Genomic DNA, 144,179 nt, shown 5'->3' with positions numbered 1-144,179 from the left:
CTTCCCTTTAGCCTGGCTGCATTAGGCTTGTGGCCTGGGACTTCAGCTCCAACTGGGCTGCCCCTCGCATATGCGGCTTGGCATAATGGTGGTTCTCCAATCCATTGGGGAAACAGCCTTCCAGTGAGGCACGAGGCATTTCTGTTCCCCTCTCCTTCACCCAACACTCATTCTAACGTGTTTTTCTTCCCTGCTTCCCTTCTTCAGAACCTGGGACTTGCCCATAGTTCCATAGTCGCTTCAGGAGTGAAATGTCCATTGTTCTTTGATCCTGAAGATTTCAAGGATCCCTTTGCAATGGGACATTGGCTCTACCACCAATCTCCAGGTAAGTTTGTTGTTTGTTTATTTATTTGGTAATGCGCACGAAACCCTTAGGTAGCTGGGCGCAGTAGTTACAAGGATACTTAAAGCTTAGTTACAGAGTACAGATAGGTATATGAAATCATACACAGGTGAATTACATACAGTTACGAAGGGTATACACACATTCAAGGTTACATTGATCTCACATGTTAATGCGGGGTTGCCGGTCCAGAAGATGAGCCATATCTAGAGGTCGTTAGTACGCAGCCAGTTCAACAGGTTCCGCCTGAAACTAGAGTATGGTTGTTCCGTTCTGATGGAAGTGGGCAGGGCATTCCAGGAAGTAGCCGCTTTGACAGGGAAGCTGGTTCCACCAGCTTTGGAGAGTCTAAATCTAGGGACTTCTTGACAGAGTTGGGTGGAGGCCCTAGTGCGGTGCGTTGGGATTTTTCTGGTAAGTCTGGCAGAGAGATAGGTGGCAGCAGCGTTGTTGAGGCCTTTGAAGGTGAGGGATGCCATTTTACTGTCGCTGATTTTTAACCAGTGCTGGTCCCTTCTGGCATTGGAGATATGCTCTCTGCGTGGTATATTTAGAGCGGCTCTCAGAGCATTATTTTGTAAAATTTGAATTTTATTGATAGTATTTTTGTTAGCACCAGCATACAAAGCATTGCAATGGTCTAGTTTATACATTATTAATGCATTGGCAAGTGTGATGCAGCTGGCTCTGGGTCTGCAGGCTCTGATTAATTTAAAAGTATAAGCTGTGGATGAAGCTATAGAGATGACTTGTTTTTTTGGTGATAGTGTGGAATCCAGGTAAAAACCTAGTGTTTTTACCTTAGTAACTATTTTAATTACATTGCCATCGATGGTAAATGCATGGTAATTGGGGCTACGTTTTTTTAAGTTGGAATCAGAACCCAGGATCAGAATCTCAGTTTTGTCGTCATTCAGGCAGAGTCCATGTGAGGCCATCCATGCCTGAATGAAGAGGTATATCTTGTTTACCAAAGCCGTGTCTTCAACAAAGTTACCCGAGAAGGGAATAAGGATCTGAGTATCGTCGGCATAATTTGTGTATGTGATGCCCAGTCGGTCAAGTTTGTCAAAGAGTGGCTTAGTAAAGATGTTATACATAGTCGGTGAGACGCATGAACCTTGGGGAACACCACAGGTAATTTGGATTGGGTCTGCAGAAACTGACGGAGAGAAGACTCTCATCGTGCGGTTGGCTAGGAAGGATTGAACCCAGGCTATGGCATCACTCGAGAAGTGTGCAGCAGAGGCTAGGTGTTTGCATAACACTGCGTGATCCACCGAGTCAAAGGCTGCAGAAAGGTCGAGGAGGAGTAGCATAGCTGTTTTACCATTGTCCTTCAACTCGTCGATTTGTGTCTTTAGATCAATTAACGCCGTTTCAGTCCCATGTTGTGGTCTGAAACCCGATTGGCGTGAGGCTACGAGGTGGTTGTTCTCCAGATAAGTTTGTATTTGGAGGTAAGCTACTCTGTCAATAATTTTGAGGAGGAAGGGGACAGTTGTGATGGGTCTATAATTAGTAGGGATGGACATGTCAAGTGTCTGTTTTTTAAGAAGTGGTAGTACCCATGATTCTTTGAGGTTAAATGGGACCCTCTTGAGTTAAAGGAGGCATTGATAAGCTTAGAAATGAAGGGCGCTAAATCTCTAGCTGCATCCTTAATTGATTGTGCTGGCCAACTATTGCCCTGGCAGTTGGAAGGTTTCAAAGCGAGTATAACCTTTTCAGTATCCAATATAGAGATGTTGGTGAAGCTAAAGGGTGTATTCAGGATTGGTGTTGTGGTAGGAGGGATGAGGTGCGTCTCAGTGGAACGCAAGGAGCCTTTTTTGACAGCTATTTTAGACTGCAGCGTGGCTATTGTATTGGATAGTGCATTTTGGATACTAGTGCACTATTGTTTATTTTTTGGGACATTGGGCCTCATTACGACCCTGGCGGTATGGGGTTAACGGCACCGGTTGAGCTGCCGGCGCCATTAACCCCATGCTGCCTCATTACAAGGTCCACTCGCGGGACCCGCTCAGGATACCTGGTTTTACCAGACGTCCTTAGCGGGTTCCGCGTGCGGCCCAGCATGCTTACAATGGGCCCGTCATTAATGGGCCCATTGTTAGCATGCTCCCGATTCCCCTATGGTTCTCAAATGGGAATGGGGATTCATTTTTACAGGGTCCAAGAAAAGGGCAATTACCGGGTCCGCCAAGGTCGGCATGACCCGGTTATTGCCCTTTTCTTGGACCCAGTAAAAAATCATTACCGGAGGAAGCCGTGCCCTTAATAAGGGCACGGCTACCCCCAGGGTCGTAATGAGGCCCATTGTCTATAGGTGGAATAGGGTTTTCCATTTCACAAAGGATCATAAAGAGATCCTTGGTATTGGAGTTAGCTTTGGAGATTCTATCATTGTAAGTATTTCTTTTGGTGAGGATTATTTCCTTTTTATACATATTGGCGAAATTGTTTAAAGTGGTTTTATTCTCAGCTGTAGGGGAGTGTTGCCAAATAGCTTGACGTTTCCTCTTATGGAGTCTTAATTCTTTAAGCTGGGGAGTAAACCATGTGTTAAAATGGGACTTTTGTTTGCTTCTACGAAGTTTGCTTGGTGTAATTTTGTCAAGAGCCTTGGTCATAGCATCATTAAAGGTGGCTAGTAGTATGTTTGGGTCAGTGTTATTAGCGATGGACGAGAGTGTAGGTAGGAGGAGAGGAAGTAGTTTTTCTGCAGTGATATCTTTTTTACTTCTAGTTGGGAGTGGTGGTGCCATTTCACTATTTTTCTGTTTTTGAGGCTCTATGGCGGTCAAGAAGTTGATTAGGTAATGGTCGGTCCAAGGTTGGGGTGTTATTTTAGTGATGATAGTGTCACAATTTAGATTAGCAATCCAATCTAGGGTTCTCCCTTTTATGTGCGTTGGGGTGAGGACTTTTTGGGTCATGCCATGTTCAGTCAGAATGGTTTCGATGGACTGGGCGTGTTTGTCCTTAGGGTCATTAACGCCCAGGTTGAAATCTCCCAGCAATAGGAGTTGTGTGGTGTCCTTGATATTATTGGTAAGGAGGCTGGAGAGGTCTTCTTCGAAGGTGCCGATTGGGCCAGGAGGTCTGTATATTAGGAAGATAGACAGTGTGCTATTGTCTGAGATCGGGAGTTTGGCAGAGAGTAGATCACAGGATTTGAATTCAGGCGGTGTGGTCAATCTTAACGCTAGTTTAGTTTTAGCTATAATGGCAAGGCCACCCCCTCTGGCATTGGGTCTGTCTGTGTCTGTTCTAAGTCCGTGGCAGTATATGCTAGCAGGTTTGGCAAGAGTATATAAGTCAACAGAAGTACAATCAATTTGCAAACAACAGGCGCAAGGTGCTCGCAAAGGTAGGCCTGTTTGGTTCAGCGATCAGGCGATGTGAGCTGATGCAGCAGGTAAGTACATGTGGTCGGATCGAAAAATGGGTAGAATTTAGCTTTGGGATCTCACTGCAGGATACGTTTGGGCCCGCGGCTTGTCTGGAGTCACTGCGCTCCCTCGACCGGAGTGGATGGTGCTCCCGTAGCAATGATAAGGGAAGAGATCTCCCGCATTGGAAGCTGGAGAGGAGCTGCGTTAGTGACGGGTGCAGTCGAGGCATTGTGGGTAGGGTCTGGGTAATTTGCACATGGTAGTTTAGCATTAGTGGAGTCAAATGAATTTAGTGGATGAAGTGTTGAGAGGGCACTTACCAGTGAGTGCCGCTTGAGCTACACAGAGGGTCGGTTATAGTAGGGAGCAGGGTCTCTGGCGTCCGGTGCTCGTCGTGCTCTGTCAGGCTCAGTCAGGTGGAGCCTTTTTCGGTTGCCTTCGTCGGGGGCTGGCTTTCGCCTTCCGGTGCCCCGCGATTGGCTATCAGGCAATGTAGGCCAATCAGGATACAGATGATGCACGGAGGGTGTTAGAGTTGGCCATAAATGCGACAACGGCCATCTTCGAACGGCAAAAATCTTGTAGTTTAGGCTGCCGTGATTAGTGAATATTCCCTTTGTTTTTGGCCGAGGTTGCCCAAAGAACTTGGTAGGGCATGGAATCAGCACGTATTAAAAGTAACAATTATGGAATAGCAGATGCAGAATTACGGCGGAAGGCACGGCCTCTGTGCATTCGTTTTGGTATAGCCTCGAGGCTTACCTGGTGCACATCAGTGCATGTGGGGAGGCGGGAACTGCTCCTGCAGTAAGCTGGGAGAGGGAGCTCCTGTTCCTACCTCTGCTCGAATGGTGTGATGATCCAGGCATAGCGACACGATAAGCACAACTGCATACATGAATCATGTTGGCTTAAACAATCCATGGTGTCCTATGTTTTTATTTCTTTTGTTTTCATTTATTTTCCTCCATATATTATGTTACATGGTTGACGGTGTTATTCTGTCTGCATGATCGTGTGTGACCGCAATGCCAGCAGATGGCCTCTCTGCTATCCCGACTCCTTTCTCTACTAGGGAGTCCTTAAGAACAGGTCTAGCCCTACATCTAAGAGATGGATGCAATGTACCCCATAGTGCCCGGGGATCCCTTAAACTGTTAGATTAATGAGGCCATGTGGAACAGGCCTAAAGGCACATTCCCCACAGTTTGCCCATCGTCATATTCATTTTCTTACATCATTTGTCCATGGCAGTTTGGCACACACTTCATGCTGCTTGAGCCTGGAGATCATTTCTGACCATAATATTTCTATTCTGGCCATCTTTTTCTAAGCTGTGTGGCAGGTTGGCAAAGGCGGCCTGCCCAAGGCATCTGGTTTGCATTGCAAGCTTGGAAGGTGGCCCATGCATGTCTCCATATCCTCCCACCTCATATCTGGCTTGTCCCGCTAGTCTATAAATGCGTTGTGGGAAACGGTTGCCCTTCTTTGTTGTCACTGATTTGTTCTCCTCTCTGCCCTAGACACAAGGAGTGCCCAATCACCCACACCACTTTTTGTCAGTCCACAGGCTCAGCTATGTGGAAATGGTCCAGTGGGTGTTATTTTGTTTTACAGGTCTTCATAGCGCAAATGTATTTTAAGAAGCACCATTATTCCCGACATTTCCCTAACCTTACCATCTCCTCGGTGTCCAGACTCCCTACGGCTGTGGTCGTGGCCATCCCGTTGCTGAGGGAGTAAGTTCCATCGTCACATGATGAAAAAACAGCCTTGATTACGCTTTCATTAATCTTGGATTTAGAAGCTTCTGAGCTATGAGAAAAGTTCACCGCCCCTTACCAGGTGTTAAACCTCCACCAACCTGCCTTTCAGGACCAGTGCAAGGATTTCTGTTGCCTTAGGCAAACAATGATGTTGCCGCCCCACCACCAACCCTGAATGCCCCAGACACTATGCCCTAACCCCACAGGTGGCCCTGTGATGTTGCCGCCCCACCACCAACCCTGTATGCCCCAGACACCATGCCCTAACCCCACCTGTGTCACTGGGGCCTTCACAGAAACTACTGCACCAAGGAATTACACATACAGCATGGAGCGGGTTAGTACAAGCTTCAATCCCAAACATTTGCAGGAGAGCGACAGCATGCATGTCTCACAAAACGATACAATATGTACAGGCAAGTGGGCGTTTCCTCACAAAAAGTAGAGCATTGTCACGGCAAGTACATGCTTCTTCAAAAACAAGAACAGCATGGGCAGGACAAGTGCAAACATCCCTTACACATGGGTACCCATACAGCGTTGGTAAGGCAGTGCACGCTTCATCCACAAACTTGTACAGGTGTAGCATAGGCTGGGCCAGTGCATTCTCAATGCAGCACAACCATTAAGTGCATTTTTAAAGCTGATTATGACCTAGGGTTTCATAAAAAAAAGCTGCCCAAACTACACTTACAGGTACAGCATTGTTTTCTGTTGCAAGCTTAGCTCATAAATAGTGCATGTACAGCCTAGGATGGGCACAGATATGGCCAGTGCAGGTTTCCTTTGCAAGAACAGGCATATAATTGACAATGGTTCCATTGCAACCTGCAAGTCGCCACATGTTTCAAGCATTCTGCTTTCACGTGCCCCTTTCCCTCCAGCAGCTGCTAACCATGACCTTCAACTTCTGGGGAGAGGGGTGTGCACAAGTGTTGCACTGTAGAGGCACAGCTGTTCTTAAACTCCCCTTCAACAATCACGCTTTGTTGGACTTTCTCATGTGGAGGAGGTTGCAGCTGGGGACTAGTTGGTGGCGGTAAGCAGTTAACACTGCTGTTTGTGGACCTGCACATACAAAAATGCCCACTTGCTAAAAGAAGCCATGGGGCTATAGCTGTTGTCCAATAAAGAAATTCCCACGCCTAAGTGTCCACAATCACCCTGCTAGTCAATCACAGGCTTTCCTAGGTAATGGCGCTCGGCTGTGGTGCAGCTCCTCTGGCCTTCACTGCCCTCAGCTGCTGGTGTGCAAGCAGAGGACACATCCTGCTGCATCTGACCACCCTGGGCCTTCTCCACCCTGGCCTGCCCGCCTCCTGCTACCTGCCTCTACACTTGCCTGGCCCGGCTGGCATCTGGACACCTTGCGAGCTGTTGCTGCAGCCACTGCATCAGTAAAACAAACGGAGGGAATGGGGTTAGGTTACGCTTTAACCATTATGGTACCTCATTCAGTGAACATTCTTTTAAATAGAACGCAGATGCAACATTTCACATCAGCCAGATTAACAAGGTACGAAATTGTCCTATTTGCACCGCATATTCAAATTAAGAGATGTTGCGCTTTAAATCCGGCGAAGTTAATGCCTCCTCCCAATGAAAAAGGGGATGAAAAACAATTCTCACATGATTGCTTAATGGTTACTGAATAAGAGGCAAAAGGAAGAATTGATCTAACTGACACTCCACAGAAAGAGCCAGATGGAGAACTGTTTTGTGACGGTTCTTGTTTTAAATTACCAGATGGCACATCAACTGCTGCTTATGCATCATGACACTGAAAACTATTATAGAGAGCAAACTAATCCCATATAACTCAGCGCAACCTGCAGAAATAATAGCATTAACACGAGCATGTGAAATTTCTGCAAACCACAATGTAACCATATATAATGACAGTCAGTATTCCTTTGGGGAGGTACACAATTTTGGATGATTATGGGCGGAAAGGGGTTCCCTGACATCACACGGAACAAAAATCCAACATGGCACTTTGATAGTGAGACTGTTGTCAGCACTTGCACTTCCCAAGCGATTATCAATAATGAAATGTGAAGCACATAAAAAAGTAACATGTGATGTAGGAAAGGGAAATGCATTTGCAGACAAAATTGCTAAACAAACTGCCACTGATTTCCACACAAACATGTATGTCAAAAAAATAGAAGAAGTATCCTGCATGATAGAAAATGGAATTGAAACAGTTAAGGAGATCCAGTCAGAAGCTACTCTAGATGAAATTAAAAAAATGGTCTGAGGGTCCAGCAGAATTAGATTCTGAGGGTTGTTGGGTGGACAAACAAAATAACGGATGGATGTTGCCAAATGCCTATTCAATGGCAATGGTTACTAGGGCTCACAGTCCGACACACATATGTGCTAGAAAAATGATTCAGCACCTGGGTTCTGTATGGCAGAATTCACACATTAGAAAATCTGCTGAAAGATTGGTTCAGAATTGCATGACTTGTTTACAACATAACATTGGGAAGGGAACAGTGATACCAGTAGGATGTTTTGGTCCACCGTCTATGCCATTTGAAGTAATCCATTTTGATTTCATAGAAATGGAGAGGTGCCAAAACTATAAATATGTCCTTGTGGTGGTCTGCACATTCAGCAAATGGGTAGAGGCCTATCCCCTGAAAGATTGTACAGCTATGTCCACAGCTAAAGCCATGCTAAAAGAATACTATTCCCAATTTGGGCTACCCCATGTCATATGGTCAGATAATGAACCACATTTTATTGCGGCCGTGATATTGCAAATTTGCGCAGGCCTCCAAATTGATAAGCGATTCCATTCAGCCAGACACCCAATGAGTGCCAGTTTGGTAGAACAGCAAAACGTTATCTTGCAAAACAAGCTGAGCAAAATTTGCACAGGGAGCAATTTGAAATGGGCCGATGCACTGCCCCTAGCTTTACTGTGCTTGCGAACAGCTGTGCAGGCGAGGACTGGTCTCTCCCGCTATGAAATTGTTATGGGGAGACCAGCCAATGTCTGGAATGTGCCCCGACCAAAACGTTTGAGGGATATTGTGTACCCATTACTTATTGATTACTGCCAACAGTTGACTCAAAACTTGCGGTTGATTCATCAGCAGGAGGCTCTTCCTGTCAGATATATTGGCCCAGGAAATTGTCTGCATCCAGATGATTGGACTTTGGTGAACATTTTTGAAAGAAAGTCTTCACTTGCACCACGCTGGGTGGGACCCTTCCAGCTGCTACTGGCCATGCAGACTGCAGTACGAGTGAGTGGCCGTAAACATTCCGTTTCATTTGCCACATGAGAAAGAGATTGATGATCCTGACGTTGAAAGCAAGACAGCTGTACCTGATCACAAAGATATCATTGCCGAATCCCTGTCAGAAGTACTTCTTAAGCCCGAGAAAGGGCCTGTGGAGAATATCATCACTCAGTGCATCATCACGAATTGGCAGTGATCCTGCATCTGGAAATGAGAGTGCATTGTTCATCGATCATATTGTACCTGGAGCTGTAAAGTACAATCTACATTCATGAAATCGGAAATGATCAGCTTTTGTTTCGCCTTTGTTTCTAGCTCACGGATGGAGCTGGGAACGGAGGCCTAGGGAAAAAGAGCGTATGAGCTGTATCAGTTGAGAGCTCTGACACGTGGTTTCCCGGCGCTACCATTGAAAGTGAAGGTCTTTGAAACCTGGCACGGACAAGCGGGGGCAAATGATACAGACACTATAAAATTGATACTTGCCTTTTTGGAGCTCTGTGAAAGTTTAACATCAGCTTGCTGTCATCTATAAGCAGGCTAACCTGGATTGGCCTGAACTTTTGTTGCTAACATGTGTTGCTGTGGAGAACTTTTCCGACGAACACTGAAAAACTGTTCCTGAAATAAACATTGTAGACGATGCCTATATTCTCTCCTGCTCCCGCCTGCACCAATGCTGTTGATGATATAGAGATTCACATTAAGCCTACTCCAAGAAAGACTTGGTTTAGGAAGAATAATATGCTGTTGATTATGATACCGCTTTGCATTTTAATTACACTGATCCCAATATTTTGGTATCTGGAGACTGTGCATGCCTTAAGCTCTTTCTTGTCTGCTACTAATGCTCCTACAATGAGCAGCCCGGTACATGTGCTCTCTTATAATCATCCATCACAAGAAGTGAAACATAGAAAAGGATATGATAATAACACATTACTGCTGATTGTGAATATGACCCATGCTATCTTGAATAGGTCCAATTGTTGGGTCTGTTCCCATTTACCCCAGCACGGGGAAAGAGGAATGGGTTGGTATGTACATTCTTTGCCCCTTAATACCGCCTGTTATGCATCATTAAGAGCGCTATTTTTCAGAAAATTGAATGAAAGTGTCACTGGTCAGTTTGATGGAACAAACATAAATGAATTTGAAAGATTGGTATTGGAACCGTTGGGTTGTTCTGTATTTACAAGAAGAAGCAAAATAAAACCGGTAACAACAAGTCCAGTAGATAGACTCTCTAGGCCTTACCGGTCCCTAATCACTTTTAAAATGGCTCTGGTAGGAAACAACGATGCTGTACCTCCCTCCTATACTGTTAATCATAGTCCATGTTCTGTCCCATTTTGCTTACGGAAAAAGGGTTCCCACACAGTGGGAACATTTACTAGATGCATGAATATTGCTGTGATGAACAAGAGGAAAAGCCATTGTATAAATGAGGTTCTGTTTATTTTGCATGTAGAGATCAGGCCTATCCATGGTTACCTAGAACCTGGGAAGGGACCTCTTCTTTAGGGATACTTTTACCTGGTGTATTTCTTTCCAAAACTTCTGAAATAGCAAAAATATCTAGATCTTGGCCATGACAAGATGATGCTGCAGGGCAGATTGCTGGGGATATAGCGAAATCATTTATACCATTTTGGGCACAAGCAATAAACTCATGGAATATAAGAAAACTGTCCACAGTGTTAGAAAAGACGCTAAATGGAACAACTGATATACTCTATAATATGACATTGGAACAAAAAGCAATCAGATTAATTGCACTTCAAAATAGAATGGTGCTTGATATAATTTTGGCTGATCGTGGAGGAGAATGCAAATTGGTGGGTTCAGCGTGCTGTGTATTCGTAAGTGACTCCTCCCCGAAGATATTTGGAGCAATTAAGAAATTGCATGTCCTAAGCTCTGAAATTCATGTTCCCACAGGTGGTTGGAATCTGAATATAAATTCATGGTTTTGGGAACTGCTACGATAATGGGGATGGAAACTAATTACAACCTTGGTTATGATATTTGGAATCCTCATATTCTGCTGTTGTTGCATACAATGCCTGCCAGTCCTCTGCTCCCAAATTACAAATGAGTGTGTACATGAAATTAGTATGAAACCTGCTCGCATGATAAGTGAAGGTGCGCAACACAAAAATGAAATAATGAAACAACTTATGGCAATTAATATTTCTGATGACGATTATAGCGACATGGCTAGTTCGGAATTGGACACGTGGTCCGATGAAGACGCGATGTATGGATGATGCTATTGCCTTAAGGCCAAAAGGAGGGTTTGTTAGACCTGAAAAGTAATCCCATAGTCGAATGATACGTATAATATGTTGGGCAGAAGCAAATCGCATCATGTGACAAACATCACAATCCAAGAATCATCAAGGTAACCAAAGGGCGTCCATGTTGTGAAATGTCGGCCATTTGCTTTTTTGTTTTCTTTTAAACGCTTTGCAAATATATTCTATTCTTTAGACTCGCACACAGTGCAAGGCCACAGCTTGAACGCTGAAATGCTAAAACAGACAGGAATGTCGAACTGTGCAGAAAAACATTGTTTTTCTCTCCTTGAGTCCTTGAAGTCGAGCAGAAGCCGCATCTAATCAGTAGTCCAGGTGCTGGTTTGTCTTGCAAGCCCTGTTGTAAAAGGCAGTTAAACATGAATTATTTTCTCCTAACGGTGCTCTTCTGCAAAGAATGGTATTCTCCGCTTCAGAAGTTTCTGACCCTTAGTTCATGAGCCGGAACACACAGATAACGTAGTATGGAATGTTTCTCTACTAAAAACAAGATATCCTTACCAAGCCAGAGCTCCATGTTCCCCATAACAGAAAGCTGTCTTTGCTGTCTTTGCTAGAATAACTATGTTTAGACTGAATGAGGACTTGTCATAATGTGTCATAATTGTCAATCACTGAACCCAAGCCTGTATGACATGTATGAGGGCGGGTCGAATTGCCTTAACAAAAGATACTGTAAATGTATATATATTGCTGCTTGAGCGCTGTTCGCTCTCTCGCATCTCACAGTGTTTGGGAACACACGTCGTAAGGCGTTGAGACCCAGTTGGCCGACTGAGAAAACTTTGAAATAAACCAGACTTCTTTGGAAAACGAACCTCGCGTCTGACGTGTCATTATAGTATATGGTTATTGTGCCTTAGTTTCCATATGCAGTATTTATGGCCTAGCAGCACAACTACATACATTAATCATGCTGGCTTAAACAATCCATGGTGTCATATGTTTTTATTTCTTTTGTTTTTATTTATTTTCTTCCATATATTATGGTACATGGTTGACGGTGTGATTCTGTCTCCGTGATCGTGTGCGACCGCAATGCCAGCAGATGTCCTCTCTGCTCTCCTGGCTCCTTTCTCTAGTAGGGAGCCCTTAAGAACAGGTCTAGCCCTACATCTAAGCAATGGATGCAATGTACCCCATAGTGCCCGGGCTCCCTTAAATTGTTAGATTAATGAGGCCATGTGGAACAGGGCTAAAACCAAATTCTCTACAGTTTTCCCATGCCATATTCATTTTCTTACATGATTTGTCCATGGCAGTTTGGCACATACTTCATGCTTCTTGAGCCTGGGGAATATTTCTGACCATAATATTTCTATTCTGGCCATCTTTTTCTGAGCTGTGTGGCAAGTTGGCAAAGGCAGCCTTCCTAAGGTATCTGGTTTGCATTGCAAGCTGGGAAGGTGGCCCATGCATGTCTTCATATCCTCCCACCTGTCCCACTAGCCTATAAATGCGTTGTGGGAAACGGTTGCCCTTCTTTGTTGTCGCTGATTTGTTCTCCTCTCTGCCCTAGACACAAGGAGTGCCCAATCACCCACACCACTTGTTGCCGGTCCACCGGTTCAGCTATGTGGAAATGGTCCAGTAGGTTTTATTTTGTTTTACAGGTCTTTATAGGGCAAATGTATTTTAAGAAGCACCATTATTCCTGACATTTCCCTAACCTTACCATCTCCTCAGTGTCCAGACTCCCTACTGCTGTGGTCGTGGCCATCCCGTTGCTGAGGGAGTAGTGCCATTGTCACATGATGAAAAAACAGCCTTGATTACTGTTTCATTAATATTGGATTTAGAAGCTTCTGAGCTATGAGAGGTCCTGTTGAATTCCCTCACCAGGTGTGAAACCTCCACCAACCTGCCTTTCAGGAGCAGTGGAAGGATTTGTGTTGCCATAGGCAAACAATGATGTTGCCGCCCCACCACCAAACCTGTATGCCCCAGACAGCATGCCCTAACCCCACATGTGTCCCCGGGGTCTTCACAGAAACCGCAGCACCAAGCAAGTACACATACAGCATGGAGCGGGTTAGCACAAGCTTCAATCCCAAACATTTGCAGGAGAGCCACATCAAGCATGTCTCACAAATGATACAGTATGTACAGGCAAGTGGGCGTTTCCTCACAAAAAGTAAAGTATTGTCAGGGCAAGTACATGCTTCTTCAAAAACAAGTACAGCATGGGCAAGACAAGGACAAACATCTCTTACACATTTGTACTGATACAGCATTAGTAAGGCCAGTGCAAGTTTCATCCACAAACTTGTACAGGTATAGCATAGGCTAGGCCAGTGCAATCTCCAAGCAGCACAACCATTAAATGCACTTTTAAAGCTGAGTGTGACCTAGGGTTTCATAAACAAGCTATCCAAACTACACTTACAGGTACAGCATTGTCCTACCCCTCACATCTCTGACATCTCTAAGAAGTCACACTACCAGCTGCACCTCCTTAGAGGTATTCTTCCTTTCCTCTCCTTCCCCCAGAGGCTCACTGTCTCCAGAGCCCTGGTCCTCTCTAAGCTGGACTACTGTAACAGCCTCTATCTAAATCTGCCTGCCTCCATTCTCCGCCCTCTGCAACTTATCCAGAACAGGACTGCGAGACTTGTCCTTGGCCTCAAGCCCAGGGATCGTATCTCTTCAGGACTGGAATCTCTGCACTGGCTCCCATTGGCTGCGAGGATTACGTTCAAAACCCGCTGCATTGCTCTGTTCACTCTTCTCCAGGCTGTTCCCCATAATATGACCACTCTATGCTCTTGGTCGCCTTTGTCTCGAGTGCCAATGCTTCATGTGTTATCTGTATCTCCTGCTTGCTTCTATAGATGTTCAAGGTATACTGCTAATGACGTATGTGTATTGTTATCGCTGCTGAGTCGCATGGCTCCCTGAGTTTTTTCTGTGAGTTGTCAAGACAAATAAAAAAAGGTTTAAAAAACAAACAAAAAAACCTCTGCATTGTACACAAGGCCTTCTGTGGTCTGGGACTCCAATACCTTCAACTCTCTCTTCCTAAATATCTTCCTTCTCGATCTCTTCGCTCATCTGCCTCCAACTCCCTCAGGTCAGTTTCTTCTCTAAGCAACGAGTTGGTGGCAGATCACACTCTTCGGCAGGGGCCTCTCTCTGGAACAGCCTTCCTGCCTCCCTGAATCTCGAGGAGAACCATCTCTGGTTCCGGAAGCACCTCAAAACCTTCCTCTTTGCTTCTGCTTTCTTTCCTCCCCTCCCCTGCTGAATTCCTGACTGAAATTGCACTGGTTACCTGGCCACCCTTTCTGTTCTCTGGCCCAGGCCCCGTCAATTGCCCACTTGTACTGCCTCCCTGGCAACCCCTGCACCTGGGGACCGTTTTTCTGTATCCCTACAGTCCCCCACCAGCACTTATGTCTGCACTTCGTTGCACTTGCCACTAGCTTGCTGTTTTATTTGTTTTATTTATCTTATTTATTCCACTTTCCCATGTACTGCACTTTCCCCTCTCCCTTCCCCCGCGCACTTTCCTTTCCCCCCTTCCCATGGACTTGCGCGATCTGAATGACACCTGGCCTAGTAGGATCGTTGTCTGTCCTCCCATTGTTTCCCCCCCTTTGCCTCGTCGTGCCTTACAACACTTGTGTATAGGCACGTTATAAATGTCATATCATATCATTGTTTGCTGTTGCAAGCTTAGCTCATAAATAGTGCATGTACAGTCTAGGAGGGACCTGTGCAGGTGCCCCTGATAAACAAATCGCACAGATATGGCCAGTGCAGGTTTCCTTTGCAAGAACAGACACAGAATTGACAATGGTTCCATTGCAACCTGCAAGTCACCACATGTTTCAAGCATTCTGCTTTCACATGTCCCTTTCCCTCCAGCAGCTGTTAACCATGACCTTCACCTTATGGTGAGAGGGGTGTGCACAAGTGTTGCACTGTAAAGGCACAGCTGTTCTTAAACTCCCCTTCAACAATCACTCTTTGCTGGACTTTCTCATGTGGAGGAGGTTGCAGCTGGGGACTAGTTGGTGGCGGTAAGGCAGTTAATACTGCTGTTTGTGGACCTGCACATCCAAAAATGCTCACTTGCTAAAAGAAGCCATAGTGCTATAGCTGTTGTCCAATAAAAAATTTCCCACGCCTAAGTGTCCACAATCACCCTGCTAGTCAATTGCAGGCTTTCCTAGGTAATGGCGCTGGGCTGTGGCGCAGCTCCTCTGGCCTTCACTGCCCTCAGCTGCTAGTGCGCAAGCAGAGGACACATCCTGCTGCATCTGACCACCCTGGGCCTTCTCCACCCTGGCTTGCCCGCCTCCTGCTACCTTCCTCTCTACTTGCCTGGCCCAGCTGGCATCTGGACACCTTGGGCCCTCTCCAACATGGGCGGGCCCGCCTCCTGCAGACTGCCTCTGTACCTTACCTGCCCACCTTCTGCTACCCCCTCTCCACTTGTCTGTCCCGGCTGGCATCTGGACACCTTGGGCCCTCTCCACCCTGGGCCAGCCCGCTTCCTGCAGACTGCCTTTGTACCTGCCTGGTTCTTGCTGGCCTCTCATCTTTGCATCTGGACCTTTGTGAGCCCTGCCCGCCCCATGTTGCCTGCCTCCACTCCTGCCTGGGACCCACTGGCCTGCCACCTGTGTTCACCTATCCGAGTTCTTCTGACTGTACTCTCATGAAGCTGACCTTATCCTGGCTGTGTTCTCCTGCCTGTGTTCTCCTACAGCTTCTTCTGAAATCTCCTGCTGCATTTAGTCCCCATTTGAACCCCTCTACCTGGAGTCTACCTGCATCCCGCAGCCCACTCTGCCTGGCTCCCATCTGTGTTCTCCGACTACTAGCCCCCACAGCCTCTGCGCACTTCTCTGTCTTCCCCGGTGACCTATCCCCTGCAGCCCTTCCTGTCCTGCGGCTGCCCTTCACCTTTGACCAGCCAGCACTGTCACCCCTTCCCTGACCACATCCTAGTCTTGCTCCCATCTCCAACTCTGCCTCGGCCTCCTCCCTGATCTCTCCCAACTCCCAAGTGACTATCTTCCCTGCTCTTCTCTCTACCCTATCCTTGTCGCTCCATCCCTCCACTCTCCCCTTCACTCATCAGCCTCCCCTGTTTGTTACCCCCTCCTTTCCTCTCTATCCATCCCCTTCTCCTCCCCCTCTGACATGCGCGGTCTCCCTCTTCACTCTCCTCTTCCTCTCTTGCCCCTTCTCTCCTCCCCTCTTCCCACCCCCACTCCTTGCTCCTTCTCATCTCCCTCTCCTTCATCCTCATGGCCACACCCTTCATCAACCCTTCCCCCGTCCACACCATCCCCCTTCCTCCCTTCCTCTTTGTCCTAACCTCATCTACCCCCCTACCCTTGAACCCTCCAGCTTTATCAATATTACCCTCTGGAACACTAGATCCCTCTGCAACAAGATTACAGCTGTTCTGGATATGTTTTTGAGACTCAACCTTCAATTTCTCTGTATTACAGAAACATGTATTCCCCCTCACAACTCTACTGTACCTGCTTCCCTTACCACCTCCTCCTCTTCCTTCTCTCATATCCCCTGCCCCTCTGGCCGCGGTGGCGGCGTTCTTCTCCTCTATCACCCTAACTGTCTCCCATCCTCCTCTTCACCCCCTCTTCCTGTCTTTCCTTCCTTCGAATATCTGTACACATCCTTCACTTCCCCTCTTGCTATCTCCTTCTTAATAATCTACCGCTCTCCTGGCCCCCTTTCCTCCTTCTATGAAGACCTTGATCACCTTCGTTCCCTCATCTCTCCCTCCCCCTCTCCTCTTACAGTACTCAGTGACTTCAACCTTCACCTCCCCTCTTCCCTTCAACCTTCCCCTCTCCTTTCCATTCTCGACTCCTACCTTCTCACTCCTCTCCCTACTTCTTCTACTCACTCCTCCGGTTCCACTCTTGACCTTATCTTTATCTCCACCTTCTCCCCCTCCCCAGTCTCTACTCTTCCCAACTATCTCTATGATCATGCCTTACTCTTTCTCCCTCCCTTTCCTTCTCGCCACCTCCACCCCATCCTCCTTCCCCACTTCTTTTTCTCGTCGGGATCCCTGTAATTTTAACCCCTCTATCTTCCTCGACTCCTGCTCTTCCACCCTAATTTCTCCTCTCTCTCGGCTGATGAAGTCTTATCCTCTTTGTCCTCCTCTATCTCTTCCAGCCTTGATGAACTTCACCCTCTGTCCTCTTTCCGCCCTACCCGCAAACCCTCTCAACCCTGGCTTTCCCCTCAACTACTGTCTATGCACCGACTCCTCTGTTGCCTTGCGCGGCGTTGGCTCAAATTCCGCTCGCCTGCTAACAAAGCCTCCTATTTCTCATACCAGTCTCTCTATGACTCCTGCCTCAGCCTAGCTAAACGCTCCTTCTACTCTAACCTCCTCCAATCCAAATCCTTCCACCCACGTCACATCTTTCAGACCCTATCTCGTCTTCTCTCCCCGCTTACCCCTGACCCTTCTGCTACCTCTCCTCTCTCTCCCTCTGATTTTGCGAACTTCTTCTCTTCCAAAATACTCACTCTATGGCAAAACAATCTTTGCTCTCCTTCTTACTCACCTCCTCGCCCTTCTCTCACCACTCCTACTTCTTACATGTCTAATTTCTCCCCTGTTACTCCCTCCGATGTTTCTCTCCTCCTATCCAAAACTCACCCAAATGCTGCTCCCTCTGACCCACTCCCCACCTCTCTTACTTCTAAAATCTACCCTCTTCTTATGCCTTACCTCACCTCCTTTTTCAACATCTGCCTCTCCTGTGCCTCCTTCATTTGGGCTTTCAAACACGCTTCTATAATCCCTATTCTGAAAAAACCCTCTGCTAACCCCCTCCTTGCCTCCAACTTTCGCCCAATCTCTCTTCTTCCATTCCTTTCTAAGCTTCTCGAATGTTTAGTCTACTCTCAAATCTCAACTTTTGTTTCCAATCTCTCTCTTCTCCCCCTTCTCAATCTGGGTTCTGCCCTAAGCACTCCTCTGAAACTGTCCTCACCTCTGTTCTCAACTCCCTCCTTACCGCTTGCTACTCTAAGAAATCCTCTGTCCTCGTCTTCCTTTACCTCTCTGCTGCCTTTGATACTGTTGATCACCCCTTACTCCTCAACACTCTTTCTTCCTTTGGTTTCAAAGGCTCTGTTCTTGATTGGCTCTCTTCCTACCTCTCCAACCATTCTTTCTCTGTCTCTTGGGGTGGTCGTACCTCCCCTACTCTCCCCTTGGACTTCGGTGTCCCCCAAGGTTCTGTACTAGGTCCTTTCCTTTTCTCTCTTTACACTGCCCTCCTTGCCCCCATCATCTCTTCTTTCGGTACCTCTTACCATTTCTATGCTGACGGCACCCAGCTCTTCCTATCTTTCTCATCTTTCACACCTGAAATCCACCACAATCTTTCTTCATGTCTCACTGCTATAAAAAAACTGGATGTCTTCCCACTTTCTCTCTCTCAACACTGATACGACTGAAGTCTTATTCTTTCCCTCTGCCTCGCCTTCTCCTTCTACTCCCCCTCTTTTCATTCTCTTCCCCCCTTCAAATCTCCCCATCTCTGACCACGCCTGCAATCTTGGTCTCCACCTCAACTCCTCCCTTTCCTTAACCCACCATATTTCTCCTACCTCCCGCGCCTGCCGCTACCACCTCTTTAATATTTGTAAAATCCGTTCCTCTCTTACTTTTCACGCTACCAAACTCTTAATCACTTCCCTACTCTTCTCTCGTCTTTTCTATTGCTCCACTCTTCTCTTTGGCCTCCCTGCCGCTCATCTTGCTCCCCTAAAATCAATCTATCACTCTGCCATCCGTACCCTCTGCCTTCTCTCTCCCCATGACTCCATTTCTTCTTCACTCTCTCATCTTGGCTGGCTACCTTTCCACTCTCAACTTAAATTTAGCTTCCTTTGTCTCGTCTTTCAATCTCTTCATGAGCGTGCCCCTCCCTACCTTTCCTCTCTCCTATCTTTCTAGTCTCGCTCACCCGTTTCCGATCCTTTCAGCTCCTTGTACCCCTACACTGGAACTCTCTCCCTCTCCCTATCCGCTCCATTTCCTCATACCCCTCCTTCCGTTCCTCCTTGAAGTCTCATCTTTCTCTTTCCACGGCCTGTTAACCTCTTCATCTCTCTCTTACTCTTAATCTCTTCTGTTTTCTCTTTTACAGCTCTAGGTAAATGGTTCTATATATTGTTTTAATGGTTTGTCTCATGTTTTGCATTTATGCTTCCAATTATTCCATGTATCCAGTTGTTGTAATGTAAAGCGCTTTGGAGTAAAGCCCTCTATGCATTTAATAAATACAAATACAAAATATGGGAAGGTTTTGGGGGTTATCCCCAGACTGCATGGTGGGATAGCTCTCCCAGGACACTAGTGGTCGTTTGGAACATGAGTGCACTACAGGCAAAGTGCCATCAGCACCCCCATTGTTTAATGTCACCTCACTGACCTATTGGATCTTATGCCTTGCTCTTAAGTGAACCTATTGTTTAACCATCAAATGAGCAGTTTCCTGCAATGACGCTGTTATGGCACAAACCCTGGGAACACATTCTTGGTGCTCATGAAATGAAAACACCCACACAGGTTCGGGATCAGGCATCAACTGCTGTGTTTATTTTAAAGCCCCTTCCACATCCCTGTTCGTCACATGACCATCCGTGGCTCCCAGTGCTCCCGCGTCACGTTTTCCATGTGACACGACATCACATTTCTTCGATCCACTGCTGGCGTCTTTTCATGGTCCGCCACAGTCATACATCTGCTCGGGTGCATTCCTCGCTGGGTTCCCTTCCTCCCTCCGGTGCAGAGTCCTCTTCATCTCCTGTGTATCCCAACTCGGCTCTCCTGTATTCTTCACAGTCACTCCTCTCTTCTACCCATCGCTCTGTTCTTCTTTCACTCTTTTGAAGAAGGCGTTCCTAGTCATTTGTCTATCAGCGCATGCTGCCATGATCATGGATCCCTTTTTGAGTGTTTTTGTCAAAGGTTGGGGGTCAAAAGGTGGCATGTCTTTGTGAGTTACTGTTTGCTTCAGGATGATGCTTTCCCCTCTCTGGAGATGAGAGCCATGAGCTTTCCTGCGCTGATCAGTGTATTCCTGCATTTTTATCTTGTCAGCTTCGTCCCTCGCTCTGACGTCCTGTTTGTGGCTGTGTTCTGTTCTCTGGCCCATGTTGTGGGGAAGTCTGGTGTGGATTTGTCGACCGAACATTAACTCAGCGGGGCATTCTTGTGTGGAACTGTGCGGGGTGTTGCGGTAGTCTCGTAGGAGTTGGTAGGGTGTTTGTTCCAGCTGTTTTTGTGTGATGTTTGCCACTCTCACTGCCCTCTTCACGTTGGCCATGAACCTTTCAACAGCTCCATTGGCTTGTGGCCATAGTGGGGTCACCTTTCTGTGATGGAAACCCATGTATCGGGCAAAATCTTTGAAGCTGGAACTCGTGAATGGGGGTCCATTGTCAGATTTATCCACTTTTGGTACACCGTACGCTGAGAATATTTTGTCCAGCGCTGGAATCACACTGGTGGCCACTCTGGACTGTAAGATTTCTACATCCGGGAACTGGAAGTGTTCATCAAGGGTCACTAGTATATAGTCAACAGACCAAAGAGGCCCAAAGAAGTCAATGGCCAGACCTGGTGAGGCAGGGCTAGTTTGTAGTGGCTCTGGGGTCGTGTGAGGTTGTATGCTAAAGCATATGTGACACGATTTGATTGTGTCCGTGATCATGTTGTCCATAGCGGGAAACCAAACTTTCTTTCTTAGTTGTAGCTTGGCTGATACAATTCCGCTGTGTCCTTCATGGGCTACATCCACCGCTCATTGTTGAAGGGGTGCCGGCGTCACTATCCTATTGCCTTTCAGCACTAGGTTTGATGGCGTGGGGGATAGTTCATCTCTCATCTCTCACCCTTGCAAGTGTCTTCCACAATGTGGTGTCTATAGGCAGGTTCGATTTTACAGCTTGATTCGCCACCTTCTATTTCCCGTCTCTGATGCAGGACACTGCAAATTCTAGGGTTGGGTCTTCCGCTGTCTCCCGTTGCAACTCTTCTAGTGAAATCATTGGTGGTATGGCATGGTGGACCACGTAGTTGACATACCCATCTGCTATGTTGTTGGATGGTCGGGAGCATGCCAAGTGATGTTGAGACAGGAAATCTGCGGGGTTGGCCTCTTTGCCTGGTTTGTGTATTGTGTTGAATCGATATTCCTGTAGGCGGAGGTCCCATTTGTCGATGCAGGGAGGCCTCTGGGCTGTAGGTTTGCAATAGATTGTGGTGAGGGACTGGTGGTCGGTAATGATGGTCAATGGCTTGCCGTGGAGGAACGGGTGGAAATGTTCACAAGCCAACGCGACCGAAAGGCTTTTCTTCTCGGCCTGCAAGTAGCATTGTTCTCAGGGACGTCATTTGGGGGTCGCCAGGGGTCGCAACTGCGACCTCTGTGGTGTCCCTTGCGACCTCTGTGGTGTCCCTTGCGACCTCTACTAAAAAAAAAAATACACTTTTTTTTTTTTTTTTTTTTTTATGCAAGCTCCTGGGCTGTGGCTCTTTACTTCTGGGGTGGCTGGCTTTCTTGTTCAGGCCCCTTAAAAAAAAAGACTTGAGGCACTTGTTCTTATTTTTCTTCTAACACTTTCAGCACTGACCCTAAATAAGAAAGAATAGGAATACCAAATAATGTGTCTTTCTGGAATTCTATACAGTAATTGCTGGCCTCATTAAATGTTTATTTCAGGCACACTTCAGGGGGTGAGTCACTGATTTAGTCTGTTCTTAAACGCCTCACTAAGCCTAAGCCGTTCATCCTTCTGAGGTCGATAAATGAGTACCAACACACGTTGGGTGATATTGGGTGTATATTTTTTCTATATAAAGCGCTTAATGATGTGTTATTATATAGCACTTACGCTTATCATTTGGTCATGGACGTCTGCTTGCATACACAGTTATTTGGTAATACGGGCCAATAAACACTGAACTTAATGATACATATGGCGATCCATTCTTGTATGAATGTACATCATATAGTGATATCATAACTATATTTTTCATAGTGTACAATGCTATGTGATGCCACTTCCTGTTTTGTCAACGGGTGAAATGTCGTGTTCCATCGCTACCCGCTATATCACTTTGGGGCGGGGTCTAATGACATCACTTCCTGTGATGTCATCAGAGGGTCAAGGGTCGGGTGATGTCACTTCCGCTACCCCTGGCATTTTGGTGAAATGACGTCCCTGATTGTTCTGTCTCTGTTAGGCTCTTGCTGGCATATGACACAATCCTCCTTGTGGCGTGGTCACTTCGGAATGTTGGGCCAGGAAGCCCCCCAATCCAACTGGCCTCGCTTCCACAGTTACTTTGGTTTGTAGGTTGTGATCAAACTATGACATGCACACAGAGGTTGTGATTTCCTTCCTGCTTTTGTCAAATGCTTTTTGATGTACTTGTGTCCATGTAAAAGGTTGGACTTTTCTCATCAGGGATTGCAGTGGGGCACTCGTGGATGCAAAGTATGGGAGGTAGCACTTGCAGTAGCTTGCTAACACCAGGAATGAGCGAACTTGCATCACGTTTGATGGCCATGGGGTTTCAGTTAGTGCTTTGATCTTGATCGACGCAAATGGTGGAGATCCCTATGGATTCCGCCTGCTTTATGCACCAGCTTAAAGCAGGTGAAACCCCATGGAGATACATTGTAAACAAGGATGGAATTCAGCGTTTACAATTGAAATTAAATGCTGTCTGACATGCCTACATGTCAGACAGTGTTTAATTTCTATTGTGAAGACTGCTTACCATGCCAGCATGTAATTTGCATTGTAAAGACCGCTTACCATAGTAAGCAATCTTCACAATTTAAATTAAATGTTTGACAGCATTTTATTTCCATTGTGAGCGCCACCTGCAATGGGCGCATGGCAAGTAGCACCCACAATTAAAAGTAAACACTGGCTGCCAAGCATGCCAGCCAGCGTTTCTCACTTTACACATGTACACCAACGTTTTGCCCTTTACATTTTCACCCCACAGTAGAAATGACCAAAATGTGGTGGCAGGTACCCACTTACGTTGAAGTGTAAATGATTTTAATGAATGTGAGCCCCTTAGTCATTGAATCCAAGACATACAATGCGATGGGGCAAGCGATATTATTTTCCACGCCCTTCCCTCCTGCCAGTCATTTAAAAAAGAGTCTGATAAGCAATTGGTAAATGAATGGCATACAATAAATAAAATCACAAATGAGACACATGGTACTGATTGGTGAGTCAAACCACCAACGCCCGCTTCAGGCACGAAAGTCAGGCATTTCCGAAGAGTGTGGCGAATAGGTGGTATGCCCTCTAGAATGGGCACTGGCACACCCAGGGCATAGTTGCATGTAAGAATTGAATGTGTAAAGCTTGCAGCACAGAAACATTATGGGCCAGATTCAAAAAAACTTTTTGGGCGCAAGTGATGAGAGGCACTGGTGCATCTCATCACTTGCTCCAATAAAAGCAGCATGCCCATTCTCAAAGGGCATCTGAAGATGGGCTCATTCAGATGGACTTTTTCACCCCTGGACACATTCGCGCATATCTGGTGGTGCTTCTGGGCATTTAAAATGCATCTCCAATCCACAAACGGGATGTGTTTTTAAATGCCCAGAAATGAGGGTCACCCCCCTGTCCCTGTGACAAACCGGCTTCTTTAGGCAACCATTGTTCTGCAATTAAATGTAGTAGAAACCTACTCCCAGTGCTTGTAAAACTCAATGCCAGGGTCCAAATACTTTCTAGCATGCCTGTGCCACGTTAAGAAAGCAGCTCCAAACTCGCTGCTGCCACCGTCCTCTGCTGATCCCCCCACAGGTTTTATCTCATTGGGGACTCCTCCAGCGTCTTTTTAAAAAAAAATTGTATTGGTAACCTTTATCATAGTGCATACATTTCATATCTTTTGATTCACATATATATCCCATTGGGTATCAGGTAATATTATCCCCACTAAAAATGTCGCCGTATATATGGTCGTCCGGAACGGCCATAGGCGATATTTTTAGTGGGGATAATATTAGGGTTTTTTGGGAGTGGAAGTTGTGGGGGTGTCCCCCCGCTCCTTTTAAAATAATAGGGAGGTTGCGGGGTTCCCCCGCAGGTTCCATGCCTTAATATCGCTGCAAAATATGGTGATATATTTGTATTGCAATATTTTTGCGGGGATATTAACACATGGAACCTCCCATTGGACATTTCCTAAAAATATGTACCACAGACAAATGAGGGGGAGAATACTAATTCTCATGCTAGGTAGGGAAAATAGTCTTTCTACACTCTCAACCTTTGTCCGTTTGTGTCGATGTTCGAAGATATTGCCAGAAAGGTTCCCTGAAATCTGTCAGGTGGGAACGAGTGGCTCTGGGGGTGGAGGAAGTGACAACTCTCGAAAGATGTACTTCATGTTGAATTAAGGTGAGGCATTTGTTAATCTACCTATTTACAAGCAAGAGGAACTGGGCCAAGGAAACCTCACACACTCAAAAACATAGAAGTCCAACAATGTACCAAACGTTAATTGCTTTATTTGAGAGCTCTCACACAGGGATTAAGCAGTGGACAATACTGCATTCTACACAACTCTCTCTTCGATCTCAAGCTTCTTGTTCCATTTTGTTACTCTATGATGTCACAAAATAAAGATACATCATAAAAACCTAAAGTGGACTAGGATTGGTTAGTAAGGTCAGCTATATATATAAGGTATCACTAGATATTATCCCCACCAAAAATATCGCCGTATATATGGTCGTCTGGAACGGCCATAGGCGATATTTTTGAGGGGGATCATTTTGGGGGGGTTTGGGAGCAGGGGTGTCCCCAGCTCCTTTAAAAATAATGCAGGGGTTGCAGGGGTGCCCCCCGCAGGTTCCATGCCTTAATATCGCCGCCAAAATATGGCGATATTTTTGTATGGCGATATTTTTGCGGGGATATGAACACATGGAACCATATATAAAATATAGGTTATTAGTACATGGAATAGATACAAATATCTGGTGGCTCCTCCTGCGACCACCCACTAAATGTTGCAACTACAATATCTCAGGTTAGTGTACTGCAATTGGGTAATGCAACAAAGTGTGAAATTAACATGGAAGGTGAATAGGGATTGGTCAAAGAGAATCGTCATAGCCTTGGCTCTTTAGAAAGTCACCTGCCCAAGTGCAACTATTCAAGGTGGTACGAACGGCCCCGAAGGTGCTGCATGTTCCTGACAAGTTACCATCTCCAATCCTCTAGGCCTTTATACAGAACATCTGAGCTTTGAACCTGGTATTACTTTTGTATCATCCTGCCTTCAGTTGTATGGGAACAACTGCCTTAGCCTGGCTTGAATGAATAGGCTTTGTTGCTCAGGTTCAGATCACATGTTCAAGGACCACAAATTTGAGTTTCTCTGCTTGCATTTATGAGGATTTTCAGCTTTTTCTCATGTAGGTGTCCTATCTCGTCTGCTAATATGAAACATTTCCCCTTCAGTGTCAGTGGCATGGTGTACACTGGCTGCACTGGAAGCCTGGTCTGCGTGTCTCTGTGGAATCAGCATGTCTGCCTCTCTGTATTCTTGAGTCCTTTCAGCATCTCCCATTCACTTCAATGTGCCTGTGGCTTCCATCTTGATTTACATGGCCGCCCATGTTAGTTGTGTTTAGCGTCAGCAAGCAGTCCATATGTATTTTTGTGCAACTTGCAGTTACTGCGTAGCAAAGTTGTGTCTTTCCTCTGGCTAAGTGAGTCATAATAAGCATGTTCTTTGTGTCTGCCAGCAATTGAATGTAAAGTGTCTGCTTAGCTTCGTGCAGGTATGCATCTGTGCTTCATGTCAAACGCATCTACGTAATGGTCTCCGTCATGGCGTCATCAGCTTCTGCATGGTCTCAGTCAGTGGACCTGCTCCACTGACTGCAACCCTATATCTTTGTTGATGTCATTAGGGTAGGGTCTGGAGGGCTGTCTGAGTGAATAGCGTTTCTTACATCTGCGATACATAGACGATGAAAGTGAAGGGACATTGAACGATGTGCACCGCTCATTTCTCTGCCGCCGAGACGAGAGCTGGGTAGGTGTAATGAGGCCTATGAGCTGGAGGTAAATCCACCAACTTTCCACCCATTTTCGGATGAATTACTGCCACAGATTTACTGCTGAGGTAATTCCACTGAAAATGCCCTATTGAGTCCTATCCTTCCTGAATGAAACCCCCTGTGTATTGTCACATAGGGCTCGCTAGGTATGGTAGTGTATAGCTATTTGCATGTCCCACTCCCACAGGTTCCTACTCCTAGATCATTCGGGGAAGGAGAGTTTCTGCACCAGCTTATATAATTTCTAAATCACTTATTTTATGATGGTGGTCTGGATAATCAAAGACAGGATCAGAGAATGCGTAGGTTCCTGGAGGAAGTGGGAAGACCATGCTCTGAACGACATTCACAACTTTTTCAACAAATTATTTTTTAGAGACCATTATCCCAGTCAGTAGGATCAACCTGGTCTTAGTTTGTTTATGGCTCATCACAAATAGGATCCAGGCCCTTGATTCCCCACAATATTAGCTCTGGGGCTTATTGGAATGGAATGTTGATCATCTGGTGCAATCGTCCCACAGCCCTTACTGCAGCAAAGAGCCTCAGCCCCCTGGTTTGTCCATTTAACCTTCTCAGTCAATGTAGACACTGTGCGAAGGGCTTCTGACTATCAGTTGATTAGAGTAGAAGCGCTACGTATCCTGTGCCAACTCTCCTGGTTCTACAGGCGTGCATGGGGACTAGTAAGAAAGCAAATCTATATTGCGCCAGGACCATAGACTTCCACTGGGCGCTGTTCAAAACATCAGACCTTCCAAGATCCCCTTCCTACTAGCTGATGTGCCCTCTGCAGGGGGGGGGTCACTATAGATCTTTTAATGCAGGGGTTTTGAGGAGCCCCAAGTCCACTCCCCACAGAAGCTCACCAGTCTGTGGGTGAAGGGGCCCAAACCTACTCACTGCATGCGTCGCTGCTGCTGATTCCCCACCACTTACCCAATCCTGTGGTCCGTGGGCCCAGTGACTTGCACGTGGGCCGTCTGTCACAGTGACCTGAGCCAGGAAAACCATGCCACTCTGGGGTGGCCGAGACACTGCTCGCTGTTTCAGCCTAGGGACACTGAACGTCACTCAATCCTCCTGTGAAGGCGCATGGTTGGGGCCCATCACTGTTGGTCCCACCTGACCAGCCACCTGGCAACAGCTGGCCCCCGAGCAGAGCAGAAGCGCAATGGGAGCCGGTGGAATCCTCTTCACCTGTGACACCAGCTGCGATTGGCTCCTCCTCGCCCAAAGCAGCCATTTAAGATTGCTGCTAGTGTCTGCCTAATTCAGGCGCTCAGCTCCTCTGGACTGGCAGTCAATGCAGTCTGTGGGTGAGTAGGAGAAATCCTCCTGTTGTTATACATGGATTTTCCCAGGATTGGTGAGCCTACTGAGCTGCGACCTTCCACAGCCCCACAGAGCTCTTCTTCTAGGCCGCCATCTTGTTGCCGGTCCTCAAGTGCCCCTCTGAGTCCTTCAGCTTCTAACCAGACAGGAGACTGTAACCATGTTCACTGCAACGTCTTGTTCTAAAGGCAAGCGTGTTGCCGATAAGCTTTCCTCCCAGGTGGGTTATAGCTGCAGCTCCCACCGGCTCAATGCAGGTGATGGGAGCACTCCCCATGGGAAATGTGCAATGTACAAATAGCAATCAACATAACATAAATGAATACCCGGAGGCGGCGTGGCCTAGCCCTCCAAGCCAATGAGGAGGCTCGGAGCTGGAGGATTACCATATGGTAATTCCTCTGCTCCGAGCCTCCTCAGTGCTGGAGGACGCCATCTTCCCCTGCCGGGAGCTCAGGTAAATGCTTCCTTGCACCACACTTCCTTGCGTTCTCTTCCCCCCACCCCCAGGTCCCCTTTATGAATATTTTCCCCCTCCCCATCCTACTTACCTTGTGCTGCCTGGTCCCTCGCCAGCGCTGGGAACAGAAGTGTTCTGGGCGTCCCCGCAGCTGTGCAAATGGCCGCCATGGAAAGGGAGAAGGAACTACGTGTAGTCCTTTCTCCCCGTTCCATGGTGATCATCTTGTTTTGTTTCTTTTTTTTCAGTTGTGAAACTACAACAGCGTTTCACAACTTCCCAGGTGATTCTATTAGCACCCTGGTCCAACGGGCCAGGGTACTAATAGCAATAAGTCCCTCGCTGGGAGGCAGTACCGCTGCAGGTACTGCCCTGTGGCCTGCATTAAGGCCCTCGCTTTGCTAGGGCCTGCAACTATGGGCCCCGGTGCATTACCTGAATCGGTAATGCCCCCCAGCTCCAGGCTTATTGATTAAGTAGCGCTGCATACTAATTGTGCCTTGAAATGAGACACTAAAGGGTGAACTGCTTCTTTAATATATTTTTTATCAATTTCCCCTGTTTCCATAGATAGCAAGTTGATCATTTTGAGCATCTGATCGCAGAAAATAGAGCGACCTCTCTTTCTGCCTATAGTAAAGTATGGGAGAAGCGCACATGAAATCATCACTGAACCCATATCTTCTGTAGGTTGGGACACAGCACAGGGACTCCTTTTTGACAGCGTCCTTTTCCCGGTCCTTGCCCCTGTGGTGGTGCTGCTGGCTGGTGTTGTGTTGTCCTCTCTGTGCCGCAGATCAAGCGCTGGCAACTGCATGGAGATAATCTCAGGCAAAGGCGTTTATGTTTTTAAGACTCAGTGGGCCTCATTACAACTCAGGCGTTAAGGGTTAACGCCGTCGTTAACCCTTAACGCCTGATTACGATTTTAACGGCTGCTTTTAGCAGCCGTTAAAATCCATGGCGCTAAACCGCCTTGGTGCTAATTACACCACCGTAATTTACGGTGGCGTAATTAGCGCCTTCCCCACTCCCATTATGCCCTATGGGGCAAAAATGGGAATGGGGAAGGGTAAAATGGGAAATGGGGATTTACCGCCCCACTCACCTTGGAATGGGGCGGTAAATCCGCCATCCACCATGGCGTAAACGAGTTTACACCATGGTGGTAAAGTTGGCGTACTTACTGCCTGGGTCGTAATGACCCCCAGTGACTTGGTACGCGCCTGTATATCAGCGCAACCCATGCTGGCTGCATATCAGAAGACAACATGGCAGTGCTTCTGTGTGCCCGCTCATGGCCTCCTTCTGCAGAGGTGCAGCAGTGTGAGTGGCTAGAACCTGCCATAAGAGCTTAGGAAGCAGAGCTGCACCACCAGTAGTAAGTAACTTTGACTATATTTTACTATATTCGGAGCCCCTGCAGCATCAGAACCAATCCTCTTAAATTCCCCCTTTGTTATGACATTTAAATCTTGTGTAAACTATACAAGATTAGGTTTACACTAGGGTGGTCATTATCATGTGAGCGGAGGTGTGAACGGATCGTAATTTACTCTAAAATTCTCTACGTGGAGCCAGTATCTGGGGCTACGGGGCCATTTCACCTTTAATTGCAACGGAAAATGCTTATTCTAAACACATTTTTGGGTTTACCACAATCTGTGCCCGATTACGCCGTGCATTAGGAACTGGAGGCCCCTTTTTAGAAGATGATTTGAGGCTTGAACCATTGTGCTTCTGGCTAATTTTGCGATTTGACTGTAGAGATCTTGGCAAACGTTATGGCTATTGAAAAAAATCCAATGAGAGTACCTTGGCTAGCCTTCATAAAAGAATCTTTATTTTCTGTGTATTTTGCCACTGATTTGCATAATGCCACAGAACTTTCGAAATCGATGGCCACCAGAATAATTGCAGACTAAGGGAGATAGACGAGGCTTAGAAAGGGAGCATGACGAGATGATCAATCCAGCTAACAGGTGTCATGCCATTGTGCAGGATGGCCCTCCACCAGGCTACGTGGCTGTAGAGTGCTCAATAAATGAGCACTCTACAGTTACCAGAGCGCCATGTGGTTAAATGGGGTTACAGTTATGCTGATGGGCAGCTCAATTATGAACTCCCATTGCTGGCTATGCAATGGAGGCAAAGAAGATCTTCTCCACGTATTACTCCTTTGTCCAGTCTGTAGGAATCCCTGCCAGAAACACTTAATCCCAATTCCCAAACCAGTGATGTTCAGCCAAGGCAAACCGGCTCTATTGTTTCTGTTAAAGGCAGAGACATCTGTTGTAGTCTATTCTCTGTTGAGATTTTGAAAACATTCTTTAAGAGTGAGAGAAAGCCTTTTAGCAGAATTATACGTTTTATGTTGTTTTTATGACATCATTTGCTTCCTATAAATAGGAGTCTGTGATCTTTTGTGCTGACATTGTTTTATGAATTTAGAGCTTTTTGATTGATTGCACGTCTTTGTGGAAATGTGGTTTGAATTGTAAAGTGTAATTGAATGTTTATCTTCCGAATAAATGTATTTGTTGCGACGTGACTTACTGGCAGAGACAGGCACTCTCCCAGTAAATTACGATCCATGCCATTTTGAGGTATTCACAGAAAAGAGCTGGGAGACAGAGTTCAAAGGGCCCTCATTATAAGTATGCCGTTGCAGAATTAATTTGCCAGTAATTCCGGTTACCTGCCCGTATCTGCACCGGCATACTGCAAGTTTGCCGGTTGGGGGCTAGATCAACCTCCAGCCAAGAGCTGGAGGTTAGTCAGGTGACCCACTGGCAAAACAATTGCCGGTATTACCAGTGCTGATAATACCAGCAATCTCCTTATGGAGTCCTATGGGACTCCATGGGATGGGGATTAACTACTCTTCCCGCCACTTGTAATCGGCCAGTAATTCTGGCAGACCAAGTGGCATAAACGGTATTACCATTTGGTGGTATCCCATGTGATTTACCGGCTGGATACCACCATTCCTACAACGAGGACCAATGTGCCTAACTGCCACCTCCACAAGCTGTGTGCTGAAAATACACCTGCATCTCCGTCCGCATTGAAATTGTGCATAGGCATAGGAGCTGGAAACCCGATGCGTTCTGCATGCTTTTACCCCTGTGAAAAGCAGGTAGGAGACATAGCAATTCAGACTAATGCTGTTCGCCATGCACGAATCTGGTGTGCAGCATTAACCGGTTGCTATTCCAAAGGGGTGTAAAAAGGCATGGAAAACAGGCAGCCCCCGCACACAAGTGTAAGCAGCTGCAGTCCAAGAAAAATAACCGGCTCATTTCAAATGAATTTTATTTTATTTATTTGTATGCTTATAAAGCGCCGAAAGCCTGCAGGCATCAGGGGGCATAACATAACACATACAGGCAACAGTCAAGCACAACACAAGAAACAGAAAATAAACTCAATACAAAACACGGTTGATCTTAACAGACCAGCAGTGAAAGGATTAGATATAACCGGGTGCTCCAAAACAGGGCTTGGATACAGCAAGACTAGGGTAAGAGCACAACAGTTCTAAGCAACTACTACAATGCGCTAATTAATTCAATACAATACTGAGGTTAGTAGAAGAACACACGTGTTGTGGAATCAGGCTTCTGTTTAAGTACATGGGTAGGCCGCTGGACCCGCAACCCACGACAATACTGTCGGTATTGACAGTAGATATATACAACAGCAAGACGGATTACCCCTCTTTACGTCACCATGCCATTAGAGTGGCAATGCTTATGAACCAGATACTTATGATTTCAATCATCCATATTGTGAACGAGAGGTGTAGTGTAACCCAACCGTAACCTAAGTGTAAAAAAACTATTGTATTAATTATCACATGGTTGATACAAATTTACATTTTTATCAACCATGTGATAATTAATAAAATAATTTTTCTCAGAAATAACTGATCTCAGTTCCCTCTGAGTTCTGGTCCCCCATTAACAAAAAGTGGGAACTTACCTGATTGAGGTAAAACCAGGTGTTGACAGTAGGACACCACTTATCGATTTGAAAATGATGGCATATAAGTGTTTACGAGATGGGGGAGGGGTTGCTCACCCTTCACTCCTTCCATGTCATTATCTTTTTGTATCCTTTAAAATGATGACAGGTCAGTTTATGTATTCTTCAAGTAAAATGTTATTCATAATTGATCTAATGTGATCGATAGTCATAGTTTAACTGTGCTATTGTAGCAGCTTTGTGCTATACCGAGCTGACTGGCACTGCTCGGTATAGCAGCAAGCGGGGGGAGGGGGGGCAGAGAAAGCCTGAGCATACTAGCCAGGGGCAGGCTGCCAGGCAGCTGACAGTAAAATACAGCAGCCTATTTTTAAAACTCAAAGCAACTCCCAAGCCATGTGCCCAGGCGATGTGGCAAAGAAAAAAGAACAACTGCTCCTATTGTTAGTAAGGCCTTTTTTGTGTCTCCATATCATACATTCATGTTTTTTCTACCAGTGGCACCTGGTCCACAAACGGCGACTCGGCGATACCCTGCCCCCCAGTTATGAAGGGACAAGAAGGTAGGACCAGTGAAACCTGAGCGCGCCCTCAGTTGAAGTTAGCAGCTGGAGGAGCACTCCTGGGCAGTCTGGTGGTGTGGGCAAAACTGGTTTTCCCTTAGCATTCAACACCCCAGCCTGTGCATGGCCAATAATTAATGCAAAGCCAAGGGTGTTTTGCTTCCACAGGTTCGCAAGGCCCATTGGGCATGCTGATTGGGATCTGGCAGGACCATTTATGTTTATGAGGCTCTCACGCACATCCCTACATGAAAGGATGCCTGGTTCATTTGCAGGAATCAGGATTCAGAGTGAAGCATTGATTGCCACCTTACCCTGCTTCTTGCTTGCGGAGTGGACGGCCATCAGTATCGTTGAGTGTTGGTGGTGACATGCAGTTCAGTAATTGTTATACGGCCCATTTTTCAAATCAGCAGGAATATAACCACCGACGTTGACCTAGGATTGGTCTCTGGATAAACTCCCACCAGTTGACCCTCCAAGTCATCAGGAGGACCTGACCTCTGGCATCAGTTTGGAACCACACATGCCCTGGGCTCCAAACCCGAGGACCTGACAATCGGTCCTTTGGCCGAGGCCACCAATACATCAGACTCTGGTGGGGGTCGCATTTGGTTGCTTTGCCCTATCACACAAAATCAGGATGTGTTGGGACTTTGCTTTTTGTTGTTTTATTTTCCTCATTTTGTTTTTTCAACTCATCATATAGACTGTGGATTTAATCACACATTGTGTGGATGGTTTTTTTGTTTGAAAATGTTTATTTCTTGTCAAATACCAGAATGTATGTTCCATAGTATTTGATGTAATTCACTGTGCATTTTAATGATCATGGTTTCGATTTTTTGAAAGTACCATTTTTTTGTAAATGCTCCTTTGGGAGATCATGTTTATTTGTTAAACAATAACTGTATAATTAAAAATAGCCACTAAGCTATCAAGCAGTTTTCTCTATATATTTTCTTTTGCTCCAAGGTAGTAACACTCGATGCTCCGGGGTAGCCTGAGATATCAAATTAATTAGATATCCAGAGTATTTGGGTTCAACATTTATTGTTTTATAGGCGTACTAGTTTTCAGCCTTTGTTTGTAGAGCACCACACGAAAAAACAGTGTGTGTAAAAAGAGTAATATTTTTTATGGGATATGGTCAGTTCCTTGTTTGTATAACGACATGCAGTTCAGAGGCAGCCTTCAAAGCAGGTCATTACAAAAAGTGCATATGTATGTGGGTGGGTGTGCGTGTGAGGGGTTTTGTGTGCATGTGTATGGGTGCGCCTGTGTATGCATGTGTAGTCAATGTGCATTTGTTCAGGCCAAGGGTCGGGGACCACTGATTGAGTAGGGCAGGGGGCTGGGAGGTGCCAGTTGGGATTTCTGATGGCATTCCTGGCATACTTCCCACGCACTTGTGCGGTCTGGATGACACCTGGCCTAGTAGGATCGTTGTCCGTTCTCCCTTTGTTCCCTCCCCCCTTGCCTCGTCACGCCTTGAAACACTTGTGTATAGGCGCGTTATAAATGCCATATCATATCATATCATATCATACTTTCATTGCTCGCTTCAAGACAAAATGTTACAAGGCAATATTGACATATATTGGCACAGTCAGCATGGCACTGTGGTCTTGCAGTGGCAATACTGATATTATTAGGCATATTCTACCTGAGTGTGTTATTAAAGTGTTGATAACAGTATATAATGGCACAGCCATCAAGACAGTCTTCTTACAAAGGCAACATTGGCATTATTGGGCGTAGCAACTTGACTGCGTTCTTACAGTGACAATACTGGCATTTGACAGAATCAACTTGAGCGGGTCTATAGCTGCAATACTGGCATCTATTTATTTAATTTTTTACATTTATAAAGCGCACAAAGCAGCGCTCGGGCATCGTGTTGCTGTTACAGGCATGGCTTACTTGTTTACAGGATACAGCAGGAAAGACTGCGTGGGAAAAAACAGCCTGACTGTGGTTCGTGGTTACATTGAACCTAGTACCAGACAGGTAGAGGATGAACATGCAAAGTTACAGGATGTGCGGGTGGGGGCTCTACGATTTGTGGTTACATTGAACCTGGTACGAGACAGGTAGCCGTTAAGCGTGCAAAGTTACAACGGGTGGGGGCTCTAACAGTTCAAGGTTACAGGGGAACCGGATACAACTAATAGCTTCAAGGACCACCGGTATATGGGTGTACCTAAGGGTGTAGTGTGGATTAGTTGAAGAGCCTCGTTTTGTGGGCGTTGCAGAAGGAAAGGTGCGAGGTCTCGTCCCTAAGTCAATTTGGAAGGGCATTCCATTGTTTTGGAGCAATGAGCGGGAAGCTGGTGCCGCCTGCTTTGGCCCATTTGATAGTGGGGATGTTCAGTTGGCTGGAATAGTGTGATCTTTTTTAAGGTCTGGAAGAACTGGCTCTAACTATTTTCTCTGAGAGATACGAAGGGGCTGTGAGAGAGAGGCACTTAAGGGTTATGGCTAAGGTCTTGAATATGATGCGTGTTTTTGACGGGAAGCCAGTGTGCAACGCGTCTAGCATTGGAGATGTGCTCCCTCTTGGGAATATTGAAGGCTGCTCGGAACACATTATTTTGAATGATTTGCAGTCTGTTGAGGTTTTTGGCTGAGGTGCCTGCAAAGAGAACATTTCAATAGTCAGGTTTCGCCCCTATGTTGGCTCTGGCTATATAGAGAGACAGTTCGGAGTAGATAGGTAGGGTTTAACTGCATTGATCAATTTCGTTGTGAAAGAGGCAGAAGAGGCAATGGCGCTAACCTGGCATGTCATGGACAGTGTGGAATCGAGGTACACCCCCAAAGTCTTTACTGAGGGTGAGACAGTAATGTGTGTGTTGTCAACGGTGAAGGTGCTACGTTGTTTATTAGGTTTATTGAAGTTTTCCTTGGGGCCAACTAGGGGGATTTCCGTTTTGTGCCCATTAAGGCAGAGACTGTTGGCTGCCATCCAGGCTTGGATCGGGGCATAGGTCGTGTGCAGTGTCTTGGCATCTTCTTCGTATGAGCCAGATAGCAGGAAGAGAATCTGAGTGTCATCGGCATAGTTTGTGTAAGCTAAGCCAAGAGCGTCCAACTTGTTGAAGAGAGGTTTGGTAAATATATTGTACAGGGTGGGCAAAGTGAAGGAACCCTGTGGGACTCCGCATTGAATGGTGGTGCGTGCCACGCAGGCCTGATCGGAGAAAACCTTCATGGCTCTCCCTTCAAGGAAGAATGTAATCCAAGTAGTGGCTTCAGGGGTCAATTGGGCTGAGTTTGTAAGATGTGTACAGCGGGTCTTGTGGTCCACAAGGTCAAAAGCTGCAGATAAATCAAGCAGGAGGAGAGCTGGTTTGCCTTCATCCATGGTTTCAGCTGATTGTTTTTTAGGTCTAATAAAGCAGATTCAGTTCTGTGGCCCGGGTGGAAACCTGATTGACTCTTTCGTAGGATGCTGCTGGTTTCAGGGAAGTGCTGGATTTTGGTGTATGCAGCTTTGTTGAGAATGTTCAACAAACATGGTACTGTGGTGAAGGGCAGTTAGTTGTTGGGGGATGAGGGATTTAGAGAGGGTTTATTCAGGAGAGGGTGTACCCAAGCATCTTTAAGGCATGGTGGGACAATGCCAGATGAGAAGGAGGCATTTATAAATGCCGTCAGGAATGGTGCTAGGGTGTCATCGCAATCTTTCATGATATAGGCAGGGCAAATATCACTCTTGCAGTTTGAGGGTTTTATGTGTTTAAGGAGGGCCAAAACTTCGGTTTCTGAGACATCTCTGAAGTAGAAGAGTGGCTCATCCTGGGAGTGGGTGTTAGTAGTGGGTGGGATGGGTGGGTCAGAGCTGGCCGAAGCATTTTGGTGGGGTCAGATTCTACTCTGCACAAGGTCTATTTTTTTTAGCATAGCTGCCTGAATGCTTGAGCACCAGGATTAATCTTTAATGATGTCTTGGGTGCTGGGGGTAGGGGTAGCTAGTTCCCTGAAAATGGCAAACATTTCTTTGGATTCTGATCTAGCATTCATTATTCTTGTGTTGTAGGAGGTGGATTTGGCTAGGATAATGGCTTTTTTGTATTGGGTAAACAATTTTTTGAATTCTTCTTTAGTGGAGTCTTGGGGATTAGATTGCCACTTGGAGAGCGCAATACGCTTGAGGGTGCGTAGTTACTGGAGTTCCGATGTGTAGTATGAGTTTAGCGTGCCTGGACACTTTAGCTTTCTTCATTTCTAGAGGAGCTATGGTGTCAACTGCTTATTTGATTGTGAAGTTGTACATTTCTGCTAAAACCAAAGGGTCATTGGAGAAAGGAGGCTGGAGGGCAGGGTCCTCCAGATAGGGTAGTAGATTGTCTTTTGTTAACTTACCGGCGCTCCTAGCTAATGCTGGTGGAGAGTGGGTGGTGGGCTTGGTGGCTTTGGTGGACGTGGGTATGGAGAAAAGGATGAGGTGGTATTCAGTGCAGGGACATGGGGATTTGGAGCTGATGGCAGCGGAGCAGTTGTGGTCAGCAATCCAGTCGAAGATGCGTCCTTTAGAGTGAGTGGGGTTAATGACTCGTTGAAGAAATCCCATGTCCTGTAGTGCCTTGGAAAATTCTTTAGCTTGCTTGTCTTTGGGGCATTAAGACGAAGGTTTAGGTCACCCAGTAAGATGGTCTTGGTGGTGGTTTTTAAATAAGTTCTCACCCAGTAAATGGAGTAGGTTTTCCTGAAAGTCTGAGGATGGGCCTAGGGGTCGGTAGACAATGTAAATGGCAATTGTGCAATTAGCCGGGAAAGGGAGAGTTTAATGGCAATGGAGACTGCATTACCGTCCAGCTTGGCATTTATTAGTCTGAGGGACAAAGATTCTTTGGCTATGAGCGCCACCCCACCTTTCATATGCAGTCGGTCCTGCCGATGTATGGTGTAGCCTGGTGGAAGCGCTAGGGAGATGGCAGGTCCCGCTGCTTCATGAAGCCATGTTTCTTTAATGGCGAGGAGGTCCAGGTTGAGGTTGGTGAGTAAGTCACGGATCTCTGTAGCATGGGCTGAGTGCGAGCGTGCATTTATGAGGGCACATTGGAGTGGAATATTTGGATTGGTGGAGAGTGTGCCATGGGGTGACTTGAGCTGAGCGATGTTGGTTGCTGATGGAGTAGTGGGGACCATGTGGTTGGTGGGGTGTATGTGACATGGGTTTGGCATGATTCCTATCTATGGATGGAATGTGCACGGTGGGGTGTAGGGAGATTGTAGGTAGATTGAATGTGGGGGCTTGTGTGTGTTGAGAGCGAGATCCGGTGGACATGGGAGCTGGAGTGCATGAGGGGTGCCACCCCAGTAGTTGGTTTCTCTGATATGTTGGCCTTGGGCGTTACAGGCACTGCAGTGCTATAGTGCAACTCCTTAGCATGGTTAGTCTGTGGGCTAAAAAGTCAAGTGGGCTAGCTGTGGAAAACATTTCAGAGTGTGTGGATTTTGTGAGGGTTGGAGAGAGAGGGTAGGAAGGCAGTCGGGCTGATGTCATCTGAGTAGGGCAGTTTCAAGGTCATAGCAGGGTGTTGGGGCAGGGAGTGCAGGTGCTGAGTGGCATTGCAGTGTGGAACGGCCTAAGCATGGAGAGTTGTATAATGTTATGCACTGTAGATTTTGGTGATCACTTCCTGAGAGGTTCACCAGTAGGTCACTAGGAAGGTGGGCTTTAAGGGGGGGTCCTAGTTTAGGAGACGATGCACCATAGAGAAGGCTTGGGTGAAGTGGGACTGTGCGTTGCTGACAATTACTGCGCAGGGGTAGAGCAAAGTTTAGGATATTGTGGGTGTGCACATGACCCTAGGGGGAACGTGTTCCTCTAAGTGGGTCGGGTGCTTACGATAGAGAAGTGCAGAAGTTCAACCTTGCCTGCAGTACTGCAGGGAGCACGCTGGAGGGACAACGTTGAGCAGTTGTGACAAGGCACTAGTCGTTATAAGCAAAGGCATGGGATTTTTCCTTTTGTTAATTAGGGAATAGCACTGCGTTTCCGTGCCAGAAGAAAAGAGATTGTCAGTGGTGGTAGTTGCCTGCTAATGGGGGCTACAAGCAGGTCAAGGTCGAGCAGGCAGTAGCTAGTCTGTGCAAAATCAAAGGCTTACTACAATGACCGTGGTGCTTGTAATATGCAGTTGGGGCAGAACGAGAGGCTTTAGTACCATAATGACTAGCCGTTAATCTAGTTAATTTCATTACCATAAGCATATCATAAGCATTACACAGTTTTGGAGACTAGATAGAAATACTTAGGTAGCGCCGCACCCCGCAAATACTTAATCAGATGCAGACTGCCGAGGGATGGCTATTTACAAATGACACAGTGTATAATTGAATACAATTTATGCATGGACACCAACTGTGGGGCACAATCTGGAATCCGAATGGTGGAGATGTTGTCGATGCTCCTCTGCGTCTTGTGGGGGTGATGGCAATATCACCATCTTAAAGGGTTGTTGCAAGGCGTAAGGGTATGTGCGCATGAACTGCACGGACAGGCACAGACAGGGGCCTTCTTCTAGGGGCCTTACTTGCTGGTGCCGGCTTTCGCCTGCCGGCGAGCGCTATTAGTTAAGGTGGTGCCTGTTGCTAGGCAACTGGAGTCAACAAAAACACTGTAGGCGGGGATCCGCTGTTGCGCCGGCCATTTTGCAATGCTGGTTTTGTTTGGCTCATCAACATAAGTTTGTTCTTAATGCACAATACTGACATTACTGGGAACAGACAAGAAAAGTTTGTTCTAATAGTGGCATTAGTAGCCTTATACTACACATCCAAAATTAGTGTGTTCTTACAGTGGCAATATTGCTTTATTGGGCACAGTGAACATCAATGTGTTTTTATAGTGGCACTGCTGGCACATCTTGCACAGTCAGCACGAAACTGCCTTCTTGAACTTCACTGCAATCATGAAACTACATTGGAAAATTCTCCTGTGTACAAATTGTGAACTGCTACCTACTGGATTTTTCCTGCGTTACCCCGAAGGAACCAATCGCAAATTGTATTTATTTATTTATTTATTTATTTAATTAATGTGATACAGTCTATTTAATAAACTTTACACATATTGATAACTAAACACATATATAAACTAAGCTTCAAATGAACAGAATAGTAACAATATAGCAATATGATAAATAATGAGCCATATACACATATAAAATCAATCTAAAAGCTCAAGTAGCATGTAAAAAGTAGAAAGAAAGAGACAGTACAAATTTACACAATAACACCCACAATGTCCACTATGGTATACGGACAGTAATTCAAGGCGGTAAACTAGACTTAGTCCATTTCTCACAACTACAGTACCAAGGGAACTCACAGCACAGCCGATTACCTCGTCCCAAGGCAGGGGCAGTGACTATTTTAGGATACGAGTACTAATTTCAGATCTGAATATCCAATATTTCTTCTATCCTAGTCCAGATGTTGAAGAGAGCTAACATTAATCGCATACTCTCAGAATTCATGCAGTGATGCCAGAATAATGACGTTCCGATTGATGCTAGATTATGGGAGAACTTCCCCAAGTGACATTGGATTACATTGATCATAGTACCACATTCTGTCAAGACATGTCTTGCTGACTCTAATACATTGCTTCCTTTACACAACCGACAAGTGCGTTGTTCCACTGACAACTGCAATCTTCTGCCCGTGACCAACAGGATAGGGAGTTGGTCCAGCCTTAATAGAAGAATAAATCGTCACAGTTTTTTAGAAGGGCAGAGATTGAGATACCCTTGGGGTTGCATGAATGAGTATAACCTGTATTGTACAAATGCGTAGCTTTTCAACGAGCTAAGGTGAGCGAAATTCTCTAACCAATCCCACATTTCTACCCGCTTGTCAAGTGCATTTTTAACTTGCTTAGAATATGGCCCTTCTCGCCAGGTCCATCCAATGGTAGCAAGATGTTTTATCATCATCACAGATGGAGACTGAAGATTTTGTTTCTTGCACAATTCTTGGAAGATAGTGGTCAGGAGAGGGTTGGATGTTACACTACGCATTTTCAAGAAGTGCCCCAATCTCCTTTTCATGACGATAGCCTTCATAGAGGGTAGTCCCAGTTCCAATCGAATAATTGCCATCGGAACTCCCGGACCCAGGCCAAGTATACGACGCCAGAATTTCCCCTCAATGGTTTGAAGCCAACTAAGATCTAAGTCTAGAAGTGATTCTAGACCATAAGTCATCATAGGGATAAATACCTGCGTATACAATTGGCGCGTACCCCAAAGCGTAAATCCTCCTTGCTTATTGGTAAAGTTGGCTATAAGAGATGTTACTTGCGCCGCTCGCATTGTACGTGAGAGCTTAAGTGCCACATATTCCCCGTTGGGCTCAAAATCAATACCTAGATAGCGATAGAGTGGGGCGTATGGGATCAAGTTATTATTCACCGTGAGGTTCACGCGGGACACTCTTTTGCTGGAAAATCTCAATACCATAGTTTTATCTAGGTTAATAATGAGACCGTTGGATTCGGCGTACTCCCATAATGCTGTGGCTGATCTACGTAAGCCACCAATAGTATGGTCAAAGATGACCAAATCATCAGCATATGCCATAACGGTGCAAACAGAGTCCCCGATTTTAGGGGGGCAATTACGGGCAGAAGTTAGAGCAAGCGGAATATCATGCACATAAAGATTATAAACTAGGGGGGCAGTCACACAGCCCTGTTTGACCCCCCTGTTTTGATATACCTTACTAGTCAGATGTCCCTCCTGGTCTAATTTTAACCTGACCGAGGTATTATGATGTAACAATCTAAGAAAATACAGTATGCCAGCAGGGCAGCCTAGGGCAGCAAGTTTAGACCATAGGCGTTCTCTAGGTACCAGGTCAAAAGCTGCTTTAAAATCGATATAAAGTGCATACAGCGGTGGCTCATTTCTTTTACGGGCTCTTGCTCTCAATAGGTTCATTACCATCAGATTATACCCGGTGGAGTAGCCTTTTCTAAAACCACATTGGAATTTAGATAGTATATGGGCCTCGTCTACCCATGTCTGAAGGTCCTTGAGCAACAGGGCGGCAAACAATTTGCCTGTCGTATCCAGCATAGAAAGGAGCCTATAATTATTCGGATCTAGCCGATTCCCCTTTTTAAATACCGGGATCAGCACGGCTGTTTGCCACGACTTAGGTATCACCCCCTGGTTCAAAATTTTCTCAAACATAATTGCCAACAATCCTGCCCAAAACTCGGGTTGGGCTTTGATAACTATATTGGCTAGGCCGTTAGGGCCGGGAGCTCTAGAGGATTTTAGAGTTTTTATCTTACAGAATATCGCAGTGTATGACATATCAAATGATATACTGGATCTTGGAGGAAGCGGTGGAAACCTCTCCTCTGTCTGCAAGATGGCATTACGATTCTGCATGAAGTCCTCCCATTCCTTTGCACCGATGGGATTTACCAATTGCCCCTTGACTGTTTCCCTAGCTTCACCCAGAAGTGCCCAAATGCTACGTGTGTTTTTCGAGCAGATGGTGTGTATTAATTTCTGATATGCCAGAGATCTTTCGGCTGTTTACCCAATCCCTCACAGAAAGTATGCTGTAAAATGCTTCATTTTAACTTATATTTCTCGGGAGGTGAACACCTCTGATCCCATGTTTGTTGGGGATTCCCACACTGTGCTTGTTTGCTCATGCCCTTTTTTGGGAAATATGTACACCCCTTCAGTGAAACAAATCACCAGCTGCCACTACTGTTCTTTACACAATGTGTTTGGGTCGTTTTATCTTTATGTATCATCTCGGGAACGTTTTAAAAATAATAATGAAAAAATGCAACCATATATTTTCAACAAGCATTTATTGTTTAAAAAGTAAGAATGACACCATAATAATTATTTAAACATGCACGTAATGGCTACAAGGGAACACACTATCTCTAAAACTGCAACATGAATGCACAAAAATAACATTTAAAATGTTTTCAAACATGCGTTTGCAAGTTTACACGTCTTTACTTCAAAACAAGGGTGGATAGGATGGTGAGGGTACACAGGGAATGCCAGTAATGCCCATTTCACTTCATGCAGCATTTGAAATGGCGATTGACGTTTTCTTTAAATTTAGCACTACAGGGAAATACAAACCACCAGGAAATGAGCTCGAGGAAAATATCCCTTCTAATGTAATTTATTTTTCCTGGAAGAAAACGGACTTGAAGAAAAACACAATGAGAAACACAGCTCGAGAAAATGTCCCAGAACACAGAGCACTATAAATAACAGGAAAATAACTATTAGCCAACTTAATGGGACTGCATTTATCAACCTCAGAAAGGATGGGAAACTGCTGAGTGAAGACAGATGTCTGCGGAAAGCTCTTACCAGAAAGATCATTCTAGCCTTCATGTCATCGTGAGCTGTGAAGACATTGCTGTTGAGTGGCACTGTTTGCACGTGTGACTGTTGGATGGAGGTGAGGTGCTATCGAACATTATGGGCGAATATATGAACATTCTGTTGCACTGCAGAAATACTGCATCGCACAGGGAGAGGGAAAACCCGCAGCAGTGCATGGAATGTGCGTAGAAAATCCATGCACAACTGTGAACATATGCAAACATTGCGACTCGAAAGAATTAGCAAACAAGTAAACACAACACGCAACTAGCGGGGAAAACAGAAGTGAATTGCAGACACGACATTCTTCCGTGTTATCTACTGTGTCGTAAATCGAGTAAATGCAAATGGCTGGCTTCTGATAGCAGAGTGGTACTATGCCCAGTAGCAGTTATCACAGAATTACGCAAACCCAGGGCTCCTGGAAGACCAACAGGGTGGCTAGCGCTGTATGCAAGCAAAGATAGCATGGCCAAAGATGGAGGAGACACCCAGCCAGGGACAAGCCAACATATCGCCCCATGATGCCAGAGAAAGAAGAAACACGGACGCAGAGCTTGATGATCTGGTGGAAGATATTACCAAGGATGCAGGCACGCCTTTTGGAAAAAGGGCACAGTGATTCACTGAGATGCATTGTAACTGTCAGGAGGCTTACCATGCTACGCCGCACTTACCACACCGGAGAGCCTTACTGAGAGCACATTGGCAGGTGAATCAGTGGTTTGACTACCTGGCATTGACACCTAAAGGTCAGACTGCCACAATGGTCAGAGAGGCGTCATAAATAAGAGGCTGATGCACATGGACAGCATTCACATTTCTCCTCGCCAAACCTCTGCATGGTCAGTTGACTCACATGCCACTAGTGTTTCTATCCGTCTCCCCCTAAAGACACCGGGCCTCAATACGAGGAAGGCGGTAGAGGGTTAACGGCACTGGTAGAGCTGTCGGCCCCGTTAACCCTCTACCGCCTCATTAGGAGGTCTGCTGGCGGGACCCGCTAAGGACGTCTGGTAAAACCAGGCGTCCTTAGAGGGTCCCGCAAGCAGACCAGGATGTTAACAACGGGCCCATCAATAACGGGCCCGTTGTTAGCATCCTCCCCATTCCCATTGAGCCCTATGGGGGCTCAAATGGGAATGGGGATGTGCTGGGTCTGGGTTCCTGGAATGGGGAAATACCGGGCCCTCCAAGGTCGGAATGGCCTGCTATTTCCCCATTCCAGGAACCCGGACCCGGTATGGGGGTAGCCACGCTGGTAATAGCGCATGGCTACCTCCATACTTGTAATGAGGCCCATCATCTGTGAGGAAGATGTAGTGTTGAGGTATGAGTGGAATGTTGATGTATGAATGTAAGTATGAGTGATCCATACTGTTAAAGAGAAAGAGAGGGAGAGAGATGATACTGTTGAAAGAAGAGCTGGGAGAAGGTGTGTATACCGCACAAGGGAGATTGGCAGAGATGTCTGCAGGGTTGCTGATTGGATGCTGAAAGAAATAGAGAGAAAGACACTCTATCCTTATCTGGTCCAGCGCCCAACAGAAGACATGCCACAAGTGGAGGCAGAGGAGGCAGTTGCTGACATGGAGTCTTACACAACATATAGATGATGACATTGCACCAACAGCTCCAACACAGACTGTACTGAATAGGAGATGCATGTGGGTGCAACCTACCATGGAAAACCTCAGGGGTTTTCAGATGTAAATGTTACATTTCCAGCAGCACAGTGGCCTCTGGTGTATTTTGGAATTGTACGGTTATAAATATTTCTCAAAAATGGCTGAGGGAGGGAGCATAGCAAATGAGCCTTAATAATTTGGAAGACTTTACTGGTGCCCTCCCCAGCAAGACATTTGTTAAATAGTGGTTTGAAATGGTGCATTTTACAAATCATAATTCAAGTGGTGGCCCGCCGCTATGGGTGGGGGGCCCCTCGCCTGAGTGACAGGCAGCAGAGTCCCCTGGGGGTCTGGGCTGCCTGCCTCTGAGCAGGAGTGAGTCCCCCACTATTTCTTAGTTTTTGCTGAGCCCTTTCTTCTTCGAAGCAAATGTACTGCTTAATAATGGGAGGCAGAGGGGTTCAAAAGACTGACTCTGCCATCTCTCATTATTGCGCTAGTATGGTAGACATGCCGACTGACAGGAGAGAAGCCCGCTCTGTCAGTCAGCATGTAACATTGGGGAGAGGAGGGGAGGGCCATCCGGTCCTCCCCGTGGTGGTGCAGGCATGCATAGAGAGTGCATGAAGGTATGTGTTTTTTTATATTGTAATGTGTATGTATGCATGCAGGTATGGATTGTATTCATATATGTATGTTGTTGTTTGTTTTCATTAATGCAAGGCGTTGTATGAATGATGTGTGAATGTGAAAGTGTTTATGTGCGTGTGTCATCCCCACCCCTAAATTTTGGGGTGGGGGCTGCTGGGAGCATGGTATTCTTTTTTGCCTTACCCTTGATGCACATTACTGTGCATCAAGGGTAAAGCAAAAATGGAAAGTGGAGTGTTATAGCATGGAAAGACTAGACTATATGGAATAAAGTCCAGTCTATCCACATATTAACACTAAGGTTTTCTTTACCCTTGAAAACCAACACGTTATTACCTGGCTAGACAGTTCTACATTGAATGTAGGCCCGTCTAGACACATAATAACATTTACCTTTGTTTTACCCTTCATGAACAGTTAATGTGCATGAAGGATTAAAGCAAACATCATAAGTATTATTAAGTGGCTAGACTGGCCTGCAGGCCAGTCTAGCCATGTATTAACATGCACGTTTGCCTTACCCTTGATGCACAGTTACTATGCATCAAGGTTAAAGCGAACATGATATGTTTGTGTTATGTGGCTGGACTGTCTACATTTGTGGTGCCAGTCGGCATATACTTTGTTAAGTGCATAGATTTTCCTACTTGAATCAAGAGTAATACAAACATGATATGTGTTATTACCTGTCTATACTGGCCTTCATTGAATGTCAGTCAGTCTAGCCAGGTAGTAAGACTTACCATGTTTGCTTTACCCTTGATGCCAAGAAAAAAATGCACTACTAATGCCACATTAAGAAAATATATGCAGACTGGAACTACTAGTGTCAGTCTGCATATACCTTCTTAATATGGCATGGCATTTTGTACTTGGCATTAAGAGAAAAGCAAATATAAGTGTTATTACATGGCTAGCCATACCCACATTAGTAGGGCCATTCTGCATCTATGTTGTTAATGTGGCGTGAAATGTTTTACTTGGCATGAAGGGTAAAGCAGACATAAGTGTTCTTACATGGCAAACGTGGCCTGTGGTATCAGTGTGCATTTACTTTCTTACAGTGTCATGCGTTAGGAAAGATTTCTCTTTACGTGCACCTTTCCTTCCATTTCTATGGAACCCTAAACTTGTTGCTTTTATTTTGAAACCTGACTTGTACTATTTACAGTGCAGTGAAGCCTTAAACTTCACTACACTCTCTTTTGCTCATCTGTTATGGGGAAACTGATATGTCTTTCAAGCTGTCAGTACTGGGAAACATTGTTCCCCTTAGTCTAGTTACTTTGTTATTACTTTTAGTAACTTGTTATCACTTGTGGTAACTTTTTATCATTGTACAATGCATCTTACAGTGCAGTACAATGGGGTACACTTTTGTTTTTGCCCTAGACTAACAGAGGATTTTTGGTTACTTTTGGTGTGCTAAATGGACATGCTGGTGGCAACAATGATTTTTTTACGTTTTATTGGTGCTTTTTGTTTTAGCCTTACTCTGTTTACCACATTTGTCTACCAACTGTGGTTAATGACCATACATGCCCATGCATGAAGTTTTTTGCTTGCCCTTTGCCCATATTGTCTTTTAGCTTTCTTCCTGGCCAGGAAAATCCTTATAGGAACTTCCAGTGCCCGGGAAAGCAGTGGCTTTTGGAGCGCTACAGGAGGGCTATGTGTGTTTGCTGGCAGGATGTGGGCTGGGACTGTCTGGTCCCAATCCACAAACTTGTTTCAGTGTGTCTGAGTTTTATGCATGAATGTTTGCACCAGTGTTCCTGATTGGACCACTGCTGGTGTGTGTGTGGTGCTAATTCTGCTATTGGCTAGTGGGATTTTCTGCTCTTACCTGGCTTTTGGGATAGGAAGAGGACCCCTGAACCCACTCTGGAGAGATCCTGGACAAATCGGAAGGAGACAAGACTCCTGTCCAGCTGTGAAACCCGTGAGGAGACCGGAGACCCGTCTGAAGGAGGCCTGGCAACAAACTTCTGCTACTGTCCTGGAAGAGCTCTGTCTTGCTGTCAATCTTTAGCAGTCCTGTGAGGATCTGTGACCCATGGAGTGGAGGGACCATCCATTCCTGATGTCTGCCCGGTACCCTGTGAAGAAGAGCTTTCAGAAGTGCGCCGGGACCGCCCTGTGGCTGACCAGCTCTGAGTTTGGGCTACCATGCTGCTGACGTTACCGTTCCGAGTTGAGGACTGGGCCCTGGAGGATCCTCAGCTTGTCCTACAAGACTTATCTCAGCAGAATTTCAGAGTCCTAGCATCAAGTAGAACCGAGATAGAAGGGAAAGTTTGACAGCGACAAGTGGGTCCCTTTGCATCATCATGCTGTGGTGACCGATGCCTGAAACAGCTCACCTGAGTCGATTCCAGTCCCGAGACGGGTCCTGCATTGTGTTTTGCTGAATTCTGCCACCAAGAGTCCTTGCACCAGCCAAAGACATCTGATTTGAGATCTGGTCAAACCTGCAACCCCTGCGAATCAAAGACTGATGCTGACAGTGGAAAAGATGACCTTGGACCTTCTTTGATCAACCTGCCAACTCATGTAAAGAATCAGAGTATGGGGCGTGAGTTACAGTGGTTCTTACCTGCCCCTAAACTCCCTTTAAAAGTTTTGATAATATTCACAAACCTGGATAACACTTTGGCTTTGCAATTACTTGCTTGCTTGCGCAAGCCTTTCCGAAAGTTGGGGATACTTTTGTTAGTTAGAATAACTTATCCTCTAACCCTCGGAATCGTTCACTGGACCCCAGAGACATTACCTTCATTTTTTGCAGCGTTACAAACTGTGTTGGTACTTTTCCTGAACCTTAGGGCATAAGGCCACAGACAATTTAGGGAAGGACTTTTGAAGCTAGGCTAATAATTTGTGGACCTGTAGTGCATAATCTAACATGCACTTTCCTTTACAGGGGTTTGCTCTGTATTATACCCTACTCTAATGACTGTATATATGTGTTCTATTTTTAGTGTTGTGTGACGCTTCTACCTGATAGTAGTCATTTGTCATAGTGCTGCTTGGCCATAAATAACTGTATTTGTATATATACTCTCTAAATGTAATGTGTGTCTCCCATTGTGTGTACTCATTGTGGATCCTTTACAAGCTCACCACCTCTTGAGACTTAGCCTAGACCACTCATCAATGCTACCTTGAACTGGTTTGGCTAAAGCTCCCAGAGTTGTCCCTGTCACAATTTAGGTTGGCCTTCTATACATATGTCCCCCAGACCAGAGTATAGAAAATCAGTCCTAACACCATGGCATTTGTTACTTTTTACTTGACATCAAGAGTAAAACAAGCATGAATAGTGTTATTACGTTGCTAGACTGGCTTACATTGGTTGCTCCGGGCTAGCAATGTATTTTTTGTGTGTCATGGCATTTTTGTACTTTGCATCAAGGGTAGAGAGCAAATATGAGTGTGATTACTTGATACTGGCCTATCTTGGTATAGCCAATCTGGATGTACTTTCTTTCTGTGGCAAGGCATTTTTTACTGGCTGGGTATCCTCATATGGTAATATTGGCATATATTGGAGCAGCTTGTATGGTCATGTATGGGTGCAGGCAGCATGAAAATGTTTCATATTCTATAGCAAAAAGATGGGTATCCCCTTCATCGTGGACATTGGGGAAATATTTAAGCAGAAGCAATAAGTGATGTCTCACAGAACAACAAAGAACCTAATTTACAAATTGAGGACTCACACAAGTAGAAAGGAGTGTGCTAGGTCAGGGGTCATAATGATCAATTAGTTTCATATTTTTATTAACATACAATCATAAAACATGACCAATGTTCGTTCTATCATTTACACAAACACATGGTACCGGTAAAATCAATCCGGTTGGTCAAAAATCAGTTAAAAAATTCTGCAGTGATAAATCCTATGGTGATATGTTAGAGGCAAACAGTTCCCGTACCCTCCATGAGGAACACATGTTATCCTCTATGCATCACTAAAGTGCTAATTGTCATATCACTAAAGTGCTAAGTGTCAACTAAAGGTGTCCTAAAAAAGGAAAGATAAATATTGATCCTCTAATAAATGAAAATTCCTTCATTGTAGTTTCGACAACTGATTCATCTAGTTTTTAAATCACAAACCGATGTTCGTCTTCCTCAGGACAAAGAAGCATATGACAGGAATATACATTTAAAGACATAATGAGATGTTGTCCATGGACTTATTCTTGTTTCTTTCAATTCCTTCAACACCATCCCGGAATAAATGCATACAACATGTTCTGCAAAAGAAGAAATTAAAAAGAGGACAAACAATTAAAATAAATTAAAACCTGAACAACACACAACTCCATTCTAAAAAGACAAGACTTCCATATATTGAAGAAGAACAATTTATCCCGTTTCTTCTAGATTCAAGGGGAGGGAATCACTTCATGCTCCAATTAGAAATAGGTCCGATAATAGACAATTTATTGGCAGAGACATGAAAAAGAGAGAGAACTGGGGTTAAACAACCCCTAATTCAAATGCGTGGAATTGCAAACAACGACCTGCATTGCATAGACAAGAACACATTTCACTGACCTCTGTCTTAAAATGAAGGTAAGCCAGAGCCTTCTTTCCCAATGAGGCTTAATTCCTGCGGGCACCGGGGATCATGTGGTTGTCCATACGTCCCAGCATCGCTGCTTCCAACGTGTGTCTAGAATATTACCAAAATAAAGAGACTGCCTGTAAATAATCAGGCTGTCCTACGGTCATATTTCAAAAGATAATAATCGGTAGTGGTCTCAAAAGATGACACAAAATAGTATCACGCAGCCATTTAATTAATAATGTTCAATGGTGCAATGTTTATATTGACCACCCTAATAGCAAGGCAGTTAGCAGATTCATCAGTGGCTACGTTGAACAAATAATGAATAGTAAGTGATTAAAGACATTCGATGGGGACACTAAAAATGACACAATTGATGTAAGCATTAATAGTGCTATCAACATAGTCGCCAGCGTAATGTCTCAAAGCGGGCATAATACAAGATTAACTTGCCATTACCAAGGGCATGAGTGAAGGTAAAAGAGTAAACTCCCCTGTATGGCAAAAACGAGGTGCATGAAAAACGCTCGACTCATGCTGAATAACCACAAAAGACTGCAGCTTGCGAACCGCAGTATAAATGTGATGCACGGAAGGAATCCCTCCCGTGTGGCCAACTCCATGGAAAGCACCTCTATAATGGTCACAGAAAGAGGACTAATGAATAAAGAGTATAACCACAGGGAGGACACGCTCGGAGTGAACACAAGCACTGAAAAATGGGGTGAAAAACTCACCAAAGCGGTACTGGCCCACTCTGTGAATGTATAAAAGAGGGGAACTGACCCGCACATGTTCAATTTGCATTATGTTAAAATGACACAGCAAATTGCGCAGTGTCAATATGAGAAAACTGACTGGCGACAAATAATTATCACGTTCCACACATGTCAATCCCTATATAAGAAACAACTACATAAATATGAATAGATAAACAAAATACAAATGCAAATACAATCTAAAGCAATGGAATCCAAAGCTATGAATTTACACAGTTTGTGCAAAACATCCTATACAACCCCATGTGCACATTGCAAATAGTGCAATTGACATAGTATTGGAAAATACAGGATAGATGGTAAATTGATTGTATCTATTGAACAATGGCCAATGTATACAATTGTTCTTACTGGACACAATGGCCCTCATTACGACCCTGGCGGAAAGTGACTGACCGGACCGCCACAGCGTAAATAGCGTTTCCGCCATTGCACGATGGAGCAAAGTGCGGCCCATTCCGACCCATCGGGCACGAGCACCACGGCATGGCGGAAGTGCAAAGTCCGCGATGGCGGAAATGACCCCAAAACGGCCCACACCGCCGCCGTACGGCGCCCTAGGTGCAATACCGCTACCCATCACAGCGGACACCGCAGTGAGCGCCAACCGGAAAGTACGGTGACCGGAAATATACGGAAACGGAAGTAAAAACATGGGCCCGGAACGGGAAACATCCCGCCGTACACCTATAAAACCACAAAATCCACACAACCACTAAAAACACTACCCTGAGACACACCCCAACCCGTCATCCACCCTAGCGAAACCAAGAAAAATGGGAAAAGTAGCGAAGAAAGCGTGCGACCGCAAGCGGCAGGTCCACTTCTCCCGTGAGGAACTCACCGTGCTAACAGAGACCCTCCAGGAGAATGCCGCCGCCGTCTTCTCCACGCAAATGACCAGGACGGCACTTGCGAACAAGAAGGCCATATGGGCTCTGGTGGCACAGCGGGTAAGTGCGGTGGGGACCGCACCCCGCAACCCACAGCAATGCAGAAAGCGATGGGACGACCTGCGGATACGCGTCCGTAGCATACTTTCTGCCAACCGCAACATTGCCACAGCCACCGGGGGAGGATCGGAATCACCCATCAAGTTGACCCCCTGGGAAGAAATCTGTGCCTCCACCATTGGAATGGAGAGTATAGAGGGAGTCGGAGGGATGGAGAAAGGAGTGCAGACATCCGAAGAATCAGGTAGGTGGCCCAAATAAAACAATGCCAAATCCACAATGTCCAATCATGTGAAGTACCATGTGTCCACATAGTGCAACAGAAACACATGGCCAGGAGGACGTCCACACACATTGGCCTGATAGCGCACTTTAAAACACACAATAAATACATAAATAATTAAAAACCCCAAAAACACCCACTACACGTGCAGCAGGCACACCCTAACTGCAGGCTGCCAAACAACTGCACCCTCACTCCACACACAAATGAAACCACCTCCAAGGCCCCGACCCAAATCACCCTCAGGTACCACCCCAATGCATGTGATACAATGCCATTCCAATTCCCACAGACCCATTAATAACCCTCGCCCTCCTTTACTCCACCACAGGGTCCGATCCAAACGACGAGCTTCAGGACACCCCTACCAGCACACCTGCAAAGAGGGCCAAGACCAACGGCCAAAGACCCTCCACCTCAGCTGCACGCATCAAGACACGGCAGCAGCACAAATCAGGTGGCAGCACAGAGGAGGGAACATCAACAGGCACCCCAGCAGCCAGCATGCCCACAACAGCACCACCACAGGTCCCCCCAATGGATGCCACAGAAGGCACTGCCTCTGGTGGCAGCAGCACCATAGGTGACACCCCATTGATGGCAGCATGCTCCGACACAGAAGACGGGGATGTCGAAGTCAGATCCATCCATGACCTGTCCCAATCCCCCTGTCTGTCCCATCCCGTACAACATGAGGATACCACGCAGGGGCACCCACAAGACGACGACTGGCCATCCCCCACAAGCCCTGTGGCAGGGCAACATGAGGCGAACAGCCCCTCTGTGACACCACCGCAAATGGCCATGGCCCAGCAGAGGCAACAGTCCCTCGACCAGTTAATCGTGCAACAGCAGCAACTGGCCACACTCCTCAAGGACCATGCCGATGAATGTGGGGGCACTAAGGCAGACATAGAAACATCAACTGAGACACTTAGGGCAGAAATGGAGAGAAGCACAGAGACACTAAGGGCACAAATGGAGAGTAGCACCGAGAGCCTGAGAGTACAAATGGAGAGAAGCACCGAGAGCCTGAGGGGGGAACTGCATGCGACGTCCAAAGACGTATGTGCCGAACTTGCCGCAGTGCGCCGTGTGCTCACTGAGCTCTCACAAACCCTTAGGGACATGCATGGACGTGAGCAGGCAGAGACATCATCCGTTGCAAGTTCTGTCCAGGGCAGCCCCCAACGTAGATCTGGGAGGAACCTGCGCTCCACAGGCAGGGGTGCCCCTGATACCCGCAGAGGGGGCTTGCAATAGCGACTGCCCACTGACAATGAGCATCTTTGGACACTGGTGTTCGGGGGGGAGGTAGGAGGGTGGAGGGGGTGTGTTGGGCTCACTTGGGTGGCGGGTCGATAGGGTGTTTAACATGATATCACATATGCCATAAACAATGCACGATCAACCAATGAGATGTGTGGACAATGATCTTTGTGTACTAGGCCATCATAGGCGTACAGTCCATATTGTGCATGTACCAGACACACACAGTGCCACGAGTACCGTGTCCATGTATCAGCCACCAGGCGTGAGTGCTAGAAGCATGCATCAATGAGATGCTGACGAATGTCACGGCCCTCCTGTGCCTCGCAGACTCCTTGAGGTGCTGCCACATCCCCACCCTCATCAGGACCATCCTCAGGTGCTTGCAGTTCTGCGTCAGGGGGCATGGGCACATTTCTACGTACGCACATGTTGTGGAGCATGACATATGCCATCACCATCTTTGCAACCTTCTCATGGCGGTACAGGAGTGCCCCGCCAGACCTGCTGAGGCAGCGGAAACGAGTCTTCAGTAGGCCGAATGCCTGTTCTATGACTACACGGGTACGTGAGTGGGCATGGTTGTAGTCCTCCTCATGCTGGTCCCGTGGGTTCCGGACTGGTGTGAGGAGCCATCTCTTCAGTGGATATCCAGCATCACCTGTATGTGGACGATAAACGTATAATGTGGAATGCCATTGCTACGTACGCACACACACCCCCCCCCTTCCTGCCAGGTCATTGCCGAATCACATACCCCACATCATCATGCATGAAATGAGACTCACCGAGTAGCCAGGATCTGTTCCCTGCGTGTCGCTCCATGTAGCGTGGTATTGTAGAGTTCCTCAAGACCATAGAATCATGGGTTGATCCAGGGAATCGGGCACAACAATGTGTAATGATCCTGTTGGAGTCACACACCATTTGTACATTCAGAGAATGATATTGTTTTTGGTTGCGGTACTGGGCCTCCATGGCATGTGGGACGACCAATTCCACATGGGTGCAGTCGATGGCACCAAGGCAACCCGGTATGCCGGCAAGTGCATGGAATCCCACTTTTGTGTTCGTAATTTCCTGCTCCGAGCGTGGTAGAGAGATGTAGTCGTCTGCGTGCTGCAGGAGGGCATCGAGCACTTGCAATAGTGTCCGTGAGAACAGTGGCTGAGAAATGCCATGCAACTGTCCGACTGTGTGCTGGTAGGTGCCTGTGGCCAGGAAGTGGAGTACAGACACCACCTTCAGTAGGGGTGGGATGGCGGTTGGGCTGTCTATCATGCTGACAAGGTCAGCCTGTGTCATGTCCACGATGGCGGCTATGGTGTCCCGGTCCAAACGGTAGAGGGTGTGGATCTGCTCATCAGTGAGGTTGAACGGATGTGCTCGGAGGCGTGGGATTGCGGGCTGCCTGCGTGGTGGTAGTGGCTGTGCTGGCGGCCCTTGCTGGCCCTGCCTTGCCCTCCTCCTCCTCCTGCGTCTCCTCCGTGCGGCCGGTTGTAGTTGGTGTTCGTCTTCTTCTTGGAGTTGGAGTACTTGCAGTGCTATCAGGTCCCCCAGGGCCAACATCGCGAGTCCTGCCGGTAGCATTTCGGAGTGGGTGTGGTTGTGGGAGGAGACTGGGTGTGCAATTTATGTGTTTTCAGGCTGTATGGCCTCCACCTGTGGTGATTCATTCCACCTGTGCAAGCTGCTCTCCCCTTTGGCCGAGCACGTCCCGCACACAACGCTGCACTTCGACGCATGGCATCTTCCTATTGCAATCATGTATTTGTACCCGATGGCCGTGTAACATTGGTTGATATGTTCATTCGGCTATGGTCCCATTGTTTCACATGCAATCTTTGCAGTCGCGAACAGACTTGTGAGGGGTCAGTGGAACGTAGTACTCGAGTAACGGTGGGCCCTCATGCATCACTGTACCGAGTTGCAACGACGGGCGGGGCGTCCCATTTGTGAGTGAAGGCAGTTGGCATTTTCACACACAGCCGCACTAGATGGATTAATTTGTGATTTCAAGCGGCCACAGATGCCTTTTCGACGTGATGTTGCAAATGAGGAATTCGAAGGGCGGCGCTTTCGGTTATCAGCTAGCGGCGAGGAGATGCCCACAGGTCTGACTGCAAATATAACGTTCTATTGTTCAATGTCCTTGAGACAGGGGCCATGGCGAGGATGCAATGATTGATATGAATAGTTTGGGATGCGCAATAGCGACGTGGGCGATGAGGCCGGACGTTCCCAAATACATGTTACTTCACTACACTGGAATTACGGGCTGGGGCACTCTGGATTTTGCAGGCTGCATAACGCACAGACTCAATGGATATTTCTAATGTTATGTGAGTAAATATTCAGGCGTTTTTATCCCGGGATGAGGGAATGATGAATGGATGCATGGACAGATGATTTGATACAGAGTTTGCCATGTACAGGGCTTCTTGGAATCTGTCCGCCTCCCCTGCGCTATGTGATGCAGGGCTGCCATAGTGGGACCATCGTCTATCTGGCCTTGTTGAGCCCTCCCTGTCTCGACGCGCCCTCAGACACTTGTGTCCATGCACGTTACCAATCCCATCTGATGGATTCTGTTTTCACAGACGCATGCACAGGTACACTCGTGTGTGATTGTGTTTACACCTCGATATAGATAGTTATGAGTCGCAAGTGGTTTTGGGGTGGTGATGATCCTTTGGAGTGGGCTAGCATGCATATGGCTGTGGATTTAGTGTGATCATTGAAGTGAGTTGTTCGAATGTAGTTCTGATGGCCATGTAGTGATACACGAAATTGCAACCTTGCCAATCAGGGCTTTAGATGACAGCATTAGCCGCTGAAAGCCAATAGTGTATTCAAAGTATGTGCTAAAAATGCTGACAGTAGTCTGTTGTAGCACTTCCATTATGCAGTAGTGAGCTACAAGGAATATGACAGGCAGGGAGGGCCCCCAGCTATGTAGCTAATAGGTTTTTGGAGTGTTTGGAACATCATGGCACCTATATAGCGCTTAGATAGCCAGTCTTAAGCGCTATAAACACTAAGCTATGAGTGCATGCCTTTTAGAGCTTGCAGATGGGGTTAATACATCCCTGCTTCCCTTAGAATATTCAGCCTCACTAACGTTAGCCCTGGCTCCAAGCTAATCTTCCTTTTCTCTGGGAAGGTACTGATAAGACATTCCTCAGCCAGCGCAGATGGGAACAAGGGAGGGGGTAGGAGCGAGCAGGGAGCATCTCAGAGAGAGCTGGGTTTTTTCCATGAGCCAGTTGCACAGGGAAAGTTCTGGAACTGTGCGTCATGGTGACTGACAGCAAGAAGTTATAAAATATCCATGCACACATGGATCAGGGGGAGATCGCCTGTGGACTTGATTCGTGCAGAAACAGGTGCCCGGCATTGGCTCATACGGTGTCCTTCAGCATTGTCCTCTGAGCGGGGCTTGTTTACAGCTAGCTTATGAGGGCCCAAGGTCTCCCCAGTGCTGATTAAAGGGACGTAAGACTGTGTTTCTCTATGTTTCTCTATATTTCTCTATGTTTCTCTAAGTTCCATGTTTCACTATATTTTGCATTGCTCTAAGTGTTATGCTTTGTAATATTCTGTAACTTGAATCCCAAATGTATATGAAATTCACTGCTTAGAATAAATATGCTAAAGCTTTGAGGGTGTCATTTGTCACTAGCATGAGATCACTGCTCAGCACAATAGAACCTGTATTTTGGGCTGAATTGGGTATTTTTGCTCTCAAAGGGCTGGCCCCGAGGAAGATTTTGCCCAATATCAAGACATTTGGTGGCAGCGGTGGGATTGTGAAGAGCAGTGCCATGCTGACATGACAAATGGTGTGAGAGAACACAGTGTAGAGTGGGGAGCAGGCTGTCGCATTTCCTTGATGGTCTCACTGCAGCTCTGAGACTTCAAAAGGCAGCAATGTTGTGTCGGCTTGCCGTGGCCGATAGCTTGTGTGGTTAAGACTCCCTTCAGTAAATCAGTCGTGACTGACTTATTGCATGGGATTGGTGCCAGGGAGTACAAGGCAATAAACGAGCGGGAAATGGCTTTGTTTAAAGCACTCCGATGAATGGTTAAGAAAGATGTATGCTCAATTAGAAAAAGAATTTTATCATGTGGTTTCCCAGTTTAAAGTTGTAATTTGGAATGCATAATGAGACGGAGTTCTCATCTCTATTCTGTCATGAGGGCAGGAAAAATAATTGCAAGAATTTGACATGCAAATTGTGAATAGTGATTTAACCATTGACTCAGCCCCAGTGTGCTAGCGAGTGGGGGCTGTAATGTTCGGAGGCGAAGGTTCGTCTTTTTTGATATATGCTTTTGAAGGGTTGGCATTCCTGAATAATGAGGAAGGGGAATGAGCCATGCTTAGGAGAATGAGTAACATCTGTGCTGAGAGCCTAAAGAGTTTTTTCTTTCTTTTGGCAACTGTAAAATTCCATGTGCTAATGGTGGCAAATTCTGTTTAAAGGAAACACACTAAAATGGTTATATTGCATTTTAGGCTGTGCCATGCTTATATTGGGTGAGAGACTCACTTAAAAGGAAAGTGAGTGAATGTTATTTGGATTTTCGATTTTTGTGTACTGATTTGAAATTGCAGAATCAGTTTGCAATGGTTGGGGGGAAAAACAATTTATATTTTTCTAAATTGCCCCTGGAGTATTTTTTGATCCCATGCTATGCCATGGATTTGTGCTGTTGCCTTATAAAAGTGATGTATGCTTTGGAAATAGTGACCTGTTGACTGTGATACATGGGGAAAAATGTTGTTGACACATTAAACAGCCCACAAGCAATAGAGTGTGGGTTGTTCTTGCAGAAAAAAAACGTGCAGGGAGCTGCACTAAATATGGCATTTTTATTTTTTAAATGCACTGAACTGAGTGGTTATAGTTTGGCAATGGTACAACAGAATGAAACATCTGTGTGTGATAAGATAGCACAAAGATTTAATGGGTTGTGAGTTCTCTTGAAAGATCGCACATTACAAGAAAAAAAAAGACGCTTTGACATTTTGCAAAATTACATGGAGTAGAAAAATGACAAGAAAAGTGCCGCTTTTGAAAACAAGAGTCTTGCTGTGTGTGCAGAGCTTGTGCCTTGAAGCTGTCTTGGGCGAGGTGCGTGAAGGCAAACAAAAGCAGAAACAGTACAAGAAAGAGTTAATCTGGATGAATTGTCTGAAACGAGTGAAGCCGCCACAGTATAAGAGTTATAGGCAAAAGAGATAAGCTGCGTGCTAATGGCGCTGCCAGGTGCACACGAAAGATAAACATGCCTGCATTCCTGAGGAAGGGGGAGCAAAAACAGAGAGCTGTTCAAAAAGTAAAGAATTTGCCCAGTAAACTGTGGTACGGAGCAAAGGCTTCATGCAGGATGGCAGACGGGCACATCACATCTGAACATTTACCTATGCATCTGTGAATGGGCCAAGAAAAGACAGCTGCCCATTCCAACAGACATTACTGTGCAAACCGCATTCCCATGTGATGTGATGTGAAGTGAAGTGAAACGCTATTGCTGTGCAAGCTGCATTCCAATGCTCCATGTGATGTGAACTGAAGTAAAGCGCTGTGCACTGGAGAAGAAACCTCTAGGCGCTTTGAGAAGAGAAAATACACATCTGGCAAACTGCAAGCTACATTGCCAGGGGATGGAGTAACTGACAAAGACATTATGGCATTCCAGATGGAAGCAAAACTGACAAAAGTGCTTAGCCGTTTTGCAAGAGACAACATGCAGAGCGGGGCTTTGAAGTACAACATGAACACTGCACATTAGCCATGATCCAGAAGCCACACGGCTTAGTGCAAGAATGAATGATTTGTTGAAGCAACAAAAGAAACTGGCTTAGACTATCGCACTCAAAGGGGTGGTTCAAAAACAGCAAACGCCCTTTGAAAAAATGACAAGTGAAAAAACCAGAGGCTTGAAAAGACACTGCTAAGAAAAGAAAGATAAATAAACAAAGCTGCTCGTACAACTGCAAGCGGTATTGGACTTAAAGACTTTACCTTTGAAAAATGGAGTGATGCCAGCAGGGCAACCTAAACCAAGATCATGGGACACTGGAAGCAAGTTGGCGCCTGGCATTGGTGATCGCTTTGGTGAAAAAAGAAAAGCATTGTGCGACCTGGGTACTTACTATATGGCTTTGTAAAAGCACAGATCAGTCTGAGGTACCATTGACCAGCTATGATTGCATTGCACAAATGAGTTTGTGATTAGGCAGTTACACCCCGTATGGTTGAGTGTAAATAAGCCCCCAGAAACATGCAGAAAGGTGATAAATAATTGCAGTAGCAATGACAAAGTGTGTAGTTACCTGATGAGACTTTTTGAAGATGGGGGTGGTATTATGGGAAGGGGTGGATAACGCTGATATTGAAGTTTTGATGAAATCCTAACATTTCTGTTTGTATTTTGCCTAGGCAAAGCACGACAAGACATTTCATAATATCAAAAATTAATATGCAGTTTGTGGGTGACACTGATCAAAGAAGGGTCAGACGCATTCTCAGAGAAAGCGAGCCACTGCGACATGCTATTTCAACTTTAACGTGCCCTGCACCGCACTCAATGCTGTAACCTGCGAATAGTGTCCAACAGAGTAATAACTTTTGCTGAACTGGCACGATGCAGACTTGGCTAATTATCAAGTATTTGATGCTACACATTTAAATGACATGTTTTGCCCTTTCTTGTTTAAAGGACTATGGACAATGAATTGTGGACTGTAACATCAGGCACCACATACAGCTGTGTGACACAGCAATTGAATGCTAACACATTGAAAAATGGTTTTTAAATGCACTGTTGAGATGAATCTGAAAAAACCAAATGGTTTTACTCTTCCAACTGAATGGCTTTAACCAGAGATGTTTTGTTTTTTTTTGAAGAAAAAAAAAATATTCTACATTGCACGTAGGCAGGAGAATGATTTACGAACTGTTGGGGCAGCAGAATTATGCAAGCAGGAGCGTAATTAATTTTGAGATAAGATGAGTGCGCACATCAAAGTCACCTGTGCGTAGGTTAAGATTCTTAATTGAAGTAATGCTGCCAAGTGTATGAGCTATAATTTGAAATGGTAATCTTTGAAACACTGGATACTTTTACAGCCAGCTTAAGGCAGGTAAATGAAACCATGACTGACTTGATGTTTGATTTTATGACACAGAGTGTGACACGGTTTTTTGTTAAACCAACCAGTTTCATGTTTTTTGTGGGGACAGCTGTCTCCAGCACACTAATGCAAAGAGTCACCTTTTGATTGTAAACATTTGGAATAATTCTTTGGAAAAGCGCTGCAAATGAGTATCCACATGGAATTGCTAGAGTACTGGCCTGGCACATTGTCAGGCATCTTTTGTCACTGAATGGATACCATTTGTTTAATTTGTCTAATGTGATGTTTTTCTGACCAAGAACTGCAGCGAGTGTTCTCGCCAAGATCTTATGAACTATAACTTGACTAAATGAATTTTTTCCATGGTGTGATGAAACAGCCACTGCCGGATAGTAGTATGGTGTTTGTGGCTAAAGTTAATATTGTATATGGTAGATATCCCACTTGAAGAAGGGTATTCTCCAAGTCACAGAAGGTAGACACTGTGAACCTGTTAGATTTTCCAGTAGTAAGACAACATGTAAATTGTAGACTGGTAATGCACACCTTCATTATTACAGTGCTACACTTAGACATAGATTTATCATGAGGCAATGTTTCCTTAGTACTACCAAGCTGCTACAAATGGAGTCCATTTCTATGGCCCATCACTAGAGTGCGCGTAGCTAGGGAGCTAGATTCATTAATTGCAGGTGCTTTATATGCTTGTGACATAGAAACTGTGCACAATAAGCTAGCCACTATGGGTTCTGATGCCAGCTCTGCTATAGAACTTCTGGCCTAGTGGGGCCCATTGATATGCCCAGCACTGCTACAAGTATTGACAGCCAATTGAAGATGACAGAATTTTAGACATGTAGACATTTTTGTCTGCCATAGGGCAGGTCAACAAGACTGCTAAATACACACAATGCATTGTATGGCAAACATTGTTAAATCAGCAGGTGTTGGCTTTTTACTGGGTGGGGGCAACCATCCTCCACACACTGGCACGCAGAGCTACAGTTACCAGCATACATATGGATTGAATTGCTTGCTTTTTGATTGCATGAATAACACATGCCATGCTTTGATGTAAATTAGTAGAATTGTTTTTATTTAGACAACCTGGTGCCCATGGGTTCACCTTGTTCACGAAATTAGATGGTTTCTGGTTGGGTTCCACCTACCTGGGGGAAGTGTCTAGTCACACAGCCCATAGTCACGCTTGAATGCCCTGGGATCAGGGGGAGGGTAGGCCCTTAGGGTGAAAGGCTGCCAGGTTTTAGAATTGGTAACCATACATAAATGCAATAGTGCATTGTAGATTAGACTACACTGGATTGCCTTGACATTTTAACTGCATGCTGCTTTTTAACTGACAATCAGTTATACAAAATTGATTTAGGTATTTTTGTGTAGGCCAGGTTTTGGCTAGAGTAAATGTCCATGTTCACTTTGTGTAGGTATTTTTGTGTAGGCCAGGTTTTGGCTAGAGTAAATGTCCATGTTCACTTTGTGTAGGTATTTTTGTGTAGGCCAGGTTTTGGCAAGGGTATATGTCACTGTTCACTTTGTGTACATTTTTGTTTAGGTAGTGTTTTACCTTGCATGCCACGCTAACTAACCGCTATAAGATAGTTTGCTTAAACCTCTTGCAAAGCCCCAAGGTCTTTATCGCTGCACTAAATACTATATTGATAGGTATTAGTCAGCATTTTGTCGCACACACGTTGAATAGGGGTGGAATGTAGTGATACACGAAATTGCAACCTTGCCAATCAGGGCTTTAGATGACAGCATTAGCCGCTGAAAGCCAATAGTGTATTCAAAGTATGTGCTAAAAATGCTGACAGTAGTCTGTTGTAGCACTTCCATTATGCAGTAGTGAGCTACAAGGAATATGACAGGCAGGGAGGGCCCCCAGCTATGTAGCTAATAGGTTTTTGGAGTGTTTGGAACATCATGGCACCTATATAGCGCTTAGATAGCCAGTCTTAAGCGCTATAAACACTAAGCTATGAGTGCATGCCTTTTAGAGCTTGCAGATGGGGTTAATACATCCCTGCTTCCCTTAGAATATTCAGCCTCACTAACGTTAGCCCTGGCTCCAAGCTAATCTTCCTTTTCTCTGGGAAGGTACTGATAAGACATTCCTCAGCCAGCGCAGATGGGAACAAGGGAGGGGGTAGGAGCGAGCAGGGAGCATCTCAGAGAGAGCTGGGTTTTTTCCATGAGCCAGTTGCACAGGGAAAGTTCTGGAACTGTGCGTCATGGTGACTGACAGCAAGAAGTTATAAAATATCCATGCACACATGGATCAGGGGGAGATCGCCTGTGGACTTGATTCGTGCAGAAACAGGTGCCCGGCATTGGCTCATACGGTGTCCTTCAGCATTGTCCTCTGAGCGGGGCTTGTTTACAGCTAGCTTATGAGGGCCCAAGGTCTCCCCAGTGCTGATTAAAGGGACGTAAGACTGTGTTTCTCTATGTTTCTCTATATTTCTCTATGTTTCTCTATGTTTATCTAAGTTCCATGTTTCACTATATTTTGCATTGCTCTAAGTGTTATGCTTTGTAATATTCTGTAACTTGAATCCCAAATGTATATGAAATTCACTGCTTAGAATAAATATGCTAAAGCTTTGAGGGTGTCATTTGTCACTAGCATGAGATCACTGCTCAGCACAATAGAACCTGTATTTTGGGCTGAATTGGGTATTTTTGCTCTCAAAGGGCTGGCCCCGAGGAAGATTTTGCCCAATATCAAGACAGGCCATTCTGTTCTTTTTCTTTTCTTTTGGTTGACAGGTATCTCCTCCCCTTTTGCCACTGCCATCTGTATGCCACTCCTGCAGATGGCTTTTACTCCCGACACCTGCTGCTTCGTGTTAATCAGTGGAGCAGCATTACGATCTTATGGGACGATCGCCAATGGGCCACATGCCCTTACGCAGTACTAGTGGCTCGGAGCAACATTTCGGCCTTTCAGCTGGACTAGTGCCTCCCCATTGGGACGGCCCTGCGGTTCTGTGCGCTTCCATGTTGCCTTTTCGTACGTGAATGTGGCTCTGTGTACCATGATGGAACAGGGCGTCACACAAGAAGTAGCTGGTCATTTCTTGCGGATGCAGCCCACAATGGTGAAATGTGTTTTGGAGTTCATGGCCTAATGGCTGTATGGCCTTGGTGATTTTGTTGTGCATTAAATTTCTATTCTGATATGGGCCGTGTAGCGTTCTTCTTTGCAAGTGATGTGGCATATTCCTATTTGGGGGGCGATGTATTGTGAGGAGATCTGCATTGGGTTCCAGCTTCGGAGTATAGTTGCGTGGTACTGTGCTGGGCGCGTTTACCTACGAAGCCCAGTGAGGTCAGGGATGAGGGCTGCCAATATGACTGTTTGAATGATGTCATGCTCAGGGGCGGGGGATTAGGTTTTGTGTAACAGATGCCGGTCAGCCAGGTGGACTGGTGGAATGATGTGATTTTCGAAATATTGCTGGTCACAGGTGCCTGTGTTTGCGTGTGTTTCTTGGTGGGGGACTGTGGTCATGTCCATTGGAATGGCTTCTGTATTCGTGCCATCTGTGCCCTGCAGCTCCCATTGGCCCCTCTTGTGGATCTTTTGTTCGTTGGCATGCATGGGTGACTTGTACATTTCACTGGTTGCATTGTGACTTCATTGCACCTACGGGGAGTTGTACTTTGTGGGCAGGGAGCGGTGTACAGGCACTCAGTGGGGCCGTTTATGGTTGATTCGCGATGCCGTACTTCTCACCATGGCGGTATGGTACTTTCCGCCGTGCTTGATGGCGTTAGGTACATGTCCGCTAGGGTCGGAATTCGCGTACCCTTGCGCCATGGTGGTATTTACGGTTTGGCATGGCGCGCGCGCGCGTACTTGGTGCAGTTAGCGTTGGCGTTCACTACGGTGTCGCTAATGGCTTCGTACTTTGCGGTGACGGGTCATAGTCGCACCGAGCGCTATTCGATGGCGGTACTGCATTTCCGCCATCGTTTTTCGATTTCCACCAGGGTCGTAATGAGGGCCAATGTAACCATTCTTCCTGTTGATTAAGACCCATGTGGTAGCTTTACTTATGGTACATCCACCGCTTTTTGCTCTGTGCCAATTTAATGGATGTACCATGGGGGCGTCAAATCCCCTAATGCATTCTAAAGCCCACCACTTTAGTTCTTCACAACAATTATTATTTTCCAAGAAATGGGCTACCACCGGGTATGCTAGATTTCTGGAAAATCTTGGATTTGTGTTGCGTTATTCTTTGTTTAATAGTCCTAAATGTTTTACCTATATATGTTTTGAGACAGGGGCATGTGATGGCACAAATAAAATGTTTAGTGTTATAAGTGGTATGATGCTTGAGATTCCACAGTTTTAGATTAATCATAGCCAAGTGGATTCGCATTGACAGCAGAAACCACACAGAAAATGTCCACTCACTGGTTTGGAACCCCATAGGGATGTAACAGTCGAAGGATTTCTTTCCACGGTTCCTCTGTCTGCTCCTGAGAACCAATTCTTCAAATTCCTTCCCTACCATATTTGGACATTCAAGACCGCGGTTATTAAGTTGTAATAGATGCCAATGTCTCAAAATTGCCTTTTTGATTTTATTATGGTGAGTGTTGAAAGTCATGGCACAGACTAGCCATGCGTTGGTGATGTTTTCTTTGTTTTTCTCAGCCAATAATATTTCTCTATGTTGTTTTTTTGCTCTTTTGAGGGACTGTCTGAGAAGATGATGAGGATAGCCTCTCTCTGATAACCTGTCCTGTATTATATTGGACTGTATGACAAAGTCCTCAATTTTGATACAATTATGCCTGTCCCTCAGAAATTGACCATAAGGGATGTTCTCTCTTAGAGCTTGTGAATGGGCTCTATCATATCTAAGAATGGTGTTCCTCTCTGTTTCCTTCCAGTATAGATCAACTATGATGTGTCCATTCTCGGTCTTGATCAATAGATCCAGAAAAGAAATTAGTTTATTGTTGGCTTGCATCGTAAACCTCAAATTGGAGTTAAGACAATTAATCTAAATAAGAATTCCTCATAGTTCCCCCTTTTCCCTGTCCCAAATGATAATGATGTTATCTATATATCGTTTAAAGAATGTGAGGGCCAGTATGAAAGGGTTGGTTTTGTTTAGTATAAACATTTGCTCAAAACTTCCACATGTAGAGGGTTGCATGTTTGGGGCAAAAAGCTGCCCCCATGGCTGTACCTTTAATTTGCAAATAGTTGGCTGCCTTTAAGCGAAAGAAATGTTTAGTTAAAGCCACTTCAAGAAATTATATCAGAAATCCACTAGGAATTTGCTGTTGTCCCTGTCTCATATATTTAGGAATTCCTTCACAATATTCAATGACTCCAATTTAGGAATGTTTGAATAAAGACATCCAAAGTAATGAGCATGTCCTAATCTGTATTGAATGGCAAGCCTTCCATTTGGTTGATCACATCGGTGGTGTCAGCCAGGTATGTGTCGGATCTGACAGCTAATAGTTTGACAAGGAAATCAAGAAATTGTCCAATAGGTTCTAGAATAAAGCCACACAGAGACACAATAGGTTTCCCTGCAGGGTTCAGGGAGTCTTTGTGTATTTTTGGCAATATATAAATGAGAGGAGTCCTCTTTTCATTGTATGTCAAAAACTGAAATTCCTTTTTGCTTATCACTCCTGCATCTAGAGCTCATGTTTTGGGAAAATTTTTAAAATTTGGGCAATTTTTTTAACTATGCTTTCAGTGGGATTGCCCCTTAATTTAAGGTAGCAGTCTGTATTGTTCATTTGCCTCATTACTTCATTGTCATATTTCTCGGCATCCCAGACTACCACCCCCTTTGTCCACTTGTTTAATAACAATGGACTGATCATTCCGCAATTGGAAAAGACAAATCCATTCCTTTCTTTTATAGCTCAACCAGTGTTTGTCTTTGTCTTGAGTTTCATAGATGGAATTGAATTCTCTCTGTACCACCTTCTCAAAGATTGCAGTTTCTTTAGAAACCATTTGAAGTGTAGGAGTAAAGGAAGAGTTCACTTTAAAGGGGTTGTTGATATGTATATCTAAACTATCTGTGTTCTCAGTGCTAAAGAAATCCTTCAAGCAAATTTTGCGCAAAAAACTTTGCAATTCTATTTCGGCTTCCATTTTGATTGGATTCTTCATTTTGAATGAAGGAAAAGTCCTTTTTCAATATGGATACTTCCTGTTCATTCCATACTTTGTTGGAAATATTATATACTGCTGAAGGTTTGGCTATCTACGGTATACTCGTTTTTTGGTTTCGAAACAATTGGGTATGGGTGGAGGGCCTTGATCAGGTGGAGGAAACCTGGATTGATTTTTAGTGGTACCATGTGTTTGTGTAAATTACAGAATGAACATTGGTCATGTTTTATGATTCTATGTTAATAAAAATAGGAAATTAATTAATCATTATGACTCCTGACCTAGCACACTCCTTTCTACTTGTGTGAGTCCTCAATTTGTAAATTAGGTTCTTTGTTGTTCCGTGAGACATCACTTATTGCTTCTGGGCAATGTTTTATATGCTGACATATGTTGTGGGTAAAGGCATAATGAAAATGCATTGGCGATAAGAAGTTTAGTGAAAGGAAAGGAAAGGCAATGAAAGGAAAGGAAAGGATGGGACGAGCTTTACGGGTGTTATGGATAGGAAAGCATCAGAAGTGTGAAACGTTAGAGATATGATCTTGAAAGGTTGAGAGATTAGCCCAAGATCATTTTGAACAGGCTGACTGAAGGGGATACTAGAGGGAGGAAAGGAAATGGAATAGTCAGGGAAATTAGAAGAGATGGACGAAGCAGTAAAAAATATCATTTCAGTTTTGGAAGCCTTTAAATGGAGTTATTTGGAATGGATCCAGAATTGTGTTGCTAGTAGAGAAGCATAAATAGTAGAATGAAAAGAGTCACAAAATAAGAAAAGTAAACAAAGAATCGGGGGTCATTAGCATAGAAATGAAAGAAAAGGCCAGCGACTTAACAATACAGGCAAGAGGGGAAGTATAGTGGGGAAAAAAGAAGAGGGCCAAGGACAGAGTCTTGAAGAACAAGGTAGCATGCTTCAGTAAAAACACATTTTCCTTCTGGCTGTACCCAGTAAATGCCAGTATGGCACTATACAATCATCTTCATGCTGTTTGTGCCCAATATATGCTAGCATTGCCCTGTAGAACATGTTTTTTTCATGTTTGTGTCAAAATTCGGCCCGCATTGCCATGGTAATAACACAGTTTCATGCAGCCATAGTGCCAAATATATGGTAGCACATTTTAATGGTTCCTCACCCAATAAATTATCCTAGTATTGACAATTTAAAAAAATTATCAATAGTGCCTGCCCTCCCTCACACGTGCACGCACGCAAACACACGAAGAAACTGACTGGGGAAATTGATGGGAGAACTGCAGAACAAGGAGGAAGAAGAAAATTCAAATGGAGTGGGGGTGTGCAAAAGGCAAATGGAGAAACAAGAGAAGAAGACCAAGAGGGACCAGAAGTGTCATCTTGAGCAGGTTGGAGACAAAGTGCCAGTCGAATAGCGGATGGTGAAGGGGGAATAAGTTCCGTCTCCGGAATGAAGATTCATACAGTTGTGAGTGAGTAAATACTCAGACAGATGTTGCACATTGGGAATTGAAGTGGAATATGCTGTGCCACATCAAACAAGGCTTATGAGAGAAACAGAAGAATGTGTGCATGTTGGCAACAGTAGTCCAATGCACCAAATTAAGAGAAGTATGCAAGAGACGTGGACACTGATTGCTTGCTGGAAAATGAAATCCAATATCCCAAGCCAAACAATGATCATGGGAACTACAGGAACATTGACGTATGTTGGGAAAAGTAACCTAAAGCAATAGTAAGATAACATTTGAAAAGAAACCTGACCTTTGATTGCATGCAGGGAAATGCAGTCCAATGTCCCGAGTCCAGTCAAACAAGGATTATGGGAGCCAAAAGGCAATGGATGCAAGCTGGAACAAGTAGTTCACGTGGCAACGTAAGAGAAAGTATCAAAGATAGACTTGAACTTTTATAACATGCTGAGAAATACATTTCAACGCCCATGCCAAGTCTACCAATTAGTGATAAAACCGAATCCGAGATGTGTCTAGCATTACTGAGATAACAAACTCCAATGCATGTGTAAAAAAACAATTCTATTCAAACGCTAAGCATTACTGAAGTAACCATTAACCATGCATAGTGTTAAGGGTAGTCAGATCAAAGATTACAAATCATTGAGAAAACAGATTAGTACATGTTTGAAGACAATGTGGAATCAAAGACTAAGAATCATTGAGAATATAGACTATGATGCATGTTGAGAAATGAAGTTTAACCCAAAGACTGAAGATCATTTAGAGAAAACAACATAATGGCTATTGAGAATCGAAGTCCAAACTCTCTATTGCAAGCCTTGAAAGCCTGATCTTGATGGCAACCCTATCATTACGTGCTGGGAAGCGAAGGCTAAGATCACAACTAAGGAATATTCACAAATATGAGAGCTCCCAGTAACTAGGTCACATATATTGACAACTAAGAGTCAAACATGCAAGGGCCGTCAAGTTCGAGAAGGACTAAAATGGACATAGGAGAAAAGCCTGGCAGGGAACATGAAGTAGACATACAAGAAAAATGATAGAAGAACGATGGAGTGGGAGTTAACTTCTTGGATCCATGGGAAAGAAATGTGTAATGGTTAATTCACTTCCTTTTCATTTTAAGTTACTGAGCGAATTCAGTCTTTTGTTTGGTAGAGAATCATCACAGTATGTAGCAACCGTGTGCATAACATGGGTGCTCCAATAATATGAAGAAGAGACCCCGTGACAATGAGGGGTGTAATAAAAGACAGCCATCTTAAAACGATCATTTCTTCTGGAACTCCCAATGTTGTCATTATTTATTGGTAGAACCGGATTTTGACCAAAGTAGAGTTGGAGGCCAAATGTAAGGGTGATGGAGGTTCAAGAGTTGAAACAGCCAGACAGTCCCATGATTGATTGATTGATTTAATTTATGTAGAGCGCCACGTTGCCCACAGGCCTCAGAGCGCTTGAACATGACAAAACAAACACATTAGCACAACAAAGAGTGAGTGGAAACCGCACAAAATCGGTGGGAAGGGGGGTATGTCGAGCTATTTATAATGACTTGTCAGGAGTTTTATTGAACAGGAGGGTCTTACTGCCCCGCTTGAAATCTGTGAGGGAGATTGTTTGCCGGAGCTCAGGTGAGAGTTTATTCTATAAGGTTGGCGCCTGACAGTCAAACATGGTACCTCCAAAGGTTTTTAATTTAAATCTAGGCTGAAATAGTTTAAAAAAAGGATTGTCGGATCGTAAATAACGACCAGGAACGAGAGTGGTAAGATGATTGATAAATACTGTGGTGCCACTCTGTTGCGACATTTGAAAGTGTTAGATAGAACTTTATGCGTGATCCGATGTTTGTCAGGGAGCCAGAGCCAGCCTGGAGTTAGTTTAAGATTATGGCAAGGGAAAGGGTTATGTTCATTGACACATACATCATGACAAGAGAGAACACCGAGAACGTGTTGCATGCTGCACTTCAAATCTGCCATCGAGACACCATTGCTGGAGCCGGAGAGCGGATTGTAGGAGCCGCCAGTACCTCTGGATGTGTAGCTGTTCACATTATGGCAGTGTTGGAGACTGCTAACGTGGGTGGGCAATGACGTGCAGAGTGGAGGTGAGCTTGAGTGTTGTGTGAAGTTGTCTCGAAAAATTATTCCAAAAAGAAGACACAAAATGGAGGCTGTTTGTTTATATTTTGTTAGGGCAGGGCGTGTGCAGAGGAGCATGGCCTGGGCGGAGAGCTTGTTCTGGACCATTGAATGCTCCATGCAAATATCCTGTAGTAAGTGATCAGACATGAACCACTTCCTCTCTGGTCTGCATAGAAAGAGGATCGGAGGTATTATGCCTCGCAATGTGAAGACCCTTTTGCTGACCTCACTTTCTTTCCTGGCAGAGACCTGCTGATTTTTCGCAATTCACCAGTTCAACTTGAAAAAGCTTTCTATACGAGATCGAATACTGCCTAAGCTGCAAGGTGGCCATGATAAGACTCAAATGACACGTATGCTGTTGCCTGTTCGTTGTGCCCTCCTGGCGTTGCCAATTTCTACCTGTTTCCTGTGTCTGCCAATCCGTTTTTTGTCTCCTGTGCCAATCTAGCATTTCGCGTTGGCCCGATTCTGTGCTGGATCTCCTGTCATTGTTTCTGCCGGTCCTCTATATCAAAGGGCAAGCCTGGACTGGCCTATAGGGCAATAGGTCCATGGCCGAACCAAAAACACAAAATACTGGTTAGGGCCATTTTTTAGGGGTCAAAGTGGGCAACTTTTTTGCCCAATGTTTTCCAGTTTGATGAGTTAATTCACTCTGCGGCTAGTAGTTTTGACCAGTGTCGCCGAATGGATATTCTTTAAAATGCACAATTTGCAACACACTTAATCAAAAAACTCCCCCCTCGTTGCTATTCAAACAGTGTCACAAAAGGAATGAATAGCCATTTGCAACTGTGGGCCACTTTTCCATTGGTGTCCGAGACAATTTTATGGCCCAGTCCGACCCTGTCAAAGGGGCTCCACTGACTGCCTCTGTCTGGTGCTGTATTCTCTCAGGCTGAGCCTCGCAGCATCTGCTCTTTGTTTTCTGTTAACTACCTCACGCCGTACCATCCGAGCACGGATTAGCTATCCCACACACATTGTGTCTGTTCTCCCTTCTTTTCATTTTTGTATTGTACGTGTCCATACTTGCTTCCTAGGATCCGCTTTTTTGGGTTTGCTGTATCCCATTGTGGCATTCCATCAAAACCGGATTTATCCACATTAAGGTAAAGTGGCAAGGGTTTGCAGATGTTTTGGACTGCAGCTTCCAATCAACTCTAGGCAGTAGTCAGTAGTGAGGGGTCATGGGATTCGTAGTCCAAATCATCTGGAGCACCACAGGTTGTTGAACCATGCAATACAATCCCTACCCTTGAAGCTACCTTTGCCTTTGGCCACTGTAAATGGCATGGTACGTATCAGTAATAACCTGTTATGGCATTTTAAAAGGGGCACCGCCTTGATGTTAAAAGGTGGATGTGTTGGGGCTCCTATCGGATCTTTCTGTCCCTTTTTTATATGTTGCTCCCCATGCTGGGCGAGATGCTGCTACCCAGAGGGATCCCTACCTATATAAACTAGAACACGACACATACATCAGCGCTAAAAGATTTCAGACCCTTTTCTTTGCGAGGGAGCGTTCTAGCTACCATAATCCCTCAATGTTCCTCATTAGCATTGCCTAGTGTTGCCTATCCTTAGTGGGTTGTTTCCTTTCATAGATACTCTATGTAAGATGGGAATTGGCCTGTGGCAACCAGGGATAGCAACTCCATCCTAACTTCCAACTGGAGATTTAAAGCTGTACCATTCGCCATTGGGTAGCCTGGTCAAACAGTAAGGCTAACCTCTAAGAATTGCATCATTTGGCAGCAATGTACAATATGACACTGATTGAGCGAGTGAGTGGGATCATTTGTCACAGTAGTGATCAGGGAATTCATTTCACCAAAATGCCAGGGATAGCGGAAGTGACATCACCCGACTCTTGATCTCTGATGACATCACAGGAAGTGATGCCATTTGACCCCATCCCCAGTGATATTATGGGAAGTGATGGCACACAACCTTTCACCCATTGACAAAACAGGAAGTGGCATCACATAGGATTGTTCCTCAGATGGGAGATAGAGGGGAAGGATGTGTTGCAGGTCACAGTAATTTCAGTTTTTTAAAATGTTATTTTAAAATGCAAACAGCAGCAGCTCCATGACATCACCCCTAGAAAAGGCACATTTTATTATTTTCTTTCTTCCTTTAAATCTTGCTTAATGCCAGACTCCCCCAGCTTCTAAGCACAGGAACAGGAACTGAACCCATGTTGAGCTGCATCCTCTTGTTCCCTAAGCACATGTGTTGCCCCTGATCTATCCTTCCAAATATATATCTTTTTTTGCTTGAGGAAGCAACAGATGGTTTACTTCAAAGGTGTAGGGCAACTTCATCTAAATTATTGATCTCACCCTGCATCTATCTGCAGTGTGCGTGTGATGTAGGCCTTACAGATCTTGGCCAGGTCACACAGTGCCTAGGCAGGATTTGTGTCAGAAGCCACTGGAGCACAACCCTCTCATCGAAGACCCAGTGGCTCACTGTATGTGCAAAGCAGACAACAAGAAACACTGATGAGATTTGCGTTCATGCTGTGCTGTCACCGAGTACTGCAGGTTGCTCTTACCCATTACCAGCTAGCTAGGCCTAGCCCCCATGCCCTTCCTGTTGCTGCAGTAGTGGGTATGAGCTGCACGAACAGCCCTGGCTCTTCAGAACCCAACCATTCAGGCATTCTTCACTAATGGACTGCCAATCTGTTAGTGATGGCGGCTTCGTGGTTTTTCCTGCATCCCTGTTATTTCTTCAGCTAACGAGATCTAGATTCCAGTTGAAAAATGCTGTGGCACATTTAGCATTTACAACTGCCTTTTTCAGGTGAACACAGATATCTGCTCTTGGAACTGCCTCTTTGTCCAGTGGCCCAGTGGTCGCAAGGACAGGTCTAGAAGTAGCAGAGTGGGAGCCAGCGGCAGCAGCTGACGTCCGTGGTAGCGATACATCAGCGAAAATAACCACATAATAACATATTAAAAAAAAGAAGGGGGGTACAAACTGGAGTTTGGATGCATCAATTTTTAGTGTCTCTAAATGGGAGAAAAGTCTTGTTGGGAGTCTTATTGTAAGGGATTCACCTTCATGCTTTGGCCAGCTTGTCAATTCTGCGTTGGTGGTGGGTCTTCGGTCTTAGCTCAGAAAGAGGGCAGTCTCTGGAGTTTGGGTCTTGCAGGCATGCACCTGGCATAATTTCAGCACTTAAGTATTGAGCGAGAATTCCCTTCTCTGTAACTTTGCAAATGTTTGGCATACACTAGCTCGGTTTTCATATTGCTAGAATGCTTGCACCCCGACTGAAGGAACTAGCCACATGGAGAGCAATTGGTATCTCCAAGGGGAACCTTTTGTAGGACCCAAACATATCTTTACGTGGAACTCAAATATACGTTCTGTCTTATACATTCTGTGCTCAGCCACTTCCAACAGCTTCAAAGACTAGGTGCAATGTTTTTTACTGAAGCCCATTGAATCGATTGGGGTCATACAATTTTAAACTCAATGTATACAGCAGCGTCATATTATAGTGCAGTGGTTGTCACACTATAGTTAAGCTGTGTATCAATGTCCACAGGAAACCCGAAAAAAAATTGAATTGCCAATCACTTTTGACTTACGAATTTGGCTGATATTTTGCTAACAAAAGGTTTGGACGCGAAGCGTTGACTAGATTTTCAGGAGGGGTGTGGGGTTATTCCATCCATTAGTTGTTAAAATATTTGATGGAGAAGGGAGTGACCTTCTCCATCAAGCTATATCTCCCATGGTGCAAATGAAAAAGCAGCCACTATTTCCCAAAATTCTGTTGTTAATAACGTTCGACTTGCTGGGTGGATTTGGTGACATTTTCAAAACAAAAGATTTATCAATGGTCCCCTTTTAGGGAACAATATGTTATAAAATGAAAACGTTACTAAGAAAACACCACTGTTTCACAGTTTTCAGCCCATTTACTTTCTCATAGAAAAAAGTGCAGTTTCTGAACAGTTGTAGCACGAAAACCGCTGGGCAGATTTGGAGCAAATAAGAAACAACGTGGGCACAAAGCACTGTCTAAAACTGCTTGACCGGTTTGGGGTAAATTCACCTAGTAGTTTTAAAAATATTTGACAGAGAAGGGGATGCCTCATGCTCCTTAAAACCTTTATTTCGATCTTGGTGCTTTTTACACTAGAGAGGCTGAGCGTGGCTAATAACATTTGGCTTGCTGGACGGATTTGGATGACATTTTACAAAGTTTGTCAAAAGTTGCACTAACAACATTTTTGGAACAATTCATTCTAAAATGAAAATGTTATTATGAAAACATAAAAACCCTGTTTGCAGCCTACTCATATTCATTTTCCTATAGAGAAAAAGTGCCGTTTTTGAACAGCCATAGAGTGAAACATGCTTGGCAGATTTGATCCAAATAAGAAACAATTTGGGCACAAAGCGTTGACTTAATGTCAATAACTGGTTTGGGGTAAATCCACCCAGTAGCTTTTTAAAATATTCAGCAGAGAATGGGGTGCCCCCTGCACCTTAAAACCTTTATATTGGTCTTGGTGCTTTGCAGCAGGGAGGCTGAGAAAGGCTAATAACCTTTGACTTACTGGATGGATTTGGATAACATTTTCTAAAACAAAGGTTTGTCAAGAGCCCCCCAAACTGGACATTTTAGGAACAATTCATCAAAAAATGAAAATGTTATTAAGAAAACATAAAAACACAATTTGCAGCCTACTCCCATGCATTTTCCCATAGAGAAAAAGTGCAGTTTTTGAACAGCCCTAGCGGAAAAAACACTAGGCAGAGTTGGACCAAACTTTGGAATGAACTCTCCCACGACCTTAAAGAGTCTAACAATGTTCTCGATATCAGGAAAAGACTAAAAACTCTTCTGTTTATGTAGTTACTCCTAGGGGAACACTGATTGTTTTGAACAACAGCGCCTACATGGCCTGGCCGTAGGCGCTACATAAATACCAATAGCAATAGCAATCACATCAGGCTAGCGATCTGGTGTGGGAAAGAAGACACCATGTGAAGTTGGGGATTTGGGGGTGGGTTGGGGAGGCAATTACGGGTAGAAAATGTTCCGTTTATCAGGGGAATACTGGGTGAATCTCACAAGATTACAGCGGCAATGCCACAAGACGTGCTCAGAAAATAAAGTAATTAACAAGAAGTGATGAGTGATAGGGATTTGCGAAGGAGGGTTAGAGAGGGAAAAAGCACTTGAGTGGAGTGAGGGGACCTGGAAAAAAGAAGGGGATCACATGTTGACTGCCTGTGAGGACGTGGAAGCCTTGTCGTGGGAATAGGCAAACAGCCACTCTACTGCAGGAATTTCTGGTTTTTGGAAACGATTACAGTGAAATTATCACAGGATTAAGGAGTTGGAAAAAAAAGGTTTAACATCAGTGCCTACAGTTATGGGCAGGGGGCAATGGGTGTTTGGTAACACATTAATGATGTGATATGGCCAGTAGGCCCAAAGTTATTGGTGCAACACATACAGAGGCCACCGCCAAAGGCCATAGCTAATGAGACCTCAAGAAACTATGCAACATGTTCGGCCATGGCCACTGGTCTTACATTGCGCAACAGGGGGGGGGCATACTTAATGCGGAATTGCTTCAAATGTGATTGCTGACTTTCAGGGATTTTGGTGCGTTAAAGCATGTGCACAGCCCAGCTTCCCCTTCTAAAATGTAGGCCTAATTGGCCTTGCTAGCCCCCAATCTAATAACAGATGCTGCAACACTTTTATTCTCACATCCACATTCTGGCAGTTTCTGAATGAGTATATATGGTTCATAGTTAAAAACACTTCAATGTTAGGGTGAGTGTTGCGAACAATTTAATGAACATCAACCCCAGTGTGCAGCATGTACTGTTTCAAAGATACATCCATTTCATTGCAGACACATTTATCAAATAGAAAGATCTATGGTTATTCTTATGCTATTTGATTTTATTAAAAGCAGGCAGGAACCATCATTTGTGCTATTTGTCCGCTTCCTCTTTTTCCTATGAGTATTTCTGAGGAGAACAATTGGAGTCTCCCAGAATGTCCATATTGGAATGTATTTACTATTGGAGGTTACAAGGCACCAACAAGAGCAAAGTCATTTCATAGCACTTAGGAAGCAAAGGAGAGGGAAAGAGAATTTGATCTTTCACGGGCTTTGGGAGCATTCAGATCAGTGAAGTGCAGGGCAGGGGCCACATGATACATAATATTGTGCAAAAGGTACAGAGAACAGTATGTTATAGGTAGAAATAGTAAGAAAGAAGGGTACATTGGTCAAGTCGTGAAACCAATAAATCCAGATCCAGATATGTCGGAGCCTAAGAGGAAACTTAGTCTGGTGTGTTTTCCTGAAAAGATGAGATTTCATGTTTTTCTTTAAACTGAAAGTGTTTTGCCACAGATCTAGTGGTGTCTAGAAGGTCATTCTAGAGCGAGGCCCATGCTGAGTCCTGAGCTTCACCCTCTAGAACTTACAGGCATGACTCTGTAGGTTGCAATGGGCACCTGTATCCTTGGTTTGGGAAACAAAACTGCATACTGTGAGTGACCCTGTATCAAACATTAGAGCATAGACAGCTGTGCTACACTATGTTTTCATAATTTGTACTAGCGCTGTCATTTAACAGTATTGTCTTCCAACTTAGCCCTATACTAAAACCTGCTTTGAGAAGTGACATTCTGTGCCTCGTGGTTCTGTTTGTTGCATGGTGAGGAATTTTGCCTGGGCAGTTCCTGGCAATATTTTTACGTCTTTCACGTTAGCTGCCTAATCTCTAACCAGCAGTAGTTCATCTCACCTTATATTTTCTCATTCAGAAACAAATGGCCGGAAGACCAGCTTCACTTTACCAGAGACAGCCATTGGCTTTATGGGTAAAGATGTACTACACGACTTCAGATAAGAGCTGTATTGTTGTGTACTTCTTCTTTTTATGATGAAAAATATATATTGAATGAAACGAGCACAAACGTACATTCATGTTACAAGTTGTATTATTTAGATCAATCAGCAGGGAAGATTACAATTTCAAATTCTAGAGGTTATAAGGGAATATACATTTTTTGCAGCATAATCTTGACCAGTCCTAGCTCCAGATGAACCATTTTTGTAGTTGCCTGTGGAAATTCCCCACCGGTGCGGCTCTTTTTCGAGTCCCTGTGTAATCCGAGAGCGCAGACCTGTACGTTTGCACTTTGGCGTGCACAGGTCCCTGCTGCCGAATTTTGGTCATTTGCAAAAGTGCAGGGCAAAAGACGGTGTACAAGCGTCTATGCTGCCTTTTGCCCTGCACTTGTGCACCCCACCATGCAAATGAATTAACTGCTGTCTGCCCTCACTTTGATTATTCAGTCTGTGTGGCGGTGGCAGCAGTTGTGAAGACTTGGGACTTAGGGCTTTGGGATTTTTTGTTCCAACAGACCGTTCTCTGAAGACAATTGTTGGAATATTACCCTCATCTTCAAGTTTATCCAGCATAATGTGTGATAAATGAGTGAATATTTATCTTAAACAATTTGTGAGTCTTGAGTCTCGTAAAAGCTGTATTTCAACCTTTCCAAGGTGCAGAGTTCCTCAGAAGAAAACTAAATGTACATCACATTGCAAGGCCAATCAGATCTAGCAATGACCTCTGTTTGGAACCCAAATCATACAACAAGAGAAAACTCGGAGGATCCTCTTTCTCTCACCCTGCCCCAGATACCTGGAACGAACTGCCAAAGAACATACAGAACACAAGAGATCATCTACAATTCAGGAACTCCTCAAATCAAGGCTCTTCACCCCATTACCAGAAAGATAAGGACATACACAGAGGAACAAGGCCGAGAGTAGAACCTACCCTGATTCCCTAAATCATCGTCCCTTAAAAATAAGATTATACAGATCAGTGACATATGCAATTATTAATATAAAAAAACCACATCAATCATACCAGAGAACACCTTAGATCAATCGGAAGGGAGAGCAAGGTATGACCCAACAGTAGCACCCAGCTTCCCTCGAAGGCACAGGCAGCAATGGACCACCGACAGTAATAGATAGGAAGGAGTGGGGAATGATAATATAACCCCACTACCTAAGCAGGGATTATGCTCGTCCCTGGGTGTAGTAAAGACAATAACTTAGGTGGAGGCCAGCCTCATCCCCCGGCCTCGCAACTAGACAATCAGGAAAGGTAAGAGAAGATTATACTACCAATGGACTACCGACAGTAAACAGATAGAAAGTAGCTGGTTAATGATGATATAATACCACTATCGAATTAGGGGATAATGCTCACTGAACCTGGGGTACTAAGCCATTTAATCTGCTGGAAACAGCCACGTTACTACCACAGAAACTAGACAGTCATTAAACCAAGAGAAAGAATATACCAACCCTGTATGACAACCTGATACATAAACTAAACTACAGGGATTATGAGACATTCTACCCACTAACCAAAACCTCAAATTTCTGCATACTTAATTCACACAAAAACCCACACAACCGCCTCTCTCACAGCAAACCACACAGACTTCACCACACTGCAACAACAAACAATCAACACACAAATCACAACAACAGCACGCGAGGACCCGCTTCCATCCTATATGCACACCCAGGCTCAGCGCCCAGTGAAAACCAAACTAAAGCTGCACCTCACTTTTCTATGCCCTCTTCACCCACTAACACACCCCCACCTTTTTGTTTACAGATCCGCCTGTGCGCCTGGCGACCAACTCCGTTAGTGATTGTGAGCTTTAGAAATACCTTTAACATTAACATTAACAACTAGGCAGCGTTATTCCCTTATGGGAAATAAGGAATGAAAGATGGAAAGAGACAAGAAGAAACAATAAGATAGACTCAACATAAACTGTTATGATACAATGGAGAAATAGAGCTATTTCTATTGTTTTCTCAATTTCTTTCATCACACACTAAAAACTGTTTGTCTACCACCCTAGGAGGGTGCAGGTGAAAGATACATGAAGAGAGAGAGAAAGAACAAAAGGAAGATATTATAGTGTGATTGATTGTCCTGATGAACCATGAGCCAGGACACAAAATGGATAAACCAGTCCCTGACAGCAGATAACTTGTCACCGTATCCCATCTTCCCTTTCTGGAGAATGAATCTTCAGACAACAAATTAGGTCTCAAAATGCTCTGTACGAATTAACTATGCAATTTTAAACTACCCGCCTAGGTATTTGTGAACTCCCACTCTCCTCATATAATGAGAGGTAACGGATGGCGGTACGGGAAAGGAAGGCCGCCTTCCTGGGCAAGACACCAATCAGGTCTTCAGTGAAAATTAAGGAGGGACCTTAACTATCAACTATGATGATGTGTAATATAAGAAGGGTAAAAACCCATGGATAAAGGAGAAGCTGTCCAGAGAAGCAAAGAGGAACCTCAAACAGCCAGTTGCTAAGAAGAACACTGCCTGACTACAAGGAAAAGAGAATAATCGAGAGAGTCTCTGACTCATCATTCCTCCCTGTGCCTGATGAACTGCTGCATGCCTGAGTTGCTGATTTTACATTACAATTGTGTGTGGCAAAAAAAGAGGCTAGAAGTAGGCTCAGATGAAAACTTTCCTGACAAAGCCAAGATGGGGTGGGGTGCGGTGGGAGAACCAGGGTGGAGTCCACGCAGTTGAGGGTATTGCGAGGGTAGGGGTCTCCAAAAGCCACTGGGAGCAGGCCACAAACAAAAGGATTAACTTGCACGTGCTGCCTTTTTAGCCACAAATTTGCCAGTTCGGCTTTTTGTTTGTGGCCAACAGACATAGATCTGAAATAGTACCCGAGAAAGCTGAGAGGTTGGTGAGGACTTCTCATGAGTGTTTGTGTTATAAAACAAGAAGGTTGAAATAGCCTCTGGTGAACCTTTGTTGTATGCCAAAGCCAAAAGGTCGGTGATTGTCTCTCCTAAAGGCTTGCCCTGCAAAAAACAAGAGGTAAGTAGTCTCTGAGGAACACTTGGCTGACAAAACCAAGAGGTTGGACATATCGTTGGATGCAAGAGTTACAGACCAAGCCAAGAGGTTGATGTAAGCCAATGTTCAACATTTGTGCAATAAAGTTAAGACAGTGGTGATTGCCTCTGATAAAGTTGAGCCTGACAAAGGCAAGAGGTTGGTAATATTCTCTGAAGAACACTTGTTGCACATCAATTGTGTTATTTAGCCACATCTGGCATTTAGGCCATTTGAGTTAGTTGGCCATATCTAGCATTTAGCCATGTGGCAGACTTAGATAGAATTGTGAAGATTAACCATGCATCTCACTGAAAGTGAAATATGAAGTTCAGCCATGCACTCCATTCAGACAGAATTGTAGGTAGCCGTGCATCACACTTGGATGGAGTTGTGAGGTTCAGTCATGCATCATACCTAGATAGAATTGTGAAGATTAACCATGTTTCACACCTAAATAGAATTGTGAAGTTCATCCATGGGTCACTTCTAGATAGAACTGTGAAGATTATGCATGAACCACACTTAGATATGATTGTGAAGATTAACCATATGTCACACTTAGAGTGAATGATGGTGATTATGCATTCATCACACTTAGAATTGTTAAGATTAACCATCTGTTACTTCTAGATAGAACTGTGAAGATGAACCATTCATCATACTTAGAATTGTGGAGTTTAGCCATGCATCACAATTAGATAGAATTGAGAAGAATAACTGTGATGCTGGAAAGGCATTGGAGGGACAAGGCCTCCATGTCCTTGTCCTGTAGTCCTTTTATCATGTGTGTCCTGTGTTATTTTCTGGACAGAAGTCCATGTGGGACTCCTGAGAGTGCAGCTCTTCCTCTTTTTGGTTTGGTGAACAGACCCTTGGGATACCCTTATGGCACCGATGTACCCCTAAAGTATGTTTTTGGGCCCACAGAGCAGGGTATGGGCTGGTGGCAACTCCATGCTGAATTTGACAGGTGCTCTGATTATCCTCCATTTTGGGATACCTAGGCCCTGCCATTGGAATTGTTTGATTCGTGGGAATCCCTGACTCTGTCCCTTCCCCTGACTGGCTGTTGGGTGGAAGTTCCATATATGGTATTGTGGGGAAGTCTTGACCAGACTGGCTGGAGCCTTCCCAGTGACTGTATGTTGTGGGTACACTCTTGGGGTGGGACCTGGGTGAATGGAGTGTGTGACCAATATGCATTTCATGTTATGGGTGTCTGGTTTCTGGTATGTGACGCAAAGACTGACACAGCCCGGCCCGAATCTGGTATGAATGCAGTGTGGAGTGCTGAATGGCTGGGTACTTGTCCCAATCCACATTCCTTGCTGTGAGTGTCTGGATGGAGAAGAATGGCCTGAATGCACTGTGCGCCTGATTGGCTGCCTGCCTGCCTGAATTGCCTTTTGGATGATTGGTTGCCTAAGTGTGACCCAGCAGAGTGAATGAGAGACCAAACAGTATATCTGGGGACTTCTCACTGATGGAAATTGTTCAGAAGCTGAAGTCAAAACTTGATGCTTGATCTCAAAGCCGAGCCGGAAGAAGAAGGTTGACTGCTGTTACCTTCGACGCAATCTGAAAGCTGCTGAGCCGTCGAGGACTGATCCAAAAGAGGACCTGGCTAGGAGAACTCTTCCCGAGCTACGAGATACCATCGTGCACCAGCTAACCTTCACCAGGACTCCCTGGAAGTCAGTCATTGAAAAACCTTCGACCCGAGACGGTGACCGCCGAGGAAACTGAAGAGAAGCACCCGGACAACGAGGCCATCGAAGTCCATTGCCATTGACCAGGGTTCGGGGGATCGCCATAGCCACTGGATGACTGTCGAAGCCTTGTTGCCCAGAAGTGGGGACAGCATGACGCCGTGCCGCCGAGGACCAGAGCCGCAACGCTCCACTGCCTAAGGACAGTTTGAAACAAGGATTCCCTCGCTCATCACCGACGAGTGCTTTGTCCCGCTGTAGAAAGTCAAGGCCGCCGACGAACCGAGGAGAATCCGCTGATGGGTTTCGCGCCACCCGAAGACCCCATAGATGCTGACGACCTGACACGTTTGCTGGAACAAAGTTCTTCAGTGATTCTTTGCGGCAACAAACTCTCATTGTCGAGGTGCACCACATGCCTCATCTTCGCAGGACGTCCATGACCGACCGTCGATGAGCACCGTCTGGGCCGAAGCTGCTGCCTCGATGTCTTTGTTCACCTTTTCTTCAAGGAATCTTGACGATCCGTGGCATAAAAGGGAGTCCACTCAAAGAGGATCCGTTGATGAGCCGACGTTGAACTCTGCTAAACCAGGTACATTGGGGTTGTAGAACTTATATAGAAGGAACTAAGACTCTTATAAGCAATATATGGACTGGGCTTTTATTATATCTTTATTTTACAGGTTGCCCAGGTGCGGGGATCCTCACACAGAACTGTGATTTAGTAGCTGAAGTACTACTCTGCCTATTGTTTAACCAACTTGCTTTCCTCCAATGTCTATTGTTTGTTGACTTTATTAATTGATTTGTATGCCATTTTGAAACTGCCTACAGTTGATGCATTTTAATGGAATCAAAGGAGTCATTGTGGTACCACATAGAGACTGTATATATTTATCATTTTAGAATTGCCTCAGCACAAAGTGTGTTATTGCATGTGTACATGATCAAAGCCTTATTTATATAAAGAGCTGTGTTTTCACTAACATAGTGTGTGGACATTCCTTTGTGGGTACTTGGGGACTTCATTGTACTTATCAACCAGGCTGCATCACCTCCTGAGAGCTTAAGCCTTGATTGCTCGTCCAACGTTATCAAATAGAGAATATTGGCTGGGGTGCTCTGTGCCTTTACTCTGCCATATAGAGAGCAGGAGTACAGATACCCCCTCCAGTAATTACAATAACTTAGTGTCACATCTAGATAGAATTGTGAGGTTCAACCATGCGTCACTTCTAGATAGAACTGTGATGATTAATCATGCATCACACTTAGAATTGTGGAGTTTAGCCAATGCGCCACATTTAGATAGAACTGAAAAGATTAACCATGCATCATACTTAGAATTGTGGAGTTCAGTCGTGCGTCACATTTAAATAGAATTGAGAGGATTGACCCTGCACCACACTTAGATAGAATTTTGGGGATTAATAATTTGTCACAACAGAGAGGACTGTATAGATTAGCCACATAGAAGGTCTTAGCGAATAGCCAAAGCACTAACCACCCCGCTTCTATTTCCTCAAATACACCACCGAAACACTATACACGCCCACTGGGCTAGCCAACCTACACCCTAACACACACCCAACACAAGCAACACACACAACAAACAATCCAGGACACTGGACCTTACCCGTACAAGTCAGTGCACGCAAATTTAAACACTTGCCAATCTACACATGAAACAAACATACACACCCCATCATAATAGTCACATAGAAACATCTCAGGCATTGGACCTTACCCGTCTGGATACAGGCCAGCGCACACAACCCTAAATACCAGCAATCTACACATGAAACACACAGACACAACCCAACACAAGTAACAGCCACACAGAAAACATCCCAGGCATTGGACCTTACCCGTACGGATACAACAAGGCAGTGCATGCAACCAACCATCTGCAAGCCAACACACAGAGGGGCCAGTTTCTCCTGGTTCTGGACCTATCCTATCATTCTTCCCTCACTAACCAACCCTGTCCTCTATCTTTCAGAGCCGCGTGAGCGCCTGGAGACTGCCCTTGGGTGGTATCAGTGTGTGGTATAAATCAACATAACATAACATAACAAAACCCAGAGGTTGAATGTAGCTGCCAATGAAAGATTGCCAGATCAAGCCTAGTTTGTATATAACCTTTGATGAAGATTTTTGAGATATTACCAAGAGGATGTAGTGTTCCTCTGTGAGTGTAATGTATGCTGATGAAATTCAAGCGGATAGAACATATCTCTGTGAGTGTTCTGTGTGCTGAAATAAAAGCCAATGAGGTTAGAGAGCAAGGAAGGTATAGTTAAGAAAAGAGAACTAGAAAGTACGAGAACATGAAAGGATGACTTTGGCAAGAGAAAACGATGAATTGTAAATTGTAAGAAGAGAGGGAGAGAAACAAACTAGAATCGGTGAGACCATACTCTAATGGTACACCTCATACCTGGAAGACCTGCCCATAGTGTGGTCGTGTTTGACTGAACATGCATGGTTATTGGTCAAAAAGTGTGTGGCTTGTCCTTCGTGCAGTTCTATTCCGCAGTGTTTGGAAGATCTGCATGGATGGTTGGAGGCTTCCTCTTCCCGGCTAGTGGCTGTGAGCATTTAGCTATTTCCTAGTTTACTTACCCTTGACTGCCTGCATGGGGGTCGACTTTTGTTCAACTTCTTTTTCCCAAATTCAGATGTTTTGTAAAAATGACACTTGAAGTGGAATGAGTGTGTACGAGTGGATGCGGAGGTGAAGTGCATATTTGGTAAGGAGGATAGGCGTGCTGTGATTATGCTTTACTGTATGCATGGATGGATGCAGATTTGGGATGTATGACGTCAGAGTGGCTAATGGAATAGAAGACTGGGGGGTGTATGTGTGAGTGTGAAGTCTCGGGATGACTCCCAGGCTTCATTTAGGTTTTCTCCAATTTCCTGCAAGGAGGTCTATTGGCTTCTGGAGATGAGGTCCCATAGCCTCCAGTAAGGACTCCCTCCTGTCAGGTTCTGGGACTGACCGTATGGGCAGCCTGAGTTTCACAATGAGGGTGATAGGAAAAAGGACGACCAGGCTATCCGAGAAGGGCGATTCCCGTACTCTCCCTGGCTGGCGAGGGAAAAACAAGAAGACACACTGGTTAGAGATGACTCTGCTAGTCCCACATACCCCCATTATTCCATGCAGTTAAACACCACCTTCCCAAGTCTCTGAGCTGGAAAAGAGCGCGTTTCCCCAATTAACCAAGAGACGTACTCCCTCCTTGTCGAAAATACACAGAGCCCATAGACCGATGATTGTGAGGACCCAGGGGGGCCTGCGCAACAAATCCATCCACAGTTCAAAAAGGGTCTATACCACACGGTTTGAGGGTGCAACTAAGATTATAACGGACGTAGGTACAGACAACTTCCGTAAAACGGAAACCAATCTGGTGGTGACAACATGATAGAATATATGATAAGTCATTTATAACACGCCTGTACACAAGTGTTTCTAAGCATGACAAGACAAGGGAGGAAAGACAGGGGGAGGACAAGACAAAGATCATTCAGATCGCACAAGTGCAAGAACGAGAAGAGCAAGGGGAAAGAGGGGGAGTTCCAGGGAGAGGGAAAAGGGAACAGGGCAGCAATGCTCTGAGTAAGTGCAGCACATGGCAGCACGGCTCTGAGTAAGTGTAAGGCGGCACACGACACTAAAGGTTACAGTTGCACGGATGGCCCAGAGGCAGTGCAAGGGGTAATACTGAAGACGGATGTGAGAGGAGGTAGCAGTCACTCTAGGATGGTGATCTGTGAGGCAGTCCCACTGCTGACTCAAAAGGAGAGGCGCAGTAGGAGTCTGAAAAACGAAATATCTGAAAACTGAAAGCCAAAACATGGGGGAATCCAAAAAGGACCTGTGATACTTGGCAAAGTGGTCTAAAAAAATACCCGGCACGCAGCAGAGGAAAAAAACGGCGCACCACAGCAGATATGGGTGCATCCTGGGAGGATAGGTCAGCGGCAATGTGCTCCCCTTGGAAGCAAGACGACACAGAGCAACACAGGTTCGATCCCCGATCCCCGTGTCCACGCTTAGAAACCTCTGGGTATTAAGTGCGTTATAAATAACCAATCATATCTCCACATGGGTCTAAAAGCAAGCCAATATCATGAAGCCGAAACAATCTAAGAACTCACCACGCACTACTCAGAGGCAAACCAGGTTCATTGAAAAGCGTGCAGCGATTTTACCTGCATCGTTTATTTCCACATCCCAAGAAGTGAGGAACACTGCACAGACGCCATTGGAAGTGCGCACAGCAGTGTGTTGACCTGCCTGTTCACAGGGCACCCTGGGAAGTATAGTTCAGTCTGACGCAATGCTGGCAAATTTCCCAGGGGAGGAACCAGTATGAGTACACTGGTCTCGCTATTCAGTTGGCGCGCACCACACTCAGGGCCGATTCTCAACGAGGCGCAGTGAGCATGCTAAACAGCATGCTTCACTGTGCCTTTTTCTGGCGCCCTGGCACCATGCTTATTCTGAAGCGGGCCTGGGCGTCGGTGCAGTGCACAGTTCACTGTCTGGAGGTCTCCTAGCCTTCACCGAGGAGGTCTAACAACCTCCAACAGTGTATTCAAACCGCCTGTGAGGAGGTATTTCGCCCTCAACAGATGCCTCTTAAGTCTTCAAAGAAAAGGTCTGTCAGTGTCTAGGGAGGGGTAGGAGGCGAGTTTGCAGTGAAATGGTTTCCTATCCTCCTGGTTGGTGGTTCTTAGCCTCTGATGAGCAGGATTCCTAGCCTCCAGTGAGGTGCTGTGCTAGTATGAGTGAGGGGCTGCCCTAGCCTCCAGTCAGGAAGTGTCTCAGCCTATGGTGGGAAGGTAATTTAGAGTGCAGTATGACAAAGTCCTCTCTTAGGAGGCTTTCAGCCTCCTCTGATGATGTCTGGCAGCCTCCCACAGAGAAGACACAGCACCTTGAGTGAAGAGCCCTCCCAGGCTCTACTTAGCATGTTTTGTATCTCTGCTTTTATCCCTCCTAATCTCCAGTGAGCAAACCTCTCAGTCTGCAGTGAGGCAGTCTCTACACCCCCCGTGATAGCTCTCATCCTCCGTAGATTGGGTTTCGCATGCTCTAGGCAGCAGTTCAACCAGGCACCATTAAAGCAGTCTCTCCACCTCCAGTGAGGTGGACTCCAATCACCAGTGCAGCGCACCCCCAGACTCAACTAGGGCGGTCTCCCAATCTTCAGTAAGGGGATCCCCCATGCTGTGAATGAGAACAGAAACCTGGGGTCCAATGAGGTGGTCTCCCAACCTCTGAGGAAGGATTCCCTTCACCTCTATTGAGGTTACCCAGCTTCAAGTGACGAGGGGTCTCAGTCTCACTAGGACTATCTCTATGCCCCTAGTGAAGATGTCCCTGCACCACCAGGAGAGGGCCAGTGGATGCTGGGAGGAAGCGTGCCTGCTACCAGTAAGGGAGCCTCTAAGCAGCCAGCGAAAAGGTCTCCTGGCATCCAGAGAGAACGTCTTCCAGCGTCCAGGGAGCAAGCCTCTCAGGCTCCAGTGATTAGGTCACCCATTCTCCAGTGAGGTCTTCCAGCGTTCAGGGAGCAAGCCTCTCAGGCTCCAGTGATTAGGTCACCCATTCTCCAGTGAGGTCTTCCAGCGTCCAGGGAGCAAGCCTCTCAGGCTCCAGTGATTAGGTCACCCATTCTCCAGTGAGGTCTTCCAGCGTCCAGGGAGCAAGCCTCTCAGGCTCCAGTGATTAGGTCACCCATTCTCCAGTGAGGTCTTCCAGCGTCCAGGGAGCAAGCCTCTCAGGCTCCAGTGATTAGGTCACCCATTCTCCAGTGAGGTCTTCCAGCGTCCAGGGAGCAAGCCTCTCAGGCTCCAGTGATTAGGTCACCCATTCTCCAGTGAGGTCTTCCAGCGTCCAGGGAGCAAGTCTCTCAGGCTCCAGTGATTAGGTCACCCATTCTCTAGTGAGGTCTTCCAGCGTCCAGGGAGCAAGCCTCTCAGGCTCCAGTGATTAGGTCACCCATTCTCCAGTGAGGTCTTCCAGCGTCCAGGGAGCAAGTCTCTCAGGCTCCAGTGATTAGGTCACCCATTCTCCAGTGAGGTCTTCCAGCGTCCAGGGAGCAAGCCTCTCAGGCTCCAGTGATTAGGTCACCCATTCTCCAGTGAGGTCTTCCAGCGTCCAGGGAGCAAGTCTCTCAGGCTCCAGTGATTAGGTCACCCATTCTCTAGTGAGGTCTTCCAGCGTCCAGGGAGCAAGCCTCTCAGGCTCCAGTGATTAGGTCACCCATTCTCCAGTGAGGTCTTCCAGCGTCCAGGGAGCAAGCCTCTCAGGCTCCAGTGATTAGGTCACCCATTCTCCAGTGAGGTCTTCCAGCGTCCAGGGAGCAAGTCTCTCAGGCTCCAGTGATTAGGTCACCCATTCTCCAGTGAGGTCTTCTGGCATTCAGGGAGCAAGCCTCTCAGGCTCCAGTGATTAGGTCACCCATTCTCCAGTGAGGTCTTCCAGCGTCCAGGGAGCAAGCCTCTCAGTCTCCAGTGATTAGGTCACCCATTCTCCAGTGAGGTCTTCCAGCGTCCAGGGAGCAAGCCTCTCAGGCTCCAGTGATTAGGTCACCCATTCTCCAGTGAGGTCTTCCAGCGTCCAGGGAGCAAGTCTCTCAGGCTCCAGTGATTAGGTCACCCATTCTCCAGTGAGGTCTTCCAGCGTCCAGGGAGCAAGCCTCTCAGGCTCCAGTGATTAGGTCACCCATTCTCCAGTGAGGTCTTCCAGCGTCCAGGGAGCAAGCCTCTCAGGCTCCAGTGATTAGGTCACCCATTCTCCAGTGAGGTCTTCCAGCGTCCAGGGAGCAAGCCTCTCAGGCTCCAGTGATTAGGTCACCCATTCTCCAGTGAGGTCTTCCAGCGTCCAGGGAGCAAGTCTCTCAGGCTCCAGTGATTAGGTCACCCATTCTCCAGTGAGGTCTTCCAGCGTCCAGGGAGCAAGCCTCTCAGGCTCCAGTGATTAGGTCACCCATTCTCCAGTGAGGTCTTCCAGCGTCCAGGGAGCAAGTCTCTCAGGCTCCAGTGATTAGGTCACCCATTCTCTAGTGAGGTCTTCCAGCGTCCAGGGAGCAAGCCTCTCAGGCTCCAGTGATTAGGTCACCCATTCTCCAGTGAGGTCTTCCAGCGTCCAGGGAGCAAGTCTCTCAGGCTCCAGTGATTAGGTCACCCATTCTCCAGTGAGGTCTTCCAGCGTCCAGGGAGCAAGCCTCTCAGGCTCCAGTGATTAGGTCACCCATTCTCCAGTGAGGTCTTCCAGCGTCCAGGGAGCAAGTCTCTCAGGCTCCAGTGATTAGGTCACCCATTCTCCAGTGAGGTCTTCTGGCATTCAGGGAGCAAGCCTCTCAGGCTCCAGTGATTAGGTCACCCATTCTCCAGTGAGGTCTTCCAGCGTCCAGGGAGCAAGCCTCTCAGGCTCCAGTGATTAGGTCACCCATTCTCCAGTGAGGTCTTCCAGCGTCCAGGGAGCAAGCCTCTCAGGCTCCAGTGATTAGGTCACCCATTCTCCAGTGAGGTCTTCCAGCGTCCAGGGAGCAAGTCTCTCAGGCTCCAGTGATTAGGTCACCCATTCTCCAGTGAGGTCTTCCAGCGTCCAGGGAGCAAGCCTCTCAGGCTCCAGTGATTAGGTCACCCATTCTCCAGTGAGGTCTTCCAGCGTCCAGGGAGCAAGCCTCTCAGGCTCCAGTGATTAGGTCACCCATTCTCCAGTGAGGTCTTCCAGCGTCCAGGGAGCAAGCCTCTCAGGCTCCAGTGATTAGGTCACCCATTCTCCAGTGAGGTCTTCCAGCGTCCAGGGAGCAAGTCTCTCAGGCTCCAGTGATTAGGTCACCCATTCTCCAGTGAGGTCTTCTGGCATTCAGGTTAGAGTTATCTCACCATCTAGTGAGGAGGACCCACTGCCTCCAGTGAAAAGGTTTCATTTGAATGATTTCACAGCCTCCAGTGGGCGATTTAACTCTTTTCAGGGGTCTTTAGTGAGGAGACCACACCTCGGATGTGCAGGGGTTGTTGCTGCTTTGACAAACAAGCATGTCACATGGGTTTCACCACAAATGAGAACAGGATGGCTCTGCCACTAATGTGCTGTGCGCCAGCGTACATTCACATCTACCTGCATGGTGCTGGCATGTGCTTAACAGTGGTGTGGTATCGAAACAGTTTCCCAGACTTCCTGGAAACAATTAGCCAATATCATCGTATTTAGTATAATGAAAGAGAAGATGAACGCAAATCACCCACGTAGTTGCCAACATGATCAGTTGCAATCTGTAGGTGCTTATGTAATCCTGTTTTTTCTTTTCATTCGGGGACCTGTCGTTTGAGTTTCATAATGGACAAAGCAAAACTACGAATCCCAGAATGCAAAGAAAAAAAACCAGGACTGGACAAGCACCTACAGATTAGAATGGATCATGTTGGCAACTATGCACCCAGTCTCAGTTTTCAACAACAATACGAAGATTACAAACACTGTAACCAAGTAAAAAGGGATCGCCAGTGAAACCCGTTTATTTTACTGGAAATTAACACAATTTGGGGGCCTGGTAGAGGTGTTTTTGGTATTTTGCTTTAATCCTCAGTCTGCAATATTGCACCAAGTGTTAGAAAGATGCCCCTCAGATTTCTTGTCCGCACACCATAACAAGGCTGTCTACTTTCCATCCTGGTGGGCGCTACAATATGGCGCCTGTGTCACAGCAAGCATCAACTCCTAGCATGACGGTACTTAAGCAGCTCTTGTCTTGTCTCTATGCCATGTGTAACAGGAAGAATTAGCTTCCAACATGGTGGCACCGGAAAACATGACTATAATCCTGTACATATTCTGTGTCTTGCAGACAGTAAACACCTTCAAAGTAATGGAGTCCAGACATGGGTACGGGCTCTGCTCTGGTTCTATTTTAAACTTTGGAAGTCCAAATACAATATTTTACTGACTATGAGGTTGACATTTGTTCTTTGTAGCTAATGTTATGTTGTTTGGCTATTTTGTAAAGTGCTAAACTGCAATGGGTCGGGACTTGTATCGCTGTGTGCGGTTCGGTAATGCATTACTGGATTTAAAAAAAATAGATGTTTATATGGCACTTCATGCCCTATAGCTCCCGCTTCTAGCCGCTGTAACAGTAGCTGGATTCAAATGTATTGACCTCGGGAGGGGCCGGTTGGGCAAATGGCAGAGGTGGCGACTGAACGCATGACTAAAATTGGAAGTAGCTTTTGGAATACTGCAGTCTGAAATAGCCTAAACTGCAGGCATAATGACTGAGTAAATAGAATGGGGCACAGGCAGAAGCCATTCTGTGCGGAAGTAGTGTGACGTACGAGCCTAAATCTGTGGCTATTGTTGGCTGTGTGGGTGCTGTAAAATGGTGTGTAACACCAGTGAAAAGGGTGCACAAGGGTGGTGAGAAGTAGGTAGATAGTAAAGTGCTTTATACCTGGACACTTGTTTACTAATTGTGGGCTCTGTCTTTCCTTGCTTTTAACATTTAAATAATAACATTCCTGTTTCTATATTGTATTTATTGTACTGTATTGTACTGAATATCGTGTTTTGTGAAAAGTCTGATGTGACTATTACACAATAATAAAAAATAATAATAACATTCCTGGCTTATGACGTTTAAGTAATAATAGATGATAATGAAGAAACTATATAGGACTCCGGGGGGAGGAGGGGTTAATGTGCAGTTAGACCCAAAATGTGCAGTTGGAACGCTGTTAGGTGAAGAATTGGAAACATAAGGAAAATTACATTTGTATGTGTTAATTAAGAACTTAAGCACACACATTTAAATGGATTGCATTAATAAGGCAATACACTTGGAAGCATTATTAATAGCTTCATGACTTTGGTTTGGTTTGAGACACAGTTTGTAAGAATCACCAATTGTTTCACTGAGTATTATAGATGCTTTAGTTTATGCAGTTGCAGATTGGGTTTACCTTGTCCTGTGCGGTTTTGTGGGGTCCCATCGAGGTGCAGGTTGGAGGGTAGGATTGGAACGAGCAGCAGGTTTGGAAGACCAGCACAGAGTGGAGAGATCAGAGATGCCCTCATTAAAAAAAATAATGATCATCATAGTAAACCACTTAAATTAGCATTAATTGTGGAATAAACAGTTTTTTCGGCTTAAAAAAGAAAGAGAAAATACATATTTTCTCAGACAGATTATGGAGTTTTGGGGTTGACAACAAGATTCCCCCAAACGAGCTCCAACTGTGGCATCCACTCTCCCACCTTCGCTCACTCCGTAATGCCATCCCACATTTATCTAAAGACTGTATATTTCCCATGCTTTATTTTCGCACTCTTTATTTTGAAGTCTGTATTTTGACTCGTCGCCGCCTGCCAGCTCCACCTGGGCTGAGTATTCTATTCGCTGGATTAGATTCGGATCACAGCATAATGACCTTCGATCAGCTCCAGCTGTCTCCTCTGATCAATACCATTGTATCACCAACAAAACATGCCCAATTTGTAGGATCATTTCTTAGGCTACCAGAATATCAGCTCCTGCCTTCTCCCTGGGGGGCAATTGATGCTCATTACAGGCCACTTCCTGCCCTGGGTGCAATCGATGCGCACTTCACCGCGTGGCCCGCCTGCCATTGCTGATGGAGTGCGGAAGAGCTTTCTCCATCATCTTAAGCGGCAGCTATGGATAGATGGCCTCATTCAATTCTAGTAGAGATAAATTAACGCCTGGCCGATAATGCAATATAACAGCCTGGCTGAATTCAGCACTGGCCATCAGCAGTTGGTGGTTTAGAAGGAAATAGTCAATGTCTCCCACTTCCTCTGCTCTTCTCCTGCTACTGTTCGTAAAGAGGCCCTTGCTCAGGGGTCAAGTCCTAAAAATTAAAGTGGGGGGACTCATCAACAAACGCAATGGAATGTGACGTTAACAGAAACTAGCATATCAAGGTGAAATATGCACATTTGATTAAATTGGCTTTGCATAACCACCCAAACTGCACAGGACGAATGGCATTTGCCTTTCATAAAATCAACACACACACACAAAACTAAAAGAGGATATTTTCTTCTTATAGTGTTTTTGAAAACATTAAAAGGTCCAGCCTGCAAACCTGATGACTGCAGTTCGATCCCTGAGGTTGGATTTATTTCATAAATTCAAAGAGGACATTCAATGTTTCTCATTTTAGCTGGGGGAGGAGGGCTGAGTCCACCCTGTGAAAAAAGTGGGTGGACTCCGTCCACCGCATGTACCCTCGACTTGAGCGCTGCTTTTACTATATTTCTATGCACTACCTCTTCTCCTCTCTGAGTTTAGTTTTTATTTAGTTTTCTTTTATTTTGGGAATTTATTGAGCACATATCTGGCTTCAAGAAGCACTGACATCAGAGGTGAATAGGTTTACACATAAGGGGCCAATGTACAAAAGGGTTCATTTAAGAAAACGGTGCAATAATTAAGGATAAGAAGGGTCGGCTGACGGTGGAATCGAGAGTCTTACGATGCATGAAGAAGATACCCCTTTCTGCATTGCATGAGGGTGGGGGTTAGCCTAACACTGAAGGTTATGAGGTTCCACAGCCCGAGGACATAGATCGGGAAAGCCTTTTCTTTTTATTTAAATGCTTTTGCAACTCAGATCTGACCAGGTCCTGGCTCCATGTGGAAAATTGGTCACAAGAGATGGTGACGTTGTCAGGATGGTAGGAGGGAGCATGAAAGGTTATAGCTTTGTAAGTGATGAGCTGGTCGTGAAGAGGATGAATGCTTCAGGGGCATCCGATATAGTCCAAGGAGTGTGGGCATAATCTGGTCAAATTTGCCAAGGCCTTTGATGAGGCGAGTAGGTGAGCTGTTGCCTCTGTGTGTGTACGTAGTCGGGTGTGGAAGAGTATTTATGGAAATGTGCCTGTAGTGCAGACGTGTTTGAATGAGATGTGTAGTTGCGAGCAGCAACTGCTCACAACTTACAAAGCCACATTCTAATGCTTGCACAACACGGCAACGCTTCTAGGAACAACATCCACATCCATAACTCCAAGCACTCAGTACACGCCAGCACACTACAATCCAGGGTACTCAGTACATTCTACTCATCTAAACTCCCTACACTCAATGCAGGCCCCCACACTGCGATGTAAGGCTCAAACAATCCAGTGTACTCAGTACTAGCACACTCATATGTGCGATATCCTACTACTGCACATTCAGACACACCCACTGTTCACATCAAAGTGTAAAGAGCCAGGAATGAGAATGCGGACATAGTGGATTCATGGTGTTGGTCAAAGACTTTTATTAAAATAAAAGGGCGTTAGGAAATGCCTCTGTGTCCCTACTCTAAGAGATGTTTCCCTACCTAAAACCTAAAAGTAAGAGTCTGTCCAAGGTCAGGATGTCTAAAACAAGCCGTCCACTGTCCAAAGTACTATTCTCGCCCTCATATCTAGGAAAAAATAGCTCTAAGGTGAAAAGGGAAAATGGCTTTGGCCTTTAGTAGTGCACAAATGTTCAAAAAAGGAAATGTGTAACTCCAACACAAGAGTGGTACAGAAGGAGAGAGTTCCTTGTTTCAGAGGGTGGTTCCCTTCCCCTGAATACCTCTTCACTCCTCCTTGTGTTTCAAGAATGACAGTTCTGGGAGTTTCTTTTAATCAACCGCACAAAACAACTTGGCTGTTAATCTGTATTTTACTTAGATACCTGGTGTACTCTCTTGCCAGGTTTCCACTTCCTTTTGATGTATTTTCGTAACCTTTTTGCTATTCTGTTATGTCCTGATCAGGACTTTCTCAGGCGCTATACAGTACACACTGTTCAACTTGACCATGCCTGGTATACTTTTCCTGCCAGGGCCTTTTCACTTAAAGATACTTGCAACGTGTATCTGCCTGTTATATTCTCCTGCCATGGCCTCTCTCTCATCTGTTTATATTCTTATAACTTGGGCTTGACTGGTACACTCTCCTGTCAGGGCTTTCTCACATAGGTATATTCTTTCACCTTTAATCTGCCTAGTATACTTCCCTGCCACAGATTTTCTCATGCGTATGTCCTTGAACCTTTAATTTGCCTGTATACTCCCCTGTCAGGGTTTTCTCATGTGAGCATTGCACACACTTGCAGACTTGATAGTCTCTTGTATCTGTACTGCCCTGTCTTGAATCCTCCTCGTATATTATCCTGCCAGGGTTTCTCTCATAGGTGTATTGAATACACTCACAAACTTGACAGTCTTTTCTGTATATTCCATTATGCCTCTTTTTAATTAAGAGAATTTCACTTGCTCATTCTTTCTTATTTGGGTTCGGAAGTCTTGCCGATACGCCCTGGTGTCCCTTCTTTTCTTGGGTAGACTCATTGGCTTTGGCTGGCATATGTCGGTTCTCCTGATGCAAGCCGGTGGAAGCCTGCTGGCGTTCTGCCTTCTCTCAACGCTTCTGCTTCCCAGCTTCACATCCTCACAACCTCTGGCGGCTTCCGCTTCTCCATTCCATGTCTCTCTGGACTTCGGTTCAGTGGGGGTGCCTTATAGTACCAGCGAACGCCCAGAAGCTCTCCCTCTGCTTCTGGCATCCCCGCAATGTATGTTCGCCAGCCATTTGCTTTCCTTTCCCTTGTCGGAAAGCTGCTTTGCTCCATGGACACCACTCAAGCTCCACGGTTCATCATTCAGCAGCAAGAGAGAAATCGTTCTCTCTCACGTCCCTTCATCAGCTGTTGCACCAGTTTAAATTTCCCAACTTCAGGGAGGTTTCTGAACAACTATGGCACCGCCTTGGCTCCTGGCCTCCTTTGAGCCTCATTATTTGGCTCATCTTCCTTGTTACAGTATTTGCACACTTAGGGAAATAAAAGTCTGTTTCTGATTGCACGGCCTCGTCAGTGGCCGTGTAGTTATGGTTAAGTTGCTGTTTCCATAGGAAGAGCACTTTTTGGGCGGCCTATAACTCTGCTCCCCCTGGACGAATCCTCACCAAACTTTGCAAAACAAGTGTATGGGCACTCTGATTTGTTTTTGCAAAGTTTGATGATGTCTGGTCTAGAGGGGCAAAGTTATAGGGGGGGTCCCAAAATGCCTTTTTTTCCCATAGACTGAATGGGGGAAAACTTTGCACACGGCTACAGGCCAAACCGCTGGACGGATTTGCACCAAATTAGCAGCAGGGGCTTGGTCGCGAAAGCGTGCTTTTATAAATAGTGTGACAATCCGTCCAGTAGTTTCCTTAAAAACAATCAAAAAGTATGTCTCTAAAAATTAGTGATATCTATGTCCGCTCCGCAGTCACACTTCCCTGTTCGCTCCATGGAGAACATTTCAATTGGCTATTCCATGGCGTGCTGCCCGTGACCATGTTGCGCTTTCACCGATTGGTTGTGCCACAGCGTGAAGTGCGTCATAATCTTTCGATACGGCCGCCATGTTTACTTCGTTTTCTGTTGTACGCGGACATCGCTGCTAACATACATAAACAAAGAAGACACCAATGCACTTGTTACACTTATGGAACACTGTTTCGAAAGGTGAGCGTTAATGAGATGTGGCAGTAGAAAGTCAAACATTGGTCTATTCTTTTTACCAGTGTCATACGGTACAGTGGGACTTGCTACTCATTGTACGACATGAACTCACTACGTCCATGTTACAATACATAAACAACATTACTGTGGTCAGACTGGCGGGAATCTGAGGCAGCCACATGCACTGTTCCGTACACACAGCACTTCTGCACGTGTACGGGAGTAGCGGTTCTCATGAATAGCTGCTGATATGTTGTTACAAAATGACAATGTATTTGCGTTCGCAATGAAGGTCACTTGGTTTTCTCTTTTCAATACGAGCTCAGTACGGCCACATCGTTTGATAAGGTTATGCTTCAAAAACGGGCCCATATTTGTCGGCATCCATAAGGGTCACTTGTTTTTTGACCTTGAGCTACTGGGAAAATGCAGAAAGAATGCAGGGAGTAACAGTTTGAAAAACATATAGTTTGATAAGGTTATGCTTCAAAAACGTTTGTAAGGAACATGAAATATCAGTTCCCGAAGAGGCACTCTTCCAAATACCCTACTGTCTGACTGATTCGAACACTATGGATGCGGTCCACATTATGTAAGTTTATTATACCAAACTGGCATTACATTTTTAATTTTGAAAAGAAAAAATGTATTATTGCTAATGAAAGGTTTCTGTGCCGTTGACATTATTTTTCCCATTATGGAGATTGCACATTGTCGCCGTTTCTAGGGTGCCACTACATTTCTCCAAATCAAATTAATATTTAGTAAAAATGGGATGTGTTACAACTTTGGTTTGTGCAGAGGTTGCGTATTGATACATGTTTTATTTCCCCTTTCCCGCTCAGCTACTTCCAAAGAAAATTTTTATTATTGATAATGATGTACCACCTTTCTGTACCGTTGACATTTTTTTCCCCTTTCTGGGGATTGCATATTGTCTCCGTCTGTAGGGTCCCACTACATTTCTTCCTATTAAATTAACTTTTACTGAAAATGTTATGTATTACAACTTTGGTTTGTCCAAAGGTTGCCTATTGACACATGTTTTATTTCCCCTTTCCCCCTCAGCTACTTCCTTCCCTATTGTGATTGTCACGGATTGCAGCTGCCGAGTGACGGCTTTTTTAACCGTCGTCAAATGCAACTGTTTGTCACCGGTTGTCTGTGCATTATAATTCAGTGGGATGACCGTGTCGGACCTCTATGTCCTTACGCTGCTGTCGCCATAAGGAGTAACATTCCATCCTTTCTGGTGGTGTAGATCACAGGGATTGACGTCGTCTTGCAAATCAATGTTCGAGGAAAACGACTACTGTGCCGACAACGCATACTTTCTGTGTGGGAAAACAACAACGTGGCCATCACCATTAACATTTTCATTGTCGAGCAAAGAGACAAACTTACTATTTCTATAGAAATGTGAATAGGGCGATATTTTCGCAGTTTATTGTGAAATAGAACTACTTTACTAATTGCATTGGGCGATGATTTCGCACAGTTTATTGTGTAATAAAACGACTTTACTGATTCTTAAATGTTAGTGTTTTTTTTACAAATGTACTCTCCTATTTCAAATTGTGGCGTACTACGTTGCAGGACGTAATGTGTTCTTTTGTAGGTGATGCATCACAGCACGTAAGTCCTTATGGATGCATTTGTTTACGCTGCCAAGGAACGTTATGGAAAAAGGTATTGCATACCACTTCACTTGCTTTGGCTACGGGAGGGTCAGGCCCATCTCATATGCTTTAGTGCCATCAGGCCAATTTCTGTCACCCAGATGCCCCATTAACCAACATTAGGTCAGAATGATTAGTATATTTCTAAAAGAGGAAAAATTAGGTAAGGTGCACTGAAAGTGTTTGCAGTATAGAAATGTTTGTAAAATAACACATGGTTACACCCTCCCAATACACATATCTTCACACCTTTCGACCTGTGCCTCTTACGAAATTATGTGTCGAGAGGTGAGTGTTGTGCATGTGGTAGTGTTTTGATGTTTGACAAGTGTCGTCATGTACATAACAAATCAACGGTACAGCTTCCGTCCCTGAGGGGTAGGCTCTAGATATGGTTAGTGGCCACAATGTCGGGGATGTGGGTACTGGCCATTACTGGAAGAGACAAAACATTGCATTGAAGTCGCCATCTCCACCAGGGACTGGCTTTCTGGTAAAGGTCTTGCTCATAACGACATATTTCACAAGAAAGAAAAATGTGGTCCTGCCATTACGGTCACACGGTTTCATTTTTCCTTTCTGCAGGCTGTAATGGAAAGCGAAGAAGGGTTTCTATCCAACACCCGTCTTCCCTTTCTATGGTGGCCAGCTTGGAAAAGGATTGGTTTTCTTCAGCCTGGAACGCCAGAGGCGTTCGGTTGAAGACAAAAAATCCTCTTTTTTGGTACCACAGGTTACTGCTGTAAAATCTCGATTGCTAATGGCATTCATCCCCCATTTTTTGGGGAGGAATGGGGGTTAATGATCCAGAGACGTCGGTATGCACTCTTGATTGTATTGTGCTGCAAACCTGCCTTGTGGAGTTCTGCGCCGGAAATTTTGCAGTTACATGTTCCTCAAACAATATACAATGTACTTCCGCACGATCAACCAGTCACACATGTTATTGTGAAGTGTGTATGAGTTTTCAAACACTCCCCCATGCTGTGCGCCAGCATATGATAATGTGGAATTCTTCGGAAGGTGGGCAGTTAATTCAAATGTTCCTTTACAGAATGCTTATGTGTTACTATTAGAAACCTGATAAATGCAGTAGAAACATTTTGTTAAAATAATGTTATGATTCAATTACACTATTGAACACCTATGGAATTCAGTGAAGAAAACTTTGTTAAAGGGACTTTATGGTTACGTTGCACTACAAAAAACCTGTAAATTCACTACAAAAAAAACTTTGTTAAAGGGACTTTATGGCTAAGTTGTAGTACCAAAAACATATGCACTTCACTAAAAAAACTTTTCCAGCCTGCCATTACGGTTCACATTACAACCTAAAAACCCCTGAAATTCGTCAGTTATGGTAGGCTAAGCACCCACTCCTGCCATTAGCACTGTGCACTGCTACCACTACCACCCAGAACATGAAAGATGCCATCACAAATGTCATTGATGACATTACTGATGACATCACATGTTTCGCCCCTTTGTTTTTCTTCACTGCCATATATATATATATGTATATTCAGTGAAAAAACGTTGTTACTGGGACGTTATAGTTCACAGTAAAACTGAAAAACACTTGACAATCCCTAAATATGGGATGCTGAACAACCATAACTCGCGCCACCCACGTGCATTGCTAAGACTAACACCCAGAACATCAAAGATGACATCAGAAATGTCATTGATGACATCACTGATGACATCACATTTGCTCTTAATTTTCATGCAGAGTCTCCACAAGGGATTGTCATTATAATATTGGCAGCAAATTGTCAGAGATTATTGCAGAACTATTTTATGCTAAAAAGTTAATTACCTAATCCATTGGTCAACAATTCTATTCCAACACTGACTTCTTTCCTTGCATGAACAACCTCATGAAGTCACGTACACATTTGTCTACAGCATGTGCTATAGAGGTGCAATATTCTAAATCTTTCCATCTTAGCTACTAAATTGATATAACCTTTCATTACAGAATTTTTCCATACTCTGAAACATAAGCATCTACGCATGCTTCCCTTTCTGTACAATTGCACTATTAAACACAAACAACAAAGAGACCACAATGCATACAAATATAAGCATATACAGGGAACGCAAAGTAAGCGAAAAAAACCTGCAGTATTACCAGGAACTGTTCATAACTGACCTCATTACCTTCATGCATAGTAAACATTCTTATATCTCAGGATTTCTTTTTCTGGTATGTTTACATTTGCTATCATGTAAATGTCCCCTAAGGAAAGTATTGTAAGAACATATGAGAAGGGTTGGGACTACAAATATAGTGATTTTTACTTTTTCACTTAAAGACTGACTGTGAAGAAATGCACCTGCCTTAGATATGTCAGTGAACAACAATAGAGGCAGCTAGGCATGTGATGTCATCAGTGATGTCATCAATGACATTTCTGTTGTCATCTTTGATGTTCTGGGTGTTAGTCTTAGCAATGCACGTAGGTGGCGCGAGTTATGGTTGTTTAGCGTCCCATATTTAGGGATTGTCAAGTGTTTTTCGGTTTTACTGTGAACTATAACGTCCCAGTAACAACGTTTTTTCACTGAATAAACATATATATGGGATACATTACTCACCGTAATTGTATTTCTGATGCTTGTATCTGCTTAGATTCACATGCTGTGCATAGGCCGACATCTAGTGGAAGCTGCGGAGTATTACAGTTTGTTTTTCGAAACTCGAAAATGGGCGTCGACACAGGGCGTGCCAGTAATACTATCCCTAGTGTGACGTCCACTGTACCCATGATCCCTCACGCGTGTACGACCCTCAGATTGTATTTTCTCTGACATGAGGAGTAGCGTGAGTACAGATAATCCAAGCAGATAGAAAGAAAGGTAAGACTACAAGCATCCATGCGCCTTCTCTCAGAGAGGACGAAGGGTGGGTCGCATGTGAATCTAAGCAGATACAAGCATCAGAAATACGATTACGGTGAGTAATGTATCCCTTCTGAGGCTTGTGGAATCTGCTTAGATCACATGCTGTGCATAGATTAGTGAGCAGTACCTGAAGAAGGAGGTGGGATGTGAGAAGGGTCATGAGCAATAAATGTCTTAGAACCGCTTGTCCCACTTGGGTATCTGTCTTGGAATGGGTGTCAATGCAGTAGTGCTGAGTAAAAGTGTGAATAGAGCTCCAAGTAGCTGCTTTGCAAATGGTGTCAAGGGGTACATTTGCAATGAAAGCCAGAGTGGCCCCAATGCCTCTTGTTGAGTCGGCTCTTGGTGTGAAAGGCAGAGTTTTTTCAGAAAGGGAGTAACACAGCTGGATACAGTTAATAATCCACTTAGAGATGGCACCTTTAGAGACGCAATCCCCCTCTCTGCCTGTAGCTACGGAGACAAACAGTTAGTCTGTTTTCCTTAGCGGTCTGGTCTTCTTTACATAGTAGAGGACCACCCTACGCACATCTAGGGTGTGTAGTTTCACCTCAGCTGAGCTCTGTGGGTCTTGCAAGAAAGCCGGCAGCTCGATGGACTGGTTCACGTGGAATTTATAAATAAACTTAGGTGAGAACCTAGGGTGTGTGCGTAAAACCAGTTTACTTTTATGAACTGTAAAGAAAGGATCTTGCACTGACAGAGCCTGAATTTCACTGACCCTTCTTATAGATGTAATTGCTACTAAGAAGGCCGTTTTATAAGTCAGTTGTTTGAGACTGCTTTTATGCATGGGCTTGAAAGGGGGGCCCATGAGCTTAGATAGCACCACATTAAGGTCCCATCCTGGTGGTGGGTTTGAAATAGGAGGGTGAAGTCTCTTTACTCCTTCCATGAAGGCTTTAACTACTGGTACTTTCCACCACGACACCTTGTTATGGGAGGTGGTGTATGCTGACAGAGCTGCCAGGTGTACCTTTAGTGAGTTAAAAACCAGTCCTGCATCCAGTAGGTGGAGCATGTATGTGTCAATTGTTGAAGGAGTGCAATCAACCGGGTTGATTTGCTTATTTTGGCACCAGATAACAAATCGTTTCCATTTGTCAAAGTAGCAGTGCCTCGTGTTTGGCTTCCTAGATTCTTTTAGGATGTCCATACATCTCTGTGGTTAATTGAGATGTCCAAACTCTATGACCTCAGGAGCCATGCTGCCAGGTTCAATGAATTGGGTTGAGGATGCACCTTGTGCCCTTGGTGCTGGGACAGTAGGTTGTACCAGCCTGGGAGTCTGATGGGTTCGCACACTGCTAGTCTGCGTAGGTGTGGGAACCACGGTTGTCTGGCCCATATGGGATCAACTAGGACGAGCATCATCGATTCTCTGTTCATCTTGTTGACCACCTTCCTGATGAGGGGAGTTGGTGGAAAAGCGTATGCAAACATCCCTGACCAGTTCATTCATAGGGCGTTCCCCTGGGAGTCTGATTGGGGGAACCTGGATGCAAATCCTGGGCATTGTCTGTTTTCGCTTGTGGCGAATAGGTCTATAGTGGGGGAACCCCACTGAGAGAAGATATCTTCTACGATTTCTCTGTGTAGACACCATTCGTGTTCCTCTGGAAGGGAGTCTCTGCTCAAAGCATCCGCCAGAGAATTGAGATCCCTTGGAACATGTTGAGATGACAGGAAGATGTTCCGTCTGAGTGCCCATATCCAAATTTTCTGGGCAAGCTTGGACAGATTTGGCGAACGAGTCCCCCCTTGCTTGTTCAGGTAAAACCTGGCTGTAGTGCTGTCTGTCCGGATCTGCACTGACAGATTCTGCAGGTAGGGCTCGAACACTTGAAGCGCTCTGAATACCGCCAGAAGCTCTAGCAGGTTGATATGATTCCTGGCCACTGAGGGAGACCAGAGACCCTGAGCTGTGTGGTGGAGATGGTGAGCTCCCCACCTGTCAGGCATGCATCGGTTGTGACTACCGCCTGTATCTCGGGATCGTAAAAGGGTTTCCCCTTGGACAGATTTTCTCTTGTCCACCAGTTGAGGCTTTGTACAAGTGTTGGCGAAACGACCACTAGATCGTCCCACTGACCACTTGCCTGAGACCACTGTTTTGCCAACCATTCCTGCATGGGACGCATGTGCAGGCGCGCGTGGGGGACCAGGTAAATACATGACGCCATCATACCCAGCAAACGCATTGCTCTGCGTACCGTTATCTGGCGACCGGCCTGATAATGCGGAATTTGCAGTAGTATATTCCGAATTCTTTCCTCGGATGGAAAGGTCAACCCCTCTTGAGTGTCTAGGATAGCTCCTAGGAACTGTTGGAGGTGCTTGGCACCAGACTTGACTTATTCTCGTTTATTGAGAAGCCCAATTCGAAGAGGAGGTCGATCGTTCTTTGAATGTTTGTTCTGCAAATTACTGGGGTCTCCCCCGTGATGAGCCAGTCATCCAGGTAAGGGATCACCGGGATTGCCTCCCTGCGTAGGTGTGCTGCCGCCACCGCCAGTACCTTGGTGAATACCCTTGGAGCCGAAGCTATCCCAAAGGGCAGTACCTTGAACTGGTAGTGCCGACTGTCCACCATGAAGCGCAAGTACTTTCTGTGCGCTGGGAACATGGAAATATGAAAATAGGCATCTTTCATGTCCAATGTTGCCATGTAATTCCTCTTTTTTAGGAGGGGGATTACCTCTTGGAGAATAGTCATGCGAAATTTTGGGGGCTTGACATACTTGTTTGCAGGCCGTAAGTCCAATACTGGGCGCATTGTCAAATTTTTTTTTGGCACAAGGAAGTAAGTTGAATAAATACCCTTGTTTACCTGGTGTCCCGGGACGAGTTCTATTGCGTCATTTGCTAGCATATTGACGATCTCCTTGTGGAGGATCTTCTGGTGGTCCAAAGAATGTTTTTTTTGTCATGGAGGATGGTTCCGGGGACGCTCTAACAGTTCTATGCAGTACCCTGCGGATACTGTGGACAGCACCCATCTGTCTGATGTGATCCCTTCCCAAGCTTGGGTGAAGTTGGAAATGCGTCCCCCTACTGGGGTTGCGTGAGGAGGGACCCTGAACGGAGCGTCACTGTTTTGGTGGAGGTGTGCCGCCGCCTCTACTGGGGCTGCCTCTACCTTTACCACGTCCTCTTTTATTACCCCTGCCATAACCCTGGGTAGACTGCTGGTTGTTATTGATCCATGGTGTACCCTGCCCCTGGGAATAGTTATATCCTCTCTGGGAATTTTGTCCGCGTGGACGACGAAAATTGCCATTCCCTCTCTGATTAGGGGGTTTATTGGTTAGTTGGCCTAGGGATTTGAGTGTCTCATACTCGTTCTTAGCATTTTTCAGCGCGTCCTCGACCGCCTTACCAAACAACAGATCGGGCTCCACCGGTTTATCTAACAATGATGCTTGGGTTTCAGCTTTGAATCCAGACTGCCGTAACCAAGCGTGTCTCTTGATAACAGTCCCTTCTGCTATCAATCTGCCGGCGTTATCCGCGGCATCAAAGGTTGCTTTTAAAATGCAACCGGACACGGCTCTTCCCTCCTTGGAAACTCGTGCCAATTGGCTCTTTAAGGGTTCTGGGGTGGAGTCTATGAGTGCCGTGACTTCTTCCCACTGGTGGCAGTTGTAACTGGCCAACAGGGTGGTGGAGTTGGCAATCCTTGCCTGGTAGGCTGAAGTGGAGGCTACCTTCCTGCCTAAACCATATAGTTTCTTGCTCTCCTTGTCGGGAGGAGCTTCGGACAATGGCAAGGGTGTTCCCGCCCTCTTACGGGTGTTTGTAACTACCAGGGAGTCCGGCTTCAGATGCCCCCTTATGTATAGTGGGTCTGAATGGGCTGCCCTGAAAAGTTTCTCAATCCTTGGGTTCACTGCCCTGGTGAGGTTGGGATTTACAAGTGAAGGGTCTATTCTTCTCTGAATAGACTTAAGGATAGGGATGGCCTGCGCAACAGGTCTTCTTTCTCCTATTAACTCCTCAGCGAAGTCCCTCTCTTCTTGAACACCCTGGTGTCAATGTGGAAGTGTTCTGCCGCTCGGGACAGAACTTCATTCAGGAGAGGTTGATTGCCAACAGGGGAGTCGGTAACCGGGGGTTCTTTCTCTACCGGGGAATCTACTCTGTAGGTTTCAGGCTCTACCTCTTCCTCTTCTTGGTCCTCATCATCCCCATAGTAGCCTGTACCAGTTTGCCCTTCCAACATGCCCAAATGTGGATCCTCACAAAAGGATGTATCCCCTTGATATTGAGAGTAGGGCTGTATATTGAAGGGGTCCGAAGACCGTGTTGAGGCTTCAAACCGGGACTTCTTACTTGGAGGTATTGGATCCTTAGAGCCTGAGGGTGCTGACCCGTCGGGAGTATAAGAGAGAAAGTGTTCAGGGTTTTGTGCGTAAAAATCCGCCAATGATGACATCCTTGACATAGCCCTGTCTATGTCATCACTAGACCATTCTCTAGAACTGGGAATGACCCTTTCTGGAACTTTCTCCGCCTTATCCTGACTAGACTTACTAGTTTTAGCAGGGGTCTTTGGGATAACAGAAGACTTGTCTGTCTGTTTATGTGGAGTGGAAAGTTTTAGAGGTGTGGAAGGAGGCTGAGACTGCTTCCTTTGTTGTTTTTCCCCCTCCCCGTGGGTGGAAGAGTGTTTTCCCTGCTTTTTTGCCCCTTCGGAGCCTTCCGACGCCTGGCGTCTAGGTTCGGGGGTAGTGTCCCTATCTTTCGAACGTGGAGGTAGGGACTCGGGAGCCGCCATTACGCGGACTGCGGGCGCCGACTCCTGGAGTATGGTCTGGGGATGTAAGTCGGCTTCGTCTTCCGACGATCGAACTTCCGTTACCTTGGGGAGCGAGGCACTCTTGGCAACAGTGGATGATTGCCTGGAGTCATGCGGCGATCTAGATCGAGAACGCCCAGAGGACACCGATTCGGACCATTCTCTGTGTGCCTCTTTCCGAGAACTCGACGTGCGCGTTGAGTCTCGGTTGGACTTCATGTGTTTTGTGGAAGTGCTGTGGGTAGCGCTTGTGTCGCCGGGGGTCTTCCCCATAGCCGCCCTGCTAGACGACCTTCCGAGGTCGGGGACTTGCGCTCGGCTGTCTCTTGACGCCACGTTGCCCTCGCCATCCGAAAGCACGGCGTCGCTGCCATCGCTGAAGGCGCCCTCCGCTGCCATGGCCTCCTGACGCCTGGCGTGGTGGGCCCAACGCTTGATCGAACGGTCCTTAAGTGTTTTCGGTTTAAACCTACTACACGCTCTGCAGTTCGCCTCGGGGTGGTCCCTCGGCAAGCAGAGATTGCACGTGGTGTGTCTGTCAACCCAAGGGTACTTGCGGTTGCACTTAGGGCAGAATTGGAAAGGGGTACCCTCCATATGCACCTTGTGGCAGCGGGCTGATAAGTGTAGGAATATATAAGAATGTACCTATATACCAAAGAGTGTAGAGTATGTCCACCCTCTACGCTCCCTACTTGCAGGGCCGAGGCCAGAAGCCTTCCGAGGCCCAAATACATCGTGCAGCTCTCGACGGTCGATTTCTTCTCCGGGCTGGCGTCGAGTGTGGAAGTTCGGTGACTGGACGTTGGGGTGGAGAATGGGGAAAATATAACGATATTTTGCAAAAGTATGGCTAAGGCCAGGGAACTCCGCGAAATGCTTCCGACCAGTATGGCGGAAAAAAACAATCTGAGGCTCCTACACGCTTGAGGGATCATGGGTACAGAGGACGTCACACTAGGGATAGTATTACTGGCACGCCCTGTGTCGACGCCCATTTTCGAGTTTTGAAAAACAAACCGTAATACTCGGCAGCTTCCACTAGATGTCGGCCTATGCACAGCATGTGATCTAAGCAGATTCCACAAGCCTCAGAAATATATGTATATGGCAGTGAAGAAAAACAAATGGGCGAAACATGTGATGTCGTCAGTGATGTCATCAATGACATTTGTGATGGAATCTTTCATGTTCTGGGTGGTAGTGGTAGCAGTGCACAGTGCTAATGGCAGGAGTGGGTGCTTAGCCTACCATAACTGGCGAATGGCAGGGGTTTTTAGGTTGTAATGTGAACCGTAATGGCAGGCTGGAGACGTTTTTTTAGTGAAGTGCACAGGTTTTTGGTACAACTTAACCATAACGTCCCCTTAACAAAGTTTTTTTTGTAGTGATTATAATTATAATTATTATTTACACCTCCCCCCATGTGATCCTCCCTCACATAGCCGCCCCTAGGGTCAGGATCAGGTAGCAGCTGCCGTCCCCTGGCCACATGGGGGGAGGCCACCTCTGGGAAAGGAGTGATGATACCATCGGATTCATCACAAAACAGCAATCACTTCATACAGAGCATACTCGGCTTACACACAGTTGCACCATCAGCACAAGCTATACTTACACACATTTGCCATTTTTGGTGGTGCCCTATTGACACACTACTATCCAACTTGTGTGCTCATGAATGTAACACCTCAATACAAGTAAGCATTGGCAAAGCCATTTGTTTTGGAGTTTACTGCAGTTCTTTGCATTTATAAGCAGCAGGGTGCAAGGGGGAGAGTGCAAAGTTTCAAAAGAGGATGCGATAAGGTGTGTGGGTGTGCAAGAGAATGAGAAGGAAAGAGAAAAAAGCAAGGGAGGAAATTATTTAGAGTTGCCATTGATATGATAAGTCATTTATAACGCGCCTGTACGGATGTGTTTGTACGTGCGACAAGACAAGGAAGGGGAGACAAAGGGAGGACAACAAAGATTCCTAGTGATTCCATCGACAGCCAAACCATCGACAACCATACCATTGACAAATGGGGGGTTCCCCTCAAACCCCCTTTTAAAAAACATTATAAAACACTTTTACTAAACTAAAACCTTTACCATTTAAAAAAATGCATTCAATGTTTTTTTTCAATGCATTTTTTTCAGTGGTATGGTCTGTCAACACTTTGGATTCGATGTAATGACCGGATACCCAAAAAAATGATCTTACTAGGCCTTGTGTCATTCAGATCGTGCAAGTGCGAGGGGGGAGAAAGAGGAAAAGTGCCAGGGGGAAGGGCAGGAGAGTGCAGTGGCAGAAAGAACGGTAAGTGCTGCCGGGGTGGAGGCTCAAGCAAGTACAAGGAGGCAGGGGACTGTAGGGTTGCAGATACAGTCCCTAAGTGCGTGCGAGGGATGAGCAAGAGGAAATATGAATGATAAAGGCTGAGAGTGAGAGGGTAAGAAATAAAGCAAGTGTGTGAGAGGAAGGAGGAGGGGACTAGAGAGTGGGGGTGAGGTGGTGAGTGGCTTGTAGAGAGAGTTGGGTGGGTGGTGGAAGAGCGAGTGGGCGTAGGGTGGGTGTGGGCAGAGAGAGTAGAGGAGGTTAGGTGGGGTAGAGAGGACGGGGGAGGGTGGGCAAGGGTATAGAGAAAGGGGAGGGTGGGAAGAGAGTAGGGGTAAGGTGGGTGAGTGAGTAGTAGAGAGAGTTGGGTGGGTGGAGAAATTGAAATCACTGCAGCTGGGACAGAGGCCAAGATAGAGCAAATTAGAATAACGTAGATGTATTTGTAGAAGTGCAGAAATATGGGCCGAGTGTTAATGTAAAAATCGGTAATAAGGTTCAAGCATGAGTAGGCCATGCAGATCTGTTTTCCACTTCGCCATTGACAATGCCAACCACAATGCTGCACACTGTGTACTAGCTCCTGGTTCCCCAGAGGTAGCTCCTGCCTAATGGGTGACAGATTTCACCCCTTACCTCAGTGTGTCACCCCAAGAATCTTGCAAGTTTCCCCCAAAAAGGTTCTCACTCACCCTGCCACTTCCAACCTCACTGCTCGCCTGAGCAAACAACGGCCCCAGCTGCCGCCTGATTTCCGGGTCCTGTGACCACCAGCTCAGAGGGAAAGACAAAATGGGCCACTTCCATGAAGGGGATGCACGCTAAACAGTATAAGTAATGCAGCATCCTTTGGAAATGCACAGAACAGAGAACATGGCCCCCTCACTACTTGCTGTAGGGTGCCAGTTATATGCGTGGGCCCCTGATGTCCACAGTGCCCCCACCTGACCCTCACAACTGCACTTCAAACCCATCTCCAAACAGCGGGACATGTTGTTCACATTTTCCCCATCTGAGCCCCACTACCTACTCTATGTGAGAGCCAGCTCCGTCATAGAGGGGGCCCAGTGTCCAGAGTGCCCCCATCTGACCTTCACTACGTACAATGCAAATGAGGCAACTTATTCATAGAGGGGCCTATATATATACGCGGAGTTCCCATCACACCTGAGGCAACGTGGTTTCCATCGTCCGCCTGCTCTGACAAGTGGGTGATTGTACATGCTGGCTGTACTCGGAATGTGCGCTGGCCATAACACAGATCACCTGTGAGGTATGAAAAGACAGCGTTCATCAACCATCCGTCCTGGCAGCTTGGTGTTGGTACACTGTCTGTATTCAGAGGGTGTGCTGCCCATGACACAGATCAACAGAGTTCTATGAAATGGCAGTGTGCATAAGCTCTGTGCCCTGGCAGCAATGTGATGGTACACACTGTCTGTTTTCGGAAGGTGTGCTGCCTATTTTAATTGTAATTGTTTATTTGTATAGTGCTTATACACAAATGAAGTGCTTCAAAGAGCTTCAAGGCAGGAAGGAAACAAAGGGAATACAGTCATCATTCTTAGGCCTTTAATATTCCGGATGATCTAACAACAATAACTTGAATACTAGGCACCGATGCATATCTACTAGTGAAGTGCTTGACAGAGGGCGAGGGGAGCGAGAAAATAAGAAAAAGGGAGGGAACAAACAGATCATGAACAACATGAACTACATGAACTACAGCACTGGTCTGGCGAACAATTCAGATTACTTGGAGGTTGGTCATCTAATGCACCTATGCATGAGTATTTCGGGCATGACCAAAACTAGATGAGTTGGGGAGGCAAGAGGGAGAATTGGACAGACAGACTTGCTGGGCATAGAACATTCAGGATTGAGTAAGTGTGCAGAAACAGGAAGTTGCACCCAGTCCAGCAAGGGCCAGCGTTAAGTGCAGAGTGTTTGCCCCAATCGTGGGGCATATTGCAGTAGCACCAGGCACAGTGCAGAGGCCCGGAGGCAAGTGCAGAACTGGCGGGGGATCCTGGGACCTGTGAGGTTCTGGAGCGGCAACAGGCGACCAGTCAGCTAACTCAGCAGGGGAATGAGAAGGAGGTTGGGAAAGTCTTGAGGAGAGGAGTTTCCGTAACTTGAGGAGGTCCGGCATGACACAAATCACCAAGGTTCTATGAAATAGCAGTGTCCATAAACTGTGTGCCCTGGCCTCAGCGTGACGGTACACACTGGGCTTCATTACGAGGCTGGCAGTAGCCGTGCTTGTAATACAGGCACGGCTGCCGCCGGCATTCATGTTTTTCTGGCGCCCATAAATGGGCATTTACCGGGTCATTACAGCCTTGCCGGACCCATTATTTGCCCTTTCCTGGGTGCCGGAAAAAAAATTCTTCCCCATTCCCATTGAGGCCCGATAGGGCTCGATGGGAATGTGGAAGCCAGATGCACAGGCACCATTTATAACGGTGCCTGTGCATCTGACATCCTGTGCTCGCGGGTGCCTTTCATCCCGCCAGGTTAGAACTGGTGGAATGAAAGGCACCCGTGAACACAACTCGGAGTTTGCCAGTCCGGATACAACGGTACCGGCAAGCTTACCGGTACCGTTGTATCCAGACCGGCAAGCTAGTAATGAGGCCCACTGTCTGTATTCGGAAGGTGTGCTGCCCATAACACAGGCCACCAAAGTGCTGTGAAATAACAATACACATCAGTAATAGTACACAAATGCAAAGCGTTTTTCAATTGGACTTCTGCATTTTAAAACGCTGTTGTAAATCAACCCCGATACTCAACGTTCATTTTCCATCCTCAAGGTGTGTTAGACAAAACATCAGGATCTCAAAGAATACTGGCTCCTGCAGCGGGGTCTCCATGTTTGCTTTTACTAGGCGTGTGTGCTTTTTCAATTTCAATTCGAAGAATGCAACTTTTTAAAAAGGGAGCCAGTCTGTGAACAGAGAGTTGGTTAAAAGTAATTGACAGTGATTGGGTGAGTCGAGGAGTGAGTGGCCGTGGTGAATAAGTGGGTGACTGAATAAGTGGTTGACTAGGTGAAAACATTTAAGTAACGCCCCCTGCAAACTAAGTGCACCCTTTGCCCACGCACTTGAAGTAACGAGGGGACAATATCTTAGGCCACAGCGAAGGTGAAGGTGAAGGTGGGGACCATCATAGTGAGGGTTCCTTTGTGCTTTCCTGCCAAGCGAGTACAAGGTCCTCAAAACCTGAAATCAACCCCACACCGAAAAGTTGTTTGGTTAACTATTAAACAGCACCCTGTCTGCAAAACATTATGCAGGCTTAAGAGGTATTTTTAGCACTCATGAATGTACATTCTGAAGCACCGGAAGACAATTATCCATAGAATGTCTGCAAAGTTGCTGGGGTGGAAGAAGGAACAATCCCAGCTTCCCGCATTTGACCAAATTGTGTGATCCTAGAAAACATGCCTCACTGTGTTAAACGTATTTATAGCTCGCACGTTCTCGTGGGCGTGGGAGGGTGAATGTTGACACTATGGTTCACCGTTTATATGCAATGCACTAGGTAAGAAGTGGGATATTTACATAATCAAAAGCACGACTCTGACAGTGAACACTGCACGCTAGTAAAACTTAAACAAGGAGAGACAGGGCGTGCCAATTTACAGACACCAGGATTCGGCCCTAATGAAATCAATGGGCAATCACCAACTAGAGAATCCAAGTGTCCTTCAATACCCTCTTATTTCGTTCGGACAACTCAGTCCATGCACCAAATAGGTACTGGGTCACACATTTTCACATAAACATACAGATTTATTCAGGAATGTTAAAAAAATGATCTCACAATACAAGTTAAAAACACATATTGCAAAACTGACATATAAAAAATACCTGTACAGTACATAACCCATACAGAAAAAAAAACTCATCATTTTTTTTTAAATATAACCCTAGTGCAAAAAATGAAATACTCTAAAAACACCCTTCCGATACGAATCTTAAAACCGACAGTGGTGTAATGTCAAAACCATACAGTACAATAATTATGTGCAAAATACAGGACTTTGCAAAAAAAGCGCAATGGTTAGCAGAACCAGACGGCTCCTCTGTTTAAGGATGTCTCGCTGGACCTAATGTCACGTTCCCCTTTGCACATCCTGCTAGACATCCTGTTGTTACACGGTCAAGCTCACACCTACCTGAGAAAGCAGTCACCGCACACATACTGAGGCGGCTTCATCCTGCCAAGCGAGGGAGAACGTCGGCGTACAGCCCGGGTATTTTCCGACCTTCGTTTCAGTGGCAGTTACCATGGAGACTCCCACACATCTGGCACCGCCCACAGGCTCCACGGACACCCACGCATCATGTACCGAGACTCTCACAACAATCTCGGTCATCCGGCATCACGTGATAGTCATCACGCTTCACGCTTCCGTGATGCACATCACGTGACTGCCTCAAGCAGTCATAAGCATCAGAAAACACAGAAGCAGCGCTTCGCAGCTGATCTCGTGTGGATTGTTTGGCATTTTTGTTTCTCTTTGGATTACGGATTACTACAACCACGGACTGTGTAACGGATTGTCTTCTTCTTGCTCCCTGCATTCATGACGCCCTCCCTTTGGACCTTGTTCTTGTTTTCTCTGGCCCCCGACCTTGGAACTGTTTACTGGATTGCTTATCGGATCAACCCTAAATTGGAACTTTGAACTCTTGGAACTTGAATCATTGGTTTTTGACCTTGTTTTGCTTCCTGGACTGATACGGATTCTTCTGGTCTTGTTCGTCTGACCCAGGTGGTATTCCCACTCCCAGCCACGCAGACGTCTGTTTTCATCCCCTGCCAGCGGCCACCTGTTTTCCTCTCATGTTAAGGCCATTGCTTGCAGCACACTTGGGTAATCCTTGTTACAACTGGTTAATACATTACATTTCTCCATACTGCACCTCTTGATTAATCACTTATTGCCTTACAGTGGTCAAGGGGTCCTTCTGGTGTTCCTGGGTCCTGATTGACGGCTCACAACACCTGTGGCCTCAAAGATTGCACAGGCAATATTTTGCTACCTGCCTGTGTGGTACTTGGGGACGGAGGTATTTATTAATCTGCACGACCATCAAGATCATAACACCTAACTAGGTTAAAGAAATAACTTCCTCTTGTCTGCTTCTGGGGATGAACACTCAATGTAATATGTTAATTGACAACACTGTTCATTTTACAGTGTACTGAACCCAACATGTTTCGTCCATCTAGAATTGGGGAATAAAATTATCGCTGTGGACTTCCTCAGGGGTACTAACTGCGATTTTTATGTCAGTCAACAGACTGAAATGCCTTCCTATGTCAGTAGGCAAGCAACAGTTTATAGAACAACAACATCAAAGTGGAAGAATTGTAGTCCAAACCTAAAGGGGAGAAGGTGGAGAGAAAAAAACGGTTGCAATCAGTTTATTGCCTATAATTCGTTGCTACCACACCTACGAGGTGTTACAATATTACAATATACCCACGTCAGACTTACCGTGTAGAAAAGTTTTGCTCAGTTTCCTTTCACACGTTTTGGTTCTGGTGTCTTAATTTTAGACAAAAGTTTCTGAGGAAGAAGAAAAGAATAAATCAACTGTCAACATCCTGTTCTTACAACAACTAGCACTAATACATCATATTAGAATCTTGTCTACTAAATGGAATTACTCTAAGGACACTAGCGTGTAGTCCTACATAACGTCTGTTCTATTAAGTCTTAACTCATATCGGCAAGATATCGGTGGGTGGTTGTCTGGATATCTCAGACACAAATATCAGATGTGTCTTTACTGCGGTCAAATGCTAAAAAATTTATTCAACATCCCAACAAAGTTCTAGTTACCTTCGATTCTTGACCTGCGGTGTTAGGTAAATCCAGACAGTGGCCGTTGACGGCTCGTGATAGGAGAGAACTTTATAAGGACCGGCAGCTGTACGCTGTGCACGGCTGCGTTCTTCTCCGTATTCACTGGTTTCAGTCAAGTCAACACGCGTCGCTACAAAAAATAAGGATTTTGTGAATCTACTGGTAACTTATTCCTTACTGTCGCCTTCTTAGATTGACAAGGGTAATGCCTGTACCAAGTGTACCCCTCACTTACCGAGATATTAATTCTTTCTTCCGTAACTGCAAAGTGCGTGTGCCTTCCGTGCTGGACTCGCCGTACTCCCATCTCGCAAAGTAAATGGGGAAATACTCTTGTGGGGAGATCACGTGATGCTCGTCACATGTGCCGTAGTATCGTACGCGGACAACAAGCCTGATACTTGGCGCTGTTGTTCAAGCATGCGTACTTTGCTGTGATCTATTACCGGGTCGGTTCACCCGGCGTATGAACGCTGCTCCCATAATGGGTCAAAGCAGACACTGCGGTGCGGCTCTACCTCACATGGCAGGCAATTGTCCCATGAGAACACCAAACATGTTCACCAGCTACATAATCACGTATGTACGTAAGGTTGAACATTTTGTGTGACACTTAACCCTGTCCATTGTGTTTTGGAAAACTTGTGAATTGAAATTGAAATTACCTCCTTGTAAAACCAGGTGCGGGGAGGAGACATATCATACCTCCGCGTTGGGACTTAGATCTAAGGTCCAGCCAGATTTCGAGAGGTCTCCCTAATAGGCAAAGGAGTATACCATGTCATGGGTAGCTCAACCCAACCAGATCAGGCTGGGGTGGGCATGTGTATATCATGCTCATAGATCTGGTTGTCCTAGTGTGTCCTAGTATGGAGTGGAGCTTCTGTCTTAAAAGTTATTCCGTGCTACTTATTCATTCAAGCCCATCTCAGATGCATTGGTGAGAAAAATCAACCATTGTTCCTTATGAAAACGTTTCCTGGCATCTGCCTCCCTATTGTTTGATTTTACCAATTGCCATAAGATGGTCCACTTCAATGTGTCACTATTGTGTTCCATTGCTGCAAAATGATTCACCAAGGGAGCTGTGAAAACTCTGTTCTTAATGCAACTTCGATTTCGCTAATCCGTTGTTTCACCTTCCGCTCAGTCATGCCTATGTACATTTTAGGACACAGTGTTACAGTCCGTGGTACCTCCCCAATCCCTCTCCTCACCTGAGTCTTCTTTAAAGATGTCCAATACCTCTTTCTTTCGGTTCCTTTTAGTTTCTTTTGTCTTTCTTTCCTTTTTCTCGTGCAAATAAGGGTGAGCTCCCTCGGAGGCCACCTTGACCTGCAGGGAAATAGGATCAGGGGGGACCCCAAGGAGCAAGCCCCAAAATTGTCCAGGGAAAAAGCCGATGTGGCAGAAAAAACCCTAGGTGTGATGACAGTTCTGGGTTGACAGAAGAGGTGATGCCTTTGAGGTTTGAATTCTTAAGCAACAGGAGAGAAAGGTAAGCCTCCTTCCTCCTACAGTAGAGATTCCACCAAAGTTCCACCACAGAAACACAGTGGCAAAAGAATGTCCTCCGGTCTCTTAACAGAAGTGAGCACAGCCATGCCAAAACTTCCCCTACAGAATCTTGACGCAGATGGAGGATCGTCCAGATGCTGGACGCAGGAATTTGACTGCGGGAAGGTAAAAAATAGAATGAGGGTGCGGAGGTGAGTACGAAGAAAAAATACCTCGAGGAAAGGTGAACGGATAGACAGAACCAGCAGGACAAAAGCGAGAGCGCTTAAGAACGTGATTCCTAACCACCAAATAGGAGACGACAGAAAACATAGGAAATGGAGTCAAGATAACACAGGTAAGAATAGTAGGGAAAGACAGAGATGGCGTAAAGCACCGTGATCTAAGTGGCATAGGGTAGATAGCTTTGGTCAGCGACCGGAAAGAAATAATAAGAAAGAAGTCAGGTTGTGAATAGATAGAACCCGGAAGTATCGCCAGGCCGGTAAACACATGAAATGAAAGTAAAAAGCACCCGATAGAAATCGTAAGAACAGAAAGCAACAGAACAGAAGAACGAGATCAGAAAGAGATGTAGTAGCAGAACGGACAGAGAGAAAGCAACAAAAAAAAGGTAGAAGCAAGCAAGGTGAAGCAAAAGCGCTAGCATGACCAAGACGCACAAGCAGCGAGGATCCTTAGACGGATACAACGTGAAGCGTATCTGGAAGTAACCACCTATATCCTCGCGGCAGCCATTTTAGGGGTCAACTAGACCCCTGCAGCCGGTTAGATCGAACAATACCCCCCAGCCTTCACTGATGCCAACGCTTCCAGGGACGAAGCGTGACACACGGGCACCAAATGGCATATACGACATTGGTGGAATTGCAGTTAGTGAAACCAGTCTGTGCCCATCGTCTTTCCAGTCCTAGGTTCACACTAGTACCATGTCCTGCTCTAATTTCCTGGGAAATTAACTTTGCCAACCCTTGAGTGCCCAACGACCCCTCAAGGCACAGAAGGGAACGGGGGACAGCTCACCTGCATGCTTCCCTTGGACCCCTGCAGTTTCCATGAAACCGATTAATATAGCCTAAACCCCCACCAGTCCACCAACTGCATAGTGCGTTTAACAACCCTGCAACACCAACTGAACCCACCACTCACATTAGAGCACAACACAGCCACGATACAACATCACCCCCGCCGTGCATCACTGCCCCGTTCACACTCTATGACATTCCCCTCACAGTATGCATCAGACAATGTCTGGAACATATCGCTATAGTTCACCCCAAAATGCGCCATACTTACATTCTTCAGTCTTCTCTGCGTCTCCTCCTGCCTTTAAAGGAAAACAAAGAAAGGCTTAATTTGCAGACAGCAGGGATGGCAATAGAAAAGAGACAGACAGGAAGCATTCGATGCCAGATTGGTCATTATTTGTGCATCAGGGTTCGACGATGCACAATCTAGATGGCCATTCATGATGCTTTCCCCCCGCCACCCTCAGGCAGTGGCCGGGATTTGAAATGCGATCAGTGGTGAGTGGTCTAGAGCCCTTCCTTTTTCTTAGCTTCCCTTACACACAGCTGCATCTGCAGCAGCCCGGGGTCATGCTGGGGGGAGGTGGCCTCACACTGGTTCACCCGTTGCCGTCCTCCTTAGGAAACCTCAGCTAAACTGTTCCTCTGTCTCCTGAGCCACCCTTGCTCCTTTCAAAGATCGGGTTGACTCACTAAAACCCGTAGAGCCCTGCTCGGGCTTCAAACCAGGATTAGGTGAAAGAAAATGGCTGCCGTGTGGGAAAAAAGCACATACTCTCAGCCAATCACATAATAGTGACATCCCTAAGAAACTGCACACCCAATCAGCTACTCTTTACATCTCAAAGCACTAGAGCAAACCCCACAAATCAGTGCATTTTAGATCAAAACATAACTACATCAGTAACTTTTTTCATTACAAAATACATTACAATATGTAACATTGCTTGAAAGCTGCAGTAAACATTTTCTAAAGCATCAATCAAGTCAAATAACTTTTTTATTAACATTAACATATAGCAGCCGCCATTTTCCAAACACAAGCAAAGAGTGCAAAAAAGGGTGTGGTTTGGGGTGAGATGGGTGGGAATGGGAAGACAATCATAATGATGTCACTTAGAGATTGGCATTAAATGGGTGGGACACATAGCCAAACACACAAATCCATCCTCATATGTCATCTGCATTGAAAAGCATTACAACCCCGCTTTCAAAGCCCCTGTTTGAAGCTCTTATGTTAAAGCTCTTATTTTAATGACAATAGTGTTGGCTTAAAGATAGCGCTTTCACTGCCATTCAATACCCAAAACTAAAAAGGAGAAAAAAGGATCATTCCTTTGGAGAACAACTTTTTGAAACATTCCTATATGTTCCCAGCTTCCATATTATATATTCCTAGACACAGTAACCTAAAGAATGGTCATAATACAAATGTAACATAAAGATGTATTCATCCTAAAATTCCTCATTGTGTTGGCAACATTAACCCTGCAGACCAACATCACTATTCCTCCAGAGATGTCCAATGGGGTCGGAGCTCCTTTAATCTCCAACCACTCCAACTCTACTTGCCACCTCTCTCCACTAGTCAACATCGCCACCAGGACCCAAATTTATCTCGACCTGGCACAGTGCTCTCACCATTTCGCTCTGCCATCCTTTTGGTGTGAACAACCACCCATCTGGCTAAGACATTGTTACTGCTCCATCAATAGCACAGCATTACGCCAACTCCCCATTACCCACAGGTAACACCATCATTTCATGTTATTTCTGGTGCTTACTGTGGAGTTCTTCCAACAATACTGTGTATTCCATCACACTGAACTCAGTGTCTGCCTGCAGTCTCTATTGCAACGCAGTTCAGTGGGCTAGCTGCACAATCCTAATTGCAGAAGAAATAATTTCTATCTGCCTGCCTTGCCTGTTTTAGGCTGTCCTGGGTACGCCATAGCAACACTCCACTTTGGCACAGCCAACCTTGTCTTGCAGGCATGTGTGGGTGTCATTCTACCCAGGACTCCTTAACAATGAGGGTGGAAGGATATCTCGGGGGAAACGTGTTTGTCTTGGAAGCAAGACAACACAGCGCAACACAGATCTGGTGCTTATAAACTACCCGCTGGTATTAAACGCGTATAAAAGAACACTTATAATTATAATACACTCCATAACCTACCTTTATCTTGTAGCTGCCCCTGTGTGGTAGGACCTGTTTTAGGGGGGGGGAGCAGTGGGCCCTGGGTGGCTGCTCCCTCCACCACAGCTTACTTCATTCCCTTTCCTTTTCTTCGAGCATCTTTGAGTCTGTTCCTTTGGCCCAAAAAAAAACAGCTCATCGCCATTGTTGTAAAGATGCTTCCGGGACACTTCAGGTAAATCCACTTTAAGACCTTTGTTAAGTTACAAGTCCAAGCTAGTTACATCGGCAGGAACCCACTGGATCCCACCAGCCAGGCTACATCTCTATAACTGGCCATGATGGAACACATGGCGCATAGCATTCTCACACTCACACATTCCATCATTCTATCAGTCACTCTGACCTCATCCATCCATCCATTCAGTAAGCGCATTCACAACAGAAAACAGATGGAATGAAGTTACAGCCATGCTCAAAGAAACATTGTTCCTGCCAACGAAGACCATATATATAATACTCTATGGATATGTGTGCATTGGGTAACTGGGCATGTGCACAGCCCAGATTTCCCCCAGGCCCACCTATGCTAAAAGTCTGCCCTTTTATACTCACCCCCAAATTATGAGGCTGTCCTGAGTGGTTATTTGTGAAAAAAGTTACAAACTCTTTTATGGTAAGTGTTGAAAAAAAATGAAATAAGCATCAAGCAGAGTGTGCATAGTGTACTTAGTGATTTCAGCATTGGACCCTTTTATCACAGGCATCATTTTCCTATATAAAGATCTGTGGTCTTTCTTATGTTCCCAAAATGCTCTTGGATTGTATGTAAAACAGTTCAGAAGCCCTACTCGTGCTATTTTGTCCCACCGCCTCTTTCCTGCAAAAGTATTTTGAAAGAGTAGAATAGGAGTGTACCAGAGTGTAAATCTTAACCTTCTATCGGGAAATAGTTCACATGGTCAATCTAGGTTTTGATAATATGCTTTTTTCAATAACTGACAAACTACAATATGTACTGGAAGCAATCAATAGAAATTAACATTGTAACATTTAAAATAGTTAATAATTTAAGTGCAATTAAATAATGCGCTTTTATCAATAGCTACTTCTGCTGAGGATACGCATCATTTTATCTTTCGAAAGGTCATTATTAGTGCTAAGGGCCACACTCAGATTACAACCAATCATCTGTTTCGTCTGTGAGCACCAAGGCCATGTATAATTGTGTTTGCTGGCCACTGATTGCACAAATACTAACTACTGACCAAAAATAGAAAATAGAAAATAACAAGCACAGTTGTAGACCCTTTCATCTTGTCCACTGGACCCTTCCAAGCTCTGCTAGAATCCCAGCACTGGCAGACAATCCATCTGCGTCCCCTTCATCTTGCCCAGTATGGTCTATGAGCCCTCAGTTTGATGGTGAGGCTCATCCAAGACACACGTGATGACAATGTATGTCTCCAAATACCAGGCCAGTTCCCACCGCTGAGAATGATTCTCTTGCTGCGGCTCTCATTTTACTCATAACGATAAAAGACAGCATCCCTCCCAGTCTCACCCTTTGTAAATGTCTGGCTGCTATTTTAGTTCTGGCTATTAGATGGTGTTTTACCATCATCTGTACACTGAAACGATTGCATTGTAGGACAGAGAGGATGGAGATGGGTTCTGAGTAGGGCCACACAACTTGAGGTGCTGTTGACTTTTTACCCACTAATTGACTACTAATGGCCTTACTAATCCCTATGGCCATTCCAACCCATTATCTGTCCCTAAATGCCCAAAACACACCCTCCTGGGATCTCTTTAAGCTTGAACTGTCAAGCAGCAGCATCAAACATTGTGCTGTGTAGAACCTGGCAGTGTTTTTTCGTAGTAGTCTTCTGAGAGTTAATGGCAGCTGCAAAGGAGCTCCTTTGTGTTAAACAAGAATGCTTTCAGCCTTTTGATTTATAGGCGGTATGTGTGTCCTCACATCATTTTCTTTCACTGAAGTCCTCTTAAAACAAGGATTGGCCAATATTTTTGCCATGCGAATGGGTGTTTCATAGTCACTTAAGCTCCGATATCATATTCCCGGGTACTCACACTGTTTCCAGCTGTTGCCATCGTATGGCCAGGTAGCACTATTAGGGCACTGCCTGGCAAATGCCTAACCATGCCCACACACATAATAAGTTAATAGACAAATTACATATATGTGCACATTTCAATGCATGCATCTTACTTGTACATGGGACATGGTGCACAACAATACATCTGAAACAGCAACATGATTGAACCTGGGTAGAGTGCCAGGTTTATAATGTTCACATTTCTACTCAATAAATAGATATTTCCAAAGTTAACCATCTCCAGTTATTTCCTGGCAAATCCACACCGCTTTCATCCACATAACCTGCATTAACTCCATAGATCGGGACGTCTCCCTAACTCTGGTTTCTCCCTGTTACCAACTTTGCATTACATAAGGATGTAGCATATAGCAACTCGGTGGTAGTCATGGTGCTATTTGCGCCATGACTACCTCCCATACCCGTACCGACTACGACTTGGTTCAATGGGGACTTACCGGGGTAGTCCGACCTTTGCGGGACCGGTATGTCCCCATTGAAAAAACCATTCCCCATAGGGCACAATGGGAATGGGGAAGTATCTAATAACGGTACCGCAATTTGCGGTACCGTTATTAGCTCTGAAGTCCCTTAACGGGTCCCGTCCATAACGCCTGGTCAGACCAGACGTTAAAGGAAGGACCCGCTAAGGGACCTCGTAGTAGGGCGGTAAGGGATTACCGGCACCGGTCTCCTTAACAATGCCCGTATCCCTTACCGCCCTACTCAGAATGAGGCCCTCAGGGATATAACACCTGGTCGCTTCTTAAATTCTCTCACCACCACAGGGATGTAATGCCCAGCCGCTTCTTGGCTCCAGTCCACCTTCACAGGGATATCGCACCCTGCTCGCAATTTGTGATCCAACCAGAAGGAGAGTGTCGGGCCACATCGTTCTGCTTCATTGGTATAGTGTCCAGGCCCCATAAGGACAATGATGCCCACCTGATTATCAGTAAAGGATATAGTGCCGCTGGCACGATCAGTACATGATATAGCACCCCTCTCACTTCTTTCAAGGCATACAGTGTCCTTACTGTCTGTAAGAGATATAGGGCCGTTGTCACCCTACGTGAGGGATGTTATGCCCTTCTCACTTGCAATAAGGGATAATAGGCCATTCTCACAGTCACTAAGGGATATCATGCCCATACCACTTTCAGTAAGAGATATTCTGACCTTCCTATTCTCAGTAATAGATATTGTGAGATTCTCACTCTCCGTAAGGGATGTCATGCCCTTGCCACTATCCTTCTGTAATGGCGCAGACCAGCTAAAAGAGTTGGGCCGTGTGTCGCTCACAGCTCGGCCTTAGTGAACTTTCTCGAAAGTGTTTCCGCAGGCTCCCCCGAACCGCCTACTGAGATTTGGGTAGGTTTGAGGATTCCCACGGATTTTACTTCCAGCTTGAATCTACCCAAATCTCTATAAAGAGCCATACGTCTTCAGGGAAGTTCAGCAGACGTTTGGGGGAAAACATACACAAAATAACTTAAAAGGCTTTGGGAAGGGAGAGAAAGGTTAGGGGTAAGGGAAGGGTTGGTGAGGCTGGGCAGAGGGTTAGCAAGAGGAAATGGGATTCAGTGCATCTGTGAAGGTTATCTAAGCAGGACATCACATTAAACTCTGCAGTAAGATATCTCACTAGTTTAATTGCACCTTCTGCAGAGATCTACGCATAACCTGCAGGCCTCTAGTTTGTATCGGCATAAGAAGAAGTCAGCCTTTCATCCATCTGAAGTTGATCAAATTATTAAAGTTGAAGGGGGAATTGTAAAATTGCATGTAAGACCAGCAGAGTCAGTCATATGTCAGGCATGCCGGTGTCTACATTTCATCATTCAGTGGTCAACACATAGTGCATTATTGAAATTTATAATTTTACAATATAGGAAATTAAAAAAACATGGACCAGAAAAACCTAAAGGGCTGGGGAAGTGTCAGTTATTTATTAGCGGTGCATGGCATTTCACCCGACTGAGATGAAAAACAACTATGGGGCACCTGGCACTTCCCTGATCTATCCAGGTTACAATATATATATAGTATATATATATGAAAAGGATCAGGGTGGACCCGGATAAAGTGTGGCCCCTATGAATCAAGGTAAATGTGAAATTACAGCAATAAAATATGGTACAATACATCAAAGATGTAGCACAGGAGAACATAAAATGTGCATTACATGTACAAAAACAATCAACAATTCTTATAATAAAAATATACAAAATGTGACTCCTGTAAATGTGAAACAACCCCTTTGCATTATCTTGGGGCTGTGTACAAATATAAATACTGCGTTGGTCAGCTAGTTATGCAGTGTTTTGATTAAACCCGGTTTTGTTTGGTTGTCGACACAACTGTGTTTCGGTCAGTTTAGCCGTTAGATGGTGCTCTTAGTACATCGGCTTTCATCAGGATTTGTGGTTATGATAGTGTCTCTTGCAATGGGATATCCTGTGGTCAGAGTGGTGCATTGTAATATCCTGCATGTCAATGGAAAATTCAGGAGGTCTGTGTGTGGTATCTGAGGGTGGTGTCCAGTACTACACGGGATCTGCTTGCACTTGAGGGGGTGGTCTTATTCTAGGTTGGAAGAGGCCTGTCACTAGGCCACTCATTTCTGGCTGGCGGCTCCCTGTAATAACTTGGAAATCCATCCGCTGGTGCCGCTTTCAAATTGATATGAAAATGTCATTATTACACTGTAAGTGCTTGGAAGTGTGCTGTTGGGCTGTATCTGTGTTCGCCCGCTCATCTTTGTGTTTTTTTTCTGCTTCTAAATTTGCAGCCAAGAGGCTGTAAGGACAAGCTGAAGGACGCTCTTTCCCGCTCAGGAACGTGGCGAAACCCGGACTTTTGACACGGACTACTACTTCCAGTAATTACTTGCTTTTTCTTTAACATTAGGAATTAGGTCTCTTGTGCTGGGTTCTTGTGCTGGGTTTCTGTGCTGGGTTTCTGTGGGTCACATTTGGTTATGTGATATTTACTGGCCCTCCTTCTGTGTTTTTTTCTTTAGGCAGCAACCACGCGAGATCCTCTGCTCCAACCCCCTCTCACTGCCACGCCTCTGCAATTCCCAGCAGCATCACATAAGCACCGTGCACGTGCATCTGCGTGCACATCTGTAAGTGCTTGGAAGTATGCTGTTGGGCTGTTAGGCAATGAGGAGGTGAGGTAGGTGGTGGAGGCACACGTCAATTGATTGTGTCACTTACCCTTTGACTAAGTATTGGCAGTCAAATATTTGTTTGAGTGTTATAGAAAAAGGGTTGTGGTAAAATGGTGAATGGCCTAAGGAGTGTCCGAAAGCTAACTGGCATGCTAGCAAACAAAAGCATGGAAGAACATGCATTAGGGGATCTGGTGGTTCCTTCGGTGCAAGAAAAATTAATTGGGGGTTCTCTCGGGATGGGTTCTGAGGCTGTTACTCAAATAAATAGCAGTCCTGAACGACAGGGTGAGGAAGTAGATAATGGCTTAAATATCCCAAAAGCAGATTCATTACAACCTCCCATTAGTACTCCTCCTTTAACTTTTTCATTGAAGGAAGTCAGTGATGCGTCCCAGGATGCTAATAATGATTGTCTATTTGAAAGGGAAGAAGTGGGTGCTCAGAATCATTTGGCTTATGCTGGATTGAGTGAATATTTCGGGAACAAAAGTTCAGATTGCTCAATTATTGACCCAGTTATCTAGGCAGAATTGGGTAGGCGGATGCGTATATCCTTTGGTCCCTCGACTCCTGTAACTCAGAGAAGGACCGGGGTCGAACATGTGCTTATGTTTAACAACCCTGGTGAGGAAAATCTTCACTTGTAATGCCGGCGGAAACACTTTCCTCAATGGGGACAAAATATTTAAAACCTTCCTCTGACAGTCAGGAGCCACTAGAGTCAGCAAAAGCTCTATCAAGTTCCCCTATCCATGGTCAAACAATAAAAACAGGACTTGTAGAACTGGATACAAAATGTAACTTGGAATATGCAAAAATAAGTGAATTTTGGGAATTTGAAAATGGATATTGTCAGGTAGAGGGGGTGGACACGTTCCCCCCTAATGAAGTGGCCAACATAGATGATAGCTCTTTTCCAGTTATCTCCCGCATATTAAACCTGCTGGACAAAGGGCATGACCTTACACATTGGGAGATGAGATCAATGAAAACAACTCTGGCTGAGGTAATCACCAAATTAACCAGAATAGAGGGAGTCATGTTTACCTGTGATACCATTGCGTCCCTGGTTATCGACAAAAAAAAAGAACAAAATAGCATGCTTGGCAAATCAACTCAAACGAGCGACTTGACAATATTACAACCAACGGATCTGTTTTATGCAGATACTGCAGCTTGTGGTAGTTTATCAGTGAAAAATCAGTTGAAGTAAAGCACATCATACCCTTAAGGTAGTACTTACTCGAAAAGAAAAGAGTTTAGCCCAGAGGGAGAAAAAAAAAGAGCAAAACAAAATAAAAAGACCAAAAAAACTTGCAATAGGCAGGAAAAAAAGAAAATAAATCGAAAAATCAATCTTGTGACGATGTGCTGAAAGATCTCCACCAACTGGATGAAGAATCTAAAACCCTCTTGGGAGTAAGATTAATAGAGGATAAGAAGGCTATATTAAAGGTGGATGATGGTCCCCCACAGAACTTTCATAAGAAAATAATAGAGGATGAAAATACTGCTTGTATTGCTGGGGGTTTGACACAGGAGGGTAAATATAAAATCTATCAAAAGAAAGTCGAGGATAGGTTGGCTCCCTATACCCTATCAGAAGAAATTAAACATAAGGGTGTGAAGGGAAATAGAGGTACAGAAAGTAAAGAGACATACCAACTATTTTTAAAAAAACCCTCGTAATCATGTAGTAACACCCAAAGTATTACCTGCCCCTGCTCAAAAAAAGACAGAAAAAACAAAACCAGCTCATACTCCCTCAGAGAAACCTTCAATCGCTCCAAAAGGGTGAGATGAGTTCCTAAAAATCCCACCTGGAAAACCTACACAAAACAACAGAATGAAGGAAGAAACAGAATGATTTAGACCAACAGTGAAGAATGAAGTAGCGCAGAAAATTGATCTGAAATACATTTCTGGAGGTTTATAACGAACAGATGAGCCAAAGCAACAATTTGTCTGTCCCAATCTGTGAAAGTAAGACAGAGGAGCGAGACCTGGGACCAGTCTCACTTGAGATTAATCCAAAAATGGGAAACAAAGTCGAAGTAAATGCTGATACCCATCATTCGACTTTGGTAGGTCTGATTAAAAGTACAATAGTTCAAACATTTACTCAATATTCAACATCAATGCTAGAAAAAAAAACGGCTGAGGACGTTAAGTTGAATGTCTTGCATACAGGTATGACTACCCAAATTTCTCCAGATTTGGCCCGGGTAGAACGACAGATAAATGGCAATTCCTTTGAACATCCAAGGGATGCCGAAAAGGATATTCAAAAGGTTGAATTGGCTCAGACTGGAACCTATATACCCTTCAAGCAAACAACTACTCCTACAATGGAGGACCTTACCAAAATCAGATGGCGTAAACCCATATTTACTGAAAGCCCAAGTATCTTTCTGCACTTTCTATTTGACTACGGAGGCCCTATGTCATTGAATAGGAGATGTGTACTTTCTCTATTTAAGGAAATACCTAATTTGAGATTGTTATCATCAGCAGACCTGAAGTTAGTGGACTATATACACCCTGAACGACATGATGTTGTACGTATTGTCTTTCATTCTCGCACTGTGCATGACCTGGTGATTAGGGAAACGCAAGAACTTAATAGACTTGGATACGATATTAAGGACTTTAATCTTACCCTAAAAACGAAAAATCAAGGCCTAATAGGAAATAAAATGGGTGACCAGTATGAAAGAGACTCTGATTATAATCAGAATGATCAAATGAAGGTAAAAGGAGAGAATGTGGGACAGTATGTGACTGAGGATGCATCTACCAATATTAATAGGAATCTTCCTAAATTTGATGATTTGAAATCGTGGACTTGGTTGGCACAATCCTTAAGTGATTTGATTGCTCAGCTCAAGAATCAAAGGCCTGATCTTTAGAACTGAGGAGGATATACACTTGCTCTCTTGGAATTCTAGGGGCTTCTCCAACTTAATCTCTTCGAAAGAACTATGTGGTGATCTGATAGAAAATAACATAATTTGTATTCAGGAGTCATGGATGACCCAATGCTTTCATATTGACAGCTTTGATTCCAGATTTCAATTGGCAAAAAAACCCATAAGGGGTTGTCCGTCAGGTGGACTTATTATTGCAGTAAGGTCTGGTGATAGAATCAACATTTTGGATTCTAAATCTTTGATAATAGGAGTTCTGGCAGTGGTTATAGAAATCACCTCAGACAGATTGCAGGTTCACATCTTGATTCTTGATATTTATTGGAACCCTCTGAACAATTTGCCTGTCACAATTGACTTGATAAACTCATTCTTTTCCGAAATTTCCAATAAATATAAAGGTCTACATATCATGGTGGTTGGTGATTTGAACACATATATTCCTATTGAAAATGACAAATGCACCAACTTGGAATTGAATTTAGGAATAGTATCCATGGTAAAGGGAGACGAGGGATACTCTAGTGAAGGGGGGCCAATGGAGTGTACAAGGAAATCACTTCACGGACAAAATTGGATTACTTTGTTCCTCAATTGGGGTATCTTTCATGTGTATCCTATGTTAGCAAGTAATAGGATGGACATACCTGGTCTAATGGTATACAAAAATCAACTATAGATTACATATTCATGTCAGAAAACTACATGATGTATATAAATCTTTTACTCTACACGATACAAATTTCAGTGATCACAGAATTTTTAAAATCACATTAAATATCCGGTCCAAATTTGTCAGTAGGACCTGCTATAAGGATGGTATAGATGTAAACATAAAAAAGAACAGAATAACTTGGCATGCGGGAAATGTGGAAAAATTAAGGGGTAAATTCATGGAATTATTTGCGCCGAAAAACTGGGATTTGTGCGCCATTCTGCCCACAAATCCCCATTTGTTAAACAGGGATTTGCGGGCAGAATGGCGCACAAATCCCTGTTTCTCGGCGCAAATAATTCCATGAATCAGCCCCTAAATATGGTTTTTAACTCAGATTGTCATGAATTACAGCTGGATGAAAGATGGCAGTTGTTCAGTTGTGACAAGCTCAATACATATGTAGAGAGATTAATAAGCACTACTGTCAATGCAAAGCATGGGAAAACATCTGGTTATCATATCCACACTTTTGATAGCACATAAAAACTGGTGCAATAAAGAGACTCGTAGAATAAAAAATCTTCCCATTTGTGGGAAAGAGAAGTCCATTAGAATTAAAAGTGAAAAACAAAAACTTAAAAATTGGCTCAAATCTTATCAGGGAAAAATGTTGCAGGCTGATAATGAAAAAATGTTAATTGCATTAAAAGATGGCTCTGCAAGGAATTTTTGGAAACTAATTAATTCCTTTGTATCTCCCCAGATAACAGTGTTTCTTATGAAGTTTGGGTAGGCCATTTTGGTGATATGTATTCAGTGAAATTTGCCCCAAATTATATTATGATGGAAGTAAAGGATCATGATTGGAAATGTAATCTGACTGTGGAAGGGATCATGACTCAAATAAAGAAATCCAATCCATTTAGAGCAGCTGGGCCTAACGGAATCACAAATGTTATTTTTAGGGCCAATCCAGGGATGTGGGCAAATGCACTTTTCATGCTGTTCTCTGATATTAAGGGGCTGATTCATGGATTATTTGCGCCAAAAACAGGGATTTGTGTGCCATTCTGTCCGCTAATCCCCATTTGTTAAACAGCTATTTGCGGCAGAATGGCGCACAAATCCCCGTTTTTCAGCGCAAATAATTCCATGAATCAGCCCCTCTATCTATTAAAGAAATACGTAACTCGTGAAGAATTTCATATGTAGTTCCTGTGTATAAGAAGGGTGAGAGAAGTGATCCTAAAAATTATCGGCCTATAGCGATAATGGACGCTGATTCTAAGATATTTGCCGGTATAGTTCTAAACCTAAATGAAGAATGGGCAGATGCAAAACAAATATTTCAATATAAGCAATTCAGATACAGGAAGAAAATGGGAACTGACATAGGAGGCCTGTTATTTTCTCTATTACAAGAAAATGCTTGGAAAAAAAATGCAGCTCCCAATTTTGTGGCTAGTATCGACTTGTCACAAGCTTTTGACCAGGTTGGTAGGGTATTATTATGGTCTAAATTATCTTTATTTGGAATGCCAAGTTATATGCTAGCTATCCTAATACACTTGCATGAGGGATCGGAGATGCAAGTTAGACTAAATACCGATGGCAAACTATCGGTCCCTGTAGGTACATCTAATGGTTTACGGCAGGGCTGCATTTTTGGTCCAACCCTATTTAATTTTTTTGTATCCGATGCAGGGACCCCACTAGAGCAAGCTTCTTTTATTTCTCCCCAGATAGAGGGAGTAATGCTAAGTTGGTGTGCTTATGCAGATGATTTTTTATTAATGGATAAAACTCAGATAGGCCTGCAGAGGATGATCAACAGCTTCAAAAACTATACGGACAGAATGAGTATTAATGGAAAAAAAACTATGATTCTTATTTTGGGTAATAATACTGAATCAAAACAATTTAACTGGTATTTAAAGAATCAGAAACTTGCAATTAGAAGTTCATTTAGGTATTTGGGCTACCCTGTGTTTACTAAATTGAAGAAATGTTTATATTGGAATATATTGGAAGAATGAGTGGCATCGATGACGTCTCCAATGAAAAGAGTTAACAAGATGTACTGTAGATACTCTATGCTTCCCCTGATACGTTTCTATAATTTAAAAGTTATTGCAAGAACGAGTTATGGTCTAGAATCTTTTCCAAAGTGCACTCAAAATTGTTTAATAGAATGGAAGCAAATATTTGGAGAGGTTTGTTGTATTTTCTTCCTAAAAGCATCCCTATATCGCCATCAGGTATGAAATGGGCCTGCAATCTCTCAAAAGTATTGTTGATTGGAAAAAATGGCATTATTCCGCAAGCTGATTATGGCTTCAGGCAACAACCTATATGCGATTCTGGGATCCCAACTTAAACCAGGGAAAACAAAATCCTTGTTACTAATCTCCTTGTATGAAATGTCTAAACTATTGCTAGGTAAGATTGGAGTTGATATTAATCTTATTATACAAAATCCCATGAAAGTGAAATCCTTATTAAAATTCTTAGATTGGGGAGAGTCAAATGTCCAAGTATAATCCTCTCCACTCTATTATTACCTAGTATCTAATTGGAAGCCTCCTGGAATATTGGAACCCTATTTGTATCGATTTCCTGATTGTAACTGGAGGAATAATGTAATGCGTTTTCGTTTTAATGTTTTGGCTACAGGGGAAATCCTTGAAATAAGAGACAGGTTGGGAGGGGGACATATGCCATGTCGCTTTTGTAAAAATTCTATTACAAAGGAAACATTAAGACACTTATTACTTGATTGTGAAATCTTACGATTAGGCAGATTGGAGTATTTTGGGAAATTTGTGTCCAACACGGAGAGAGTACTTCCGGAAGTAATATGGCGGAATAGGTTGCATGGAAATTCTGTTTCCTTGAAAATGGCTATCGTGAGATTTTTAAGTAATGTCTGTGGGTTAATACATATTGTATGATTGCTTGATTGTAAAGGAAATTATAGATAATGCTTAATGTCGCATCATAAGGCAATTAAGAGAACAGCAAAATGGGTGTAGAAGGAATGCTTGTTCACATCTTTAATGATAGAAAGACAACTAAGAGAATCAGCAAAATGGGTGTAGAAGGAATGTTTGTTATTGCATCTTTAATGTCAATGAATTTGCTGTATAAAACTTGTTTTTAGTGTGTGAATTTAACCAATGTACCCCCAAATTAAGAGAATCTGCTAAATGGGAGAAGACAGAACGTTTGTCACTATATCATTAATTGCAACGAATATGCTGTCTTAAATCTGTTTTTAGTGAGTGGTCCTTACCAATATTTGATTTACGTTCATGAGCGAGCTCCTTTTCTGATCACACAACTATGAATCTGCATCTTGCTTAAACTCTCACTTTGGGAAAAAATTATCTAAGATCAAATGAATTTGCAAGACATACTGTCATCTAGTAGTTGCAAGCAATTGACATGTTCAAAGCAAAGTAGATGAGAAAAGTCGATCTTTTTAATTATGTAATTTTAATGTGTAGAAATGTATATATGTGAATTCTAATGGAAAAAAATAAATATCTTGTGTATTTTTGTAAAGGTTTTCTTTGAAAAGCAAAACAAAAAATATATTATTACAGGGAGCCGGCACCCGGAAATTAGTGTCCTAGTGACAGGCCTCTTCCAATTGTGTCGACAACCAAACACAACAACAGGGTTTAATCAAAACACTGTATAACCAGCTGACCAATGCAGTATTTACATGTGCACACGGCCCTAAGATAATGCAAAGGGGTCATTTCACATTTACATGAGTCACATTTTGTATATTTTTTTATAATAATTGTTGATTGTTTTCCTAAATGTAATGCACTTAGTTATGTTCTCCTGTGCTACACCTTTGATGCATTGTATGTCATTTAATTTCTGTAATTTCACATTTACCTTGATTCATATTGTAGATGAAATAAAAGAGTGGGTCACACTTTATTCGGGTTCGCCCTGATCCTTTTCACACACATATATGTAAATATATATCAACCTCAGATTTCTTCATCGTTGGTGCATGGGGCTATTATCGTGAACCTCCTCAATAATAACGTTGACCGTTGCTTCGTTATACACTGGAAATTCGGAGGAGAGGTCATTTATTTGGAGCAGAAGGATAGGGCTTTGTTTGAGCACTGACTGATTTCTTAGTGCGAATACATAACCCTTATTTCTGTGCCTATCCTGGGAAGAGCTTGAGTAACTTTCTGACTGAAATCTAGCATCTGGATATCGTATATTATACAGTGGTCGAAGTGAGCAGGAATGGTCGGCTGCAATGTTCCACTACTTTAATTTTTTACTGTTAACAGCTCCACTACTTTTTGCAACCATTTTCACCATTCTGGTACTGTTCTTTAAGAAGTAAAACCATACTTCTACACTTTACCACTGGATATCAGTTACAGCTAAACTGAAGTCTATTTCAAGTCATTTGGCTGTCAACCAGCATGATTGCAACCCTTGAAAAACTTGTTTCACGTTGCTCCTTTCCTTCCTACTCTGTGCCCCGCTAGAGTCACAGTTCCACTACTTTTTCTGGTACACTTCTATCACTGATGTTATTTCAGGCTCTACAATGACCTTTGTGATCTGAAGAATGTTGACGTGGCCTTGTGTACCGTTGTTGTTCATTTGTCCATGTTTTCACTACCTCCTTGTAAATCTTTACTGAATTGTGTCTTCTTCTTTGTACATGGATCGAATTAAATGATGTAATGTAAATAAATATTATTTGTTACACATCCTTGGTAAGTGTCCAGACTAAGTGATGGTAAGCGGGATAATTGATTTAAAATCCCCTTCACAGAAAATTAGATCCCTATTACGATCTGTAAACGCAAACCTTTTGTTTTTGCTTGTCTTTCATCCGATGACTTGACCTTTTGTCTCATCTCCTCCGAAGAGTGCTTTGGTGCACGTCTTGTATTGTAGCAGTCTGGAGTAGGTATCTCAATGTGCGGCACACTCTCTTGAAATTATCTTCTCTGCCACAGGCCGGAGGTAAGTGCCCTAAAGCGGGAAATCATAGCCGCATCAAAAGCCGAAATGTTCCCCCTGCTTTTGTGAGTGCATAGTAGATGTTAACTTGTGAATAGAATCCTGGTGGAAGGGTTAATGTTTGAGCTTGTCCATTGTCACTACTTTCAGTTCAATGTCCATATCAGTCCGCACCATGCTCAAAATGTCTGCTAACGAATGGAGTTTTTGCAGAAGTTTCTTCTGGAAACTGGAGATCTCCCAACCAGTTATGATTTGTGATCCTAAATCTTCGTCATTAGTGTATCAGTGAAACTCACAGTGTTTCAGACACACCCGTAGTCTCATGATATGATATGATATGATATGGCATTTATAACGCGCCTATACACAAGTGTTTCGAGGCGCGACAAAGCAAGGAAGGGGAAACAGAGCAAGGACAGAGACAGTGATCTTACTAGGCCAAGTGACATTGAGATTGCGCAAGTACAGGGGCGGAGGGAGAGGAAAAGTGCCAGGAGAAAGGGCATGGGTCAGAGCAGTACATGGGATCAAAACAATAAGAAGTGCGCCAGCAGGTGGCAGGTGAAAGGGTAAGTGCAGACAGCAGGTGTCCAAAAGTGCAGGTAGGGGGACTGTAGGGTTACAGATACAGACCCAAGTGAAAGGGTTGCCGGGAGACAGTGTGGGTGTGCAACTGGGCGGGCAGGGACCTGGGCCCGAAATCAGAGGGTAGCCAGGTGACCAGTGCAGTATCAGACAGGAAATCAGCAGGGGAGAGGAAGAGAGAAGGCGGAAGCAAAGAGGAAGGTCTTGAGGTGCTCCCGGAACCAGAGATGGTTCTCCTCAAGTTTCAGAGAGGCAGGGAGCCTGTTCCAGAGGGAGGCCCACCTGAAGAAAGAGATCTACCCCTAACTAGTTGCTTGGAGAAGTGACTGAGCCTGAGGGAGTTGGAGGTGGAGGAGCAAAAAGCTTGAGAAGGAAGGTATTTAGGAAGAGAGAGTTGGAGGTATTGAGGATCCAGACTCCAGAAGGCCTTGAGGACAATGCAGAGGGTCTTGACCTTAATGCTCGCAGCCACTGGGAGCCAATGGGGGGATTTCCGTGCTGGAGAGATACGATCCCTGGGCTTGAAGCCAAGGACAAGTCTCAGAGTCCTGTTCTGGATGAGTTGTAGAGGGCGGAGAGTAGAAACAGGCAGATTTAGAAAGAGGCTGTTGCAGTAGTCCAGCCTAGATAGAACCAGGGCTATAGAAACAGTAAGCTTCTGGGGGAAGGAGAGGAAAGGAAGAATACCTCTGAGGAGGTGCAGTTGGTAGTTTGACTTCTTAGAGACGTCAGAGATGTGAGGAGAATAGGAGAGTGTGGAGTGAAAGATGACCCTGAGGTTCTTAGCCTCACAGGTGGGAGCAGGAAGCGAGTGACAGGAAAGGAGGGTGCAGGTGTGCCGATGAGGAGAATCTCCGTTATACTGGCATTAAGGCAGAGATCGTTGGAGGTATTGAGGACCCGGGCCCCAGAAGGCCTTGTGGACAATGCAGAGGGTCTTGAACTTAATCCTCACAGCCACTGGGATCCAGTGGAGGGATTTCTGAGATGGAGTGATACGATCCCTGGGCTTGAAGCCAAGGACAAGTCTCACAGTCCTGTTCTGGATGAGTTGTAGAGGGGGGTGAGTAGAAGCAGGCAGATTTAGAAAGAGGCGCTGCAGTGGTCCGCAGAGTTATCATAGTCTCCCCTTTCTTCTGGACCATGGTATGAAATACATGATGTTCAAAATCCCCATTAGTGTGTGGTGCAAAATATTCCATCAATGCAATTTTCAGGCCATCCTATGTGTTCGCGGTATCCTCTGGGTGCTCATATAGAAAATCATAGGACAAGGAACCCACAGCCAATGTAAGGAGGCTTTTTTTCTGTGGCCATCCAGTGAACCAAGTGCATTGATGTATACATTGGAATCAGGTATCCATTTTACCCATCGGGACAAGATTGCTGGCATCAAACAAGTTGAAAGCTGCTAGCTGCTAGCAATTGAAAAGACAGCAACTCAAGATGAACCTGAGGAAATATCAAGGAACTGTGAAGGGGATGTCGTCATCAGACACAGTGAATCTTCTCAGGAAACATGTAGGGTATGGTATTGTGATTTCCCCTTGAATGGCTCAGCAGACCTTTGTGATAGGAGAATGACTCCTCACTTCTCATAAAACAAATGCCCATGTTGTGACAAATCAACTTCTGGGGCACCAGTGGTCCATGGATGAATATTGGTTTCTAAACCCTCAATCAGCCCCACACCTCCAGTGCACCAGACGGGATCTGAACAGATTGGAAACACAAGCAATTACAAACCGCCTTGTCCAATTTTAACGTGGACGGAACGTCAGGCTTATCCCTGCAAGGTCATGGATTGTTGGTTAATTGCAACAAAGCGAAAATACAATTATTAGCCAATGATAAAAGGGACTGTCCAGTCAAGGTTTTATAAAAATATCTACATTATTATTATCACAATAGACAGTTCTAGCACGCACCAAAGTACAACCCATCCTGTAAAGGAATGCAGAGGACAGACAGTTTCAAGAAGGAAAGGGGATGCACTCTGGATACTGACAGGAGGGTAATCGGTAAGTAAATAATTGCAATACTTTGAGGATACTTGGTTTGAGCACAACAGGAGCAATGGGTTGTGAAATGTCACTAGGGGTCTTCAGAGGAGGGCCAAGGGGACAGAACCATGACGTACCTTGTGCTTGTAGAAGTTCTTCATGCTCGACAGCGTAGAGTCGGTTTCAGGGCACTTTGCAGTTTCTCCGACAGAGTTTAAGATGGGAGACAGCTGCGGGTATCAGGCGTCAGGCAGTTCGGCGAGCCAGGTTGGACAGGCGGCTGCAGGCTTGCATATATGGCAGCTCGGGGTCAGGAATCATTGTCCCAGTACTGGTTGGTGGGTCTGAAGCACTGGTCAACGCTTCTCAGACGACAATAGCGAGTGCAGCGTGACAACAGTCAGTGGTGCAGTTGGTTGCAGCTCAAGGGACTCGACTGGCTCGAAAATGTCCTTTACGGTGGATGCTGGTTGATGCTTGTCGATGCAACCCTCCTAGCTTCTTCACTTGCTCGTGTCGTCCTTTAAGGCAGACGGCCCAAAGCTGAGGAGAGTGTTGCAGGCAACAGCCTTCTCCTTGGTTTGGTTCAGAGACTCTCTTGCACTTCCCACCTAGGAAGCTTGCTGCAGACCCTAGCAGTCCAGGCTGTGTGCTGTCTTGGAACCAGTTCTGTAGCTGTTTGAAGGGTCCTCTGGATTCAGTATCTCCCTCTGTTCCCTGGGAGATGTGTAGGGGAGGGATCTTGCTTCCCTCTTGGAGATTCTGGCCTTCCTTCACTGGTGGAAGCTGTAATGCAGACTGTACCTTCAGCCAGGATCCAAATGAGTTACTCCATGTGAAGCCTTCAGATGATCTGCCAAAAGAGGGGCTCAACCCTCTTTTAAAGCCAGATGGCCCCCAGTACTTGGTGTAGGCTAAGCCTACCTTAATGAACCGATCCTCGGTCCCCACCAACAATATTCTGTTATGCGTGAGGTCATAACCAGAGTGCTTTGCAATAGGAAAGGTAAAGGGGTGAAAACATGTAGTACTAATTCCCACCCATCTTGCTGTCTATATTAGATCAAATGGTTTCTCTGGTTAATTGAGCTCTCTGTGGTTCCTGATTAAAGGTAGGTCTCCTTTGAAGTTGTGGCCAGAACAGACTTTCTGTTTCCATCAAATCACACACTCCTACCCTCTGTATGAGGATCCCCTGTGGGGGAGCCTACTGTAAACACATGTAAAAGACATAACAGCTCACTGGCATTGATACTACGAGGCTGTCTTTTGTTAGCCCTGCAACCAGGCCTCTCGTGGGCCTGATTAAATTTACTCTCATCAGTATGCATCACTGCCACCAGCAGGGCCAACAAAGTATAGCGCAGATCCATAGAGCCTGTGTTATTAAATTCGGTTGGCCATGGCAGGAGGACGTTTTGCCCTTCCCCTTTTTGAGATGCCTTAATGTACTCCTGAGTGTCACATTCCAACTAAATGTGACATGGAGGACTGCACCTGTAGTCTATGTGCCTATGTGTCAAAAAAGCCCAGGCTAGTGCCCACCCACTGTGCGGATGGTCGAATTCCCCACACATGTATTAGTTCATCTTTTAGAATGTGCTAAATACCAGAGACCAGTTTCTAAACGCGGGATTGGGATTTGAACTTGTGTTGCTCTGTGTTGTCTTGCTTCCAAGATAAACATGTTTGCCCTGAGCTATCCTCCCGGCCCATGTATGCCTTGCAATTATTTGTGGTCCGCTTGGATGGGTGGCTAAATACACTCTTCACCCTCAGCACAGTCAATGTGTGCAATGACAGTCTTACACTTCTCACTGCAGACTGGAGATGGAAAACAGGGCTAGGCAGCAATTAAAGCAGGGTTGGGCAGCCATAGGAAATATAGCGTACCAGCGCACTCAGAGCAACGGCAGTATCATGCTCTTGATTGTCTTGCACCGGATGTGCATGGTGCATGGTGCTGGAGCCTGCTTATTTTACCTTAGATCAAGAGAAGTGTGAATTCCAGAAGAAGAATCTGAACATCTTTGGCCACATATTTTCAAAGCATGGAATGAGACCAGACCCAGAAAATGTTGCTGCATTGATTTGACACACCCAGGCCCACCAAAGTGCCAGATAGCCACTCATTTTTAGGATTGGTGAGTTATTGTACAAGGGTCATGCAAGACTTTGCAAGTGTTAGTGCAACACTACGAGAACTCACCAAGTCAGACCCTAAGTTTGTGTGGAACCCAGAGTGTCAAGCTACATTCAAATCCATTTGTTGCAAAATATCTTAGTCTGAAGACATGGTGTATTTCAATTCGGAACCGGCTCATCAAATTCATGGTGTATGCAAGCCCAGCTATTCTGGGAGCAATGTTAGCTCAATATGACCCTTCCACATTTTGCTCCTGCTGAGTTTTTAAGCAATAAAACAATGTGTAACACACTGTTAACCTGTAAAGGTACTGTGTAGGTGTGGTTAGTTCTTCTTAAAAGCCCTAGCAGAACCTCGACAGCCAAAACTTGGATCTTTGTTTTCTCTTGGTATTCAATGTTTCCCCTTTCCATGTTTTACTGACTTTTAAGGTGCGTACATTTGTTATTCGAATAAACACAACTACTCCTGGACCACTTCAGACTCATTATCAGCATCTCCAAAATAACCTCCAGGTCCTGAACAAAATCATTGAGGCAGGGTTGATAAAAATGCTGCTACATTAGAAAACCTAGAAAAACATAGAGGCTATTGTACTACCTGTTTTCTTTGCGCGGAACTCTCCACCAGCCTTGTAGTTTTCCTTGAGCATTGTTGCGTCCGTGCTAAGGGCTCCAGAAAACCACGCACTTGCAAAAAGAAGACCTGGAGGACAATTCCAACTCCTTTATTCTCTTACATCCAAAACTCCTCTGCTGTTCCTTCCTTTCCCCCGCACCCTCCATCTCGTCTCTTCCTCCATCTCTGACCAACAGTGGTCCCTCCTCAAACACAGAGATCCCCTTAAGTGGCTCTGTGGTTCAGGTGGCTGTGAAAGGTGGAGTTGAGGAAGAATGACAGTGCAGATGGAATATGAGCAGGAAGGGGAGGCACATGTACACGGTACCACGGATGTTTCAGTGTAAGAGATGTGGGGGGAATGCAGAGCTTACACCAGAGAGGAAACTATCTTGAATTGGCTAAGCGTGGGCCATGCTGGTTTGAAAGGATGGAAGTATAAGATGGGTAGTGTCACTTCTGTGAATTGCGACGCGTGCGGAAGCCCAGAATCTGTGGATCACTATATGATGGGATGCGAAAAGTTCAGACTTCAGAGGGAATTGCTAATAGACAGGATGAGTAGCATTTGTGGGTCAGTGAGGAGTATATCTGAGTTGTTTCACCTCAAAACGGGGTCAGAGGATAAGCAGTGCAGGCTTCTCCTCCAGGGGGAGGAAGGATAGCTCAGGGGCAACGCGTTTGTCTTGGAAGCAAGGCAGCGCAGCGCAACACAGGTTCAAATCCTGATCGTGTGCTTAGAAACCACTTGCTGGTATTAAATGGACAATAAAAAGTATGTTAGGGAGACTGGGAAGGAGGAGGAGCTTTAGCAGAGATGCGCGGCTGACAAAGGTGACTATCGACAAACATCATCTCTCCAGATGGAAATCGCTGGCTCAGGACTTTGAGGAGCCGTCCCAACAAGAAGAAGAACATAACAAGGAGGCAAATGACACGCTCATTCAGTTACAGCTAAACGAAAATCTGTTTTGATATAACATCCTTCCCCATGCACCCTCTTAATACAGGTGTTTCTCTTGAACAACCTCACCTCCCAGCTCCCACCCCTCACTGGGCTCACAGTTACAGTCCTTTTTTGTTACACTTCCACCTCTGCCCTTGCCTGCACAGCATGACTGTGAAGATTCAATCTCTGTTTCAACTCTTTCCTAAAACCTGCGTGCAAGCTCTAATTCCCCAAAAAACTGCAGCCAGCATAATGCGCACTAGGACCACCTCCAGAACTGCCATGCCTGTTATTTGCGCATGAATGTTTATAATCAGACCCATTCCTGGGTATTGGACTGTGAAATGCAATTGTTTTTATGTTTTTGAACTGCCTTAAACATTAACAATTCCCGGATTCGAACTGGGTCGAGACTCTTACCCATTGGACCACTTGAACTCTGGTCTGGATTTCTGTTAAATTGCTTGTTAGCATCCAACTCTGCAGAAAATATGTAAGTACATCTTTTTAGTTTTATAAGGTGTGCACCTTTTATACTTTGCTTGCAACCTTATATGAACCGCTTCTCTCTTGCAGTATTTTCCAGGTGTTCCAAAAACGTTTATTTATGGGGATGAGACCAATCTCGCAATCCTCAAGCCCCTCTCCCCCTCTCCCACATGTCGCTGGTGGGATCCACAATAAACAGGTTCCCAGCAGTGTCCATAATCTTTGAGCTCCCGCCGAAATGTGCAATGTTGCAGCCTGATTGCTAGTTCCTGGTATTTAATTAGCTCTAGGTCTGCAGTGTGAAACATAGTGTCCCCGGTCATGAATCTTTGTGATGTAAGTTAATATTTTTTTTACACATTGAAACGTATTCTCAGTAGCTGACGACAGGCAAGATCTGAACCCATCTGCAGCTCAGCAGCGACACCCAGAGGACACCGTGAGAAGTAGTGAACGAAACATCTGTGACAGGAGCTCCCAAGCTGTCTCCCACTCTCGGCCGTCTACGTCATCGGTTTATCTATAGCTTAGCCTTAGACTGTAACCATAGAGCACCCACCAGCTCAAAACGGCCATTGTTCACTTCGTCCACACTCCATGCCTCTAATAATGTAAAACACGTGTCTATGACTTCCCCATCCCACTCCCCTTCCTATAGGCCCCTTTAGGCGACAGTGGGTAAACGCAATATATGCACCCATCTTTAAGATGTGGGGAGGGGCCCCTGATTTTCTCACCGCCCAGATAAATATACAGACCTTGAGCTCTTCTGCGGGACCTTGTGTGGTAGGGAATTCATGCATCGCAGGGGCTGTAGAGGCCCCTCCTGGGTCAGCCACTCACATCCTGCTCTGATCTCTCAAAGTCTAGGACCTGGCCCCACCCTGCTGTGCCCCGAGGTCTCTGGTAGTCTACACTCACAGGTCTTTGGGTTGGAATGCCACCCTTTCTTCACTTCCAAACTGTTACGTGCTTCCACAAACCAAAGCCTCTGTGATCAACCTGTCCAGCACCCACAGGCATGTGGGACTGAACCACCCAGGGACGTCATTTCACCAAAATGCCAGGGGTCGCGGAAGTGATGTCATTTGACCCGCCCCAAGTGACATCACCGGAAGTGGCATCCTAAGGCAATATCCCTCAGTACACTAAGAAAAATATGGTTACAATATCCTTCTGGACCGCAGTATTTGCCATGCTGTTAGATAAGCAGTGTGCATTTTATCCTTTGCTAATTTAGAACATAGGGAATTCCAGCTGAGCTCCTCCAGTCGTCCAACATGGCTAAGAAGCCCAACAAGCCTCTAATAACCCCCACATCCTCCTTCATTGCTAATAGCTTTAGCTTATCTTCTCTGGTTTACCTGCTCTTTTGCCTCTTTCTCCAAAGCCAAGGCTTGGCCCACCCCTCACCTTCCCTGTTTTAACTTTGTTTCCACATCTCACTCCTTCCCTCTTAATTCCTTGTTTTCCATCTCTGGGCCACTTCTTCATATGCTTTCCCTTTCAATCTCTTCTATTTTCTACCCAGCCCATGTTCTTGTCACTTTTTGTTTACAGCAAAACCGACAATAAACTGGCTGGACAAACGTTCCCATGGTACCGCATACATGCATAGGAAGTCAGTTCGCCAGTGTTGGTGTAAACCGCATTACTGTTGTATTTAGTTGAGTGAATGGATCATAGTGATTTCTTTATCACGCAGCAATCGGATTGGTGTTCCTTTAAATGCTTGTACACATGCAAACATTGCACTGTCCCTATTACACGAAACAATAGCTTTGTTTCACCCGTTTCTCATCTCTTGCTTCAGCGCGACCGTTCCTCAGTACTAAACACAGCCTTCCCCTTCCAGCATTTCTCTCAATGAAGCCATTCGAGTCCATTCAACACCCCTTTTCCTCAAACACATCTTAGCAGACTTGGCCATTACGCGTCCGGAGGCACAGTCAGAAGTCTGATAATAAAATGTGCCTTACCTGTCCTGCACCAGTTCTGCCACACAGTTTGCTTGGAAGCTCAGCTCACTCTGTCGCACCCGCGCTGCACACTGTCCTCATTGTAGCTGGCCGGCTGCTGCTGCTGCAGTCATCGCTCTGCTCTTCAGCTCTGCTCTTCGACCCTGCCCCGAGCCCAGATGAGCTATGGTTGCTAAGCAACCTCAAGTAATAGACATGAAGGCAGCTAGCACTGGCGCCTCGCTGTTTAGTACTTCCACTGGCCAGGCCTGGGGTGGCGTCAGGAGCTTGCTCGTTTTTTATAAATAGTTTCAAACTATTTATAAAAAACGCAAGCTCCAGTGCTCCAGGCCAGGCCAGAGGTCGCAAAAGTATTCCAGTGTTCACTGGTGAAATGGCAGAGGTCGCTCTTGCGACCTCTGGCGACCCCCAATTGACATCCCTGGAAGCACCTTGATCTAATTTTCACCCATTGACGTTTGGGACACCATTCTCTGCTGCACCCATTGACTTCTGGGCACCTGTTCTCTGCTCCCAGGGCAGTTTCTGTCCAACGTTGTGCCCATGGCGAAACCCTAGAATGCAACCTCTCTCACCCGTGACTTACACACATCACTCCCAAACTATGTGTCGCACGACAAAACCCCTCCTCAATATCAATAAGTCCTTGCTATACAAATTAAGCTAGTTTCATTACATTGTAATTCAAGTACCTTACAGAAAAAATATAATGTAAAATATATAATGTGAAAACACAGCTGTTGCTGTCCAACTAAATCGTTCTTCTGTCACCTGCTCTTAGGGAAGGCCTTGCCTGAATGCTGTTTCAAACTTCCATACTGGCACACTGCGGTGTAGCCAGCCTGCTGGGGTCTGAGGGCCCACAGGCCCACACACCACTGGCCCTGTGTTTCAGGCGTTCTGTTCATACCACCTCACTTGTATTTCGCAAGGGGAACTACTAGACTAACCATATGAATTATTTTCCAATGGAAGGTTATCATTCCAAGATGAACAGTCTGGTACACTCCTATTGTACTCTTTCAAAATACCTCTATGAGAGTGAGAAAAGGGACACATAGCACCAATGAGTGTTCCTGTCTGCTTTGCATTTAATCACAGAGCATTTCAGGAATATAACAGTGATCAGAGATCTCTAAATTTCATAAACAAGTCTGTGATAAAAGGGTTGTATGTGTGAATCTCTAAATACATAACACAAACATGACTTGGCTATCACACCACTGTTCACAATACACACCCTAACATTAAAATGTTTGTAACCATGAACCATATATACTCATTCGGACAGTTTAAGCTTTTGGATGCAAGTATAAAATGGCTGCAACATTAGTCACTCAAGTGTGGTACAAGGGCAATTTTGCTTCTGGTTTCTGGTGATTTTTTAGATGAGGAGTCGCTGGGTCTCAGTGTGAGCATGTCCAGCCCCCAATACAGAAATATCTTTAGGGAATTACATCTATAGACAGGAAAGGACACCTTACAGGAGACACCCAATGAAAACAGAAAGGATACACAGGAGAGGGGGGGCACATTTGCGCTGCCAGGGGCGCGTGGCTCCGTAGCCGGGACCCCGACATCGGCGGGCATCTCAAACAGGCCACGGCCACCCTATCGACACAAATCAGAGACACCCTTGATGCCACGCAGATCCGGCGGTGCCACTCCTCGGTCAGAGGCGCGGTGTACCACTCCTGAGAACTGCTTCCCTGGAGCTCATTGACTGGTCGGTGCTATGATCTGTGATATCGACCCTTCTGGGAGTTTGCGGGTGCTATCCTCCGGCGCTTGCCACGGCACAGTGAGTATATAGGATCATCTCTCTCACCCTACGGCCGTACTATGGCCCGCCTGTGAACACAGAGAGCACCGCGGGAGACATACTTATGGCGGGGGTGCTGGATGGCCCCCTCCGCCCTGCGCCCTACTTATAAATACCAGGACATTGTTGTGGTCACCCTTATGCTCAATACCTACTGCCTAAATCCCCCACTGGCAAGGTCTCACACATCGGGTGCCACAAACTCCGCCTTGAACGTATTTGGCTGAGAACCCAGTGAACGAGCGCAGCTCCGTTCACTCATATATAGTGGGCGGACATTGAACATCGCCTCCGGCAGAACCCTCTGCCTGCCGTCAGACTATTGCTGCGCATAATATGTGTGGACGGTGGAGCTCCTGAGACGCACTTGATTGTTAAACAGCACACATGCACGTTTTAAAGAGGTAGCAGTGACGATCACCCTTGCTGCCAGTTTTCGGTCCTGTTGCTAGTGGGGACGAGGTCCGCCTAGTGGAGGGCTGACCGGTTCCATTGGCCGCAATAACCATCCTTGGCACTGGAGGGGCTCGCCTGCACAACGAGATACTGCTCGTGGGCCGTCCCACTGTACAGGATGAAACACCTGGCCCCCTCGCTGGTGGAGTCCCGCACATAGAGCCACATGGCCATCACTGTGAATGTAATTGACTGTGGCCCCGGTGATCGGGCGGCACACTGCTGGTTCACGAATAATAGGCGAGCTTTTAACATCATCCTCGACAGAAGTCCTTTCATTACACACCCCCCCCCTTCATGTTGTACATGGGAGGCCATAGTCCACTGGAAGGACAGTTGGACGTTTCTCCTGACTGCAAGATTCCTTCTTTGTAGACTCGCCAAGGCCCACTCTATCCTTGTGTGTTGAAGTCAAGGAGCAATCTCTGCCCCCCTACTCCTGGGACATTGGTTACATGTGTGAGAGGGTTGATCAAGCCCCCTGCTTGATCAACCCTCTGGCTTGAGATTCTGATACTGCTGTACCCACACTGGATTTGCCTGGATCGGCGATGCTCTAAAGCCACATGGCCTTGTAACCTGGCCCTCAGCTAAAGACTAAAGTGGATATCTGCGTCATCTGTTGAGATTGCTATTCTAACCCAAGATCTCCTCTTTGTATTGCGGGGAAACTGTA

General features: G+C 45.2%; 1 long non-coding RNA gene across 2 annotated transcripts; it reads right to left on the bottom strand.

The window, feature by feature from the left end:
• Positions 1–45,740: 45,740 nt before the first annotated feature.
• LOC138492093 (uncharacterized) lies at positions 45,741–112,336 on the bottom strand. Of its 2 annotated transcripts, none has more exons than XR_011276141.1 (3): positions 112,171–112,336; positions 49,801–49,918; positions 45,741–49,496 (listed from the first exon to the last, which is right to left on the bottom strand). It is a non-coding gene; the product is annotated as an uncharacterized lncRNA (long non-coding RNA). The 2 variants fall into 2 exon arrangements; XR_011276140.1 differs by lacking the exon at positions 112,171–112,336 and adding an exon at positions 50,273–50,413.
• Between the last annotated feature and the right edge of the window lie 31,843 nt (positions 112,337–144,179).

This window comes from Ambystoma mexicanum, chromosome 10 (assembly GCF_040938575.1).
Source record: "Ambystoma mexicanum isolate Mex_15411 chromosome 10, UKY_AmexF1_1, whole genome shotgun sequence".
NCBI lineage: Eukaryota > Metazoa > Chordata > Amphibia > Caudata > Ambystomatidae > Ambystoma > Ambystoma mexicanum.
This window is presented reverse-complemented; position numbering and strand designations above follow the sequence as displayed.